The sequence below is a fragment of the Spermophilus citellus genome (assembly GCF_964194105.1).
Source record: "Spermophilus citellus genome assembly, chromosome: 7".
In the NCBI taxonomy this organism is placed as follows: domain Eukaryota; kingdom Metazoa; phylum Chordata; class Mammalia; order Rodentia; family Sciuridae; genus Spermophilus; species Spermophilus citellus.
In genome coordinates, this window is record NC_138188.1 from 96,733,837 (window position 1) to 96,863,688 (window position 129,852).

General features: G+C 38.5%; 2 protein-coding genes across 2 annotated transcripts; one reads left to right on the top strand and one right to left on the bottom strand.

Annotated features, from left to right (window-relative positions):
• Positions 1-23,163: 23,163 nt before the first annotated feature.
• Positions 23,164-116,973, top strand: CD96 (CD96 molecule). The gene is made up of 14 exons (XM_081302729.1): positions 23,164-23,302; positions 25,595-25,951; positions 43,430-43,554; positions 53,285-53,489; positions 56,991-57,046; positions 70,684-70,774; positions 71,273-71,461; positions 76,808-76,903; positions 94,658-94,726; positions 95,440-95,511; positions 104,786-104,851; positions 105,628-105,723; positions 114,733-114,856; positions 116,734-116,973. Exons 1-14 carry the CDS (start codon positions 23,242-23,244, stop codon positions 116,840-116,842), a joined length of 1,716 nt encoding a protein of 571 aa, XP_081158855.1. The 5' UTR covers positions 23,164-23,241; the 3' UTR covers positions 116,843-116,973.
• ZBED2 (zinc finger BED-type containing 2) lies at positions 62,981-64,660 on the bottom strand (the record flags this gene model as incomplete). Its single annotated transcript, XM_081302730.1, is given in 4 exon segments — positions 62,981-63,015; positions 63,018-63,058; positions 63,916-64,475; positions 64,585-64,660. Coding segments are annotated over 3 exon segments (606 nt in total). The 5' UTR covers positions 64,446-64,475; positions 64,585-64,660.
• Positions 116,974-129,852: the final 12,879 nt, after the last annotated feature.

Consider the following 129,852-nt stretch of genomic DNA (forward strand, 5'->3'; position numbering starts at 1 on the left):
ATTATTTTGAAAGGGATGGAAGAGGGCACAAGGGATAAACTCCAAGTCACCACTTAAAAACGTGGCCACAGGCACTTGTTATTGATGTGACATTGCATCACTCGACATGATATGATTTAAAATGCAGTTTTGTTTCCCTGAGTCTGATTTAAGGTTGTCTGTCCAAAACTCCTCCAGGGATACTCTGCCTGGAGTCCTCATCTTTTAAGGAGTGTGAAGTTGACATAAATGTTTTACACAATTTGTTCCTGAAATCATAGAGAAAATAAAATTGTTTTTTTGTGGATTTGGTCCTCTCCTCTCTCCTATCAGGTACTTCTCTGAAACTCTGATGTTCTTCTCAGTTGACTCCTACCCTAACCAGACTCACTGGCACCCCCGTCTCAGGCTGCATTCAAGATTTGGCGTGGAAGATTCACGGGGCCAGAAATGTTCAGGAGAGTACGGAGGAATTGTAAAATCCAACTGACACCCAAATTTCATCAACAGAATTTCTGCCTTTGTTTGGTTTATATGTTAGGGTTAGTCTATAGGTTAGGAATTAATAACACCACAGCCTGGAGAAGTTGGAAACCCATTGCTCTACCCTGTTTAGAGCAACAGCACAAAAGCAAAACACTAAAATTTAGAGCTAAAATAGATTTAAGGAACAAGGTAATCCAATTCTCTGGTTATATGGAGGAGAAAGTTGAGCTGGGGAGAAATGAAGAGACACATCTAAGGGCACATGGTGAATTGCAAATAAAGACTTAGTGATTTATGTTACAATATGCTTCCTTTTTGTTCTACGATGTCAGCAATACTCGAAGAATGAAGACTGAGAAACTATCTTTCCAAAGGCTAAGTCTAGGTTATCAGGTAATTTATAGATGTTATAGAGTATTAGAACATACAAGTATACATTCATTACTCCATATGTTCATCCATCTTTAGCCAACGAACTATAGGCTAATGCTAGATGCCTATTTGTGATTATATAGTTTTTATTTAATTAATTTAATTTAATTTTTTACACAAATGGAACACAACTTTTCATTTCTCTGATTGTACATGATATAGAATCACACTATTCATACAATCATACCCATACATAGGGGTAATAATGTCCACCTTCCTTCTCCCCCCACACTCTCTTCTTCCCTTCCTCCCCACTGCTCAATCCAAAGTTCCTCCATTCTTACCTTGTCCCCCATCCCCCAGTTATGGTTCAGCATCTACTTACCAGAGAAAACATTTGGCCATTGGTTTTTTGGATATTGGCTTACTCTGCTTTAGCATGATATTCTCCAACTCTGTCCATTTACCCTTAAATGCCATAATTTCATTCTTCTTTAAGACTAAGTAATATTCCACTGTGTGTGTGTATGTGTATCACAGTTTCCATTCTTCTATTGAAGGGCATCTAGGGTATTTCCACAACTTAGATATTGTGAATTGAACTACTATAAACATTGATGTGGCTGCATCACTTTAGTATGCTGATTTTTAAGTCCTTTGGGTATAGACTGAGGAGTGGGATAGCTGGGTCAAATGGTGGTTCCATTTCAAGTTTTCTAAGGAATCTCCATACTTCTTTCTATATTGGCTGCATCAATTTGCAGTACCACCAGCAATGTATGAGTGTACCTTTTTCCCACATCCTCACCAACAATTGGTGCTTGTATTCTTGATAATTGCCATTCTGATTGGAGATGGAATCTTTGAGTAGTTTTGATTAGCATTCCTCTAATTACTAGTGAAGTTGAACATTTTTTCATAGATTTGTTGATCAATTGTATATCTTCTTCTGAGAAGTGTCTGTTTATTTCCTTAGCCCATTTATTGACTGGGTTACACACAGTGACTTTTAATAAAATGCTATATATGGGCTCTTCCTGCGGTTCGTTTTAGAGTATCACCAGCTCCCACACTCATCACCTAGCTCTTTAGGGAATCTCAATCTCATATACTTCAAGTAATTCTTTTATTGATCATAGAGAACAAGCCATTTTCTTGTATTTCTGTTCCACATCCATTCCCGTATGTCTCTTTCCCAGGCCTCCAGCACGTGTGGACCATATGAAGGAGTCCTGCTTCAGCTGGCATAGCCCACAGAGATTCTCTCTGTCATGTTTTCATGTATATCACCATGACCTCCACAAGGCACTAATGCTGCCCCTCAGCATGACTTCTGCTTCTCCATGGCACTGCTTCCCTCAGAGACTGCTGTCAGGTGCCTCTGCAAAAATATACTACTCTCATCTCAATGTTCCCCTGCCACTTACGTTCACTATTGTCACTTGCATCGGGGCTGTTTTAGTAAGGAAACCTTTTCCAAAGTTGTATGAGGCTCTGTGAAAACTGTAAATATCCCTTTTCTCGGTCTTGTGTTCTTCTCTTTACTGAGATATCTGAAAAGGATGTTTGGGTCCCATGCTGTATAGAGTTCTTATTGAAACGGCTGTGATAAAATTATTAACATATAGTGTTCATAGCTTTGTTCCTTTGTTCCTCCCCACCAAGACCATTTAGCTTCTTTGTTACCCTCTCATCAAAAGAGCTAGTGGACAAAGTTTAAGTGGATGGATTCATTTGAGTAAAGCAATTAAGGAAAAAGACTCACTTTTCTGAATGAAGGAGAAGGAGGCATGGGGTCTTCCAGGGTAACGCAGACTATGCATGCATAATGCATGTTCTGTCTATTCTGAGTGGAGCAGAGGGGACCTGAAAGACCAGAATGGTGAAGACAAAGCTACATAGATGGTGTTATGGTTTGGATGTGATGTGTTCCCCAAAAGCTCATGTGTGAGAAAATGCAAGAAGGTTCAGAGAAGAAATGATTGGGTTGCGAGAGCCTTACCCCAATCAGTGAATTTGTCACCTGATAGGGATTAACTGAGTGGCAACTTAAGGCTTGGTGTGGCTGGAGGAAGTGGTTCATTGAAGGCATAGCTTTGGGGTATATATTTGCATCTGGCAAGTGGAGTATCTCTGTGTTGACTAATTGTCATGTAAGCCACTTCCCTCTGCCACACTCTTCTGCCATGATGTCCCGCCTTTCCTTGAGCCCTGAGGAGTGGAGCTATCCTCTTATGGATGGCTCTGAAACCTGAGCCCCTTAATAAACCTTTCCTTCTCTACATTTGTTCTGGTTGGGTCTTTCTGTCCCAGCAGTGAAAAAGCAGACTGAAACAGATGGGATAATTCTGTTATTATGAAGGAATAAAGGACTTATGAGAATATGAGAATGTTAAAAATTTGGAGAGAACAGAAGGTTTTCATTAGAGTAGCTATGAACTACAAGTCTCTCTACTTGCATAATGCTTGAGAGATAAAAGAAGTCAAATCTTATATTTTGGTCTGGACTAGGTACAACTTCATATGCACTACTTACATATTTCAGGAGTTATATTCTGAACAGCACCCTATCCCTACCATATTCATCTCCCCCACTCCCACAGGCCAAGACGGGAGTTTGTAAGGACTAGGTCAGGAGAAAAATATGATGGAGAGACAACAAGATGTAGAGAATCTCCATGGCCTCCTACAGCTGAGACTTCACTAAAAATTCAAGCCTGATTTTCTCTCTCCTTCCCCAGGATGAATTTTCCCCAAGACTACTTCTTAGCCCCATAATCTTCTTGTAGACCCACTCCTAGGTGTGCTAGAGTTGTGCAGTCTTGTTGAGCAACAATTAAGAGGGAACAGAATTTATCCTTGACTGGGATCCTCTCTTTCCTCATTTTCAACAAAAATTGGGATTGTCTCATGTATCATGATCTGCAACTCCTACTCATGCATTGAGTTCTTTGGGTTCCAGGATAAGTTGACACTTTCATTGCTCCCTCATTCCCACACCCCAGGGTTATAAGTCCCAAAATTAATTTAAAGCAGTTGAAGACGAATCTGTTTCAAAAGATTACATGGGCTTCCCAAAGTATCCCAATTGATTTAGGCGCTGATTTATTGAAGACTTATGGGCTCACAGCTTTTACCCTCATTTTTGCTTCCCAGATTAGCATCTGTGTTTGTTTAACAGCCACTGCCTGAATCACTCTGAGATTCACCAAAGCCATTTAGAAGGCCCAGGGGCCACATGAATCATCTCCTGAAGTGACACTGTGAGTGTTTATATTGCTCTTCAAGTTGGGATTTTTATCTCATGGAAACTGAGCTCAAAGATTGAGTCTAGCAGTTCTTTCAAAAAAACAAAACAAAATCTGAGTTCTCTGTGATATGAGCTTCTTTCTCCCCAGGTACGTCAACATCCTCTTAACGCCAAAGCAGAGATGCTGCCAGTTTGACAATAAGGAACCTATGTTTGTGTTTCTAGTGTTCGTTGTATTCCTACTCCAGCAGGCACAGTACTAGGTACAAGAGTCACTGAACAATATGTGCAGTCTCCTGTCCTTGACTCAAGATGCCCACTCCTAGTAAAGAGGATAGACAGGTACCCATACCAGGCAGAATAAAAAAACTAAAGAGAGATGTACTCAAGGTATATGCTTGGCTTCTGATGGAAGGACAATTCAGTTTGACTGTGGAGGGAGGAATAGATTGCGGAAGAGAAAAACAGGTGAGGACACTTAACCACTCTCTTCCACATCCCAACATCCATGCCATATGGAGGGTTGACACCATTTGTACCAGTCCCTTCTATCCTCCCCTGACCCTTCCCTCCTTGAATTAGTGTGTTGGTTGGGAATCAAAGCATTTGAGACATTTTGGAAATATAGAGATGTTTAAGCCTCACCACAGGCTGATTGAAAGAGGATCCCCAGAGCCCATCAGGGAGTCTCTAAAACACTCTCTTAAAACACAGAGAACTTCCTAGATGTACAGTAAGCCAGCATAGCAAGATCTTTCATACTGGCCTCTGGGAACCATTGCTCCACATGACCTCAAACAAAACCCCATCAATGGGTCTGGGCAAGTATTCCCTGAGTGCACCACATGACATTATCTATTTTAAAGATTTGGGCTGTGAGCCCAATCTGAAGAAGAAATGCCTGCAACAAAGGTGGCGTATGTGATACTTGGAAGTTCCCCAAGTCTATTTTGATCCCATCCATTATGTCTAGACTCTCACTTGCCACCATCCGGGAGAGCTATTTAGGACACAGTCAGACAAACCACTATGGGCCATGTGGGTAAGCATGTGAGGCCGGAACTGGGTTAGCTAAGCTTTCTGCTCCTCCACACATTCCTGGAAGCATTTATCTGTCAATCACATTGAGTGTTCTTTTCTTTGTAGTGATTTTGAGTACATGCCAGGTTCAGCCACTTTCTCAAACCAATGGGCTCACTGTAATCTCACAAAAGTCCCCAGACTTTCAGACTTTCCAGATGCCCTTAATAGGCACAGCAGCAATGGCACCTGCATGGTAAGGGAGGGGATCTATGGACTCAAGGCAAGAGAGCTAGTTTCAAGTCCTGACAGGGCCACAATGCATCTGTGTGACCTTGGGTGTTTCATTTAACCTCTGTAATTCAATTTCCTTATCTAAAAAATGAAGGAAGTGAGCAAGGAGATTTTCAAAGTCAGATCCCTTTTCACTGGAATACTGTATGACTGATCATACAATTGTTATAAAATGATTTACACAGATGTCTCTGCCTATGTCTGGAGTGTTAGAAATGTGACTTCTAGACAGCTTTTACAAGTCATTCTTCATGAATTAAAATGGGGAAGGAGAAAATAGTCAAATATTTATTTGGTGCCCACAGTACCAAGCATTGTGTTGAGCGTGTCTACTTTTGTGAGTCAATTTAATTCGTATAAAAGCCAGGCAACCTGGGCATGGTGGCACATGCCTGTAATCACAGCAGTCTAGGAGGCTGAGGCAGGAGGGTTGCAAATTCAAAGCCAGCCTCAACAACTTAGTGAGGCCCAAAACTTTATCAAGACCTTGTCTCAAAATAAAAAAATAAAATGACTGGGAATGTGTCTTAGTAGTTAAGTGCCCCTAGGTACCAAAAATAAAATTATATATTAAAAAAAACAAGAAAGTTCTTGTTCCAGTTAAAAAGACCCTGGAAATTTGATAAGACAGAAGACTTGAAGAGTAAAATAACTTGCCTGAAGTTCGCAGAACTAGTAGAGTTAGGGCTCATGTTAGGTTTTGTGACTCTCAAACCAGTGTTCTTGCCAGCTCAAATTCAGTTATAGTTCTGTGGGGTGGGGACTTCTCTGAAAATTATCAGGTTGGTCGGTCCACTTCAGTGGAGAATGACTGTGGTAAACACAGAAGAACATTTTTTGTTCTTAATTTCATACTTTCCTTCAGGGACTGCAAGTCTTACATCAACAACTCAGTCTCTTGTGAGTTACCAAATGAATGTCCCTGTCCCCTTTCTGTTCTCACGAACTCCTGTTTCTTAAATACAAAAAAGCAAAAATAAAGCACAGCTAAATAGTAAGGCAAAATGTATGCCATGTTTTTAATCATGTAAATGTCAGGAGAAATCCCAAGTTTAAAATCCCAAGGCAAACATAGCAGAACTCACTGTACCAGCAGAGAAGGAATTAATACTACACATGCTAATGAAAAAAATTAAATATTTTCTAGGACATTAGATTCTCATTGCACAGGGAGTCATGACTTTACGTTTTCTTCTTTTCAGTGTGATTAAAATACCAACTTTGACACTACACGAATTTCAACCATTTCACTCCTATTTTATAAAAAGTTCTTTAAAAAGGAAGCATGAATACAAAAACTTAAAACGTTAAAAAGAATTACTCCACGTTTTTACTGGCTCAATTAACATTCATAAAAGATGTAAAAACACCTGAAAATGACAGTGGGGTCACACAGTAGGGACTTTAGTTTGTCAAGTTTTGTTTGTTGTAACTCATACTTGGCATCTGGCCAATACTTCAACAGCACATCTGTGAACCACTTAAGCCATCCTTTTGGGTAATAGAAATGCCTCATGAAATCTGTGGCAGAGGAGGCAGTCAGGCATCGTGCAAAGGTCAAGTCCAAGGCCAAGCCTTTTCTTGTGGTGTGCAGAGGCACCAACAGTGTTTTCTAGCCTTGGGTCTGTCCTTGGCCAATTCCTTAACTTTCAGTTCCCTTTCACCGTCCACCACCATCATTGTTTTTTCATTTCTTCTAGTTTGGAATGTGTGGGTCTAATATTAATACCTATATTTGTTCTCTTAATTTCTCTGGTTTGGTTTCAGTGTGGACTCAGGGCTGGTCAATAAAGCAGGTATCATATCACTGGCTTGTGAGAGTAATTGTTTTAATGAGGGGTCTGACAGGCTCTGTGGGTCCCCAGGAAGCATGACAAGAGAGATTGTGTTTATAATCAACTCTAATCCATTCTAATCTTCTACCTTAACCTCACCAAGAATTAAGTGATTGATTTTTGGTCTCTTGAAAGAAAATAAAGACCTCCTGAGATGAAACTTGGCAGCTGTCCAAAGACAAAGAGGCAATTGAGGGCTGGCACCATTTTTACTTGGGGGAGGAGGATTGTAGTTGATTTCCCTCTCACAGGTTCTTAGTTCCTAATTGAACTCTGGCATGATCCTGGGTCAGGGGTGAGACAGAATTTCCTGATCATTTCTTTACCTGAAATGTCAGATAATTTTGTAAAACACAACATGGCAAAGAAATAGCTCAGACCAAGTTATTCTTTGGTGTTCTGCTCCCTTGTTCTCTGGACCCTGAATATAAGACCTGTGGTTCCTAGTTTACTGTTTTAGGCTTTCAGGACTGCTCTTTTTCCTCCTGTTCACTCCACTTAGGAAGACTATAGCATATATGGTTCCCCTTTTATAAGTTCATTTCTCATATATGTTGGGGTTAGTTAGGACAATGATGTCCTGTTGGGATGAGGAGTAGCTGAATTTTAAATTGAATGCTACTCACATATATTTAACCTACGAGTGAAGTTGAAGCTGAAATTTTTAATTAAGGGTATGGAGAACAATACCCAAGCATCAAGGGAGAACTGCTACCACCCCCTTGCTTATCTCTCTTGCCTGCTCTGGTCCTCCTATTCTTCCCAGTCTTTAGCCAATTTTTCAGTTTTCCTTTTCCCTGTATACTCCACAGTCAGGAAATCTGTTTCCCTCCATCCCTCAGCCTACAGGTTCGCTTGCCGCTGCCAGGAAGCATTCTCCTCTCCTGCATCCTGACACCAAAAATGGTTGATTCCTCTCTGGAGCCTTCCCACCACTGTGCCCACATTCTCACTGATGCTCAGGCACCTTGTCTGTCTTTTGTATATTTGGACCTCTTATCAGCATCCTGTCAGTTAATAACCCAAAGCTCCCTCTTAACACTTTCCTCAGGGCTCCTCCCTCACCCATGTTCCTAAATAATCCATCTTCTTTTCTACTCACAGACCAGATTGGGGGCTCATGTCAGAACTCTTCTTTTTTTTTTAATTTCTCACTCTCCACATTCCAATTTTACTATAATTTGTCTTATAACCTCCCTGTCATCGAGGAAACACTTGTCTTGTGTCTAGTCTGATCATTCCATCTGTGCTCTGGCTCTCAACACTCTCAATCTTCCAGCTACTTTCCTGTGAACTTTGCTTTCTTTCTGGAATGATGTGCCTCTTCCTCTTCACTGAATGTTTAAGTGGCGGGTTGCCCTGTTACCTTTCCCCCACCCAATCTTCTAGTCCCGGGAACTTCGGTTTTAACAAATCTTGCCTGATTTCAAGCTTTTGTTCTTTTTTTTTTTTTTTTTTTTTTGAGACTCTCTGAACTTCTCTCAGCACCTGTGTCAGATATTGCATTTTTTTTGTTTCAAGTAACAGAAAATATTCTGAGTCTTCACTCCATCAGCAAACTTCAAGACTTCTCATTAAACTTACAGTTATAAGAAGAAAAGCCAGACTAAGTCTCAAGGATAATTCAAATGAGAGAAAGTTGCTTTATTGTTTCACACTGCAGACAGTGCAAGTTTATGTCAGAAAATATTAAAAAAACCACTCTACAACATTTGGACTTGTGTGTGTGAGTGTGTGTAGTGGTGGTGGTGGTGGTGGGGGTTATATGTCAAATTTGATATGGGAAAGAGGAATATCCCACAATTGAAAATAAGGGAAATGTAAGAGGCAACTGTACTCAGTAACAATCTAAGAGGAAATGAGAGATGAAATCACTGCAAAATGAATCCTTGAGCCTTTCTCTCAGCCAAAAGGAAACAGTTCTTTACTCAGAAAGACAATACTGTCCCTGAGTAAATATCACCCATAAGAATATTCATCTTGGTGTTCCCACTTTCTTTTATGATATCATCATTCTAGGTAAGGACCATTCCTGTCTGGTCTCCCTGAAGCCCCCAAGCATCACTGCCACATAAACACTAACTTGCTTAGGGAACTTCACGGGCAGCAAAGCCCAGGGAAATTGTGTCATCCATTTACGATGTCTCATGCCACAGACACAGTTATCCCAGGCCACTGCTGGCTCCCCTTGAAAGCAATAAGCAGACAATACAGGAAGCTGGCAGGAAATCCAATCTCTAAACCCAATATGAGATTGTGGGCCCAATCTAATAAGAATAGATTCATTTTGGTTTATTCCCATTTTGTCACCTGCTTTGTGAGGAAAGTGAAACATGATCAATCAGAACATTATGGCAACCTCTGAGTACATATGGACTCATCACTCCATGAACATTTATGCCAAACATTCTAAATTAGAAAAACTCAGTTCTTAGATATACCTGCTTTCTATCACAGTGGAAGCTTCAAAGACTTTCTTGAGTTTAGCCAAAATGATTTGATTGTTGAAGAAGGATCTGGGGCTAATTTAGATTCACAAGTGAAGGAAGTGAAGTTGATGGAAACGTAGACATTATTTTGATCCACATTAGAATCCCAAACCAATCCTATTCCAGGTAGCCATTGGACAGGTATATTGGCTAACTTGCTTATAATTCCAAAGGAATCTACAGTTTTTGATAAGACACGTTTGATTGAGCAAAATGGCTAAGAGGAGAAAGAGAGAGAGAGAGAGAGAGAGAGAGAGAGAGAGAGAGAGAGAGAGAGAATCTGGCATCTCAAGTTTCTTTTATTTAAGACAGGTTCTTTTAAAGCAGATGGATTTATTCATTCAATTTTAAATGTCTTTATAGTGTCCCCGTGTCCAAACCAGTAGGCCTGTATATTGGGTGACTGTTTACTTTAGGTTTTTATGTAAGCCCTAGCAAGATCTTTTCTTTAATCCAATCACTACAGCAGGCTATGATTAATGTACTGTAGCATTGATTTTTAAGGATCAGAGAAAAGGTCTTCATTCAGGAGGAAAAAACACAGTCAGGGATTACAGGCTGCATCTTCCAGAACTAAGATACTCACCCATATAATTTATTGTAATTTCCTATGATTTACATAGCCTATCATCTTCTGTATATTTCATGGAAATCTTGTATTTTAGATCTTCATGGAAGGCCAAGTTATTTAGTGATAACCATGAAACCTGTCTTGAATCAATGAACTAGAAAGCTATTTTCATTTGTGTCATCTTTAGCAGTTTACTATTTTATTAATGAGGAAATGCAAGCCCAGAAAAGTTAAATGAGCTCTCTGTCTGACAGCACTGATCTGGGGAAGAGATATGTCGAGAAGCCCTCTTCCTTCTCTTTGCTCCTGCTCTTTGCTTCTTACTTTTATGAGCATCCTTGTGGTATCATTAGCTACACCACAGGCCAGACTCTGCACTTACTGCTCTCCACACGTGATCTCATTGAATATTGTCAGCAACCTTGAAGGATAAGCATGGTCCTGATCCTCCTACTATATGTAAGAAAATTAAAGCTCAAACAAGTTACTGGACCAAGGTCATTCAACTAATAGCTCGGTGAGGCCCAGATTTTGAACTAGCTTGTTTCACTTCAAACTCTAGGCTCTACACCATGCCTTAGGCAAAACATTGCTTAGAAAGATGCCTTTGAAATGTTGTCTCTCACTTTTCCCATTTCCTCAATGTCTTTCTTAGGGCAGATGGTGATTTCCTAAATTGTTCATGCCCCAAACTCATGCCCTTTTCTGAAAATCAGTCTCTTTGACCACCATATATCACTGTCTGTGTTTAGGGATCCAAAACAGAGCTGAGAACATTAGTTAATAAAGGATGGCACCAACCATCTCTTTCTCTCTCTCTTTTTTTTTTTATCTATACAGTTGACATAGGAGACAACAGTAGATGCTTATTTGCTTTCATTGAAGAAAGAATCAAGCAATAATTATGAACTTACATCTTCTGCAAAAATACACACACACACATTAGGAAAGCAAAAATGTCCCATGTATTTCATGTTGGTAGTAGTGGGTTTTGCAACTGACTTAGGTTAGTACCTGGTACTTTCTGTGTCTTCAATCTTTTCATGTGCCTCAATGTACAGAAGGAAGAGCACAGTGGATAAGAGAAGTTAAGCATCTGTTTAAGGCTAGATCATAAAACGGCAGAGCCAAGAACTGACTGAAGCAGCTCTGATTCAGCTAAGAGCCTATGTTCTACACCACATTGTTCCACTCTATATTAACAGCCAAATGAATACAGTACAGGTATTTTTCTTGATATCTGCACACAGGGGTAGGTGTAGTTTTCATAAATAGCTTAAGAGTTTAACATTTAAAATGATCTCTGGTTGAAAATTTTCTGATGCAATTCTGCCACATACTTCTCTTGAGAGCAGGACGTAGCTTGGCTTCCCCTCCTCAGTGGTCAGCCCTGGGAAACCAGCCATTGTGAAAGGCTGACTGTGGACGGTGTCGACAGAGAGGAACAGGACCCCACCCTGTCACAACACAGGACTGGGAAACTCGGTCCATCTCAAAGTCGTTGTGAACTCATTACTTCTTTGCTTAGCCCTTTCTCCTTTTCCTTTATCCCCATTTACTTTTGTTGCTGTTGCTGGCTTGGTTTTGTTTTTCTTATGTTCTGCCTTCAATATCCAGGGCCTTTTACTTTCATTTTCTATTTAAAAATATATTCCTGAAGTGGGTGGATAGAGGATGGTTAACAGGAACAGGGGTGAATTTGGATTAAGGAAAATAACTGCTCGTGTTCTAAAGCACATTAGGACAACTATGGATGAGAGTAACTAATTGAATATTTCAAAAGAGCTTGCAGAGGAGATTTTGAATGCTCCAAACACAAAGAAATGATATATGCCTAAGATGATAGCTATGCCAATTACCTAACCTGATCACTATACATTGTATACATATACGTAAATGTCACACTGAACACCATAAATACGTACGGGTACTATATGTCAATTAAAACTATATTTAAAAACATATTTGTTAATATTTTATTAGATAAGATTTGGGTTTAAAACTCTGATAGTATCTTCTCATCATCTACTTAACTTCTGTCCAACTTTTGAAAAATATTAACTCTATTTTGAAAAGTTTTTCATCCTTCTCATATTTCTGTTTTTCATCTCATGTTCCTAATGACAAGGACAATAATAGGGCAGAGGACCCCTACAATAAAGGTTAAGGACTTCTTTTACTTTTCTCCCAGTCCATTTAGAGAGCAGTTCTCCTAAAGTCTCCCCTTGAGTTACTCACAATATCTCCATTTGTCTCAGGCCAAGGTAGGTCTTGGGGTCCCTGGTGAGACTAGGGGGGCATACTAGAGGCTGTTCTTGGGAAGCCTTCTTTCAAGGGAGTGTGGGATGGCACAGAAGGAAAAATTTAATTGTCATGGGGTTGTAACAAAGACCTAGTCCCATCCCACAAACTTAGGAGCTAGGAAAGTCCTTCAAAATTATCCAAAATTGAGGCAAAGAGTCAGGCCCTTGTTCTCCTGTCCTCATGCACCTACTACTTGCAGGCTGCTTGCAGGGAGGAATCAAATTTTAGAAGGCAGTTCTCTTCAGATGAAGGAAATTTTTGTAGAATGACTCAGCTATGGGACATCAAAGGGCAACTCAGGGCTGCTGCAGCTGCAGAAGAGCCACAGAAATGAACACTTCCGGCCTGATGCAGGGAGCTGGGCCTGATGCAGGGAGCTGGGCAACACCCGACAGAATCCACCACAAGGCTTCAGTTTTCTCAGGATGAAAATATGCTTTGTTTATTAAAATGACCTTTCTTCATATTTTTAGTGGGTTGAATGGTGGTCCTTCAAAGATATATGCAAGTCCCAATACCTGGAAATTGAATCTAATTTGGAAAATGGATATTTGAAAGTATAAATAAGTAAAGAATATTCAGATGGGATCACCCTAGAAAAACAAGGAGGGCCCAAAATCCAATGACTAATATCCTTATTAGAGACAGGAGAGAGGACACAGGGAGAGGAGGAGGCCATTGAAGGCTGAAGTAGAGATTGGAGTCATACTGATTGTACCCAGAAACCCATAGAGCCTGGGAACAGATTGTCTTCTGGAGTTTTCAGAGAGAGAAGGGAGAGAGAGAGAGAGAGAGAGGAGTGCAAGACAGAATTGTCCTGTCAACACATTGATTTGGGACTTCTTATGTCCATAATTGTGGGAAAGTAAATCTCCATGTGTAAAGTCACCAAAATTGGTGGTAAGTTATGATGGAACCCTAGAAAGCTCATACAACCATTTAATCTTTACATAAGGAATTTTAAAACCTTAGTAAAAAGGAGAGTGACATCAAGATATTTATGACCCCGACTGCCTCTCTGAGGGGTTTTCAGGGCTTGGCAGTTACTTCTATATCTCCTGTCAGGGGGCTTTCTCCTTGCAGCTATTGTCTTTGGTGGCCCTCTCCCAGGTCTCTAAGTCCTAGGGAGGAGACAGATTCTCAGGGTGGATACCCCTTAAGAACTATGCCATCCTTGGTTGTTTCTCCTAAACCCAACATCTTTATCAATAAGCCCCACATTAAACTCAACACAATTATCACTTTTGAGTATGCCTTCTTTTTCCTTCTACGACTCTATTGGCATCTCAATCCTGGGATAATTTGGCTTCCAAGAAGTGATATCTTCAGTAAATTCTAAGCCACTAATGATCACAAAATTCATATCGTGTTTAGTCTTATGTTAATATCATGTGCCTAGATGTAAGAGATCTAGATTTTACAATGTGCATTTTCTGATAGTATATCATTAGGCCCTAAACTCTGTTTTCTGAGAAAAGTATCTTGTTTTTGGTAGAGATAGGTTTGTTGTCCTTATTTCTGTCTATTTTAATTGGTATTGAATTCCATGGCTCATGCAACAAGGGTTCTTATTTTCTGCAGTTGTTTGAGTATTTGGAAAACCAGTTATAAAATACCTTAAAATTTATATTCACTGTGTACAGGTACATATTATCTGCTCTTCCATGAGCTGCTAATTCCCTTAGTCTTACATATCTACAGGAGAACTGAAGGTCATAATTAGTGGCAGATCCAATGAGGGTCCTTAAACTGATCATACTTACCATGGGCAGTTTTCTTCTTGATAATGCTAAAATAATATCAGGAGAAGAGAGGTTCTTTATCTTTGTCTCTCCTCTATGCAATCCTAAAGACTGACATGTAGGAGGGTACCTGTATTCATTCATATGAGCAGTGGAATGAAGGACTTATTCTTAGGACTCTTTCTGTTTTATTTCAATTTTGCAAACCTTGTACAATCAGTATGATTCGATTAATAGAAAACAATGTTAGAGTTTCACCATCAATTATTCAGATAATACCTATTATGTGCCTAATACCATTCTGGGAATTGGAGATAAAGCAGTAAGAAAACAGCCTTAGCATGCATTCCCTGTGACAGCACAGCCAAGATCAGGGCTTTCATATGGTTACTTTGAGATACAGTCCCTAGAAACAGGTGTAAGGGACTGAAAAGAGCAAAACAGGGAAAGAGGGGGAGCAAAGCAGCTTATGCTTAGGGCACATCAAGCAGCTTACACTAAGGCCAACTGGGTCTTGATCCTCTGGGTACTTCCTTAAGGAGCCATGTAGAATGCACCCTAGAATCTCCATCTGGGTCACAGAAACTGAAAATCCTGCTCCCCATGGGTCAAAGATCGCACAACAGGGTGTTAGCTCTTAAGTGCATGTGTAGAACTGAAGGAGTGAAATGAAGCCAATGATTCAACCAATTGTGCGTATTTAATAAAAGTCTCCATTAAAACCCCAAATGGCCGGGTTCATGGAAATTCTGGATTGCTAACCTCCAGGTTCCTAGAGGGTGACATTCCTAGAGAGGGTATGAAAGCTCTGAGCTCCTTCCCAGTTATGTTGCCCTATGCATCTCCTCCATCTGGCTCTTCATTTGTATCCATGTTATTATCCTTTATAATAAATGAGTAAATACAAGTAAACTAATTACCTGAATTCTATGAGCCACTCTTGTATGAAGAGGGGTTCATGGGAACTCCAATTAAAGCCAGTTGCTTAGAAACACAGGTCACAACCTGAGGCTTATGAATGGCTTCTGAAGGGAAGGTGCAGTATTGTGGGATCTGATGCTGTCTCCAGGTGAACAGTGTAGAACTGCATTAAATTACAAGACACCCAGTGATTGTCCACTGAAGAACTGAAGAATTGCTTGGTGTGTGGGGAAATGTGTGAAATGTTGAATGTGCAAGAGTAAAACGTGGGGTTTTTTTTCCCTGTCTTTGTGGGTTGAGAGTAAGAATCGAAAGGCAAAAGAGGTGAATTTTACACAAATCTTCTATTCTTTACAAGCTTACATCCTAAAGGAAAGTGACACTGTAGCAATAAGAACACAAGAAACTTACCTTCTTTTAATGATAAGCACCAGGAAGAAAATGGAGTTGTTGGTGTTACCAATACTCATGACAGGGCTCCTTTAGACAGTCAGCAATCAGGAAATGATGACATTTGAAAGACCCCAGAACACGTAAGTCTGTAAATGAGCATTCCAAGTAGAGAAAGTGTAAAGGTCCTGGTATTAGATGAAAAGGGACAACTGACAGAGAGCAAAGAGGGTGCAGGTCCACGGAGAGCAAGGAGAGGTGGCCAGGGTCCATAGGGCAGACAGGTCCTCTTCAACTGGATATGCTTTAAAGATGTGACAAAGGAGGCACATTTTGAAAATTTGCAGAGTTGACATTTGAGATCTGCACATCCAAATGTAACTTTCAGGGTCTTGATACATGTTCTTTTACATTTTATTTCACCAAGTTACACATTTGAATTGTGAATACCAGTGAATGGCTCCACTGGGGAGGGAGATTGGTTAATGGCCAAACATCTCAGGTTCTTTTTCTTTTTACTTCTTTTTATTTATTTATTTATTTATTTATTTATTTGTATAAATAACTCTGCCCTCAGGATCATTTCCCTTCACTGAGCAACAGATTTCTCATTGATAAAATAAGGGAATTGATTCTCCTAAAATTCTCTGGTTCCATAATTTGGTTAAAGCATGAAACTGATACAGGTATTCCCAATGCCATGTAGATTCTACTCTCTCAGAAGCAATAGGCATGATCTTGTTTTTTTAAAAAAAGTAAAACACAAATTTGAGAATCTTCGGCTACGTGCCCCGTATTTCCATCATCGCCTAGCTCCCCTAGAATCCCAATGAGGTGCCGGGTAAATAGAGCAACTTTCCATTAAGCCAGCAGTGGTGGTAAATGGGAATAGAGAAGAGTCAAGAAGAGAAGAGAACTGTTTGGAAGAATAAGTTGGATTCCTACCTTGTCTTTTCTGAGCAAAACTGAAGGAAATAATACATAACAAATAACAGGGAAAATAAAATAAAATTGGTGCCAAGTTATATAACATGAGATAGAGCTAATTCAATACTTTTAATTAAAAAAAAATAGCATGCCTGGTTCCACTAAAAGTTGGTCATAATTCCTCCAGGCAACTAAATTTAAAAGGAAGCAAGAGATCAGACAAATAGACAAACATAAATTTCCCAAAATATATAGCATGTTTATTGTATATATGTTTATACATATAATAAATATGTATTATATATGTTAACATATATAAATGTATGTATAAGTTACTATTGTTTCCTCAGTGAAACAGAGGTTCAGACTAGTTGAGCCAAATGTCATAGAAATACAAAGCACATACGCTTTCTAGATTGTTTCTTACTTGTCAAGATACTGGAGGTGGGGGGGCAGAGGGGGGCGCTGGGGTTGTGGCTTAGTGGTGTAGTGCTTACTTAGCACATGTGAGACACTGGGTTTGATCCTCAGCACCACATAAAAATAAGTAAATAAAATAAAGGTGTAAAAAAAGATACTAGAGGCCATTTGCATTTATTTTTTTTTATTTTTTTTAAATATTTATTTCTTTTTTATTTTTTTTATTGGATGTTCACAACATTACAAAGCTCTTGACAAATCATATTTCATACATTAGAATCAAGTGGGTTATGAACTCCCATTTTTACCCCAAATACAATCCCTAAAAAACAAAGGCCATTTGCATTTAATTTGGAGAATGGTCAGTTGTGATTGTTGAATCTTATGTAGCTCAATAAATTGCCTCATCCTGTAAGAGGAGACTGAGCAGTAGTACAGAATTCTTCATAAGGAACTGTCATCATGAGCAAGACGCTCTTACCTTTCAGGGTCTTAGTTTCTTCATCTGTAAAATGACAGGCTCTGTCTATTCTCAATGATACACACAGTTTCTTCTCACTTCAGTATGCTGTAGGTCATGGCAGGAAATAGACAATCTCTTTGCAAACACATTCATGCCTCTGTTTTTGACTCTTTCACAAAAGAGGCAAATCTCAAAAAGGTTACATTTCTTATATATATAGTATAGAATCATAGTCTATGTGGATTAAAGTTGTGAATATGTAATGTAGTTAAGAATATTGTGGTAGCAGTCTACGAAAGGACCACACTGTGTGATTTTGCTTCATACTATGTAACCCATAAAATAAACTGAAACATGTCTCAGTTTTCCAAAGTGTTCTTTCTCCATTGGATATGAAGAGACATTCTAAATAAATATCAGTGCTTGGAAACCAGGTAGAATTTACAATTTTTAATGTTTCTTTTAATTATGGCTATATTATCTTAATTCTGGAAATATTAATGTTTTCTTAAGTATATTTATGAAAAATTCAACATTATTAAGTTAGTGTTAAGTAAGCATTAGATTACCAGGACTTTGACTAAATCAAAATCTCTTTCTCTCTTCCCCTTTGCTCTCTTGGGCACTCTCTAGCTCTATTTATAGCTCTTTTCCCTCAAGAAACATTCAGAGATTACTCACTATAATTGTTCGACAGGATTTTACAATTCTATTTCTCAAAGTAGAATAGGATGAAATTTTATATTTATCTTACTTATAAATAGTTTCTATACATCCATACAATAAAATATTATATGATTATTTTTAAAGGAAGAAATAAATCTTTGTTTTATAACATGTAAAGCATCTATAATATGTTATAAAGGAACAAAGTTCAGGTTAGTGTGCATTCAGTAAAAATCAGTTTTCTACATATATACATGATGACATAAAAGTCTAGAAAAATATACCTCGTATAAGTTGTGATAGTCTTTAAGTAGTTCGAATTCTGTTTTTTATTTTCTTTGTTATCCCTTTAAAATGTTTTCTTGTAATGAGCAGATATTGAAGTAACTGAAAACATGCATTAAACTAAAATTAGTCTTTTGTGGATGGAATTAAGCCTGGCAGAAATAGTAGTAATAAAACAGATTACTCTGCTAAGTCTCACAAAATTATTATTTTTTCATTACATAGCAATTCATAGAACTTATAAAAATTGAGTGAACATCAAAAGAAAAATCAAAACTCTAGGTTGATTATAATACATTATCTTTCACTTCCACCCAAAGTCAATTGACAATTGCTACCCAAGAAGGACAGTTCTTCCACCAGAAGAACCAAGAAGTCCAACTTGTTGGTTTTTCTTCGTCTAATTCTGATTTGTGAACTGGAAAGCAGATTTCCATTCCATATCAAGGTGTACACCATACCTGTTATGATTTACATATGAAGTGTCCCACAAAAGTTCATGTGGGAGACAATGCAAGAAAGTGTTCAAAAGGAATGACTGGGTTATGATAACCTTAGCCTAATTGTTGCATTGATCCCCTGATAAGAATTAATTGGGTGGTAACTGTAGGCAGGCAGAGTGTGGCTAGAGCAGGTGGGTTATTAGGGGGTGAACCTTTGGGATACATATTGTGTCTGCAATCTCCCTCTCCCTCTCCCTCTCCCTCTCCCTCTCCCTCTCCCTCTCCCTCTCCCTCTCCCTCTCCCTCTCCCTCTCCCTCTCCCTCTCCCTCTCCCTCTCCCTCTCCCTCTCCCTCTCCCTCTCCCTCTCCCTCTCCCTCTCCCTCTCCCTCTCCCTCTCCCTCTCCCTCTCCCTCTCCCTCTCCCTCTCCCTCTCTCTCTCCTGGTTCCTTGTTATGAGCTGCTTTCCTCCTCCACACCCTTCTGCCAGGAGGGTTCTGCTTCATCTTGGGCACAGAGCAAAGGAGCTACCTGTCTACAACCTGAAACTTTTAAGCACCAAATACACTTTTCCTCCTCTAAAATTGTTCTTGTCAGGTCTCTTGGTCACAGTGAAGAAGCTAACTAAAACAATGCCTTACATCCTCGTTCCCATCCTGCCATGACACTTTCCCATAATGACTGCCAATAAGGGGCTTTCTTTCTCAACTGCCTAGGGAAACATAAAACTCCTAACCAATCTTCTGCCTTCCTCTATTATTTTCTTTCATTCTTCTTACACACGTTTACCCAGTTCATACTTTTAAAATGTTTCTTTGTGCTAAAGCAATGTTACGTTAGTTACTCTGATGCTGAAAACTCTATAGTAACTCTCCAACATGAAACAAAAAAACCTCCATAATCTAAGCTTGCCTCTTGGACTTTTTATATACAGCTTCCACTCCACCAGAGCAACCTACACATTGAATCAGCCTTGAACTTTAACCTTCCCAAGTGTTGGCTCTTCCAGTTTCCTCTGCCTGTAATGACTTAGCTTGTGGTTTCTACCAGGCTGACTTATAAAATAAGGTCAAGTTCAGATTTGAAACTTCAGATGTTCTTGGCCCACTCTATCCTTATGATATCTCCTCTTCTAAAGTCCTGTGCCATCTATTCACTTGGGTGGTGCTTTTTGCTGCTTGACTTCAGCACATAGATACTCTCCCCACAGCTCAATGACAAGTGCCTTAGGAGCAAGGGCCGGCCATCTTTTATCATGTGTATGTTCGAATCACCTAGAGCTCTGCCTTTTCAATAATCCCTTAAAAGTTGACACTCAAAAATATTTTTAAAACATCTTAAACCTCAAGAATTGTGCTTTCTAAGCATTCTGGAAAACATGTATAGAAGTATAACATTCCATATTTTCATTTTTTTTTATGTAAGTAGTTAAAGAATAAAATCCAAGCCACGTCAGTAATATCTGAGTTAACCACTATGGAAACTGCAAAAATAAGTTTAACTATTATTCAACTTCTTATTTCTGAAAATGTCCTTTTCTCATTGAGTGTGTTTAGCTAGAGCATTTAAAAAGTTTGTCCAAAACACACAATCATGTCTTGCCTCTAGCAGAAATAATGTGTGTTCTTGCTTCCCTTTGTAAATAATTGAATTTGCCTCTGAAGTTCAAGAAGTTCAAGATTTCTTTTTGTGTATGAAACTGGCTGCTCTGTTTTCTTTTTATATGCAGCAGACTATAATATAAGGCAGAAGAAATGCTGCACAATTGGGATTTGGTGCGTAGGGAGGATAATAGAAAAGATTGACATGACTTCCATAGAAGAGTTATTTTTAAGTATAGAGAATGCCTGTCCCATGCTGAAAGGGCCCTTAGGAGGTTTTGCCAGGATTAAAAAGCAGTGGGGGCGCTTCCCTTCACCTGGGGTAGCAGGGCTGGTCTGCAGGGCGTTGCTGCCACCTGCTGCATGTGAACGGCTATGGAGGGGCCGCCACATGGGTCTTGCAGCTGTAAAATGCCAGTCAATTAAGATTCTGTGGACATCTGAAATAGTTCTTCTTTGAGAGGCTAGGTGGATCCCAAAGGAAAATTAGCCAAATCTGATGTATTCAGGCTAGAAAAATTTCTAGACATAACAACCAGAATCAGGAGATTGAAAACAGTTAGGGAGAGCAGATTTGCTCAGTAGCTTCTGAAAGAGTACGTCCAGTAACCCTACATTAATGAGAGGCCAGGATTCTATTAAAAGTGAGTCTGTAGCTATGGAAAATAAATGACAATTTCCTTTTCATGAGTATTTAAAAAAAATTTTTTTTGGTCTTTTTTCTTTTGAAGAGGTGCTTCACTGTAATGCAATAAGAGATAGAAAACTTTTAAATACTGCAAAGGGTGTCCTGAGAGAATTCATTAAATTTAGATTTTTATTGGGTTTCTAGTTAGGTAAATTCCTGCTTACTGTTGCAAATTGAGTGAGGTAACAGAATCCCTTCTCCAGGCCTTCACGTGTTCTAATCTAATAGAAATACCAATTTAAAGATTAGGATCTTCTAGTGCACCTCCTGGCCTGTTTTTGCTGCTATGTTCACTTTGAGTTCCTGTTTTTTTGTTTGTTTGTTTGTTTGTTTTTCCCAGAGGAAAAAAAGGAAGAGATAATGGCACCCAGAGGAGTTATGTTTTTTCCTTGCTCTTCATTCAAAGACTCTGAACTCTCTAACCCTCCTTGGAAAAAATCACTGTGACCACAGCCTAACCCAATATCCCCATTGATCAGAATCTTGTAGGAAGATGGGAGGTATTGAGAACACAGGTTAGGGTATCCCTAAAAATGATAGGAAATAAATAATTCTGTCTCCTGGTTTTTGTGGGTAACATTAGCTGAGTAGTAATGAGTAGGACATTTCTTGGGGCAAGTTTTGGCAGTGGCAGCATTGACAGCTGGGATATCCAAAAAAGATTGTCGCCATTGATTTTTTTTTGTTGTTCTCATATTTTTTTTTTATTGGTTGTTCACAACATTACAAAGCTCTTGACATATCATATTTCATACATTAGATTGAAGTGGGTTATGATTTTTGACATGCAAATTATCTTCTCCTACCTAAAGTCTAACGTCTGATGATCAGGGTGATTCTTCATGTCAGCATCATCCATATTCCCCGAAAGCCTTTGTGAGAGATTATATATACACAGTGGTGACAGCCTGGCCAAAACTATGTCCATTTGACCTCTATTTGAGGAACATAATAAGCCATCTAATCTGTTTTCAGTTTTGCTAGGTGGTGCCTATATTCCAGTAATGAGATTGGGGTCACCAAACATTGCACCAATCATATGGCTAGACAGAGATGCATAATTTGTTTATTATTTTTCTTTGTTCATTAAACTTACACTGTCCATGTAAGCCCACTCCCTGGGCTTAATGTTGGAAAGTGAAGACAGTCAATTTGATCCCAAGATATTAAACAAATTCAACCATATCTGGCAAGGACTAGCCTTCATTTTCTTTCATGAATAAGCAAAGAATTTTACCAAGGGGTCACTTCCCTGTAACCCCACTGGGATCCTTTGTGAATGGAAGTAATTGGGGGGATGGAACAGGCCTGGTAGCTGGTTGAAGCGATAGAGTCTCTGCCTGTGGATTCTGATTATAACAGTCTTGCTCTGTGTAGCTTCTAGTTTAGGCACAGATAAGCTCTTCTGCCATCAACAATAAAGGCTTCCAGCCATAGTGGTTAGCTTCCCTATAGCACCTGCAGCATATTCCAGAAAAGGGGTGGACAAGGAGGCCTCACTTCTCCCCTCCCAGGAAATGCGGATTTCCCTGCCAGAAGAGGAAAAGTAAAATTTTTACAGCTGACACAAAACCCTGTTACTTTTCAGATTTTATTAAAATTAAACATGTTAATTCTAGAAAGAAAATATACCTATTCTAGAAAGAAAATATACCTTAAGATGAATCAGAAAACCTTTCATGAAAGACACCAAGCTCACATTTTTTTTTAATGGCTTTGTGTTCTTGAAAAGAAATGTATAAAAAGAGCATTGGGAATTGCTCTGCATGGTTTCCTTTGTTTGGATTTTAGAAGCAGCTTGACTGACAGGGATCCTAAAGGAGACAATCTTTTGGATATGAAAAGTCTTCTGAAGAAGGTGATTTCAGGGAACAATTTCAGCATTGTTCTGTTGAAGGTTAAACCTGGCCCTGAACCGCACTACTTTCCTGTCTACGTTTCATTTCCTGGAGTTTTGCCAAGTGATAAACAGACTCAGGCCTGTGGTAGATTTGGGGTTTGTGAGCACGAACAGGGTGGCTGGAGTGTGCTTAGTTAAAGACATCAATTGATTCTGTGATCGTTAAGGAAATGCTGGTGTAAGCTCTTCAGGAGACAATGGAGAAGAAATGGACATACTGTGCTGTCTACTCCATCATCCAGATACAGTTTGTCAGGGGTAAGACTTTTGCTTGTCCTTTTTTGTCAGATCGGCTGCTTTAGGGGCTTCTATTCATTTAAAATGCCTTGTGACTGTTGCTGAAATTGATCATCTCAAAGGGCAAATTGTTACTGAAGTTTTCAGTTATGTATTTAAGTGACAGTTATCAGGGAGATGCAGAGTCTAGAAAGGACTCCTCATGAAAACTGAAAACATGAAGGGAACAGGTGGTTTGTGGTGCCAGGGCTGTGGTGCAATTTCTCCCATTTCCCTCTGAAGAGGATTGCTGGAGTAATTGGGAAATTGTGCTTCTTGGAAACGAAATGCTCTCTGAATGATAGAACAATGCCAGAAAGCTAAAAAAGAAAAGAAGAAAAGAGACAAGTCATGAACTGATCCATGCTCAGAGACCTTTGCTCAATTACTTTTTAATCTCTCAAGTACCTCTTTTCTTTTAGGTCTAAGACTAAGGTCTTTGGAGTTGGACATGGACACATGTTGAATTTTACTGAGTCATAGATATGGCCCTAGGAGGCAAAGCAGAGTCCTTAGGACAGTGACAGCCAGAAACTAACAAGCCAATTCAAAAGTGGAGGAAAGGAAGATTGGTTTTGCATTCCACAGTGTGAGGGTATTATAGTTACTCTGAGTGTCTTACAAATTAACTGTGCTTTTTAGGTATAGCTATGAATATTTTAAGAGTTTCTAAATCAAAGGATGCTTTGGAATATAATGCTGCAGATTGGATGGAGGCATACTCCTATTAAATGCTATTCATAAGGAGTTACATTGAACAGTACTAATCTCTGTCTGCCCAAATTTTTGTATCCACAAAAGTGTAGTAATTCCTGTTTGTCAATTATCTTTGAGAGTCTTGTTTCTTCTCATCTGCTTGTCGTCGTTTTATCATTTCCCTTTGTGAGCTTCAGTGGGACTTGCCATAATAATATATTATTTCTGTGATAATATACCAAGCTAATTTTAAAACTGAGGCGAACGTTTCTGAACGTTTTTGATTTGAAGACAAGTCAAATCAAAGACCCAATATTAATACATTTTAAGTACCCTGTACCATTTGGTCAGGTTACTGATGGGAGAGAAATTCTTCTTTCATGACTAGCATTTCAGGGAATTGATTAGACATTATGCTGTGTGGAATCTGAGGCGTCTTCTCCCCATCTCTCTTCAGGAGACCTAACTACATGAAGATGAAGGTTTTTTTCCATCCTCATATATGGAAAATCAAATTTCTTAGCCTACCCAGTCATATTGAATTTGGGAGGCAGTTTGGGGGTTATGAAGGTTATAAGAAGACTAACCGAATTCATGTTCTTTTTCTAGTGTGTGTGGCTTTGAGAAAACCACTTAATCTCTCAGTGCTTCCATTTCCTCCTCAAAAAAGGGGTTGATCATATCACCCTTATAATGTGAAAGCATTAAATGTCTGTTGTAGATGCATATTTTTAAATGCTCTACATATATTAGTTATTTTTGCAGTTTTGTAGAGCTTCGCTACTGTGTTATATGTGGCTATAACCACAAAAGGTCAATTTTACTAAATGTAAGAATATGTGTACACTAAATTTGCTGATGCACTTTAGTTTTTAGATAGGCTTAATTTTATCAACAAGTCATCAGAGAACTTAAATTTATTTTGGGACAAACAAATAAATAGTCATAAATCAATAGTTTCTTAAGTAAATGACTCTTAATTCACATTGAGTTCTGTGCTTCTCTCTCTGTGGCTGTTTTCTGTCTCTAAGACAGTATTATGGTTTAGATATGAGATGTCCCCTAAAAAGCTGGCGATGCAGAAATGTTCAGAGGTGAAATGATTAGATTATGAGAGCTGTAAGATAATCAGTGGATTCACCCATTTGATGAATTAATAATTTGAATGTTATTACTGAGTGGTGACATGGCATGGCTTGAGGGGGTGGGTCTGTGGGGGTGTGCCCTTGGGAATTATATTTTGTCCCTAGCTTCTCTCTCCCTCTCTGCTTTCTGGCTGCCATGAGCTTTCCTTCACCATGTTCTTCTGCCACAACGTTTGGCTTCACCTAGAGCCCAGAGCAATGGAGTCAGCTGACCATAGACGGATGCTCTGAAACCATGAGCCAAAATAAACTTTAACTCTTCTAGGTTATTCTTGTCCAGAATTTTGATCACATTGATGAAAAACTAACACACACAGTTAGCCAGGGAGAAAATTCCTGAATTATTGCCCAACCTTACTGAAGTTGCTGGGGTTTTAATTAAGAGTCACTCCATGTGAATCATGCAAACTGATGGCTCATGTCTTCTTTTCAGGAGTATGGGGAAAAGGACTTAATGCAGGAGAAGATGTTTATGCTGTTCCTGGCTCTGATGTCAACATGACTTGCCAAAAACAGCTGAAAAGCTTGTTGGTACAGACGCAGTGGTCAAAGGTCACCGATAAGATGAACCTCATTGCCCTTCGTCATTCCGAATATGGCATCCACTGGGCCCACGGGCATTCCTGCAGGTCAGCAGTGGATTTCAGACAAATTCCGGAGAACATAACGATATGGACTCTGCTCTTAAGAAATGTATCTTCCTCACTCAGTGGAAAGTATGAGTGTAGCTTTATTCTCTTTCCAGAAGGCATTTGGACTAAAACCTATAACCTTCTCATTCAGACACCTGGTAAGTGTAACTGGTAGAGGGAAGGAAGCTTATACTTATATTCAGCTCGTGTTCATTCAACAAAGAGGCATTGGCTTGAGGGGGTGGGTTTCTGGGGGTGTGCCCTTGGGAATTATATTTTGTCCACATGCTAGGCATAGTGCTGAGTGTGCAAAAGTTGAGCAGAAAGAGGTACTGGCTGGCAAGGAAGACAGAAATGGATCAAATAATTCCATAAATGAAGGTAAAATTGCAACAGTGATGTGTTAATAATAAGAGCTGCAACAGTTCTTTGGAAGAGTCTGTGATAGAGGCCAGGGAATTTGCCCCTGAGCTGAAGTCTGAAGAAGGAGTAGGCTCTAACAGTTTAAGAAGGGCAAGAGTTATGAGTGATCCTGAGAAAGGACACAGCTGTGTGAAGGGCTTTGTGTTGTTGGAGGACATGGAACAATGCCAGAGAGACTACAGTGCAGAGATTAATGGATGAGGCTGGAGATAATGTAAAGACCAGATCATGTTGGACTTTGTTAGCCATGTTCAAGGTTTTGTTCATGGAAGTACATTGAAGTATTAATGAAAGGGTGGTATGAATTTATGGCTTGATTGTATTTGTATTATCAAAAGATGATGCTAGCTTCGGTATGAGAATGATATAAAAGGGGACAAAAGTGAAAAAATGGGAACAAGTTAGGAGACCGTCCTAGTCTCAGATAGTGGTGGTTTGGTAGATATAAATAAAATTACACATTTTATGTATTGGGCACAGAACAGATATGACTAGGTCATAGAGTGGATAAAAGACAAAGGCAACATGAGTGGCATGCATACCCACATGGTGGGGCCAGTCACTGGGATGGAAGACAAAGGAAGTAGACTCAGTTTAGAAGAGAATTTGTAAAAATGACTTTCGATATATTTACTATCGGGCAGGCATAGGGCCTAAGGATGCTACTGGACCTAAAGCATTCCTTCACATCGTACATGCTTCAGGGGTCTGCATTTGGAAATGGAAATCCTAGGTTTAAGTTCTACCTCCTTTCTGGCTAGTAATGAATTTGACTGAGGGTCTGTCATGTAGATTCTCTGAGCCTATTTGGAAAATTATGATAACACCTGCCCTAAATTACCTAGTCCTAAAGTAAATGATTTCCATTTCTACTAATGGAAAAGAATGAAAATAAAAGCCAACAAATGGAAAATGTACTGGAAATGTAAGGCTTTAAACTCGGGAATAAAATAACCTGGTAATATAAGAAAAAAAAATCTATAAAATTAACTCATGAAGACCATGCTGAAGGAGGCATGGGGCTTTCCAGGACAAGTAACTGTTAAGGCTCTATCATCTCCTCTCCATCCCTTGTCTCTTAGCTGCTCCAAGACCATGATATTGAAAGAGATCACCTGTAGGCCAGGCTTCCACCAACTACTGCTTTACAATGCCTTGTTCTCTTGCTGTTTTCTGAGAGAAAAAAAACAAAGCAAAACCTCAGTTTAATTAGTACCCAGGTAGGTGGGTGAGTGGGGTTGAAATAGAGAAAAACAGAAGACCTGTACAGAGCAACATTTATCTACACACACATTGAAGTCAGGAGACTATATTTGAACATTGGCTGTGTCACTTACTATTCAGATCATCATTGCCAAGTTATTTCATGTCTCTCAGTTTTTTGTTTTCTTACATCACAAGTACAGGCAATCATAGTTCCTCATTCATGGGTACCATTGTTTTAAGATTAAGTAAAATAATCTATGAAAAGCTCTTATCACAGTTGCTGCCTAGAAGTGAGAGTTTGGTAAATGGTAGATTTTATTAAGAGGAATAATAATTCTGAGTGAAATTTCTTTCTTAATTCTAATTAGAATGGAGCCTTCTCCTTCTCTTTTTATACTGGTCTACTTGGATTCCAACAGGACATTAATCACACATTAGCAAGAATACACATTGACCTTGGCTTCGGACTTGGACTGTGCACATTTTGCCTATCCCAGTAGACTATACTACTTCATATCTGAGTTCCTGATCTGAACTCCTTTGAGAAGTAGCAACAAGGATAGGTATACTCTATATAAAATAGGATATGGGATGACCTAAGTGAAAATAGCATTGGGGAAAAGGCAGTATCCAGAAAGGAGGGTGGTATTACCTTTAAGGAAAGCATAGTTTTAAAAATAAAGGGCAACCCAGGGAGTTAAACTTAGAGCTACCAAAGATTGCAAGTCATTGGAGAGTCAGAGCCGTATCTACACACTCTGTGATTGGAAAATTTCCAATCTTATTACAGCTTTGCTGTTGATCCACTGGATTAAATGAAAAGCAGTGTTCTCAGTGTTACAGAAATGGTTCTGGTATGGTGTATTTGAGTACCAAAAGTTCAGAATAGAAACTATAAGGGGGGGAAAAAAGCTTTCACCATAGAGCGACAAGCTTTATATGGAACTATCCTTAAAAAGGCACCTAACACAGGAGGCAGCCGCCACATGAGAGCCCCACTGAGTCACCACCCATTAGCCATCATCCTCCCCCTTTATTCTTTTATGTTCTCTTGCTTCTCCTCCTGTCACTTGTACCATTTTCTTCCCATTCTCCTCTGAGATATGCATGTCTATAAGCTAGTTGGGAAAGCAGAGTGCTCATGAAGTGCGAACTCTTTGGAAGTGCATAAACAAATGCAAATTGAAGTGGTGTAGAAGAATCTAAATATGAAAATGTTGAGGTACCAGAGGTGATTGGATTAATTGCCTCTTCTTGTTTCCCTCCTCTCCTCATCTGAGTCATCCTTCCTTGTCTGCTCACAAAGCAGTGTGCACCTACATCCAGTTCTCATGTCCCCTGAGGGGTTAGCTGGGAAGGGATTCCCTTCTCTTTTCACAATATTTTTTCCCTATGTGTGTCTCAGTTGGCTGAGACTGCAAATGGGTATGGAAATAAACAGTGTGGCCTTTGGCTCTTTTTCATTTTCATTTGACAGGGTTTCTTCCTAGGCTAGAAGTTTTGGGTTATTCCAAGAAACACAGTACTCCGAGTTAAGTCGTGGATTGTTGTAATCCCCATTTCCTGAATTTGAATGCTATTGGATCCTAGAGTACTACAGAATGTAAGATTTTGATGCTTTTGTGTTTTGGGTGTGAAATGTCCCACAGAATTTCATGTGTGGAAATCATATTCCCAATGCAGCAAAATCCAGACATGGGGCTTTTAGGCAATGATGGATCACGAGACTCTGACCTCACCAGTGGATTAATCCAGTTGATGGATTAAGCAATTGATAGCTGGATGGACTACTAGGCAGTTGGATCTAGTTAGAGGAAATAGGTTACTGGGGGTGAACTCTTAAAGGATTTTTCTTCATCCAGCACCTTCCCCTTTCCCCTCCCTTCCTCCCTCCTCCTCTCTGCCGTCATAGTCCTCTGGTCATAGGCATCTTCTTCATCTCCTCTTTCTCCCCTTCCTCTTCCTCCCCCTCCTCTTCCTCCCCCTCTTCTTCCTCCCCCTCTTCCTCCTCCTCCTCCTCCTCCTCCTCCTCCTTCTTCTTTTCTCTCCCTCTCTTTCTCTCTCTCTCTCCCTCCTTCCCTCCCTCCCCCTTCTAGGATGCCATGAGCTGAGCCGCCTTCTTCTGCCATTATATTTCTGCTTCAGAACCAGCCGACCTTGGTTAAATCCCCTGAAACTATGAGCCCACATAAATCTTTACCCCCAAAGTTGTTCCTGTCAGTATTTTGGTCACAGTTGCAAAAATATAACACAGAAATATTTGAAAATGTGTAGTAATCAGGTGAATTATAAGAATAAAAAGTGACTTTAATTTACATAATTATGATGAAATATTTTAGGGATTGTTAATCTTGTTATTGGAAGCAGTAGCATTAGCAAAAGAACTAGGATGACCCTGTCTTTAATAATCACAAAGTCCAATAGGAAAAGGAAGACATCAATCAATTAAGTGAACAAATATCAAATTGCAACAGTGAGGAGTATTCTCATAGTGAGGATGTAGGCAGTGTATAGTGTATGAGAGGGTATATCAGGAGATTAGGAAGATTTCCTGGAGAAAAGAGCTAACCAGGTGAGAGTAGAGAACACAGACCTTTATGGTAGTAAACAGAATAGTCTGTGCAAAGACTGTGGTAGTAAGGAGTTATGTCAGCTGTGGGGGATTTTTAAAAATATTATAGCTGGAGCAAAGAGAATGATGGGGGAGGCAACTGAACATGAAGCTGGAGAGCCTGATTGGTCCAGGTGAGGATATTTGTCTTTATCCCAAGAAAAGTGGGAATTAATTGAAAGGCTGTTGTTTTATTTAATTTCTTTTTTTATCTTGCAATTTGACAATGTGTATTTGTAGTCAAATACACAAAAGAGTGTATTTATGACCAAATGAAAAGACAATAGCAGAAATCTCCAGGAGGAATGCTGTTAACATTTAGTACAGTGGCAATAGATAGATGGAGAGGAATGTCCTTATGTTTAGAAGATTCACCCTACAGGATTTGGTGGTGACTTGCATATATGGAATGAGAAATAAAAAGAAGAGGCAAGGATTCACAATGAGCGAATTGGTCATTGCATTAGGGAATGCTGAGATATATATATATATATATATATATATATATATATATATATATATATATACATATACATATATACATACATACACACACACACACACACACACACACACACACACTCAGATTGTGCCAAGATTAATTTTGAGTTTAAATTTGTACATGTTGAACTAGGTGTGAAGTTGAGGCATACAGGTGATGGCAGGTAAGCAGCTGGATGTACATCTTGTGATCTGGCAGAGAGGCTTAGGTTGAAGGCACAAGTGGTGAGTCATCTGAGTATGAGTGTTAACTAATGTTCTGACAGAGAAAGAAATCATCTGGGAAGAGAAAAATCAAGTGAAAAAAGCAATGTGGGATTTCAACAGTCCATGGTAATAAGTGGGAAAAGGTGTCTTCAAATGCTGGAGAAGAATAACTAAGAAGAAGGAATAAAATCAGAGAATCGGGTCTCAGAAACCTAGGAAGGTGATTGCACAAAAGCTATAGCTATCGTCTCTGGTGTTTCTGAGAAGATAAATGGACATTAGGCTGTATTTAGGATCATGAAAGGTATTAATCACCTAATAGGAACAGTGATGGGTGGCTTTATGGAACAGAAAGAATTCAGACTGGAGGAAGAAGAGAAGTGAGTAAGAGACAAGAAAATATGGAAAGCAATTATTGACATGACTTTTAAGAAACTGGTCAGCAGTGATAGAAGGAGTATGCATGTTCAAATGAGGGACCTTGTTGGTGCTGTGATGGTGATGGTTTGAATTAATGCAAGACACTTGATTTTATGTCAAAGCCAGTGGGCAGGATCCAATTGAAAAGAAGTTTACATCATACAGAAGATAAAGTAAAAAACCTGAGGTGTCTGAGAAGAGGGAGGCAATGAGACCTACAGCATAGATAGTAGGACTATTCTGAAACAGAAAAAAAAAACTAGTCTTTAAAAATTATAACAGGAGGAAAGGAAAATAAGAATTGTGCATATGACGAGGGAGGTGTTGTCTTATTTTCTCTAATATAGGAAACAAAAGAATCTTTAGTTAGAGAGAGGAAGGGGATTTCACAAAAAGAAATTGGAGAGAGTTTTAGATAGTTAATATGAATAGAGGGAAAATGAGTTTACTTGGTAACTATATTTGCATTTTTCAGTCAATATTGTGGATGTGAAGTGTCTCCCAAAAGCTCATGTGTGAGACAGTGCATGAAGGTTTGGAGGAGAAATGATTGGGTTATAGCCTTAGCCTAATCAGTGAATTAATCCCTGGTGGGATTAACTGAGGGGTGACTGGACACACGTGGGGTATGGATGGAGGAAGTGGTTCATTGGGGGTGTGGCTATTGGGTATATATTTTGTATCTGGCCAGGGGAGTCCCCCCCCCCCCGCTGCTTTCTGATTATTGTGTGAGCTGCTTCCCTCTGCCACATTCCTCTGCCATGATGTTCTGCCTCACCTCAAGCCCCAAGGAATGGACCCAGCCTTCTAGGGACCTCTGAAACTGTGAGCCTTCAAATAATCTTTTCCTCCTCTGTAATTGTACTGGTCAGATCTTTTAGTCACAGTAGTGAAAAAACAATTGGAGTATGGTATTGAAACTGTAGTGAAACAATTTGTACTGTGGCTTTCTCCAGCAGTACCTGGCTTCTTGGAACTGGGTATTAAAAAGTACATAGTTGGCCAGGCATAGGGGCTCTAGTCTATAATCTCAGCAACTTGGAAGGCTGAGGATCAAGAGTTCAAAGCCAGCCTCAGCAATTTAGTGAGACCCTGTCTTAAAATGAAATACAAAAAGGGCCAGGGATGTGGTTCAGTGGTTCATCATCCTGGGGCTTAATCCCCAGTAACAACAACAACAACAACAACAACAAAAGTGCATAGGTGGGGGCTGGGGTGTAGCTAACTGGTACATTGACATAGCACTTACCCAGTGTGTGTGAGGTCCTGAGTTCAATCCCCAGCACACACAAACACACACACAAAAATGCATATATTGGTCAGCCTTTTTAGATTACTGACAAAAAGACATGAGATCTGGGATATTAACAAGAATATTGCTGAAATGATGAACTATGAATCTTAGCTGGATAGTGAGGAGAGCAAAGAAAAAATATAGTTGATGATTGGGAGACAGTAGAGAGATCAACTTATTAAAAGATCCCAAGAGCTCAGAGAACAGTGGAGATAACTCTAGTTGCACAAACTGGAGGTGGTGAGGCGGGGGAATGTTTGTAGGTTCAAATGCATGATTTTGTAGGAAGAGAGAGCAGTTATGTGTGGTGACATAATCCAAGATGTGATTATAAGAATAGATGGCTGAAATGGGATGGAGACCATTAATGGAGATTATGATGGAACAACTGAGAAGTCAGGTATGGGTAAGTCATCAAGATACAACTGAAATCATCCAGGATTGTATCAGGGTTTGAGCTTAAAAAAAATATTGCAGTTGTGATGACAACATTTTCAAAGAATAATGAAGGATGATTGGGAGATTAGAGCTAGAGTCAATAATCTTTTTCTCTGAAAAACCCCATATTAAGTGTTTTAGGCTTTGGGTCCATACAGTCTCTTCCACAACTACTCAGGTCGACCATTGTTTTATGAAAGCATCTCTAGACCATATGGAAATGAGTGGGCTTGATGGTTACAATAAACCTTTATTTAAAAAATCAGGCAAAAAGTCAGATTTAGCCCACAGGCCATAGTTTTAGAACTTTTGGATTAGAGGATAAATTGGGAGAGAGAGAGGAATTACTTAATTTTTTCAAAGCATATTACATATAACATGTAACAGTAAACTGCACTTACATATTATAATATGTATAATAATCCAAATAGTAGAGTGCGACAAATAGAATTTCATGAACTTTAAGCAAATTAAGAAAAAAGAAATGGGGCTGGGGATGTGGCTCAAGCGGTAGCGCGCTCGCCTGGCATGCGTGCAGCCTGGGTTCGATCCTCAGCACCACATACCAACAAAGATGTTGTGTCCGCAGAGAACTAAAAATAAATATTAAAATTTCTCTCTCTCTCTCTCTCTCTCCCCTCTCTCACTCTCTCTTTAAAAAAAAAAAAAAGAAATGTATTTGTGAATAGTCTTTTATATTTACTCACATATTTCCTACTTCCTATTCTCTCCATTTCACCTCATAAACTGGAGTCACTATTCGGTATCATTTCCTTTCAGCCTGAAGAACTTAGTTGAGTGTTTGTTGTCTTAGTCTATGTTCTGTTGCTATAACTGGATACCTCAGACTGGATAATTTATTTTTAAAAAGGGGGGGGGGTTATTTGGCTCATGGTTCTAGAGACTGAGAAGTTCAAGATCATTGCACCAGTCTCTGACTGGGATCTGGTGAAGGTCTTCTTGTTGCATCATAACATGGCAGAGGGTAACACGTGGTGAGACAGAGCAAACATGTCAGCTCAGGTTTCTCTTCCTCTTTTTACAAAGCCACCAACACCTATCATTAGGATCACACTCTGATGATCTCATCTAATTTCAGTTGCCTCTAAAAGGCCACACATCCATGTACCATCAACATATGAACTGGGGAATTAAGTTTCAACATGAGTTTCAGAAGGGATATTCAAACCATGGTATTCATGTAGAGCAAATCTGCTTAAAATGGATTCTCTCAGTTTTTTTTTAATTTGATGAATAATTTCACTGTGTGTAGAATTCTTGGTGGGCTGTGTTTTCTTTTAGTATTGGGGAGTGGGGTGTTTGTGGTGTTGGGGCTTTGTGCATGAGAGGCAAGCACTCTACCAATTGAACTATATCCCTAGCCCTTCTTTTAGTATTTTGAATGTCTTCTGATCTCTATTGTTTCTGATTAGGTGTAGGACGTTAATTATATTATTGGTCTCCTACATGGGATGAGTTGCTATTTTCTGTTTATTTTTATTTCACTTTGTTTTACTTGCTTAATTGCAGCTTTCATAATTTTTTTTTTGTCTTTGGCTTTCCACAGTATGATTGTGATGTGTCTAGGTGGGTGTCTCTTTATGTATATCCTATTCAGGTTTGATGAGATTTTGATTGTGAAGATTAACGGTGGGGAAGCTTTTTTAAAGTAATAAAATGTGTGAAACTTTCGGTTTTTGCTTCCTCAAGAATTTGTTCTTTTCCCTCACTCTTTCACCTCTTTTTTCTATTATTCCTGTTATATATATATATATATATATATATATATATATGTGTGTGTGTGTGTGTGTGTGTGTGTGTGTGTGTGTTAGTCTAACTGGTAATGTCCTATATTACTTTGAAACTATTCATTTTCCTTCAGTCATTTTTTCCTCCCTATTCTTCATATTAGATCATTTACATCAGTCAGTTTTCACATACACTGATTCTTCTTCAGATTTGCTGTTGAGCACTTCTAGGGAATTTTTCATTTTTGTTATTGACTTTTCCAACTCTAGAATATTTGGTTCATTTTATAGCTTTCTATTTCTTCCCTAAGATGACCTATTTACTGAGTCATAGTCATTATGTTTTTCTTTAGTCCTTCTTTAATTCTTTGAACATACTTAGAATAAGTGTTTTGAAGTCTGTTAAATCCAATGTCTGGGAACACTGATTCAGTTGCAATTAGCTGCTTTTTTCCTGAGTATGGGTCACAATTTCCTATTTATTTCATGTCTAATAAATTTTTGGTTGAAAACTGGAAATTGTGGGTATATATATAGATATACATACATATACATACAGAGCTATATAATAACACACATATATAAATAAAATTATATGTAATATATAATACATATAATATATAATTATATATAATAACATATTTATATATACTGTAATACACAATACATACAATATATGAATCATATAATACATATGTTGAGTATGCATACAATATATTTACAATATTAGAGAGATACTAGTTTTTGTTTTTTCAATTTTAGTAACTTACGTGAATTGAACTGTGTATCTGTCTCCTTTTCAGTGTGTGGCCACTGACATCTCTGCTTAGCTTTTCATACTAACTCTAATTTTTTACTTTGGGCTCTGAGGAGTTCTCCCTTCATTGCCAAAGCACCTTTGTTATCCACTAATGATTTTGGCAAAATTTGTTCTCCAAAATTTTAAGCCCATTAGGCTTCTATCCTCTGCACATAGATTAGGACGGTAGGTGTGTGTTGGGGGGGGGGTTGCAGGGTACTTTAAATTTGCACTCATTTATCCCTACTCCTCTGGCTTCTCCATTTTGCTAGGCTCTCGCAGGTCTTCCCTACTCAGGTTGTGTTTTTCCAGTCTTTCAGAATGTGTGAAGAACTTATTTCAGCCATCCTATCACTATCTAATTTACAGGATCTCCCTGCTAAATAGCTACCTGGTTTTCTACTGCATAGTTCATTTTGTGCAGGGACTGAGTGGTTTATAAAGAACAGAAATTGATCATCTCACAGTTCTGGAGGCTGTGAAGTCCAGAAAAAGTCACTGGCATCTGGCCAGGGCTCTTTGGTTGTACCTCTAGAGAGGAGTCTGCCCCTTTTGGAAGAAGACCTGGATTTCCACACAGTCCCACGCTGGTCAAACTGTATTTCTCAATGACCAATCTGTGGAAGTAAATAAAGGAGCCATTGACTAGAAGACTGAAGGGTCCTACTGTTTTTATCAAATCCCTATAATTTTTTCAAGAAGAAATTCATCTGAATTTGATGTTGTCTTTGGTCAATTTCAGAACTGTGAAATGGTTGCTTCAACACCTTTGCCCAGTTTTGTACTTATTCTCACTAACCTCTTTATTCCCCCATTACCAAAAATTCCCTCTTCATTTTGATACTTACATCATATCTTTATTTTAAAAAATGTTAATTACTATTCCCCTCCATATAATATTTTTATTCTTTTTAGATGTTCTTGACAGTAGAATGTATTTTGGCATTTATACATACATAAAGTATAATTTATTCTAATTAAGATCCTGTTCTTGTGGTTGTACATGAAACAGAGTTACCCCAGTCATGTACCCAAATATAAGGATATGAAAGTTATGTCTGATTAATTCTTCTGTCCTTCCTATTGCCCTCCCCCTCCCTTCCCTTCATTCTCCTTTGTCCAATCCAGTGGATTTCTATTCTTCCCTTCCCTGCCCTTCCTTGTTATGGGTTAGTATCCACATATCAGAGAGAACATTGGCCTTTGGTTTTTGGGGATTGGCTTTTTTCACTTATCATGATGTTCTCTACTTCCATTCATTTACCAGCAAATGCCATAATTTCATTCTTCTTTATGGTCAAGTAATATTACATTGTGTATATATGCCACATTTTCTTTATCCATTCATCTGTTGAAGAAAAACTAAGTTGGTTCCATAGCTTGGCTATTGTGAATTGAACTGCTGTAAACATTGATGTGGCCATGTCACTGGAGTATGCTGATTTTTAGTCCTTTGGTTATAGACCTAGGAGTGGGATAGCTGTGTCAAGTGATGGTTCCATTCCAAGTTTCTGAAGAATCTCCATATTACTTTCAACCGTGGTTGCACCAATTTGCAGTCCCACAAGTAATGTCTGAGTGTACCTTTTTCCCCACATCCTCACCAACATTTATTGTTGCTTATATTCTTGATAATTGCCATTCTGACTGAAGTGAGATGGAATCGCAGTACAGTTTTAATTTGTGTTTGTCTAATTGCTAGAGACGTTGAACATTTTTTCACATATTTGTTAGCCATTCATATGTCTTCTGTGAAGTGCCAGGTAAGTTCCTTTGCCCATTTATTGATTGGGTTATTTTCTTTTTTGGTGTTAAGTTTTTTCAGTTCTTTGTATATTCTGGAGATTAATGCTTTATCTGAGGTGCAGGTAGTAAAGATTTTCTCTCATTCTGTATGTTCTGTTCATGTTCTTAATTGTTTCCTTTGCTGTGAAGAAGCATTTTAGTTTTATACCATCCCATTTACTGATTCTTGATTTTACTTCTTGCACTTTAGGAGTCTTATTGAGGAAGTCAGTTCTTACGCCAACATAATAGAGAGTTGGGCCTACATTTTCTTCTAGTAAACACAGGGTCTCTGTTCTAATACCTAGGTCCTTGATCCACTTTGAATTGAGTTTTGTGCAGGGTGAGAGATAGGGGTTCAATTGATTCTGCTGCATATAGATTTCCAGTTTTCCTGGCACCACTATATAAATGACATATCATCTGAAAGAGAAATAAGGAAAACTACCCCATTTACAATAGCCTCAAAAAAATAAATAAAATAAAATACTTGGAAATCAACCTAACAAAATAGGTGAAAGACCTCTATAATGAGAACCACAGAACACTAAAGAAAGAAATTGAAGAAGAAAATGGAAATATCACCCATGTTCTTGGATAGGCAGAATTAATATTGTCAAAATGGCCTTACTATAAAGGTGCTATACAGATTTAATGCAGTTCCTATTTAAAATTCCAATGATGTTCTTCATAGAAATAGAAAAAGCAGTCATTAAATTCATTTGGAAAAATAAGAGGCCTAGAATAGACAAAGCAACCCTTCTTATAACATTTTTTCTTAGTGTTAAACATAAATGCATGATCAACACTTATCACCAGCCTTTATGTAAAGCCTCTTCAATAGAAAGTGTATTCTATTAAAGAATCCTTAGGAAGTACCCACCGAAGCAATACTTCCCTGAGTCTTGTATAATCCTCACATTTTTCTGTAGTCAATACATTAAGAGGTTAATTTTGCTAAATTTAAAATCTTTCACTCACATTTTCTTTCCTTGAGTGTATTAAATGTTACTCTGTTATTTTCTGACATAGAATTGTTAGTCAAAAACTAACAACTATCCAGTTTTTTCCCCATGGTTGACTTCATTCAATTCTTTCAAAAGAATATGGTTAATGTTTTTTATTCTGTTTCTTTCTTTTGAGATAAAAATCTTTTAATATGTATTTTTTAGTCATTTCTTATTTAAAATTCTTTGAAATCATTTGTTGTTCTGTGCTTTAATGTTTTCCTTCAGTGCCTTCTATATACATATGATTTATCTTTGCATAAAATTTTCTTCAAATCTCTTTTTCATTTCTTTAAAAATTAGTCATCATTAATTAATTTAGACATTTCCCTTATTCTGTCTTTTCATTTATACTAATGCATTAACTTTTGTGTTTATGGTTTTTATTTTGCTCTACTTTTATCTTCCTTTCTGGAGTGATTTTTAAAAATTACTATTTCCATGTGCCCTCAGATGAACAGGGGCCAAGAGTAAAAGAAATAAGACCCTTAGTATATGAAATACAGTCATCTTCCATAGTCTCTTATCTTTTGTATTAATCCCATTTAGCATTGAACATTCAGCAATTTGGATTGTTTTAAATAAAGGAATTTCTTTAAAAAAAATTACTATTTCCAATTATTTTCTGAGTTGGATAGGCAGTTGTGGTTTAGGTCTGGAATGTCCCACAAAGACACTTGTTTTGAAGGATTGGTTCCCCAGTGCAATGCTCCGAAATGGGACTTTAGGAAAGTGATGGGTAATGAGAGCTCAGATCTCATCAAAGGGTTAATCCGTTGATAGTTTCATAACTCAATTGACTATTAGGAGGTGGTGGAATCTAGAGGAGGTGGGCCTAGCTGGAAGAAGTGGATCACTGGAGGTGTACCATGGAAGATATATCTAGTCCCTGGACTCTTCCTTGCTTGTTTTCTCTGGTCCTGGCTTCTATGAGATGAGCGACTTTTCTCCACCACACCTTCCCTGCCATGAAGTTCTGCCTCACCACAAGCCGACAAAGATGGGGTCAAGGGACTATGAACTGAAACAGGGATCCAAAATAACTCTTCCCTCCTCTATGTTTTTCTCAGTTATTTTGTCACAGCAATGGAAAGCTGACTAACATGGCTATCTGTTGCAAATATTCTTTTTGCAGTGGACTCACTAATTGACCTTTCCAAAGATTTTGCATAGTACATATCAGTTTTTAAATTTTAGTTCATTTTGAATGGCAAGGCTATAACTTTATTTTGTGATCTTGTCTGCTAATATTATTATTTTGCTCTACTTTTATCTTGTTTTCCGAATGTTATTTTGTTCTCTACCTTTTTTTTTTTTCTTATAGGAGATCCATTGATGGATTGATTGTGGTACTCTATCACTGAGCTACTTTACCTGCCCTTTTTATTTTCGGATAAGGTCTACCTAAATTACCAGGCCAGCTACAAATTTGCAATCCTCCTGGCTCAGCCTCCCAAGTAACTAGGATTACAATTAGGATTATCACTGCTTCTGGCATCTTACAGTAGTTTTATAGATGATTCTACTTCATTCCTTTCTATTGTTCATGTTTAATTTAAGTGCATTTTCACTATTATCATGGAAATGTAGGCCAAGCTAGCTTTTCTAGGATCTTCTGTGTGTCTAGAGCCTCCTTTTCTGATATTTTCAAGACAAATACTATGCCACTGGACTTTCTGACTGTACTTCCTTTGCTTATACCCCTCACACTTTAATCTAAATGGCCCCTTTGAACTCTTCTATTGGATCTGATCCTTTTAATTTTTGTTAAACTTTATTTTTCAGTTGTAGGTGAACACAATTCCTTTATTTTTCTTTTATGTGGTGCTGAGGATTGAACTCAGTGCCTCACACATACTAGGCAAGCGCTGTTCCTCTAAGCCACAACCCCAGCCCTGATGGATTTAAGTTTGAGTCAATTCCTAAGGATGTCTTGTCAGCACAAGTTGCATCCTGAGAAGCCTCATTTGCTCCAGCACTGGGAACCCTTTTCCTGTTTCCCTGGAAGACACTGATGATGGGGAGCCTCCAAATTCCCTTCTCCTTTTCTACTATGATTTTCATATTAGTCTGACTCTCTTTCCAGGGATTATCTGCTACTTGGCGATTGGGGGCATGGTTATCTAGTTCCAGAGACCTTCAGAGGCATAGTTGATTTTCCTGTTTCTTTCTGCAAAGTTGCTAGTGCCATATTGGTCTAGTGCTTTGTCCTCAACCATTAAAGGGGGATATGTTGTTATTTAGTTTCTTGTAGATATTTTCTGTGTGACTTAAGTTTACTTTTTCTGTTTTTAGGGGGGTTTTCAATTATATTTAAAAGGTTATGCTGTGTGTATTGTCCAATTTTCAGAATCCAAAGTTCAAAAATTTAATACTTGGTTATTTGAAAAATTTAAATTAAAAATAATTAACATATTGAGTATGTCTCATGGACTTCACAGATATTAGTGTCTAGATTGGTACCTGTTTAAAATAAGTTTAGGCAAAACGATTACAATAACTTCAAGGATAAAATTTAACAGTAATAATGGTGGTACGAAATATGTCAAAAATAGTGATGTCATATACAAATAATTTCATCTGGAAATACTAATATAGATAAATTCTTTGAACAATAAGGGAGAGGCATCTTTTTTAAAAAATATAAAATTAGAGTCCATGGATTTTGCATCTTTACATTCAACCAACCACTGGTCAAAAAGTATTCAGAAAAAAAAATTGCATCCATATTATGTATAGATATCTTTCCTCTTGTCATTATTCTCTAAAAATATCCTATACTAACTATTTACACATTATTTATGTTGTATTAGGTACTGCAAGTAATCTAGAGATGATTTAAAGTGTATGGTAGGATGCACATAGGTTATTTACGAAAAAAAAAAAAACCCACACATTTTATATAAGGGACTTGAGCATCCATGAGTTTTGGTGTCCCCTGGGAACTCCAAAACTGAATCCAATCCCAATTAGATGTCAAGGAATTATTACATTTAGAATTAGCTATGGAGAATAGAGCACTGATCCTATCTCTTGAACTTCAGGAATTAAAAAAAAAAACTATTTTAGAATACTGTACGGAAGATGTGCATAATTATTACAAAGACCTAGTTTCAATTAACAAACAGAGGAAAGAAATATTGGTAAAAAGAATAGCTAGCTTGGTGAAAGATTGAAATATAGCAAAGATCTAAAAGCTAGATATAATATTCTTTTTTTAGGACATAGATTTTTTTAATTTGTTCTAATTAGTTATACTAATTAGAATTCCTTTTTGACATATCATACATAAACGGAGTAACTTCTCATTCTTCTGGTTGTACATGATGTAGAATCACACTGGTCATATAATCATGTATGCATATAGGATATCAATGTCTGATTCATTCTACTATCTTTCCTACCCCCACATCCCCTCCCTTCTCTTCACTCCCCTCTGCCTAATTCAAAATACCTCTATTTTCCCTAGCCCCCCACCTTATTCTCAATTTGTATCAGACAGAACAATCAGCCTTTGGGTTTGGGGGATTGGCTTATTTTGCTTAGCATGATATTCTCCAGCACCATCCATTTACAAGCAGATGTCATGATTTCATTCTTCTTTAAGGATGAGTAATATTTCATTGTGTACATATACCACATTTTCTTTATCCGTTTCATCTGTTGAGGGACACCTAGGTTGGTTCCATAGCTTGGCTATTACGAATTGAGCTGCTATAAACATTGATGTGGCTGCTTCACTATACTATGCTGATTTTAAGTCCTTAGGGTATAAACCAAGGAGTGGGATATCTGAGTCAAATGCAGATTCCATTTCAAGTTTTCTGAGGACTCTCCATACTGCTTTTCATAATGGTTGCACCAATTTGCAGTTCTACCAGCAATGCATGAATGTACATTTTTCCTCACATCCTTACCAACATTTGTTGTTATTTGTATTCTTGATAATTGCCATTCTGAATAGAATGAGATGAACTTCAAGAATTATGGAATAATTCTTGGAAGTTCTATGTGGAATAATATGTTACAATATAATGTTCTTAAACTGAGAAATATTCACTTTTTAAATATACACTTGGTGACCTTGAGTATGCTCATACTCATTTACCTATCAATTATACTTCTAAAAATTTATATTAGGCAGCTAAATCATCAAATAAGGCTCATATAGATATAAAAGTATAAGACTTTTAGGTTATTAGGATAATAAGTTATTTTCATTTGTAAATTATTCTTTGATGTTATTCTATCTTAATCATAAGGGTACATGCTTTTGTATAAAACTTTCCTGAAAGGAGAGACTATAGAATATATGTGTCTCATAATACCTTCTAAAATGAAAATAATTCATGACAAACCCTCTCAGAGTTTTCTTATATACTTTTCTGTATCATCCGATTGTTGAAGGAATATTTATAGACTCTAAAAAGATAGTTGGATATAAAGATAGTAAAAACATCAGTGGTTTCCAGGGATTAGGGAACAGAGAAGGATGAATAGGCAGAGCACAAAGGATTCTTAAGATAGTGAAACCACCCTGTATGATACTAAAATGGAAGATACATGTCATTATATATTTGTTAAAATCCATAGAATATACAACACCAAGAGTGAACCTTAATGTAAACTCTGGACTTTGAGTGATAACGATGTATCCTTGTATGTTCATTAATAACACGTATACCACTGTGGCACCCTGCTGATGGGGGGGGGGAGGCTGCAGATGTGTGGCAGCAAGGTAAAGGTACATGGGAACTCTCTGTGCTTTCTGCTCAAGTTTGCTCTGAACCTGAAACTGCTCTAAAAATAATGTCTATTAACATTTTCAAAAAGAAATTACAATATGAATTTGAAGCTAGGTTATAAAGTTTTTATATTCTATCTAATTAAGGAAATGTAACCTGAAGACTAATGCACCAATTTGGGGCTAAGGCAGAAGAGCATATCAAATTAGGAGTTTCTCAGTGAAACTATCCTAACAGAATCCATAGTAAGTTGAGGCAGATAAGCAACTCTGTGCTTCTCATTCCTCAGTCTTGCCACTTTATGCAGTGAAGACCATGGTGGCTGCCTCTTCACTGCACAGGTGTACCCAGAGGTAGATGAATCTCAATGCTAAGACTGTTTTTGTCTCATCAGTAAAAAGCACGTTATATGCCAAAGATCCACGTGTTTTCCACCTTGTGTTTTGTTGCAGTTACACAGGATGAATGGAGCAGCAATCACACAATAGAAATAGAGATAAATCAGACTCTGGAAATACCATGCTTTCAAAATAACTCCTCGGAAATTTCGCCTGAGTTCACCTTTACCTGGTTGGTGGTAAGTTGCCCTTTTCAGTGAATAACTACAGTGATGTTTAAATATTAATGAAGTAAAATGAATAGCAAGTAATAATAGAGAAATACTGTATGAAAGACATTCATTATGCCAGCAGTTGGGGAGGGCTGGCAAAGGGAGGGAAGGATGCTAAGACTTCCTCTAACTAGGTGAGCGTCCGGTCTATGAATGCAGCGGATTTAGAAATTTACTTCTAAATGTTAATTTCTATTTCAAACCATATACCAGACCATGGTTACAGAGAGAACAGAGTGTTACGGTGCCCTGAAGAGGAGCCACAACCAGCAGGAGCTGCTACTCACAAATATTTATTTTACAAATAACATATGTAGAGATATAGACTCCCTTTCCCCAGAACCTGTAGTACCATGTCCTGGAAAATGTACAGCATTGCTTCAGATCAGGGAACACAAAATCTAATGCTTATAAAATGTAAGTAGAATGTGTACCTGAGAGAAACAGGCCACATGTACAAAATTGTTAGTGGTCAGCTCTATAAATGTCACAGGGTCCTACAAGTCTTTTAATTACCAAGTCTTCTAATTTAAAACAAAAAATCTTTATTTTTATAATTAAAAAAAATAGTGTGTAGACTGGCAAAACTGGAAGATGAGTTAACAGTTAACTCATTTTTACTCTTTCACCTCATTTTTTTCTATGTATTTTTTTGGGGAAGAGATACTCAATGATCTAGTAACCTTGTACTATGTCATTCCACTCCCTGAATAATTTAATAATATTTTATGTATCAAATAAAAATTATTTAATAAATTGCTTCACACTAAAAAAAAGTGTGTGGAGTGAAAATAAGTACCAGAATGTGACTTTGATGAAGCAATTTATTAGAATATCCTAAAACGTAAATTGATATTTTAAAAAATTATTTTGAAATCATCAATTAAAAAATTTTACTGAGTTATCATATTAGTAGTCATGGGTAGTTATTTGTTAAGGTTCTTATTATATCCTGTGTGATGTCTAAATTCTCCCACTATTTTTCTCTACTTGAAATATTATAAAATTCCTGTGTACAGATATCTATCCTTAAAGATCCATAATTCAATTGGTCCTGACCCTTCCCATGAATGTGCTGTTTATACATTTTGTCTGCTTTTGTTATTTTATCACTAGATTGCAACATTATTCTGCAACACCATGATATTTTGTTTTAAAAATTACAATGCAATTTTGAAACTAAAATTCTAGTTTCAAATGGAAATTACCATAGTTTTATCTCAAAATAAGTAAACAAAATCAGCATGACGATAGTAATAAATATGAAAGAATCAGTCATTCTAACTTTAAGCTAACCAAATTAGTACAACCAATACTTGGTTAGTAGCCAGTTATTAATCAATATGCAACTGTTAATCAAATAACAAGGGAATAACACACTTATAAAGATGACATAACCATGATATCAAGACTCACATAATGCTGGATGAGGTGGCACACACCTATCTATGATCCCTGAAGCTCAGAAGGCTGAGGCAACAGGAAGGTGAGTTAAAAGCCAGCCTCAGCAACTTAGTGAGGCTGTAAGCAATCTAGTGAGATCCTGTCTCAAAAAATAAAAAAGGGGTGGCGATGTGGCTTAGTGGTTAAGCACCCTTGGATTCAATCTCTGATACCAAAAAAAGAAAAAAGAAAAGAATCATATAATGAGATATTCATTTAGATGATACAGAATGTTAAGCTTTATTAAAGTTTACTGACTTAACATTAATTTTTTAGATCATCATCAAAATGAAAACAAAATTTAAAAATTCTATAAAACACATAGGTTTCCATGACGGTAGAAGCTGGCACAGTTTTTGAAAAATACTATGATTCACATGATTGATTATTCACAGTACAAGTTACCTACATTTTTGTGAACTTCCTTGGAAACAAGGCCCTCTGTATAAAAAGATTTCTCTAAAGACCTACTAAATCCAAATTAATGAACTTGTTCAGCACAAAGATCTCAAAGTACTAACTACCAATAGTTTGCCCTATCCAAATAGTTTGGATAGTCAGTAATCTGACAATAAAAATATATTCTAAAATAATTTTCCCATAAAATCCTAAAATTTATAATACCTTTGTCATCTGTCAAAAACCAAGTTTTCTACTTTACAGGATTTGATTTCCTAAAGGTGAGGCTACTCAGACTTTATGCCTTATCATCAGTAGCAGTGAATTGTTCTTTATAAACATGTCACCATGCAGTTGTTAGGAAAAGATTAAAGGTGGAGATGATCTCATGAGGATAGACACCTGCTACACTGAACATGATAGTAATGGAAATGCATTGTTTGTACCTTGATTACATTATTAATATTTTCCACCAGTACAGCAAAACATTCCTCACCTAATTATCACAAATTTGCTCTCAATGGGGTCTGTTTAAATTGTATCATAAAGATTTTTGCTGGCCGGTAAGTTGAACCGTAGGGTTCTGGACATATCTCATGGACGTGTAGCCTGTTTTCCTAAAGCAAACGCAATGGCTTCTACCAGCCTGTCACTTTCCTGTGACTCAGTTTCTCCAGGGTGAAAGCTGCATGGCTCACTTCAAAAATCCTTGACATCTAGTGCCCAGAGCAAAGGTGCCTAACAGATATACAAGACATAACTATCAGTCCTCTTTCCCTACAGCTGTATTCATTGTCCTCATATTAAATGGATGGAATTCACACTATTTGGTTCGTTAATCAGTGGCAAGTCATTCAGTATCAAAAACTAGATCATTGATAAGGCATTCTTTATCTGGTAATTTCCTTCAAAGAAACTAAGAAGACTATATAGACTTTATCTTTGAATCCTGTCAGGACATTCAGAATAAATGAGGGCCAGAGAAAGTGCCCAGAAGTTCACATAGTGAGAAGGTGAATCCTAAACACGCTGTCACTTTAAAGACTGCATAGACAACTAGAAGAGGGTTTTTGAAAGAAACTTTTTTTTTTCAAAGAAAACATTGGGCCGGCTAATGTGCTGATTAAATTCCTACTGTGCATTCCCTTTTTAAATGTCAGAATCTATTTGCTCCTCTGATTGACATCAGTGCCCCAACTGTGGATGACTGTGGGATTTAGCAAGTCTGATATGAAAACACCTAGTGTCCTTATATTAGGGAAAACCTGCAGCTCTTGTGTCATAACTGTTGTATGTCTTCCGAGAGCACAAATAGTCCCTCTACTCCATACTTTAGATCTTTGATCTTTTCCTAAACTAGAAATAATGATCATATTGATAAGCCAATGGTTCTTATAAACAAAAGAATATGGCTTTGAATTAAGGGTCAAAAGTAGAAATGATGAAGATGAGGTCAGGAGGGCAGAAATCTGCTGCTCTGAATGCGGTATTGCTCTGGGAAGCTGTCCGCACATGCTTGGTTAAATTCTGGAACAATTCTACAAATTCAAATTATGTAGGTCACTAGAAGAAAAGTGTTGTGTCTTCTTGCACATTGAATTTTATAAAATCTAATTAACTCAATTATGACCCTCATGGGACAAGTTATTATTCGAATTCTCAACATCATTAAGAAAACCTATTTGCTATATGTACCTGATCCCCTGCTAGGTCTGTGCTAAATGGAGCAACTTCTTTGCATTTTGGAAAGCTAAAATTTCAGGATGGTGACTACACTGAAATAAACAGGCATCATAGTGTATCTAACACTAAACTATCATGGGATGCTTTAGTTACTTGATTAAACCCCAAAGGGTGAGGCTTCAGTAGAAACTGGGGACCTATGTGAATGGTGGGGTGATCTATAAGAAAATATAGAATATGCATGTTTAGATGGGTTGCAGCTGGTAGATATCTTTTCCACTTTTTGTACTGGGCACAAGGGAAATTCTTCAGGCTGAATCTCAGAGTTTCTTAATACACTATAATATTCCAATTTCCTTCCAAACTGTCATCCTGATTTCCCACAGTATAAATTTTAATTTAATCCAGTAAACATATGTGAACCTATTTTGAATGTTAGATCCTGCAGGGATAACAAAATTATATTGGACATATTCTCTACCATGACACACACCTTTAATAAAATGTAAAACATATCTGTATCGGGAGAAGAGAGTTTGATTCTGCCTAGAAGAACCTGTGAAAGCTTGTTAGAAAAGGTCATGTTTGAGCTGGATAATTAAAGAACAGTTGAGTGGCAAAAGATAGGCATATACTGACCCAAAATCCTGGGACCTGTTGGTACAAGTTGGTGGTACACCTGGGGAAGATGTTGAGGGCAGATGTGTACCCAAAGTCAGTGTATTTCTTTGAAATCTTGAAATTTCTTTGAAATCATGAAAAGAAAGACAGGTTGTTTGAAATTCAGTGAGTTCAATATTAGCAATAAAGGCACCTAACTAAATCCTAGATGCTTACATATATTTATAATTTTATCTGCAAATGCATCTTTTCATCATGCTCCTCTTTAATATTTGTATTATTTTTAATTAAACAAAAAGCAAAATGAAATTATAGACAATGGTTTCTCATGCTATGGGAAGCCTCGTTATTCAGAAACAAAACAGAACTCATTAGCTGATGGCAGCTGACCCTGTTTGTCTTTGCCACAATCAAAATACAGTGTGGCAGCCAAACTACAAAGTGTTAACAACCAATAAGATGATTAAAAAATATCTTTCTGGTGCTCTGGAAAATGGACGTGGAGAATTTTGCAGGCAGCCTTTTGTCAGCACTGACCCGATGGGCAATAAATGGAGGAAATGTGAAGATAGGAAAGAGATTGGAGATAAAGAAGCAGCAATCAATGGAGTCTTAACAGCAGTTATGGAGTGAGCTCTGAGCACCCAGCGCCTGCCATATGCTGTGGTCAACACAGCTGGCTCCAACAGGGAGCTGGCTCCAGGCAGCTCAGGCCAGCCCCGAGACCAGATAGCATCACCAAATCAAATAGTACCAACATCCACTTCTGGACTAAAAATTCTGATCCTAGAACAAAATTTGAAAAGCTTCAGTGAACGATTTTAGGATTTGTCAGATCTTTAAGAAACAGGTAACAGCAGCTTTCCATGACTCAATATGACTCTAACCTGTCCTCGTTGTGCTAATTATTTTTTCAAATTCCTGTACATAATTTAGTTATGTGTTGCTTTAGTCAGCTTTTTTGGTGCTGTGACTAAAATACTCTGACAAGAACAATTAGAGGAAATAAAGTTTATTTGGGGTCGCACAGTTTCAGAGGTCTCAATCCATAGATAGCCAGCTCCATTCTTTGGGGCTTTAGGTGAGGTTGATGTGGAGGAGAAAAGTAGCTGGGGATATGGTGCCAGGAAGCCAAGAGAGAGACTAAGCTCAGCTCATAAATATATACTCCCAAGTAATGCCCCTCAATGATCCATCTCCTCCAACCACACCCTACCTGCCTACAGTCACCACCTGGTTAATCCCCATTAGGAGATTAATGAACAGATTGGGTTAAGGCTGTCATAACTTAATAATTTCACCTCTAAACCTATCTGTTGTCTCACACATGAGCTTTTGGGGGACCCTTAATGTCTAAACCATAACATGTATTCATTCCTCTTCTTTGGGTCATGATTTTTGTTGTCTGTTTCTTGTGAATTTATTCATCTTCTCACTACAAGCAGAAAAGGCAAAGACTTCGCTCTACACTTTTGTGAGGCTCTATATATCAAAGTCATTAAAAGCATGACTTTTGGAGGAGAATAGTCGTCTTTAAGCCCTGGCTCACCACTTACTCGCTGTATAACCTAAGGACTAGATTTAGGGTAAGATGAGTAAGGCGCTCAATTTTGATGCCAAAATTTAAGGGATCACTAAAAATATATTTTAAAAATAAATAATTAAAATTTTAACCTAGTTAATCAAGATAAATATTTTAATATAATGTTTTTAAATGAAAATCAGGGAAAATTCATGCTGAATAAAATATCAAAAAAATTTTAAAGTCACACTTATTTATTTTGAGATCTTGCTATATGTACACTGATCAAGGAATAGTATTTTCCTATCTACCTGTGGTATCTGGGTCTTCATGGCCATCATGTCCCCCAGTGACAGGTGTATAAGAGTTGACAGTGGTAGGATAACAGATTGAGCAATGCAGGACTTTATGATTGTCTTATTTTTTTTCTTCAACTATAACAGAAAACCCGATATAGGTTAATTTATAAAGAACCAGAATTTATCCTCTCAGAGTTCTGAAGACTAGGATGTCTAAAAGTGCCATTGGTTAGGAACTGGTCTCTGTTTCCAAGATGGCACCTTGAATGGCTGCATTCTCCTGGAAAGAGGAACATTGCATCCTCACATGGCAGAAGAGTAGAAGACAGAGAACCTGCTCTCTCAAGCCCTTTTCTTTTTTCTCCTCCCCATCCTGCAGTGTTGGTGGTCAAACCGAAACGCTTTTGCCTGATAGGTAAGCTTTCTACTACTGAACTACATCCGCAGCCCACTGCAAGCCCTTGATGTAGCAACAATAACTCATTTGTGAGAACAGAGACCTCCTTACCTTTCATTAGGAGTCACCTCTTAACACTAGTGCATTGGGGATTAACTTTTGGCATGAGCATTCAAACCATAGCACTGACTCTCCAAAATTCCTCCATATAGCCAGACCTGGGCTGCATGTTCATGAAATCATAATTGATCACAGGTGAAACTAGAGAGCAGTGAGCTTGTATTATTTATGATCTATTAAGTGGCAGGACTAGAATAGGTGTATTCTGTGCATTAACAAGTGAAATCTGTATTGCCACCTAAACTGTAAAGATCTGCCAAGGGATAAACCCATAAATTTTTAGAAATATTTATTAATATTTTTTAAAGTGGGCAAAATTTTCCTTGAAGAATGGAAAAAGAAAAGAAAAAACAGGTAGATGTAAAGACTCCCTACTAGGAGCCCTACCAGCCTGTTTTCTGCAGACCAGGTTACCTGAGAACGGTTGAGGGATGCTGTGTGATGCCTAACACCAAAGGTGATTAAAGAAGGCCTCTTTCAATCAGCAAACCACCCCACTCCTATAATCTATAACTTATATAAAGGAGTCTGGTTTTCTGGAATTTTTTTTTAATTTCTCCTTCTAGATAGAAAAGGTTGTTTTTTTAAATTATTTTCATGATTTAGATTTTACTAATACATGTTTCTTTGAAGCTTATTTGTCCCTGATTCTAAGCATCCCTGCTTTGAAATGCTATGACTTAAGTAACCTATGTGTTATTTAATTAAGTTATATAACCTCAATTTATTCCAGGTTATTTAAAAAGTACAGATAAAATTAGGGAAAAGCTTTGCATGGTGCCTAGACACAGTAAGTACTAAATAAATTCAAGCTCAAACTAATGAGAATATAAAATTTTGGCAGTGGTCATAGCATAGTAGTATTATTTCTTTATTTCCCAGCTTTATGCATTTCACTATTTGCCTCAGTATTTTTTTCCACTCCTCCTCCTATTTGCTATGTGAAGGTGGCCACTCAAATGCAGGTTCTTGCCATGGTCCCTTTATATCTAAAAATTTTAGAATCTCTCAGGATTTCCTTATGTTGTAGGTTACAGAATGCTCTTTGCAACTGAACTCCATCTTTTCCAGTGAAGGAACAAATTCTTTCTCTGCAACAGTCAGCTTCCCAGGGGGAAAAAAAAAACAATAGGAAACAAAACCTTTGGATATGTTGGGTTTTATTTACTTTTCATATCTTCTCTATAAATTAAATCACTGGAACATAAGAAAAACACCCTGCTACATAATAAAGGCAAAAGTAGTTTCTCTCACCGGTCTCCAACCTCAGCCTGTCACAACCCTTCTTCCTCCAACAGAGTGACAGACAGAAATGTTTCAAATGACAAGCCATATATTAAATAACCAAGAACATTTTAAACTAAAATCCTTACAAAACTGGTCCTATGCATAGATAGGTTGTAAAAACGTGTCTCAAGCTGAAGGCCTGCAGAGGGAGCCGGCTTCCTTAACTATTGGCTCCAGATCAGTCATGCTGAAGGAAATACCTTTGTTCTCCTTTGTTGGCAGGGCTACACTCTTGCTCCTTTTGATCTTCTGGTGGCTTTCTTCATTAGAAAGACAGCGGCACTGTCTTGTAGGATCTTCTTTATGTAGATCCAAAGGTATGCGCATTTGCTTTAGCGGTGAGCTTTAGCAGGGTGTGAGTCTTTGCAGGCAATGCAAGGTTGATAAAAACCCTAGCCAAATTCAGCTAAAGAACTGTCTTATATAAGAGGTTCTACTAGATATATTCTGGACCCACATAAAAACTAAGATGTCTGCCCATTCTTTAATTTACTCATTCATTTGGCTTATATTATTTCTACTCTAAATCTCTCTCTCTCTCTCTCTCTCTCTCTCTCTCCCTCTCCTCTCCTCTCCTCTCCTCTCCTCTCCTCTCCTCTCCTCTCCTCTCCTCTCCTCTCCTCTCCTCTCCTCTCCTCTCCTCTCCTTTTTTAAAAATCTGAAACAGGGCCTCTTTTGCTCAGGTGACCCTCCTGCCTCAGACTTACAAGTAGCTGGAACTACAGGCACAGACCATCACACCCAGTTTCTATATCATTTTTAAACTAGAGGTTCCAAATCAGAGATCTTTGCAGCATTTCCCCATCAAATGCATTCCTGTTGACCTTTCTCCATTTTTCCTCCTTCCATTTCCCCTGTTAACTAGGATTCATGTGTTGTTTAGAGTTAGGCCAGTGGTTCTCAGCCCGAACTCCCCTGAGCATCCTAAAAATATGCCCCAGCCTGAGACTGTGCAGATTGAATTAGAATCTCTAGAGGAGGAGCTTGTGCTTCAGAGATTTCAAAGCTGCTTGAGGAGGCTGAATTACACTAATAAGGTCTGAGCACTTAACCCTTCCTCTCTCCTTGTTCCCCTCAAGAGACAGGACAGTTAGTAGGCCCATTTACTGACATTGGCCAAACCTGTGATTCCCCTGGAAGTTTGTTCAAAGACATTCTGTGTAGGGAAACCGTAATGGGAGTTTTTCTGCACAGATCCAAGACAGGATATGGAATAGAGGAATCAAGTACTCCAAAAAGACTCTGACCTCTCCTATCTATATAGCCGCTCGTCCTGTATCCTCTTCAAAGCTAGCACAAGTAGAGAAATAAGGGCAACTGGACTAGGACCATGACTGGAATGAGGAAAATAAGTGAAGAATGGCTAGAGAATGAATTTAAGGAGATACCCCTCACTGGTCCTGGTCTCAGGGTCTTGCAAGTGAATGCCTCCTTAATTCTGTGCCTTGTTTTTTCTCTTTTCCTGGTGCTAGTCCTGGATCTAAGTTAAATGATGCCTTTCCTAAAGGAACTTTGGAAAGAGAGGGTGATTGTAATCACCCAATTCATGTTTGACTTAATAAACAAAACTGATAGAATTATCACAACACATTTTTGCATTAATATTTCCAAGCTTCATAAATGAGAATTAGAATCTGAGTTCCCACTTTTCACCTCCTCAAATCTTACTCCAGATGTGCAGTTTATGGAAGGTTGTGAAGGGGAAGTTCTCACTAGAAAAGCAGTCTCAATTCATGTTAGGAGAGGGCGACAGTAGTTTCAATTGAAAGTTAAGTGTAATAGTATTTTCTCTTACAACCTACTAAATACCTGACATTTTTAATTCTTCATTTTTCCTATCTATTTTACAGCAAATAAATTAATTAATGCTTGTGAAACCCCTAATTTGGAGCCAACACAATAACTGGTAACCATTTTTCTCACCAGGAAGATAATGGAGCTCAGGAAACTCTCATCCAAGATCACCACATCAGCAGTTCCACATCTTTTAAAGACAGAGTGAAGCTCTGTGCTGACCACAGACTCTGCCTCTCCCCGGTCCAAATCCATGACGAAGGTCGGAAGTTCTCTTGCCAAGTTCGACTCAGGCCTGGCAAAATCTTGAGGAGTTCCACCACAGTCAAGGTTTTTGGTAAGGGTTTGTGCTGTCTGGACTACTCCCTGCCACCCTGCATCACTCTTCCCCTAAATAGGAAGTTCTCTCTTATGTTGGATTGCAGCCATTCCAGGGGTGACCTCTGAAGCTCTGTTTGCCTTGATCTTTACCATTCTTGCTGGGGGTGGGAACAAGGGTAGAAGGCTAAAAAATAAGTATTCAGTTAATAGAATAAAATACAGAAAACCATATATGGGTCAGTTTTCTGCTGATTTAACATCTTAATGTTTCCTAAGGATACTGGACATCTCTAATTGCTTAGTTATCTAATTATCTCAGTTGCTTGCTGCAGATAAGGCCACCATGAGAAAAAAGAAGGTACTAAACAAAGCTCTGGACAAAATCAGCAGGAGCATTCCCCACCCCATCCTGCCAGGGTCAGTGCTTCCAGTAAATGATCCTTCAGGCTTAGCCCTCTGACCCTGAGTTCTCAGAAGAAGACATTTGAGCTATGAAATCTACTATGGCCTCACTCAAAATGCAGAGACTCTGCAGGGTGCAGTTTTAACAGAAAAATGTGAACATTCTAATTTGTCCTGTGGTGAAAGGAAATATTAAAAAACAGAGGCACTTGGCTCTATATATTTTTTCAGTTTTGTAATCAAGACCTGTGATTTTTTTAAAAAAAAAAATTTAGTTATCAATGAACCTTTATTTATCTATCTATCTATCTATCTATCTATCTATTTATTTATTTATTTATTGATGGTGGTGATGTGAATCAAACCCAGTGCCTCACATAGGCTAGGCAAGCCCTCTACCACTGAGCCACAACCCCAGCCCAAAACCTGTGTTTGTTTAAAAAGTCATTCTTAAAGAAAGACAGCAAGAAAATCAGTCATGTGGATGGACAATTAGTTGTTTTCAAACATGAAGTAAACAAAGAGAAAATGAGTTTATAAAACCGAAGGACATTGACTGTTAGACTATTGCTCAGCTCTCTGCATACACTTGTTTTTATTTAGAATCTTACCATATTATTATGGGATATCAAAAAGAAAAGAGCATTTTTGAAGAAAGCACAAAACAGTCTGCAAAGACGGGAGTAGCAGCAGCCAAGACTTATTTAGTTTGATTAAATTCCTGGCTTAAAGAATTTCCCTCTCTTTCCTCCTGCCACTCCCTTCCCTCTCTCTCCAGGTTTCCACCTGGGTGGGCTAGGCAGCTACCACCTCATGATCAGCCTCCTTAAGAAGTCTAAGCAGTGCCCAGGGAAGAGTTGGAAACAAACTGCTCATCTCTCTTATCTATCCTTCTCACTATTTGTTCACATACCAGGGTGTGACTGCTTTAGCACAAACAAGAAACAGCCTCATCTGGCCTGACTGTTGGCAAGACAATGAAGGCAGCCATCCAGGATGTGACAAGAACACCAATTTTTAAGTTAGGCAAGCTGTGTCCCCATTTAACAATTTTTTTTTTGTACCGTAACATATTCTAATTACCTTGTCAACATTTAAACCGTGTACTGTATCTCTTTGTTGCGTTAAAATACTTTCATGTTGGTCTTGAATAGTTTCATTCCTTAACATCTTACTCTATCACCCTATCTGGTTCCACTTTTTCTGTCTCTACTTTTCTCTTGCTTCTTCTTTAAACTGCTGTCAGGAGATGCTTAGAAATATGAGCATCTTTCCTGCTTAATGGATTTCCATTTAGTAAGTGGGCTGGCTAGACTGTGTAAGGACAGTCTTATCCAGCCTTTGATCTATTTGTGGGTATCCCTTGCATATGTATTATAGTATCCAAGCCCAGAGTTATATCATAAATCTTACTGAAAACCTACTCTCCATCCTTTGGTGATTCCCCATATTGAATAAGCTAAACACAAAACATGAAAACCTTGAAATAAATACTTAATGTATCGCCACCCGTTCATCATGCCCTAAATTACTCATTTCTTCTTCCCAAATGGTGCCTCATCTTCCAACTTTGCATTCTCAATAGACCAAAGGCCAGAAGCTGGCCAACTCCTTTCCTTCCCCCTTTGCTTGATGTCCCTTGGCCGGGAGTTACTTTTCATCATCACAAGTTGGCTCTTCCCCACTTCTTAGCTGAAAACTTCATTTCCTGCACCTCAGAGAGAATCCCCTGTATCTTTTAGTAATTGTTCTTTTTCAGGCCATTCATTCTACATGTTTTTTCTCTGCTGGCAAGAGGTCAGAAATATCTTCCCTTCCAAGAGAGTTTAAGGGTGTGTCTTGGTGTGGGTTCCCATGAAAGAAAACATGGAGACAGGATTTGAAATAATTTATTTGAGAGGTCATGTTGGGAAATAGGAGGCATAGGGAAGTGAGTCTAGGAAGGAAAGTAAAATAATAAAATGTGCATGATGCATGATTCAGCCAGTTACCATTGTGGATTTAGAGGCCAGTCTCACTGGGAACTCTGGGCAATAGCATGAACACAATGATTATCTCAAATGAGAGCAAGAAAGTTGAGGTATTTATCCACAAACTTCCCATCTGCTATCACCACTAACTCCTTCCTTCCAATTTTCCCTTTTGTTGTACTGAGTGTGCTCTCACAATCCCAATGAATCCTTGGGCAGAGAGTCATAGGTGTGACCAGCAAGAGCCAAGTGTGTGCAGGTAAAAGCCAAGCCCACAGCATCTGGGGTAGCAGGTCTTAGGATCTTAGGTTCACAGAAAGCTCTGTCTGTTAGACTGAAGAACTTACTTGAAGTCACTTCAGTTAAACCTGATGTTAAAAAAGTGTCTACTCTGTGCTGGGTGCAAAGTACTGGAGATGAAGAGACAGATAAAATGCTCTGGCTTTGAGGCACTTACAACCCAGCAGGACAGAAGAATCACTAACTATTGTCAGATATGTCCTAGTGCCAAGCAACAAAACAAGTATCAAGTGCTTTTCTGGCTCCCTTCTTGGTCCTGAAAATGATACTCTACCCTTTACCCCTTGGCCTTTGGACTTGTAGAATTCCTCTCTCTCCCCCACTGGCTATGCTTCCACTCCTGCACATTCCCAGTCTCATGTAATCCAACACTGATCATCACTCAAGTATCAGTTACATGGTGCATCTTCCAAAAAACTCTTAACCACCAAAGGCTGGGTGAGAAGCTTTTCTTAGGAGCTGGGGATATAACTCAGTTGGTAGAATGCTTGCCTCACATTCACAAAGCCCTGGGTTCAATCCCCAGCACCAAAAAAAAAAAAAAAAAAAAAAGAAGAAGAAGTTTTTCTTAAAAGTTTTCTTCAAGTTCTACATGTTCTCAATCATTGCACTTATCTCAGTGTATTCTAATTTCTATATTTTTCATAAAAATGTAAATAATGTGTCTATTTCCTAGAAACTAGTATCTTGCCAGGCACACAGTAGGTGTTTAATAATTGTTTCATGGATGACAAATCTTTCTCACAACACACACACACACACACACACACACACACACACACACACATTGGTGGCCAGGTAGGATTTCATTCAATGCCGCTAACTATGTTTTATTTGCTTTTAAGCTAAGCCAGAAATCCCCATGATTGTGGAAAACAGCACCATGAATGTCCTGGGAGAGGTGAGTCACATTAAAGCCTTTGAAAATCTATAGTATTACATGCCAAGGTGTTTGGGTTGCACAGCTGCCAGGAACGTTCCCTCAGAGGACCTTACTCCTGGGTCCTTAGCCAAGTAACTGCTGCTGGGCACAAAGGGAAGCTGAGCTGATTCTGCAAACTGAATGGGGATCCTTACTTTGAGTTGGGGCTCTCAGAAGGTGTGACCTCTTTTCCTTAGTCCTTAAATTTCCTGGAAAATTGTCCCAATTGTTTAAACTTCTCCTTAATAAAAATTGAGGGAGGGATGGAGATATCGCTCAGTTGGTAGAGTACTTACCTTGCATGCACAAGCCCTGGTTCAATCCCCAGCACCAAAGAGAGGGGGTGGGGAGCATTGTGAACCCTGGTTTAAGAGTGAGAATTTCACTCAGCTGACATTTAATTTGTTGCAATCCATTTTTCTGTACCAGCTTTCCCACTGCTTTCATTTCAGTCATAAGAAGAAATGTGCCTCCTGTACCTCCTCCAAATCATAGCTACTTCTTTAGAAATAAGAAGGGCAGGAGAAAAAGGAAAGACTGGGTAGCTCCCAGTCTCCAGTCACTGGGATCTGGACCCACTTCCCAGCTATTGGTTGTATCCTTGAGCAAATTAATTCACATCTTTTAGTCAGTTTCATCATTCATATGAAGTAACTCATAATGGTATCTGCTCACTATTATTTTTTAAGAACATCATAAAATTAAAATATAAAATTAATGTGAAAAATTCGTAGTATAATTTGTGTCATATAATAAACATTCAGTAAAAAAACTGTCGTTTTTATTGTTATTAGTAATATCTGCTTTAAGTAGCTGTCTTGTGACCTTATGATTTCAACCATGCTTTTCAAATCCTCAGGTAAAATAAGTGCTCTTATTAATTCTCAAACACCTGCTGTTACATGGTGTGAGAGAAAATTCTACTGATATTCTAATTTCTTCTCACCCTGAGAACATTAAATAACATGATTTGTGGTCCTGCTGAATATCAGTCATTTAATTTGACAGCTACATACAAGTCATAACTGACTTTGTAGGATGTTTTTGGATGACCATACATAATGTATTACCTAAGTATCTAAGTCTCTCGCCAATTTCATGTATTAACCTCTGAAATAACTTCTTCTGTAATCCTGAGTATATTGAAAAGGGTTTAATCATTTTCTGCTTTAATTAATTCCCAAATTTATTAGTGGACTTCATTTCAGTAGTTTAAATACAGCAAATAATCTAATGATTACAGATTTTGGTAGGTATCTTTCTTACAAGGATCTGATATAGATTCTTGGTGTCAATGTTTACAAGTAATATAAGCTCAAGATATAAAACCATAAATTGAATCCAAGAATCCATTATAAAAAAATGACTATGGCTTACAGGCCACATGTTATAAAATTTCCTCTTCTATACCTTTGCTTCACTTAAATCTAGGAAAACTAGAGAAATTTCTTTCCTGGGGAATTAGTGAATAATCTCTCTCCAATTCCGTATAACCAGCTGCAGGACATGGCTTGTCTGTGGCTCTTTTAAGGTCTTGCCAAACATTAGTAATTCCTCACGCTAATATTCTTATAATCACTGCTGTGTCCTTAATAACTTATTAACTCTTTAAAGCCCTTTCACATACTTTTATCTCGTGATGCTTTCCATGTGCTCTGATGTAGGTTGAGCATCTATCATTTCACAGATGAGAAATTAGGGCCCGGAAAGCCTAACATCTAGCTAAGTCATTCATAAGGAGCAGAGCTATCCACATCTAGGGAGGCTGATAAGAGGAGATCATGTGGTCAAATAGCACTAAGGTCAAGTCCTAATTCAATCACCTACTAGATAACCTCCATGAGCCTCAGTTTACTAATCTCTAAATTGAAATAATAATAAATACTTCATAGGGTTCTTAGTATAATTAAACTCATGCACAGTTCTGGAGTACATGGCACATAGATGTCTCAGGAATATGTTTTTGCCTATTATCATTCACCCACACTTTCATCAATTCCTTCCTCTGCATTTGTAAATATTGATTCATAAATCCATTATGTGACTGAATGTAGGATATGGTGTGGGATGATAATAATAATAATGAAACAGAACATAGATTGTGGGATCTGGTAGAACTAAGCCTGAATTCTCTTTTATCACTTATTAACTTGGGTCCCTGGGACCTGGGTTCCTTAGCTTCCTCATCAGTGAATGGGGCAATGAGTCCAACCTCACAAGGGTGATAGAAGGATCAAACGAAAGAACGTAGGCAAAGCATCTACATCTGGAGAGCACAAGTATTCAGTATTGGTAATCTCCTAACCCTTACATTCTCTGGAAATTAATCACATCCACACGCATGAAGATGTGTAGTCTGTCTTACATCTTCATTGCTCAAGCAACATTTGTGCACAATGGAGACTTAAAAGTATGCTGTCATCCTGCTATCAGTCAAAAGGACACGGGGTGAATCTAGGAAACTTCAAGGTCATTTTGGACCATGCTGACCAGTTTCAGACTAGGCTGGGGACTTGATCAGTTGTGAGCTGAGTTCCAATGGTTTTAGTTAAACTTATAAAGTTTATGAATAATTTAATTTTTCTTTTAAAATAGATAAAACACAAAATTAGCCTAACAAAGACACTTTCTCAGACAGGGACATGCCAGCAACATCCCAGGAAAGTGTCACACCTGAGGACAGGTTGTCCTGGTGCATTCCTGAGGCCACTCTCTCACCAGGACTCCCACACAACACACAGCTATGCTCCTGCAGCTGCAATGAGAAGGGAATCTCTTATCCAAACCTCAGCCTCTGCAAACCCCATGTAGCAGATTTTTGCATTAGAGCAAAAGATGCTGGGCCAAAGAGCCCCACAGCACACAGCTGCTGATGGAGCATAAGAAGACACAAGAAACACATAAAACCCCACTTTATTTAACAGTTCAGGCTTTCCAAAACCACAATGCATCTCTTGCTTTATGCTCTAATCCAATCATCTCCCTAGGTCCTGTCCTTGTCACTCCCTACATTTATTTTGCTTGACAAAATTTAGGGAAAAACATCTAAAAGAAAGCTATCTAGCATGAAACATAGGAGACAAAAACAGTCTGAAGTTATGTTGCCTAAAGAGGAAAAAAATCTACAATAATAAGAACCATGAAAAACAGACGCTGTTGCAGGGCTGGGCCTGTCAAAGCTGAGGCAGCCACAGGGATCCTTTCTCACTAGTTCTTGTGATCATGCCAGGAAGATTTCAGACATGTCATTCAGAGTAACAGACATGAGTTTATCAGAAGGGATAAGAAAAGGGAAAAGAGGACTCTCTCAAAGAAGAGAGTGGCTCTTCTCAGAGAGAAGAAAGACACACTCCTCTTGCCTTCCAGTCTTTTTGGGTCCTCGGGAAGTTTCCTAGATTCACCCCTTGCCCTTTTGACTGATAGCAGGATGACAGCACACTTTTAAGTCTACTCTGTGCACAGTTAAGGTCCAAGGCAACTCAAGGTCACTTTGGACCATGCTGGCCAGTACTAATTATCATATCTCCCTGAGTTCTGGGATCTGTTCTGTGTAAGGGTCATAAAAGCGCCACCCGCCCCCCATACACACACATCCAGGGTAACTTAGGTTCTTCTTATCAGCATTTTAAGGGTTGCATTCCTCCTGCAGATGACAGGTTATTTACTGAGGAATATAACAGAGCCCATTGACCTAAGCTGGGTAGGGCTTCAGGTAAATTGCTTTTGTAGGGGTCAACACAATGCACTCAGTATATAGTATCCCCTTAACCTCATGCCACTTGCCTATCAACACCACAAATTTAAAAACTGTGCTGTGGTTAGAAGAAGACATTAACATGACTAGCTAGCATTTTGTGTGTGTTTGGTTTTGCAAAGCTTGAACCCCTGTAGATGCCTTGATTTTCTTAAATCTCATTCCAAATGTATGATTTTGGATTTTGTTTTTAAGAGGTTAAGTATGACAGCCTCTTTTTGTTGGGCATATTTTGTGGCACTAAAAATGCTCTGACTTCAAATGTCAGGGTCATGACTCCCAGAAGCCATCACCATTTGCCTTGGTGAGCACGGAAACTTTGAGCACAGAAGAGGAGGGCCTTAAAGGGGGCACTGTGCCCTCGTGGGGAAAGCACAGGGGAAGTGAAATCCTTAATCACAGCAGTTTTCTAGAAAGATAATCATAGGACTGCAGTATAGCCTTGGTTTTTCTCAAGTCTGGTGTTTGGACTTCTGTTTGTTCCACAAAGAGCTCACAGGGGAGACAGGTCTCACTGCTAGACTTCCAACAAGTCTAGAAAGCAGGAAGAGTGAGCCTCGTAGGTGAGGACTGCGGGAGGAACAGCCCATTTTTATACCAGCATCTCATTAACTTTCAAGGAGTTTGGTGCCCATTAGATACTTGGTGTATCAGTGAGATAGTGGGACCCTGTCTTCATCTCGTCTTGTCTGGTTCTCTCAGTCTCCACTCCCACACATTTAAAAGAAAAAGTGCTAGAGGAATTTTCCAAAACAAAAGTCAACTCCAGCGCAAAGCCCAGAGTGGTCTCCAGTTTGATTTTATTCAGTTAACATTTAATATCCTTAAGAATGCAGGAGATTTTTCTCTCCCTATGGACTGTCAGGCTCCCTTTTAAAAAAGTATCTCTGAACATTCAAAGATGGATAGTCATTTTAAAAATCAGAGAACAATAGATTGCCCTGTAGTTGGTATTTCAGAGACACAAATAAAATCTAAAACCTACTTACTGAATGAATGACTGATCTGTGGGCACAGAACAAAAGCAACTTACTAAAGTTGACCTTGGGATTTAAGAAAATATTCTCTGTCCTTCACTGGACGAGACAATTGTGATTTCTTTTCTCTTTATATGGTAAGGTCTGTCTTTCCCATCTTCACATTTCTTCTGGGTCCCTTTTCTTTTCTTATGACTGTTCTTTATGTCTCCTTTCTTACTCCATCTTCTTTCTGAGGTTCTTTTGTCTCTTCTTCAGTAACCCCTCCTCCATTAATAGGTCTTAATATGACTTTAGATTATTTTTAAAAAATATTTGGGAGTAAACTTTTATATTCTTTATTATGCTTCAACCAATTGAATTGAAAAGCGTTTGCTTTTCTCTGTGCTAATTACAGATTAATTAGTTGAAGTGTCAAATTGTTGGGAAAAAACTCACAGGAAGCTGACAGGTAATACTAATGAAGCAGCTTTAATCTAAGCAGATGGCAAAACACATAACTACTGGAGAAAGAGATGCACTGCAAGTGTCGAGAGGGCTTGGGCTGGAGCCTTCCACTGGGGATCACACAGAATCAGCTTTGAAGTCACCAATAGGATGTGTGCAAACAGCCCCCTTCCAGGGAGTCTGGCTTTGCTCTCCTACAGTCTCTGAGGTGAGCTGCTCAGGTGGACTTTCCAGCTCCCTGCCCAGCCTCAACTGCCCCAACTTTGCTCCACTGAAAACAAGTGCAGGGCATAAGTCCAGTTATTTTTACTAAACAATACTGACAGGGCTGGGGATGTGGCTCAAGCCGTAGCGCGCTCGTCTGGCATGCGTGCGGCCCAGGTTCGAGCCTCAGCACCACACACCAACAAAGATGTTGTGTCCGCCGAGAACTAAAAAATAAAAAAAAAAAAAAATACTGACAGTCTACTACATCCTGCCCTGAAACAACTCACAAGTACATGGTCCCAAAACTACTTTTGTCTTTAGTTAATACATTTTGAGGTTTTTGCCAAGGGTCAGCAAACACTAGGAACCCCGTAGATAGGCATTTGGTCCACTCAGACCTGTTGAGATGAATAACACTATGTACTGTTTTTCTTAAAAACAGAAATGCCACTAAACCATGCTTCATGTTTGAGCTGGAACTAAAATGGAGAAGTCAGTATTTTCAGAAGAGATTCCCCTAAGCACGATTTAAACAAAATGGAAAGGATGTGCAGCCATCGCAGGTCCTTCTCTCCACGCTGGCATGCCTCCTTCTCAGCCTTCACCTTGCACTTTGTTATAGGGAGACGCTCAGAAACCACTCAAAGGGCTGGGGATGTGGCTCAAGCGGTAGCGCGCTCACCTGGCATGCGTTCGGCCCGGGTTCGATCCCCAGCACCACATACAAAACAAAGATGTTGTTGTGTCCGCCGATAACTAAAAAATAAATATTAAAATTCTCTCTCTCTCTCCCTCTCTCACTCTCTCTTTAAAAAAAAAAAAAAAAGAAACCACTCAAAGTCTGAATTCAAGCAAAAGGGAGCTTTATTACCTAGCCAGGGACTGATTCCCCTAAGAGACTCAACCTCTGTGGGAGAAAAGCACCCGACTGGCCTGTGGCTTGAATATTTAAGGGGGAAGATTATATCTCATGGAATTTTCCTGGTAGCAAGCAATCAGACTACAGAGCTGGATAAAAAGCAGTTAGCAGAGCAGAGTAGGACAACCACATCTTGGGTTTGAGCAGGGGGCGAGAATCTACTTCAAAGCCACAAAGGTCACTAAGACCACCATACCTTTCAGGGAGCACATTTTGTGGGGTACAAAGTACAGAAAAATAACTTTTTCAAGAAGACAGCTTTTGTTTCGACTTCTCAGAAACAGTCCTTGTAATGGTTTTTGACTTTTTTTTTTAACAGAAGCAGTAAAATAGAGTCACTTTGGTTATGCTTTACTTACGCAATCCTATAACAATTCTTAACCTTATAATTGTCTTATGCAGCTATCTTTGTCCTGTAACTTAACCTATATTAATGCTTCTTTATGACTATAGTTAACCTATAGGTTTTTACACATACTTATTATCATGCTACAAACATCTTTAAATTGTTTGTCTATGTTTTATATTGATTAGGTCACACCACAACAACTTCATCTCCAGGATGGCCCTTTCCACCTCCTCCAAGGCATGCTCTCGTCTATCCACAGCCCTCTCCCGCCACTCCACTGCCCTCTCCCTCCTAAGCACCTCCTTTTCCCTCTGGCTGGCCCACAAAGCCAGGGTGCTGGCCTGCTCCAGGAACCTGCCCCAGTCTCCCTCGATGCGCACCTGGCAGTGGCCACCCTTCTCCAGCTCCTCCCTGTGCATGCTTTTCAGATGCTTCCAAAGAGCGGTGGTGCCCACATTAACCCCAGGACCACGGCTCACCTGCCTGCCACACAGGCGGCAGGTGGCGTGCTTGTTGGGATGGTGACTAGCACGAGCAGGGGCCAGGTGGAAATACTCCCATGCCTCAGAAATCTGGATCCCCTTGTTGTGGGGTATCGGGGTGGGCACAGTACTCACAAACGGACCAAGCTCTCCGGCCTCACAGATCTCCTCCTCCTCCTTCATCTCCAAGTCTTCTTTTGCCTGAATCCTGGTTGCCTCCTCTTCCACCTCTTCTCGACTCATCCTGTCTCCTTCCACTGTCTTGGGATGTCCCTAGACGTGTACAAAAGGTCTTTAGTCAAGCTAAAAGCTGAATGTGTATTGGGGAAGGGACTAGGGTAACTCTTGGGGACTCACAATAATGGTCAAAGGCTAGGCACACCTGGGGATGTGATGTTTCCTCCTTTCTGCTTCACTGGAAAAATTGAGTCAGATTCAGGCAAAAGGGTCTATGAGTACATTTCTTCCACGCCCCAAATACTTGCTGATCCCTCCTTGAATAGGCCAGGAAGACAAAACATATTATTTCCTGTAGCAAAGACATTCACTGCCCAACCATTATAAGGCTTTTAAGTGAACTCAGTGTTCACCACATCACCCATCAAAACAGGCATTTTTGCATATTGAAAATTTTAGGTTTTTCTCTTTATTCTTCTCCGTGCTGTTTCTGTGCTCCTTGTTAGTTACAGAATGTGTTTTGGAGGGAGGAGGAATAGCCTCAGGATTCAGTCTGTTCAGGACTTCCAGGGCTGGGGCCTCACTGGCTCTTCCTTGGTAGTGAAAAGCAAACACAGATGATCATGAAAGAGAGAGACTCCCTTTCTAAGCTGTTTCAGTAAGTAGTCCAGATGCTGCAAGGCCTGCCAGGATCTGTATAATCAAGTTCCCAGAGTGAGGTCAGTTGTCCCTAGAGAGGTTCCTCTGAGGCTGAGATTCTAAGAAATCTTACCAGTAGGCCTCCCTGCTTTTAGCAAGAGGGGCTGGCACTCACAGAGAAAGGGTGGAGCACATCCTCACAAACCTGGTGTTGCCTGGTTTTCCTCAGCAGGCAGCTCACCATACTCCCCTTTCCCTACCATGATCACCTTCCAAGTCAACAGCTAATAAAACCTTCCTGAAGCACCTTCCTCCAGATGCTTGGTTTATCTACCACATTTTAGAGATAAATAAATACATGGAAATTACCTTGCATTTTAAAAACAGTTATATTGCATTTTTTAAAAAAGTTTGATTTCTCTCTTCTTTCATGTGTTATTTCTTAAATTAATGAGAGCGTTTGTTTTGTTTTGTTTTTTGTTTTGTTTTTTTTTTTTCATCAAGCTTTACAACCCTGAAGAGTTAGGAAATCCCCCCCACACACACACCCCAAGACACAGTGGGTACTTACAAGCCAGGAAGCTCTGAACTTGCCCCTGATCTCTTTGGTGCCCAGTGAATGTGCTCCTGCACACCTGGGTGGTTGTTAGCTGGCTCTTAACCCCAGGAGGAAGACACCTCCAATTCTGGTTTCCTCCCACTTCCAGGAGAGTTTTGTTTTCAAGTGGGTGTGTCTCTGTTCATAAGGTTTCTCTGCAGCAATTAGACACAAAGGCAAACCTTTCTCCTCCCCTCCACCACCACAAAAGCTGTATCCAGCAAATGCCATGCAGCAAAACAGATTGTCAGGCACCTACAACTTTTAGTTCAATTTCCCCATGAGGAGATTATGTGACCTCTCAAGCAAAGAAAGAGATTTAAGGCAAAAGAGTGGGGGTGAAATTTGGGCCAAAACCCACATACCTCAAGAATCTGTGATTCCAAATATTTTGTCCAATTTTCAGATCATGAGTTTTGACTTTGGGTTTGACATCTATGGCTGTTATAAATGCAGTCAGTAGAAAAGTTAAAGAACTTGCTGAACAGGGAAGATTAAGTGAAAAAAAAAACCTAAAATTCAAAGAAGTATGGCAAGTTGGGAAATAGAGTTTGGAATGTTTTTTATTGTATTATGTAACTAGACTTGGAAAAACTAAAATGCTTCTGGCTTCTACTCTCAGAAATAAAGGGATAGTTACCACTTAAGCAAAAATACACATTTATTTTAAATTTGGGAAGGAAGATCTACCAAGAGGAGATAGGAATATGTTTAGGATGTCCATAAAAAATAAAATAAAATTTGCATTGTAGAAGAAAAGATAGAAAAAGTATAGCCCAAAACATGTAAGGACTACAAATTAAATTTCCAGTGGGGAAAAAGGGGTGGAGGAAAGATTCCAAATTGAAGTGAAGAATTGGTAAACAAATAGGAAAACTTGAAGAGACAAAAATAATCTCTTTTTATATTAAAAAGCTAAATGTTTTCAAAGTGATCTGATGAAAAGATCTTTGGGAAAGGTGCTGTCCAAATATTGGTAAGGTAAATGGGGTTAATTTAAATAGTCACAGTATTTAATCTGTGGAAATGAGGAAATGTTACAAATCCAAGTCCTTTTACTCACTGCTTGAAAGGTGCTTAGAGAATCAAGAACCAGTTGTCATGTTGCACGGAGACACTCAGAAAACACTCCAAGTCCAAATTTAAAACAAATTAGAGAGCTCTATTATTTGACCAGGGATGCTTCTGCCATGCCCAAATGGACTTCTAACAGAAGCGTGCCAAGCTATCTGTGGTTCCAATATTTAAGGAAGAAAACCACATCTTATAGAATTTTCCAGGTAGCAAGCAAGCAGACTCCAGAAGCTGAAAAATCAGTTAGCAAAACAACTCAGACAACCACATCCTGGGTTCAAGCAGGTGTTTAGCAGGGGTGAGAGTCTACTTCAAAGCCATGCAGACCACCAAGACTACCGTATCCTGGATTGAGCACATTTTGTGGAGTACACAGTTCAGAAAAATAACTTGCAGCAGAAGACAGCTTTCATTTTCATTTCTCAGAAACAGTTCATATGATAGTTTCATATGGGAACCATAAAGATGGAGTCAATATGGCTATATTTACTATTTTATTGATCTATGTTTTTAATCTATAATATATAACATTAATTATTGATTAACTGATATCAGCATTTTTAAATCAGACCATAACAGTTGGAGCAAGGAAGAAGTTTGATTCCATAAACCAGCCAATCCATGAAGATGGTGAACTGGTGTCCTAACTCAGCTTGCATTTCAGGATCCTTTCATCTTCAGAAGGGTAATTTAAAGTAGGAAGTGATTGATGGTTGCAGATGCCTAGGCCTTTTATGGTAGCCTTGAAGGGGAAGTTGTAAAATCTGGTGGTTGGCAATCTGTTGATTTTACAAGTAGTCACAAGTTCATGATGACCCTACAAATCATGAAAATATCTTTGTTATTCCTTTCTTGGCCTGGTCAGTCTTGAGGAAGGATGGTAGAACATTTAGGGAAGTTTCAGTTAAATAAACTTTATATTATTAGTTTTAAACAAGCATTCCTTACATAATTAATGAGGGCTGCACACTCAAGGAAGTGGAGGTGTTTTCTAATGAAAAACCACAAAGCTGGGGTAAATACAACATGGAGGAGGTGGAGCTAATTTTCCTTTGAACTTAGTCAGATGTGGACTCGCTTTTTTTTTTGGCATCTCAATCTCATGGTCCTCTAATCATATACCAGCTCCTTCCAGCTTCTGGGGCAACACCCCTGACTCACATATGGTCCTCAAGATGTTCTACTAGGGAGCCCACTCTACCTGTCTATGTGGGGGAATTCCCCACTACTTTCCAACAAAGACCACCAACAGAATCCACGCCCATACTTTCCCTGTCCACATAATGTGACTTTGTTTTCTAAGTAATTCTCAGATTTTACTCTTCTGTATTCCTGTATAACTGTCCAAATACTTGCTGGGAATTTGCTACATAATTCTTTGTACTAGTGCTTACTTATTCCATATATAGTTAGAATAATGCATTGAAAAAAATTATATGACTCATCTCTCAATGCAATAGGTACACAATAAGTTAGTGAAGGGATTTTTACTTCTCAGCCACAGAATACATGTTTGTATGAGTATTTGTGTGCATGTACATTCTTATGCGTATTTCCTTCATATATTTTCAGATTTAGCATGTTCTTACTCGTTGAAGCCAAATGGAAGTTCCCTATTAAAGACAGTTCTGCTTGCTCTACAAACACATATATTTGAAATTTCCTAGGGCATTTGGCCTCTGGTTGAACCATTTTGGTCTCTGAATTTTCAGTTTTAGAGATCAGGAAGAGTTTTAGGACAAGAACCTAAACTAAATCTTGGAACACAGAGTCTGGAGGTCATATAGAATATCTGAAATCTCAGTAGTTTCAGAAACATGAATCAAAACAAAAAAAAATTTTAGTTGTAGATGGACACAATATCTTTATTTCATTTATTTATTTTTATGTGGTGCTGAGGATCAAATCCAGTGCCTCACATGTGAAAGGCAAGTGCTCTACAACTGAGCCACAACCCAAGCCCCTGTAAGAGTCAGATCTTTTCAACTGTTTTTGGAAGTTGATAAGAGATCTGTTCAGTGAGCCCACTGCCTTTGTAAAATAATGAAACCCCCACTTGTTTCTGATATTACTGTATCATCATCTTTTTGTGGGTTAACTGAAGGTGGAAGAAATGAATCATGAGAATGGTTAACACATTGAACCTGATATAAACCTTTACAACATTTTTTTTTAGAATTTCATTTCCTATGTCTCTCTACTCCTTTATGGACTAACTGGAAATAAAAATCCATTTTTGGCATTTTATTGGATGAAATGAACTGAATTTTCTTTACTTGATAATGAGTGTATTTTCAGAGATCCGGTTTTACTTTTTATTTTTTAGAAGATAAAATTTTATATTTTCTACATAATTGCCACATACATGACTGTCCCCATTGCCTTGAAAAAACACGTGTTGAATGAGTGAAAATATTGGAAGTCACAGCAGTTGCCAACCACTGTCGTCTAGGTGATATGTAACCCTCTTTGAAAGTTTGCTTGTTTCCTGGGGATTCGATGGTGATAAACTGAGGGATGGTAAGCTGCACCTCAATGGAACCCCACCAGGAAAATGTTCCCTAGCACCCTTCAGTACAGTTTCTCAGCTCTGTAGTTTCCAATTCTTTGGGAGTCACCAGTTTATAGAATGGCACAGCAAACATCACCCACAGTTAATTGTTCTTTACTGGTTAACTATTATATTTTTCAATTGTGAATATTTGGGCACTAAGAACCTGGGCCAGGCATATACAAAATATACACATCTCTTGTTTAGAAAACAGGTTTGAAAGCAAAAATAACTGAAATGGGGACAGACCTTTATGGATCAGCAAATCTTTCTTTATTAAGCAGCAGAATGGCACATTTTCAGGGGAGAAAATGGCAACTGGTTATGGTAGAGGTCTGATTTTTATAGAGTTTAGTGAGAGTTAATCATAGCAGAATGTTCAGTGTGACTTAATGATTAGAGACTTAATCATAGTAGAATGTGTCAGTTGGGCAGTCAGGCAAATAGTTGTAGAGCAGGAAATTGTAAAAGTTCAGAGTCCACTATTTTTCTTCTCTCCCTGGGACCCACTGTCCTCCTTTTCTCCCTGGGGGTTGTTGTTTTCCATATCCTTCAAGGTTAATTATAAATGGAATTATAATTTTTTAGGGAATCAGATAAAACAACAGGGATTCAATAAACATCACTGAATATTTTCACCAGGATATAGAAAAAGTATTATCCACAAAGAATAGTGTTAAAAATAAAATCAACTAACCTAGCATCTAAGTTCCATGCTTTTGTAACATAACTATCTGTTCTTCCCCTTTTTTTTCTTATTTGGATATGACATGTTTTACCAGGAAACACCTTGGACTGATATCGAGGTGACATAGTTCCTCAATAGTGCCCATTAACTGTTTTCCACTTCCTTTAGCCTCTTGATGACTTGATTTTTCCCATCTGTCAAATGGCAATAATAAGGCAAAGAATCAAGACAAAAAGTAAAAAATAACAATAATTAGAAAAATTCTTTACAAGTCAAAAGAGGTATAATTATATTAATGGTTGCTATAGTTGTTGCTGCAAATAATCTTTTACATTGCTTGGAAACCAGAACATGTGCATCTCTCCCCACTTGTAATCTAACAATATTCTTTTCTGGCCTTTGCCTGATATACCTTTATTCCTTCTATTCTGTAGTTTTTATTTAGTACTGGATCACTCTGCCCATACAAAGTTATGATTTCCCTTTTCTAAATCCCTTAAACCAGACAGGTAACATTAGTATAGTCCTAGATACTTAAATTGAACCTAGGGTCCTAGCCCTAAATGTATAACATCTCTGTAGGCAATGAAGTACAGCAATATGTATAGTAAACATTTTAATACAATCTATCTCAGAAGTAGGTTGCCCACCTACTTTGTGTTTTGCCAATTTGTCTTGTGTGAACATTGGTGAATGTGTAAGGAATACCAATTTCTTCTGAATTTGCAAATAATCTTCTTTATGTCTGTCCTAGAGAACATTTACCTGCTCACTAAAGAATGTGTTTCCCAAAGCAAGCCTGACATGGTTTATAGATGGAAGGTTTCTTCAAGGTGAAGAAGAAGGTAAAGAAGGAAATCAATGGAGGGCTGGGGATGTGGCTCAAGCGGTAGCGCACTCGCCTGGCATGCGTGCGGCCCGGGTTCGATCCTCAGCACCACATACCAACAAAGATGTTGTGTCCGCCGAGAACTAAAAAATAAATATTAAAAATTCTCTCTCTCCTCTCTCTCTCTTTAAAAAAAAAGGAAATCAATGGAAATGGGTTTTAAAAAGAAAAAAATAAAACATTAGAAATTTTCATTGCCCAAGTTATCTTGGCATTTAAAATTAATTTTCACTAAAGGAAAAACATTGTCTTACCCATCAGATGCCATTTTCTCATGCTTCATCTGACTCTCCCATGGGGTGGAAGGTAACATTTCCCAGAATGAAGGAAACACAGTTGGCTCCATCAAACCACATAAAAGCAACTTCAAATTATAAGGCCATGTCTTGGTATCATTATATGGCTGATGCAAAAAAAAATGTTAGTGATAACCATGTTTGAATCTATTTTGTAGGAATAAACATTACCAATGAAGAGAGAAAAGGCAAAAATGGATTTCTGGAGCTCAAGTCTATTTTAACAAGGATGCATGGTAATGAACCAACCCAATCAAATAACCTGACCATTTGGTGTATGGCTCTGTCTCCAGTCCCTGGAAATAAAATGTGGAATACTTCATCTGAAAAGATCACTTTTTCCATAGGTGAGTAGTTTATTTAATAAAGTCAGTAAGGGCTTGACAATACTGCCAAAAATTCAGAACATATCTAATCAGAACCAAAAAAGTACTCACCATTTCCATAATACTTTGATCTCAGAAAACCCTCTCCCTAATGCTTTACTTTCAAATTATCAAGCATTTTCACAAGTAAAATTTGAAAATAAAATTACAAGAATTTCTTCAAATGAAAAGGAAAGTAGATGATTCCTGTTTCCATAAAGAATTTCTGTTGAATACAGTAATTTTTGTTCAAATTCTATCAATCATAACTCTTAATTAGCATTTTTTGTTAATTTGCCACATAACAAAGATTAATATAAATACTGAGGATTAATAGAGATTAAAATGATCCTAAAATTTCTTCTAACTCATAAAAAATATCCAATTGTTTACAGCATATATAATTTGAATACTTAGAAATGGGTAAACCATATTTGCAATATAAATACCATCAGGAAAAGGACTATAGCCTAATGATTTTAGTGCTCTAGTTTGAAGCACAGTATCTGGGATGTAGAAGACTTTTATGACCTGAATATTGATATATACCATCATTCTAGTTATTACAAAATTTAACTAACCAGAATATTTACTACTCTGAGCCAGATCAAATAATGAATATTTTACTACATAAAAGATGAGAACAAATGTCTCGACAAATGCAGTGACAATAGATATGCCTATAAAACATCTCTAATGGCATCTGAAAGATGTATATTTAATAATAATCTTATAAAACTAAACAGATTTGCAAATCATTATTACCACTCTGTAGGACAAAGAACATTTTTAATCATTATCCTATTTTCAGAAATAATGTAGTCTCTGACATAGTCATAAAAACACAGTATAACTTATGAGGGAAAGGGGTTTTCTTTGTCCCAAGGACACGTTTTGTATCTCGGGTCCTGCTAAGTTCCTTTGCGAATATAATGGTTGGTTATTACTGGGATCTAGGGATGAAGAATAATGTACATCTCCACCAAATCCATCCTCACTACCCAGAAGCAGGCATCCTCTGATGCTGGGAAGGTGACATCGTCCCCAGAGCCCTCCCAGTGTGTATAGGTATAAGTATGAACAAAGTGGTCAATGATCTTTTCGTCAATCATTCAGAAGTTTTGATGGATTTACATGAACATAGCCTTTCTTGGCTCTTCCTAACTCCCTTGGGAATATGGATGCCACTTTTCCAGAAGGCTGGACATGGCTTCAGCTTTGGAACAGTATGAAGTTAGTTGTTTGTCACTTACATTTGCCGGTAGCTTTGGCTACTGTAAAACCTCAAATTCCTAAAGAGAAACCTATTCCTGTGCTTGAAAAACAAAATCAATATTTTGTAATGTGAAAACTGTGCTTGATTTCAAGATCAAAAATTATGATCACTTTTAAGGTAATCAGGAGGAACACTAATTCTGATAACCCAAAACACACCATAATTCTAATTTTATAAGGGAACCATCAATCTAGTATAATTCTAGACTCTAAACAGGGGGTTAATTTTAAATTGTCAAATGGATCTTCAGCCTCCATGATCAAATATTAAAGACAATAAATCTTGGAGAATTCAGTTTCCAAAAATTCTAGCTCCCATTCTGGTCCCATGGTAACACAATTATTTTGAAAGTGTTAGAAGGTACACTTGAGGCTCTGTTACTTCCAAACATACTCTCTGGAAGCTTTATGAACTCTGCAATCGACTTCTGCAAGAGTCATTGCTTTACCAAGCTATTTTTGTTGACAAGATACGGAGATGAAAACACAGAAGAAAAATCTATCATCTCAGTGCTGGAAAGAAATTCTGAGACTATTAGAGGAATAAAGGGATTTAGGGAGAGAAGGGAAGGAATTTTTCTCCCTTTTGATTTCAGAGAGGGTCATAATGTTGGAAGCGGAGGTGCTCCCTTCCCCACACACACCCAGGATCCCAGGAAGTTCAAGTGCTCAATGGTGCTTACTCTAGAGAAGTCATAAAGGAGAAGGGGTCCAGGTGAAGCAATCAGTGGCTCTTCAGGTAACTATTTGTGCACAAGACCTGCAGAATTCCCATGATTTAACAGTAACTTTTCCAAAGATATCCTGCCGTGACACCTATCAGAATATCTAAAATTGTAGCACTGTAGTCTATTTTTTTTTCATATTAATACAATTGGTCCAGGTATAGTGGCATACGCCTATAATTCCAGGTACTTAGGAGGCTGAAACAAGAGAATCACAAGTTTGAGGCCAGCTTCAGCAATTAGTGAGACCCTGTCTCAAAATAAAATTATAAAAGGCTGGGATTATGGCTTAATGGTAGAGCATTTGCCTAGCATGCAGAAGATACTGGTTTTAATACCTAATACCACACACACACACACACACACACACAAAAAAAAAAAATAGTTTTTTTGGGGGGGTAGCAAAGTGAAGGGCAGAGATTTTGTTTTGTTTTAATGTTTTAATTCAAAAGTGAAGCACAAATTCCCCCTGGGGTTGTTAATATCCTGGCTGTCATCAACTTTGATAGAGATTTGTCTATTAAATGATTTCCAGTTGAAATCAAGACCTTTGAAATAGAGAGTTGAGGGTGGACAACTGTGTGTGTGTGTGTATGTGTGTGTGTATAACTGTGTGTGTGTATTTTGGAGTATGGAATATTGATGTATTTGGAGTGAAAAGGAATAGCTCCATAGTAGGATGAGAGGAACACTGAATATCAAGATGGAAGTTGCCAGATATTCTTGTTTTCTGACTCCCCAGTTTGCAGCCATTCTTCTACCCAACACTGAACCTGGGGTCCTGAGAGTATCAATAGAGAATTTCAGTATGTGTATAAATCACCAGGGATCTTGTTAAAATTCGGGTTCTGAATCAGTAGGTCTGGGTAGCAGATGAAATTCTACTTTTCCAACAAGAGCCTAAGAGAAGCCCATTCAACATTTTGAGCAAAAGGATCTAGCAAGCCCTGGAGTTTGATTTATTTCTAGTTGGACCAGATAAGCCACCTAGTATTGCCCCAGAATCAGCCCATCTGCCCTTGTGGGACATCCACAAAATGATTCTGAGAGCCATGCCTGACCTTTTCCAGGGTAGACCACTCAGAAAAAAAGATCAGGTTGCTTTAGGCCAACAGCTCAGTACCAGTACTGTGATAAATGGGATGATCTGAAAGCTGGGTGAGGTGTTTCTGCTAAATTCTGCACTTGAGTTTTGGAAAGTCACTTCCCCTGGTAGGTTGTAATTATTCCTTTTCCACACTCTGAATTATTGTTTTGACAATAGCAGATATTCTACTTCAAAGTCCAATCTGAAACCAGAGAGAAGTTTTTTGGCCTCGGGTTTCATCTTGAAAGCTATGCACCATCTTTGTCCCAGGGCAAAGAGTTCTTCTCAAAATGCAAATTTTGTACTAATGTCTTCCTAATGTAGAGAGAGCCTGAATCCCTCAGCTTTCAAAGACTTAGTAATCAAATACAGCAGAATAGTGTCCTAAAACAGAAATCTTCCAGCAATGAAACATAAATGCTTCCCATTGTGGAAGTCTGGGATTGGGCATAACATATCAACACTTTCCATTCAGGGAGCCAACATTCTGTCAGATAGTAAATACATTAGGTTTGTGGTCTCCATCATGACTACTGAACTCTGTCACCATAGCACAGAAGCAGATGTAGACAACATGTAAACCAAAGGACACCACTGTGTTCCCATAAAACTTTGTTTACAAACAAAGCCAGTGGCGGAATTGACTGTAGGCATCGTTTACCAACCTCTGCTCCAACCAATCTACAGTGAAAAACATTGAGGTATTTATTTTCCAGACCCATGCTCCATCTTATTAAGATATTATTTTTGGAAGATGGTGTTTATGGTCTATCAGCAGTCAGATACAACTTCAAACTGGTCTTTTGTCTTCCAGTGTTAAGAATGTATTTATATGTATTATCACTTGCATTTGCCAGGATCCATAAACACAGTGAGAAACAAAACAATTATTTCTCTTGAGGGGCATACCAATGAAACAGAGTGATGAGGCTTCCTGGAATTTGAGGAGGTACATTTAGGGAAGTTTGGAAGTAAAAGAAAAATATCAGGAAACAGCATGAACAAAAACAAGAAAGAGGGTCTTGTGTTGGAGAAACTAGGTTGAAATATTTGCCTGTTGGAAACCACGTGTGATTTAAGAGAGAATAGGTAAAAGTTGATGTCAGGAAATAATGTTGGTAGTGTAAAGAGGAAACAAATTATGATAAAGGTTTGAAACCAGCCTCAGCAATTTACCCAAGATGGAATGCTCAAAGTTCCAACTTATTTTGGATAGCATAGAGAAAAAGTATGCCCATTTTGTTAACTTAATACACTCTACATGTAATCCTGCCTCCTCAGAATAATAGCATAAACTTACTAGTAACTGTCAGAGCCAACTGTGAGCCCTGCCCATAGCCTACAGTAATAAAAACATTAAGAATCATAAGAACAAAACATAGATGCATGTAAATATATACACTGACCCTTAGAGCAAATTGCAGGATAGAACCAATTGTATACTATGTAACTAAATATCCATAAAATTGGCATAACTCATCAGGTGTGACCATATATCCAATGATATTGTTCCTAGAAAAATAACGAAAATCCTCAAGCCTCAAAACTTATCTAGCTGCTTTTAATCTATATGTTCCTGAAGTCAACAGATCCTCCCAGCATTTGCAAATTATTTCATACCTCAAGTAAGGACAATGGAAGATGAAAGAATTTAAATGAAGGTAAAATATAAGTGAAACAACATATACTAGCCTGTATTTATACATACACACAGAGAGAGAGAAAAAAGTTGTAGTCAAAAATGTTATGACACAAGCTATAATTTTAGAAAGAGCAAAATAATACCATACATCTTAAATTCACTGATGCTACATCCAATTAAGTATCATTATTTGTACTACTGGTTAAAAAAAATTGTGAGTCTATGGATTTTATAAACTCTGGGTTTACAAAATATTAAAATATTTCAAAATATTAATTGTTTTCTCATGTCTTGGTTGAACGTCCCTTTCTCTAGGAAGCTTTCCCAGACCTCTCTTTCTTGATCAGTGTATAACACTGCATTCCCTTGGCACGTTGTCCCTGCACTGTCACGGCACTCGACACAGAGTTGGCCACCTCTTCTCTAGGCTGTACTCTCTTTAAGGACAGTCCTGTGCCTTTCTTATTCCCTGTCACATCTATCTGCCTTGCCCATAACCTGCTCTTCAGATTGACTTGTTAGGTGATGAACAAGTAAAGGTAAATATCCTTAGCAACTGTTATAATATTTTGTTCATTTTGAATGTCTGATCCTTACAGGTTCTGTGAATGCCCCAACCACGGAGCCTCTACCCAGTGTCACAGACTCTCCCCTGAGCACCCTGCCATCTCCAGCCAACAGTGTATCTCCTACCAGTAAGAATGTGTTCATGCTGCTTTACTTTCCATGAGCTATTAAACAGTTAATCAAGAAGATGGTTAAAGAAAAAAGAATTCAGTAAAAATGCATGCCCTTTTCTGCTATGACGTTTTAGATAAACATATTAAGTACCATTCTCAAGGCTTTGAAGAGTTAACAGTTTGCAAAGTCCTTCACTTGGAGTCTTTGAAAAACCAGGACCAATAAATATTCAGTGAAGAATTTAAATTCAGTGTTTATTGCTAAACAGGTTAATAAATTGACAGTCCTTCTCCACAACTGTGTTCTCACTCGGGAGTTAAAAAAAAATGGTCATAAATGGTGGCCCCATTTTAAATTTAAATTTGTTTGGGTTCAAATTAATTTCCCAAGCTGACTGGTGAAGACCATGGATTCAGCTGTCCCATCTGTGGTATCATTAATGATATAGGCCACTGGGTCTGTGTTGCTATGGTAAAGGAATGACAGTGACTCCCAAAGGTTGGCATTGATGCAAACAAATCATAAATTCCCATGTCCAAGGCCCTTGTGCTTAACAAAGAACCATGGTGACTTTCTCCAACACAAAAAAAAGAAGTTGTATTCTATAGAGAGAGGATATATGGCTTTCATTTCTTATTTAATTAAAACTATCAATTTTAGCTGAAAATGAGAACTGAAAATGGGACAAAATAAAAGCAGACTGTAGGAATGAACAATTCCTTTAGCCAGTAGCCTTTTGCATCTAGCCTGCAGTCACTGTGAGAGGAAGAAACTGCTCAGAAAATGATGTAGATAGCAGGTGAGGGATGCTGCTTTAGGTCTAGAGGATTATTTCTTGTTCTTACTGTTTTATAATTTTAATTTTTTTCTTCCCCCTTCTCCTCCTTGCTTTTAATTTTTGAATCTTCTCTTTTCCAGCTCATCATTTAGTGATAAATTGTAATAGATTATGGCATTCTTCATTCGGCACATATTAGCATATTTAATGATACCTTAAATCTCTACAGTATCCTGAATAGCTATCCATTGCTACGTGAAACTTAATAAATTATAAAACATGTCTCACATGGTTTCTGGAGTTCAAGAACCCAGAAGTAGCTGGGTGCTGTGACACTCGCCTGTAATCCCCGCAGCTTGGGAGGCTGAGGCAGGAGGATTGTGTGTTTGAAACCAGCCTCAGCAACTTACCCAAGCAAGTCCTCAGCAAGTCCCTGTCTCTAAATAAAATATTAAAAAATGGGCTGAGGGTGTGGCTCAGTGGTTAAGTACCTCTGCATTCAATCCCCAGTACCAAAAGAACCCAGGAGTAGCTTAGCTGGATAAAACTAAATCAGGATCCTTTCTGAGGTATCATCAAGCTGTTTGCTGGGACATCAGTCATCTTAGGAAATTGATGGAGCCAAAGCTTTGCTTTAGCATGTTGTCTTCACCACAGGGGCCTCTCCCTAGAACTATATCCTGTAAGGCAGCTGATTTCCCCAAGATCAAGTAATTCAAGAAACCAAGTGACTAAGACAAAGACTAAGTTATGGTGCCTTTCTTTGACTTAGTCTCCCATCACTTTTGTCTTATTTTGTTCATTATAAGAAAGTCACCAAGTCCAGCCTCTAATCAGGAAAGGAGATTTGGGTTTCCTGTCTTGAAGGAGTATTAAAGGGTTTGAGGACAAATTAAATGGTGATTTGGTGTCACTTGAAATGTTTGCACATTAAATGCAATGTTGTTTGATTTTTCACTCTTATGAACAATGAAAAGAGCAATCATTCTTTCCCAATTTTCAGATATGAACATTAAGACTTTGGGAACATATATGTTCAATACCTATTCAACAGAGTCAAGATTCACCAAAGTCTTCTGATAAGGTAGTCCTTATCACATTATATACCACTTTTTTTCCTCTGCCATCATAAAGACAGGGACTCTGTTTATTTTGCATATTTGTTTGTAGTACAGTGAAAGGTGGCATACCTTATAAAATTAAAACATCCATGGAGAGGTGCAGATCAGAAAGTGTCAGATTTTACATTAGGAAAGGTCCTTGTGGGTTTGTGTCAGAAAATGTTCCCTAAAAGAAATGAAGTAAATTGACCTTTGCAGTGTGTATTGTATTTACTTGACTTGATGAAGAGCTTGAAAGAACATTTAAACAGTGAAAATGAAGTTAGCTCTTGTGCATTGACAAAAACATTCATGGTCATTTGAGTAAATAGCAGTAGATGAGCTTGGGTCAAAGAGGTGGGACTGTGTATCAAGGAAGCAAGGATGAAGATTGGAAAATGCAGAATAAAGAGAACTTTGAACCCCAGCCAAGAATTCTAAATATTATCCTTTAGGAAATGGGATGGAAACTCATTAAACATTATTTTTAGAAAGCAATATGTTTTTTTCATTACTGTGACCAAGAATACTTGACATAAACAACTTAAAGAAGGAAAAGTTTATCTTGGCTCCAGTTTCAGAGGTTCCAGTCCATGATTATCTACCTTCATTGCTTTGGGTGTGAGGTGAAGCAAAGCATCATGGCTGAAGGGCATAGCAAAGGAAGCAGCTCAGATCATGATAGCCAGCCTGAGAAACACACTCACCTGCCCAAAGCCAAAGAATGGGCTCAGAAACACAAGTTATAATAAAAAGACTTTTGAATGACAATCTTGCAAGATTGAGTGTCTGGGTGAGCAGGCACAATCCAGAGCATTTATAATCAGCATTTCATTCCCTAGAACACAAGGTCCTTTCCCTGGTTCTTCATTGGCTGAGTATGGGATGCACAATCTTCCCAAATGTCATCTAGGTTTTTCTATCTCTTATTGGATTACTTAAAGAAATAGACTTTAGTTGTCCATGCCAAACCTTCAACACAAGAGCCTTTGGGGGACACTCCAGATCCATAACATGATCTAATTCATTTACCAAATACTCATTGAGCACCTCCTATATTCAGGTAGTTTTCTAGGTGCTGGGGATACAGCAGTGAATAAAGTATGCAGACACACAAAAAATATGCCCTAATGGTATTTACATTCTGCTAGTTGAATGCAGGCATGAATTTCTTCCAGTTGAATTTTCTATGGGATTTGTCAGTACATGTTAAGTACTTACAGCAGACAAAACACCATGCTTACTTCTGTGAAGACATTCAAAGCAAGATAAAGCACAGCTGTGCTTAAGGAGCTCACAAGTTAATACAGGTCCAGTATTAGAAAGGGAATAAAGCACAAAATATAAATACAGTGGTTAAAAGAAAAAAACAGGGGAAAATGCTACCCAATCTACTGTAACCCTAATATGATGCAACTGGAAAGTTTCTGGAGAGTTAAACCTTTTGAAAGCAAGGTACTACCCCCATGGACCTGACAATGTTTAGGATCAGGAGTTTTCAACCAGGGCAATTTTGCCCCTCCTCAGAAGAATTTTTGGCAGTGTCAAGAGACATTTTTGGTTCCCAGGATGAGCATGGAAGGTATTACTAGCATCTAGTGGGTAGAGGCCAAGGATTTGTTAAACATCGTACAGGATAGGACAGCCCTCATAACAAAGTTATCGGGGCCAAAATGTCAGTGATGCCAAGGTTGAGAAACCCTTACATCCAGGCTCAAGTGTAATTAGGTCAGCTATCTTTCAGTTTACAAATCAAATCTAAACCTCTGTCAAGGCGGTGGCAACAAATTATGTTTGGAATGATTCTGCCTGATTTTTATATGTCAAAGAAAAAAAAAACAAGTTACATTAGTAGTTGATTATATCTAGATAAAACTTATCTTCTGGAATAATCACTGAATTACTTTTGAAAAAATCTGTATTTAATCTTGGCAACCTGGAGGAAAACGTGAAATCACACGACAGCTTGATGACTTGCTGCCTGCGAAGCTGTTAGGAGTTATCTTTGCATGTTCTTTTAGGAAAGGAAGCAAGATGGAGCATGTCATGGAAAATCAACTTCAAGAGGCGACAGATTCACTCTAAATTCTAAGATGCGATGGACTATAATATAATTCAGTCATAATTACCAAGCTTATGAATCTGGCTGCAAGCATAGAACTCTTATTCTTTTTTACTCAGTGAATGGATGTTTTTTTGAACAAATATAGAAGGTCATGGAAGCAATATTTTTTAACTACAGGAGGAGAACTTTCTAACTCATTACAAACTGTAAGAATCACCCAGGGAAACTTAGCTCAATTCAACCAGAGCTAATTAGTGTTTGTTGAGTCCCAGACGAACTCTCAGTTCTGTTCTAGGAAAAGATGAGAGGCTGACAAGCTCAGTGGTGAGTGAGACAAGCCCCACATGGAGCAATCTGAGATACCAGGTAAATTCAGGGTGGGACAAAATCGCTTTCCTTGGCCTGAGGAGATATCCTTCTCCCTTCCAATATACTGGCTATGAATTGTCTACTAGTCATCTTACCTAAGACCATAGGACACACGAATGCCAACCCTGATGTGGTAATCATTCAAGATCTTTATTCATCCAATGAATAAATATGGAGTGCCTACAACCAGGGATTCTTAAGGTGCTGGGTTACAGCGGTAAACAAGACAGGCAGATCCCTTACTGCACAGAATTTACAATCCCAGAGGACTCTCACCTTGCTTTCCATTTCTCTGCCCACCAAGTCACAGATCCTTTCGCTCTGTATTTTATTTTTATATCTTTACATGACCCTCGGACCTGATGAGACAGATTTGGACACTAAAGCTTTTATTCATTAACTTATCTGGTCCTCACAGTCCCCTGTATCCCCAGCAGGAGTGTTGGGGTTGTGGGGGCAGCAGAGTGCTGGGCAGGGAAGTGCAATCAGGGAAGTCTGCATTGGGGGGTCTGGAAGGAGACATGGACTCCGATGGAATACAGATAGCAAGTGTCTCTTCAAATTATCATTTTAAGCAAAGACATAAAATTAAATGAATGTAGGACATGAGAAGACAAGCAGGAGGAGTGCTGATGGTGCTTGGGGAGAAGGCTGTAAGGTGGAATAGGTGAGATGGAGCCAGGTGTAGGTGAGCTTAATGGACTGTGGATTTGGGCTGTGATCAGAACATCACATGACTTTTTTTAGTATGAGGGGAAAAAGGAAAACAGAAGGTGTGTATATGAGAAGTAAGAGTGTAAGAGCAAGGAGCAAGAAGGCCAAATGATCTTGATCAAAATCAACTTAAATTAATGATAGCTTCAGATAGAATGGGCATGTATAGAAACGGAGAATACTTCCACAGAAGACTCACCAGGATTGTCTGCCTAAATATGGCAACAAATAAAAAGGGTTTTAGAATACTATCACAAAAGTGCCTTCCATTTATTTCCTAGAAATTATCTTAAAAATTTTACCCACGGCCATGACTATATTAGAGTGCTAAGCAATAATATGAATATTTGCTGAAGTCCTCCAATGTGCCTGGAATTATTCTAAACTAATAAATATATTGTCTCTTTTAACCCTCTCAACAATACAACTAATATCCCTACCTTACAAGTGAGGTCAAATAAATTACCCAAAGTCATATAAATAGTGGACAAGTCAGCATGGAACCTAGACACTCAGCTTCAGGTGTCTGCCTCTGGGAGTACACAGAGGGAACTCAATAAATGTCTTTAGACAATGAGGGTAGCCCCTCTTGTTTGAAGCTGTCCTAGCTCCTGTAAATTGGTCAAACTTGACAGCTATGCCTATATTGATCTTGGCCTTCTCTAGAACAATGTTTCCCAAGAAATGCAGCCTCTGAGGGTGGAGCTAACATTTCTTCAGCTGGAAATAAATCAGAGGAAAGAAATTCTCCTCCCCTCACTCACCCTTCCCCTATCAATGCTCGTGTGATTTTTAATGTAAATGCAGATCTACAGAATTTGTACACAACTCCAGCTCTCTCTTCAATCCTAGGAGATTTTGCTCTTTATGCCTCTCACCACGCTTAACCTGAGTGCACATCACTATTTGTTACAAAGCTTCTCATTTTTTTTTATACCAGTCACTCTTAAATCAAGGAGAAACTTCTTGATGACTGGTTTACTTAGACTGTTTTCCCCATTGGGAGTTAGGTACCTCTGGGAGAAACTATCAGGTGATCACTTTTTCAGTTTATTCAATAATTACTGAGTATCTGCAAATGCACCACTTCCTGCTTACTGTCTTGAAACCCCTCATAGACCAGTAATCTGCCAATATGTGTTCCTCTTACCTATTTGGTCAGTATGTGTCCACTATGTGTCCACCTAATCAGCTTCCTACATATAAATGGTCTTGTGCTGAGATTAGAACTTCATATCACGGGTCTCCTTCACCCTGGGCTGTGCTCAGCACCCACCTCATCCTGACCACCACGATTGATGGGGCTGATTTGCATTTGCTTCAATGTAGTTACTGGCCTGCATCTCTAAGTGCAATTCCTTAGTTAATGCCACCACCGCATGTAAAGGCCCTTTGTGCAACAGGGGAACCACTGGAGAGTAATTCACGTGTATCATGGAGACTAGGTAGGAGGTCTCAGGCTATGTGCTGCTGATCAGTGCTGCAGTGATAAAGTCGAAGGCCAAGAAAAGAAGCTATTTGAAAATAATTAGATTTCCAGTTTCAGTTTTACATAGGAATCTGACAGAGCCATCGATAATTGAGACTAATTCATCAGGTCACTCAAACTGAACTTATAAATCACTTTTATCTTTGTACTTGGTTGATTACATAAGCTGGACTAGAGAGCAAAACTAATTTTATTTTTCTTCATCACTCCCTGTCCAAATGAGCTCTCTTGAATAATTTCTTTTTGGCCTCTGAAGGAAATTTCAGACACATTACTTGGCTTTTTTGGGTGATTTTTATATAATAAATGTCGTCTGGCCCATTTCAGCTACAAGAACAGACTTATGTCAATAATTAAAAAGTCTCGTCAAATGCAGTGTCAAAACTTGCAAAAGTTAATTCAGACCAGAACTTCCCTCCTCTCCCCATTCCCAAGTGTGGGTGTGCCTCAGCTTCAGAAGGCTGGCATGTGCCAGGTTGTGTGTTTTCTGTCTAGGCAAGGTGGGGACATCTTAATGATGCCCTGGCCTGCCTCCAACCTCCCCTCCACTCTTGGTTATTGGCTTGGGCCACTTTGGGGGGGTGAGGACCAGATAGGACAGGGAGAAGAGCAGTGAGGTAAGTGAGAAAAGACCTCCCTTGACAGGCTGGCTATAATCGGATGTAGGTGACTCTGAAGGAAAGCGATAATCTTCACAGTAACAAACACTCTGGCAGATTTCTCAGAAATTCTTGACTGTCACTGTGGTGATGGCTGTTGTCTTTTTGGTACAGGCCACACATCTCTTCTAGTCTTCTGCTTCTTTCCTGCAGCCTCGGAACTCTCTACTGCCCCCTGCAGTTCCTCTTGGGAACTTCTTTGTTCCTATAGATGTTCTTCCTGCAGGAGAGTCTTTTCTTGGCCTTCTGTATTGTCTGCAAAAATATGTGTCTTTTCCTCCTGTTTGGGAGAAGTGCTCTTCCCTAGGATGGCCCTGTCTCTTCTCTTTGTCCATCAGAGCTGCTAGCCATGTACTCCTAACATAACCTCTGCCATCTGAGTCAAAGACCAATGTCCTCTGTCCAAAAAAACCCAGGACACACAAGCCAAGAGTTCTGAGTGAAATTACATTCTACTTGGTCTCAACTAAGGGAACAGATTCCTCTTCCCTCTCTGATGGTGGAAGCCAGATGCACAGGATTCTGATAACATCCTCACCCAATCTGCTTCCACCCCTTATACAGCTTTGAGGTTGATGGTGGACCAGAGAGAATGCACTGCAACCTGTCTCACAATGGCCTTGGTGGTGGCTAGAGCTCTGCTTTCAACGTGGAGCTGAACTTGCCCTGTTCTGTGGTTCTTAACCTTTGAGACCACATCTGAAATGAAGATGCAGGGAATTCCATTTGAAAATTCTGTTCAGTATTATGCATTAAAATGCAGAATAAAAAGAAATTTAAGTGAAAATGAAGCAAACATGATATAATGGAAGTTTCCCCTGGACTCACTTCGCTGCAGCCAAATCAGTCTCCTTGCTACTATTCTTCCAACATGCCAAGTTGCTCCCACCTTAGGGTCTTTTCATTTGCTCCCTAAACCTAGAAAATTCTTCCCCCAAATTTTTGTTCAAATGTCACCTTCTGAGTGAGGCCTTCCATGGCCACTCTATTTAAAATTGCATCCATTCCCTACTCTCACTTTCCCTATCCCTGTCTGTGTTTTTCTTCAAAGCACCTTTTAACATTCTTTATAATTTACTTGTTGAATAACTTTATAATTACTTGTTTTGTCCCTCACATGAGAAGGTAAATCCAGTGAGAGCAAGATTTTTTTTTTTCTGATTTGTCTATGAATGTACCTCAGTGACCTGGAACAGTACTGTCTGGGACTTGCCCCTTCTAGGACTGGACCTCTACAAGCTCCCAGGAGTGGTGTTTTCTTTGTATTGAGCTGAACTGGGTGTAACTATAGGGTGATACCTGTCATTCTGCCCGTCTGCAACATCTGCAGCAACAGGAGAGCAGGGGTCACTCTCTACTGATAACACTTGGTTATCCATAAGTATTGATAACTCAATAAATGTGTTTTGAATGAAGGATCTCATTAAGTAAGAAGGAGGAAGATATTCACAAAGGAAGGATATGGCAAGAGTGGAGGAAGGCCCCCTAAGAAAACTGCATGTGGTCCAGGCTTGAAGGCTGGTGTTCTTATGACAGAAGCCAGAAATGATGAGGAGGAAAAGGCAGGAACCAAGGCATCAGAAACCCTCTGTTCTGGGTGTCATACCCAGGAACCATGAGTGAGCCTTCTCTGGCTAAGCTGGGGTTCTGACAATACCTGCTGAGGCGAGGCCGACTCTGCTTTCCAAGGCTACCACAGTGGAATGAATGTAGTATTTAGCATCAGTACTGTCTCTGCCTCCTACAACCTCTGTTACCTAGGGCCATTACCCCCTCTAATATGGCTTCTTAATTTTATAGAATGGAAGCAATATTATCTAGTCCACATAGTTGTTGTGTTAAATGTGAAAATGCAGAGTGAGCAACCACGAGGCTCAGACCCACTGGGTCTAGTCTGAGAAGGAATGTTTGTATGTCTTAATAACTTGGAGGGGACAATAACCAAAGCAAATGTTTTTTTTTTTCAAAAATTTATCCCTATCCTCCACTTATCCCTTTTAATAACTGCTCACCTATCACTTATTCGGCACAAAATAGTGTCTTATTAAATTATCCTTAAAATCCAAGTTGCTTGGAGAACACTTTAGAATTTCTAAAGAGTTAGTCAACCATGAGATTTTCAGCATTTCCTTACTTCTCCCTAGTCCAGTATTAGGTGGCTGGTTACTGGGAAGATGTGCATGTGGGGAGGATATGGATCAGGAAGCTTGACTCTGCTTGAGATATAGCAGGGCACCACCCAGAATTAGCTCTTGAAGAACGTGCTCCTGTCTTCTCCATTTAACTCAGACTGAGTGGAGCTGTCTTCTGACTTAATTGAATTTCTGATGACATATGGAGAAATGGTTGTTAATTTTAGTGAGAAATGTTTTAAAGGGTTAAGATAGAGACAGACTAGGAAGGTCTCAAACCTCACATAACCTCATGGCAGTTTCTGAACTCATATAAACAAGACATTTTATGTGAAGTAGTGTTTATTTCTAAACCCCTTCTTTCGTGGAAACAAGGGTCATTATGGTGTATGTCTGGTTACTTACAAGATTTAATGGCAATAAACATTCACATTGAAGAAGACATAAACAACCAGAAAACAAAGCAAGCAACTTTTGATCACTGGGTTTGGTGTATTTTTTGCCCACATAGTACATCATAATGTAGAATCTACTGAATATTGAAGAGGCTTCCCTTTATTGTGAAGTATAAACTTAGCCTTGAATTGGACAAACACAAAGTAAGCTGTCTCATTTGCATGCTGAGAAATACGACCAATATGAAACTTGCAAAAATTTAGCTCAGAGGAATACAAATAAAATTATTTTAAAATGTTCCACTTAATAGCAAGACATGGTTAGATAATCTCTTAGAGGTTCAGTTTTATGATGTGTTTTTTTTTCTTTTTTACAAAATAAACCAAACAGAAAACCCTAAGAAATAAGTAGTGTTGTTGTCACCAGTGTGCCAGAGTGACCCCTGCTCTCCTGTTTCTGCAGATGTTGTAGATGGGCAGAATGACAGGTATCACCATATAGTCACACCCAGTTCAGCTCAATACACAGAAAAACCCACTCCTGGGAGCTTGTAGATGTGCAGTCCTAGAAGGGGCACATCCCAGCCAGTACTGATAGTAATCCACAGTGTGTGAGAATTGCAGGGCCTCGAACTTGCTGTACCCTCTGCGCAGGTGCTTCCACTGCCCGTCCCTGGCCCCATTCTGCCACCACATTCCTTAGGGATTCACATGTTCTCATATTTGAATGTGTTTATTTGCTTCTCTAATTGATGTCTATCTCCTCCATGAACTTAAAGTGCAGGGGACCATTATTCACAGGGCCAAGCCCAATGCCTGGAAAATACTGGCTCCAAGTGTTGGTTGAACAAATGGATGAATGACCATGTGTGGATTGATAGAGGTCTGGTCACAGATTGTACAGGGACCTTAACCTTGAAAAATGGCAGGAAGGGGAATGGACTTAATCTATCTGGAAACCAGATAGTTTTTCCTAAATGGTTTCAGCTCTGATTTTTACATGATGAATGGGGACTAGTAGGGAAAAGATCATTCTTCCAATAACCTATGCAAGTTAATACAGATCCTCAGGCCAAGGCTAGAAAACATTCACCAGAAGACCAATAAGACTGAAATAACCATGTGCTCCCTGGGAATAGAGATTAGGTATTATTGATTCTTTTCTTCTCAGCAGCTGACATGTTCTCAGCCCTCAACCAACTCCATAGCCGTACCTGTTAGAGGAAAGGTCAGGGCACAGATGTAGGAGTCTGGTCAGACACAGGCAGTGTACATGCCTAAGCTGTGGTGGTCCCCATGCTCCTTCCCAGTGTGGTGCCTAAATAACCCATTACATGAAATAATCAATGAGCCCACCCCACGCTGCACTATAAACCTCTCAGAGGATTTAGGTCACATTGTTTTCTAACCTCCAGAATAGAACATTGAATAATTTTAACACAAGTGAAATTCCCAGTTGAAATTCCTCAGGATTCCAGTGATTCTTGCCAGAGGCAAATCACATGGCACTAGTCTATTCCAGCACTCAGTGTGGCCAATGAGACTGGTGCCAGAAACTGTCACTGCTGGCGGGTAAGACATATAGTCTCATATTATAGTTACATATTAGACCGAGATTTCTAGGAATGGAAGTGTAGTTCACAAACAAATGCAAAGCTCTCTAATGATTGTTTCCTCATTCTTTTTCTTCATCCTCCTATGACCATTGTGATCACATCACCACTGATAAAAACATTCCTTTTTCATTGACTAAGTCTCTCAATAAATACTTTTGGAGATCCATGCTGGGTGGGGCACAGCAAGGGAGAGAGAAAAGGAGGGAGGAAGAAAGAACTACATTTGCCCACTAGTTAGAAAGAGCACATCATGGGCTGGGCATGGTGGTGCATTCCTGTAATCTCAGCGGCTTGGGAGGCTGAGATAGAAGGATTGCAAGTTCAAAGCCAGCCTCAGCAATGGCAAGGTGCTTAGCAACTCAGGAAGACTCTGTCTCTAAATAAAATATAAAATAGGGCTGGGAATGTGGCTCGGTGTTAAATGCCTCTGAGTTCAATCCCCAGTACCAAAAGAAAAAGAAAAAAGAAAGCGCACATCACAGTATCCAAAGATTATTTATGGCTAGTCCTTCTTTGTCTTCCGTGTATTTTTAAACCTTGTCTTATCCCAAAAGGGATAGGGGGTGTCTTTAAAAATACAATATCAATACAAAATTTTAAAAAGAGGTAACTAAAGAAATTGCTGCAGAGAGGAACAAAATTGAAACCATCTCGATGAGAGAAATGAAATTCAAAATCACTCCATATTTCTTAAATTTATAGCAAATCAGCCTTCTTCCATAAGCATAGCTGCTTTTAAGTCTGAGACTACCTAGATCTTCCTCTAGAGGGCGGGGCTGAGCACAGCCCCAGCAACATTCTCACAGCAGGTGAGCAATGCCCACCCCTTGCAGCATCTGGCCCATTGACTGTTATTCTGTGTGGGCGATGAAAAAATACTATTGCCTATGCTGTAAAAGCAATTCTGTAGTGAACAGGAAGGTGTGTCCAATGCTCATTTTAAGGCAGAGTGGATTTAATCTGCAAATACATCACATAGCCTTTCGGCAGGTAGTCTCGTTCACATATTCTATCAATCGAGCCTTTGGTGAGTAGTGGGAGGATGTGACCTAAAGTTGCAATTACTGAAAAATAATCTGGTACTGGTGGCTCAGTGAGGTGAAAGAGAAGAACTGTAGGTGACTCTGTCAGTGAGAGGCTACTACCCCATCATAAAGCTAATGTCTCAGCAAAGTGTTACTCTTTTCACTCCTGACTATTAGCCCTTTTCTGGCACAGAATTTTGAAATGAGGCTGTTGACTTGGCACAGCCTAAGCAAGGAGGCATTCAGTATCTTAAACTAACCCCCTTGCAGAAACACCGGGGAAATGGAACAACTGAGGGACAGGTTCAAGAGATTTCAACTGTTAAGATACACTGCTATCCTAATGCTGGTTCCACACTTGAACTAAACTGAAGATGATCTGCTTCCAACATGCACCTTTTCTCATTTGTCTCATTCCAGGCGCTCTTCTAAGTACTTTTAAAGCATGTCTCTTTTAATCATCACCATCACCCTACTAGAAAAGTGCTACTATTTCACAAGGGAGGATCTTGAGGAAGAGAAAAAGGTTAATAACTTTACCAGAATCATATTTCTAAGTAAAATTCAACCCACCAGGCCAGGATTCAATCCAGGGAGCCTGGTTAGAATTCATGCTTTGAATGGCAAAGCTACATTGTTTACGTAAACCTTCAAGTGGTTTGCATATCTGTCTCTTAGGCTCTGTGCAGATTGATGGGTCTAATGCAATGATTCCTAGCAGCCAAGAACTGTCTGAAAAATCTCTTCGTGGCAGGAGAAAATCTCTCTTTGACTCCACAGACCCAATTTCCAGCATCAGAGTTCATTGACAAATATTTGTTAAATTAGACTGACTTATCCTGCATCTGGAAACCCCCAGTCACTTTGGCTTCTATAACATTACGTATTTCTAGCTTTCTTCCTACATCTCTGGCTTCTCTTGAACACTCCTTTCCTCTGCCAATCACTTACATGGAATGTCTTTCTAGAACCCCCTCCATAGTGTTCAGCTACGTCAGTGATCACCTACATGCTGATGTTTCACAAATGTGGATTTGCATATTTTACTCCTAAGATTCCAACTCACGAGGTCAAACTTCTGCTAGAATCGAATGTTTCAAATGCACTCAAAATCAATCAATCCAAAATTGAATTTATCTTTGTGCCCTCTGGCCACTTCCAAAACTGTCTCTCTGTTACAGGGGACAGATGAGGCAAGATACCAAATAGGAACTGGAAGCAGATTTTTATTTGGCTATTGCCAGCTCAGAGGACAAAGCTTTCGCTGTAATCCATCAATTCCCCTGAACCCCGAGTTCAGGTAGTTTCAGCACTTTATACTCAGTGTGTAATGGGAGGTGCTGAGAAGTACACAGTGTGCAGAAGTTCACCCAAAAGCAGCTTTTTCTTTCACTGTTCAGGGTAAGTTCACCCTTCAAGGACAGCACCTGAGAAGGGGAAAGCTTCTTCTTCCCTTTCTTTCCTCCCCCTGCCAGCTGTTAGCATGGAGCCCAGTTGGTAACTTCTCTTATCTTACACTTATGTAGACATCTCTGTGAAGCCTCAGCTCAAGGCTAGAGGCCTGGTTAAAGGATTTGTCTTTTTTTTTTTAAATCACATTTTACATTTGCAAACATGTTCTACAAGCTACTGTACTGGATAAATGTTTGTGAAAAACTAGTAAAGGGGCATTTAGCATCTAGAGTGCTGATTTCTTCCAGGCTAGTGTCCAAGTAAAATAAAGCAACAGGAAAATAGGGAGTTTACTTACATTGAACTCTTTTGTAGAGACTGTTTTGCTGATAATCTTAAAATCAATTATGGTGAAGATTTCTGGAGAAGCTTAGTGAAGATTCTCTGAGGAGGAAGGGGTACTACTTCATCACCTCTGCTTATTTTCCCAGCTAGTGATACCATGATCTGAAATGCTATCCAAGCTAGGGAACTGAGATTCATTTTGATGTATCTCACCCTTATTTCCTTTACCCAATCATTCACAAAGTCCCATTGAGTCTACATTTGTATTTATTTATTTATATTTTTGGTATCAGGGATTGAACCTAGGGGTGCTTAACCACTGAACCACATCTGAGACCTTTTTTTAATTTTTTATCTTGCTAGGTTGTTTAGGCCTCGCTAAGTTGCTGACAATAACTTTGAACTTGTGATCTTTCTGCCTCAGTCTCCAGAGCCACTGGGATTACAGGCATGTGCCACCACACTAGAGAGTCTACATTTTAAATGCCCCTTAAACCTACCCACTTTCTTTATCCCTCTGGCCTTCAATGAGGCCACCTTTGACTCACCCTCGAATTAGAGCAAATGGTGAGGACCAGCTGAATATAATTTCCTCTATCAGAGTGGGGAATAGAGCTGCTTCTTCCCTCTCATCCTCACTTATCCTTTTATTTCATATGGAGTACCTCCAACATTTTTTACAACCTCAGTATTCTGTTACCTCTTTTGTTCCCACTGTTTCTTGCTTCTTGCATTCTGTCCTTCTCCCTTCCCCATCCCAGCTTATCTAATTCCTATCATCCATCAGGCCTAGGTGTTACATCACCATAAAGCTCCACATTATGGTTGTTCTGCTTCTCTGTATTCCCACAATGCACTGAATTTCTCTATCATAGAACTTATCACCTTGTACTGCAATTGTTTTTACTATTAGTAAGAAAAGGGAAACAGACTGAAGTGCCATTTCACTTTGTTCATTTATTCCTAATATGAGTTCATTTATCCTTGAGGCAATAGCCAATGAGGGGTCAAGCCAGCAGCTTGGTCATGCTCAGTTCCACAGTCATTCAGAAACCCAGGCTGCTGATGGCTCTGTCACCCTTAACTTGTAACTTCTCAGCCACCCTTATAATATCTGCATAATACACAAGGAAAGATCGAGAAGGATCGTTTGCAGATTTCATAGGCCAGGTCTTGAAATGACAGCCATCACTCCATCCCATTCCATTGATTAGGACTTGGCACATGGCAACCTGTAACTGCATGGTAGGGTAGGAGATAGTTTGTGTCAACAGGAGGAGAAATAGGCTTGATGTTCAACAGTGGTCTACTGCATTCACCTTTATTCTCACTAAAATATAAACTCCATGAAGTCAGGTGAAGTTTCTCTTGCTCTTCACTTTTTCCCCAGTGCTGCTGGTACAAAATAGGCATTCAGTAAGTATTTGATGGATAAATGAAGTTATGCATATCACTATGCATATCTTGCCTAATTTTTTTTTGTGTCCCATCCTTATGTTGACTGGCCCATTTCAATTGCCCATGTGGCATCTTCTGAGGCAATTTCTAACACATCTCCCCATGTTTGACTGTCTTCCTGAAGCCATGGTGCAGGACATCTCTCTTTGAAGTCTATTGGCAGGCTGCATTGCAGAAGTGATTATTGTGATCATCTCTGGCTATGAATTACTTTTAGATGCAAAGACTGCAATGTAAGTTTATTTATCACATATTGTTTCCAGAGGTTTCATTGCCTATGTTCTTATAAAACATATACTTACCCAAAATTGAGGAACTTGAGAAGCTAGAATGCTAATGGCACTGTAAAGGTATTATTACAGATATTATACATGTTATGCAGCGTTTTTATAAGTACACAGGGGAAATTATTAATTATAATAGAAAAATAATTATTTTTCCTGAACAATTTACTTTCTCTATGATGTCCATCAATTATATAACATACACTTTTATTTCTTAGCATTTTCTACTAGAAAATTCAGACCAAATATGAGAGTATATCAACCAAAAGTAAAGACATCAAGAATTGCAATGTGGACATTATTACTCTAGGTACATGTATGACTGCATATATGGTATGATGCTACATTGTGTACAATCAGAGAAACAAAAAGTTGTGCTGAAATTGTATGAATCAAAATGCATTCTGCTATCATATATACCTAATTAAAATAAATAAATGTATTTTTAAAAAAAAGATTTGCTAAAGGAAGTTAGCCAATCCCCAAAAAAACAAATGCCGAATGTTTTCTCTGATATAAGGTGACTGACAAATAATGGGGTAGGAAAGGGGAGCATGGGAGGAATAGATGAACTCTAGATAGGGCAGAGAGGTGTGAGGGGAAGGGAGGGGACAGGGTATTAGCAATGATGGTGGAATGTGATAGACATCATTATCCAAAGTAAATGTATGAAGACATGAATTGGTGTGAACATACTTTATATACAAACAGAGATATGAAAAATTGTTCTATATATGTAATAAGAATTGTAATGCATTTTGCTGTCATGTATTCAAAAAATAAAATCAATTAAATATTTTTTTAAAAGAATTGCAATTTGGCTGGGTATGGTGGTGCACACCTTTATTCCCAGCAACTTGGGAGGCTGAAGTGAGAGGATTGAAAGTTTGAGGCCCATCTCTGAAACTTAGACCCTCAGGAAATTAGCAAAATCCTGTCTCAAAATTTAAAAAAAAATGAACAAGGCTGGAATGTAGCTCAGTGGTGGGGTGCCCTTGGATTCAATCCCCAGTAATCCCCACCTGCTCGCTCCAAATAAAGGAATCACATTTTATGTACTTTCCACAGTCAGGTTTCAACAGGGATCAACATATTTTTCTAGCCATATTTCTGTTGTCTTTCCTTTTTATTTACTGTTTTATCTATTTATAATGCATATTTATGTAAACCATCTTAATGTTTTGGAACAAAAGAGAAATACATATAAAACATATTTAAAAACTTGTCTTCTAAGCAGACATAAACATGAGTTCAACAGCATGTGGTGTGGTGGGGTACTTTTCTTTCTCTTTAATCTACCTTGCTTCTTCACTTCCAGAGATTTTTTAAAGTAAATATGAACCATTCTCATTTCTCAGGGGAAATAAGAAGGAATAGAATGAAAATGATAGATTTTAAAGATGGGAGGTGAATTTTCAAACCAAAAATTGAAATAAATATGTTCACATACTAAATATGGTTTCATATTTATTATGAAAATTCACTATAAGGAAGTTTCATGAGGACAGGAACCTTAGCTTTATTTTTTTAATATTTATTTTTTAGTTATAGGTGGACACAATGTCTTTATTTTACTTTATGTGGTGCTGAGGATTGAACTAGGCAACTTGCATGCTAGGCAAGCACTCTCCTCTGATCCACACCCCCAGCCCCTTAGCTTCATTTTTATTGCCAGATCCCCAGGCTGAAGCAATATATTTTTGAAGTCTGAACATAATACATTTGTGCTTAGGATAACTGGGTCAATAGCAAAGAAATGATATATATAACCACAAGCACCCACTCTTTGGGATTCTGTTTCATCATTTATAAAATGAGGCAATTAGACTGTATCTAATAAGATTCTTTCCGATTTCAATACTTCATACTCCTGTTAAATCTACTGGCATAATTAAACATGTGGATGCAAATACCTGTAACAATTTGGGGATTTTGTTTTCAAAATAGGATATCCAGCTACATTTTCAGTGATCCTCGTGGATGGGAGTACATTGACATCACGTGCCACCCCTCAAAGTGAGTACAGCAAGGCTGTCTTCTACGCCTCCCAGACAATACACAGGATTCATTAAAGCTTCTATAGTGCTGAGTTTGTATACTTTATATATACATATATTTGGTACCAGGGATTGAACTCAGGGATTTTCAACCACTGAGCCACATCCCCAGTCCTATTTTGTATTTTATTTAGAGACAGGGTCCCACTGAATTGCTTAGCACCTTGCCATTGCTGAAGCTGGCTTTGTATTCACAATCTTCCTGCCTCAGCCTCCCAAACTGCTGGGATTACAGGTGTGTACCACTGCACCTGGCAAAAGGCTTTTTCATTTGATGTTGATATTTTGGCTGATTTTGAGTTACTCAGCAGTGACTGTCAATTGATACGACAATTCTGTAATGTTAAAAAAATAAGAGTTAACAATTTGTTATTGTGTTGTGCTTTTATTCCATGAGGATTTTAAGGCAATATTAAAGTAATCTTCACAATACTCCCAGTGATCGGAGTTGGTGACAGGAACAGAAAAAGAAAGCAAATCAGTAACAAGTTGGCATTAAACATAAAGTACAGTGCTTCTACTTAATAACAGCTAGTATTTCTACATAGAGAGGCACATTCTCAATTTTATATTTCCCCAAAGTCCCATAGATTAAAAATTCAGCACATCAAAGAAAAATTAGATTACAGCTTTATTAAAAAGTTGATTTCTGAAAATAACTTTGTCTTTCAGCCAGAAATTCCAGTATGACTACCCAAGGCTTCAAGTCCTCCTCAACCTCCAGCGGGATAGACGCCGAAAAATGTTGAGTATAACCATAAGTCCCTTGGAATCCTCTAGACCTCTTCCATTCACCCGACACATATATTAAACAACTACTGTAGGCTTTGTTCGTAATCATATTCGTAAATATTTACAAAGCATCTACCATATTTAAAGCATTGTTGTAGCTGCTGGGAATATACCAGTGAACAAAACAGAGCTAAGTGCCACGTTCTGTTGGGGAGAGGCAAAGAGTAGTAAATGATACGGAGAAGACCAAGCTGTGCAGTGATACTAGGTGAGGGGAGGCGTCCCTTATGAAAGGGGAGATCTTACAGAGGAAGTTGATATCTGAGCAAAGACATGACCAGTGAGGCCAACAGAGCAAGCTCTGTGTGTTTGTGAAGAAAGAGCAAACTGTTCAAAATGTGCACATCATCAATTAAAATGAAAGGAGGGAGCCCAGTCCTTGGTACCATTAACCAAGCCAACGAGCAGGAGGTCTGCAGGAGCTACTTGAGCGGGTATTGATGCAAAGGAAATAGACTGCCTCTTGGTGGTGTAACACAAAGTTCATATAGTGGGGAAGTGGAAAGAATGGTGACTGGAGCAGAGGAGATAGGACACCAGATGCCTCAGGTGCAGAATTTACTTACATGGAGCGTAGGTGTGTGTGTCCTCTTGGAGAGCACTTAAGCTGTACATCTGAAACCTTCAGAAGTCTTTCAGACTCACTGGCTCAGTCATTTCACTGTTGGGAATTTGCTCTTAGGAAATAAGAAGAGCAAAGGAACATGTATAATACTGCTCTTTGTAGCTTTGTTTATCTCTTTGATGGACCCTGGGCTCATCATAGATTTGGGTTAATCACAATCTTTAATTCATGAAACACTTAGTCAGTGCAGGACCCTTTATAATTTAATATATTTCTTTTTTAAAATATATTAATAAGATAATAGATATCTATGAACTAAGTGCCCAACTACAAGAAACGAGAAGGCAGCATTCAGAAGGGAGAGCACAGAAAGAGATTCATAAATAAACAGAATTTAGATGTTGTGTCAAAGATGGCACAACAAATTAACTGTGCAAAAGAAGGCATTGTCCAGCCAAAGGACGCTAAAAGGCATTAAAATGCACACTATACAAAAATGAACTGCGTGGAGTTAAAGATATTTATGTCTAAAGAAAAACATTAAAATATGTAATAAAATAAAGATCAACTTCTTCTGTACAGAAGGGCTTAATGAAGAGACACAAAGGACTAACCACATAAAAGCCTGAAAAGTTAGAATAGCATTAAGAAACCCAGGTTTATCAAAATGTATCTTTTTTTTTTAGCACTAAGGATTGAAACCAGCGCCTTGCTGGTGTAGCAAGTGCTTTGTCACTGAGCTCCATACACAGACCATTTTTTAAAAATTTTGTTTTGAGACAGAATCTCATTAGTTGCCCAGGCTGGCCTCAAACTGGCCTCTAATTTGGCAATCTTCATGCCCCTGTCTCCCAACTAGCTAGGATTGTAAATGTGCACCACTATGCCCAGCTTTATCAAAAGTTATCTTAAACTTTAAAAAGCAAAATTAAGCTCTAGCTGGGTAGTGCATGCCTATAATCCCAGCAGCTCAAAAGGCTGAGGCAGGACGTCCTGATCATGAGTTCAAAGCCAACCTCACCAACTTAGCAAGGCCCTAAGCAACTCAGCAAGACCCTCTCTAAATAAAATATTAAAAAGGGCTGGGAATGTGGCTCAGTGGTTCAATCTCCAGTACAAAAAGAAAAAAAGCAAGCTCTAATCTGAGAGAAAATATTCGCCACAAATCTTTATGTCAATATTTAGAAATCAATAACTCAAAAAGACAAAAGTTAATATAAAATGAACAAAAAGTTTTATCCCAAACATGAAACACAAGTGGCTAGAAACATTTACCTAAATGCTCAACCTCTCTAGAAATTAAGAAACAAATAAAAACTGGAACAACAACAACCAAAAACATTTTACACATAATCCAATGACAAAAAATGGAGTCTGGATTGCCAACTGCTGTTTTATAAATATGACTTTTTCATCCATTGCTGGTGGGAATAAAAATCTGTGCCATCACTTTCCACCACTTTGGCATTATGTTTTCAAACTAAGTATGTGCACACCCTACAATCCAACAATTCTATTTCTAAATATACACCTCACTCCCTGATTAGTATATGCAAATGGGCAATATGAACACAAATGTTGGGGAAAAACACTGTTAATATAGCAAAAGCTGTAAATAATCTAAATACCATACTAGAACAAATGAATCAATTATAACACACTCACATAATAAAATATTATAGAGCAATAAAAAATGAGTGAATGACAGCCATATATAACAACATGAGTGAATCTTTCTTTTTTCTTTATTTCCCCTTTCCACATTTTTATACTGATGTGTTATAGTTGTTCGGAATGTGGGATTCATTGTTACATATTCATACATGCACACAATATAACAATATAATTTGGCTAATATCACTCCCCAGCACTTCCCACCACTTCCCTCCTCTTACCCCTTGGGCCCCTACTGAGCTCTTTTTGATTTTCATGAGATCCCTGGCCCTCCCCATTTCTTTTTCTTTTTCTAGCATGAATGAGTCTTAATAATAGTGTGTTGAGGCAAAAAAAGTAAAAACCAGGTAACAATATATGGTTTGGTTTTTAAAAAATAAAATGTAAAATGTAAGTATAACCAGGGACCATATGTCTTAGGCATAATATATGATAAAAAATTTTAAACTGTATAAATGAATAATAAGCACAACATTCAGGCAGCATTTTGTTTTGATATAAGGAATGGGACAGGGAGAAGACATTGATGGTGTTATTTATAATAGATCCAAATCTGTGTGTGTGAATAGCAGTGAGGGAATGGTAAGGGAAAATATGACCAATAATAGGAAAATATCAATAGAATGAAATCTTAGCTTGATGAAATATTATAAAGCCAGACAAAACAATAGCCATAATGTGTTTAGCTAGATAATGTATCTTGTCATATAGACAAAGGTATGAACTAAAAAGTCTTTACCAATCAGATATAAATTGACAATGAAGACATCAGGGACACTTGACAGATTTGCATTTGTGCTACATGGTGCTAATATTAACTTGAGTTGTGTGTAATGAACTATACTGAAAATCCTAACTTTACCGACACTAGTTGTTTGTCATTCTTTATTTTTGAGGTTATAGTATAAGAAATACCCATATCTTTTTTTGTTTACCTTCAAACTCGGTTTCTAAAGTAAAGCCTGGCACACTAACTATAGATGATCAATAAATAAATGAATGAAAATGTGTTGAGTAGATGGTAAAAATTATGGAGAGAGGGGGAAAAATTTTTATCAGACAATGTTATAGGCAAAAGATGAAGTCCAGGTTTAATTCATGCTATGATCATACATAAATTATCCCATATTTCAATTATCAATATGTTATTTATCAATGTCTAATGTTTTCCTTTATTTTATTCATTTGATTTTTATTGCAATTATGCTAGAATGTAGTGTACACAAAAACAGAGACCTAAACCTTTTTTATCTCCTATTCACTGCAATATCCTAATATTTGTCACAATGACAAGCATTCCATCAGTGCTCAGTAGACATTTGTTGAATGATTGAAAGGATGAATATAGATGGGCAAAGAGAAAGAAAGCATAGGCATATTCACAGTGAAAATAAATGATCTGTTTAATTGGAAGTTTTGAACATTTTGTTTTCTTTCAATTGTTATTATAATATGTGTGCTAGAAAAAAGAATGAGAGAACTTTGCTATTCTCTACATCAGTATGAAGCATAAGGTCATCCAAGGTACTTTCTGTCCCAGAAACTAGGAAACTGAAAAAAAATGTTGCTTCAAAGTCTTATTTTATAATTTTTACAGTATATTCTTAGTCTTTTTAATAGGTTTCATAATGAAATGAATTACCATGCTCCTTCACATTTTCTGTCCTTTCCCATTTGGAAACTTCATTTATCCTTAGACATCTCTTTATCATTCTTATCATTAAAATGACCCTGGCAATGGTGAAATTCAGGAAGGAACTCTAAAGTCCATTAAAGGATTTGTCTCCAGAGGTGTGGACTCGCATTGTCACTTTGGCAAGAAGATGAGCTTCTTAACTAGTAACCATTTTTTTATCCATAAACTTAGAGAAAAAATAATCCCCTATAGTAACTTGCTCTATTTATAATAATTCAAAAAACACATTAGGATCCAAAGAGAAAAAATAATCCCCTATAGTAACTTGCTCTATTTATAATAATTCAAAAACCACATTAGGATCCAACAAGTTAAAATTGATTGCTCACTCCCAAACTTGTTTTTGAATCATGTTTCTACTCGTTAGATTGGACTGTAATGTGACATCCAATATTGGATGATGCATTTGGCAAGATTCATGACAGGCATTAGTAATGGGATTTTTCCCCTCCTGGTATGTTTATTTCAATAGATTTGTAAAATGTTTAGAGGCAAAAAGGAATGATAATGGATAGATTTATGGCAAAATAAACCCACTATTAGTGCTTCTAGGCACTTTGCTGTTTGTGAACATGCTTTCTGAGATATTTGGATCCTGCATGGATTTTGTGGTGTTCATACATTTTGAATGTCACTACACTGTTCTGAGCACATTGCATTTATCTACATTTATAAGAATATATTCTAATCTATTTTTTTTGCTGCCATTCTGTTTCTCAACCTGAAGAGGGCTACATTGGGATTCAAGAATCCTGGAATCTAATCCTAGTTCAACTTCCATGTTTTCTACAAGCTGAAACAAACAAACAAAAAAATGCATGTTTTACTTTAACCACCAATAAAATGGGAATACTCAATCTGACCATCTTAATACCTGAAATGTACAAGGTTAAAGATACCTTAGAACACATACTCATCTTAAGACACATTCAGGTGATCAAGTAATGGAATAGAAATTTGAATCCTAATTACTTTTTCTTTTGGATTTCCCTTGCCACTCACCTGGTCCAATGGAGCTCAAAGTTACTTTGAAATCAGTCTGAATATCTAAGTTAGACAAACAAAGAAATGATGTGAGCCTCCATGGCCCCTTAAGCCTCCAAACCTCCAACTCATCTCATTACCAAAATCAACAAGCTCAAGCTCACCATCAAAACACACACACACACACACACACACACACACACACACACACACACACCTGGACCCTTGAGATCGCCTCTTACTGGTCTCAAAATGGGATTTTATTCTGTTCTTCCACTATGAATTCCTTATGCCTCAAAATTTATATTCCCTTCATTTTAAATCTTACAAATGTATTTCTTAATCTGTCTCTGGTCCATCTGGTTCTTTTCCAGCTCTTGGTAGTTGAGCCTCATGATTTCATAGTACATCTTGTATTTTTCTTAGGCAAAAGGATGTTGAAAGGCCAAAATTGAGAGACTGATATCAGTGGCAGGAGCAGACCAGTAAGAGGAGCATATAGCAAAGTTTGGCCTGGCTTCTGTTTTTAGGCTGCATGATAATTCTTACAGTTCTTATGTTCCCTGTGATATTAATTCTTTACACTCATCACTTTTGTTCTCAAATTCTAAAATTTCATGTGCCTTGACTCACATTCTATTTTGCTCACTTCCAAGACACTATTCTCCAATTCTTTCATCTAATTCCTCTTATGTCAGTCTCAAAGATTTATTTTTCTGATTTAAAATTCTATCCTCTGCTAAAATCCCATGGGGGTTCATAGATTTCTCCATTTCTGAGGCATAGCTCCACACTTTGAAGCCTGTGAGTGTCATCTTCTGATTGTGGTTGGGAAGAGTGTGAGGGCCTTGTCTGTGGACTGGGTGGTCATGACAAGAGTGGACACAGTGGCTAGCATCAGCATATGTATCCTGGTGGCAGGGGTACTGCTGTCTGTGTGCATATGCCCCTTGAAGAGGAAGGTGGAACAAAATTCCAGCATCCACCAAATCCCTGTACCCAGGTCCTCCATCTCTGGATGTTGTTTGCTCCCTCTTCCATTGTTCTAGAACAAAGTTAATGACTTAAAATAAAGAATGCCTTAAGGAAGATTGGACAGCCAAGAAATGTCTCATCAGTAGTCCACTGCATGTGTAAAAAGGATGCCAGAATTCCACAAATGTTCAGTTCACATCAAGAACCCTATGAAGATAGCAGAAATTATCTGTTAAAGAACTGCCAAGCTTCAGCCAGGATTGGACTTTGATAGGACTCCAAGTAGATTCTCCTACAAAGGGGAAGGATTACTAATGAGTCATAATGTTATTAACAACTGTGAACTGGTCATAAGTGGAAGTCAAGAGTTATGCAATTAAAGGAAAAATACTATACTATTGAAGTTTATATGATTCTTACCATAGATAAGAAGCACCATCCTTGTTGAACAAACTTTACTGAGTGCTGAATATAAAGAAATTGAAGATTCTAACATTACATTCTAGGAAGGCTATATTAATTACTTGAGAAACTCTAACAACATAGTAATCCTGTGTTCACATTTTGGGGTCATATTGATGATATACAAAACAAGGTTATTGATCAAGCTGGTGTTTACTATACAAATGTCAAAGTGACATTCAGTCATTGACTTGGAGGAAAATGAATGCTCAAAAGACTTAAAGGGTAATTAACTCATGTAGTTAACAAATATGATGGTGCCTTCGGGAACATGGAATATTTCAATCAACTAAAAGACAATCACTAACTAAAAGATGTATGAATGACAGATAGAGTAACCAATGTTTAATACATTGTGAGAGGTATCTAAATGATGGTTGTGAATGAATTTTCAGAAAAGTATTGTTTTAGTGAGAGATGAATCATTGAAGGTAGCCAACTCTATCTTACAGAGGATTCTATAAACAACATTCTTTAGAAAGACCTATCTCCTGTGGGAACAATCGATACAAGAACTACTCACTTCATCTTGCTGGAAGACTGTTATTTATAATATATTTTTAGTCTTGAAGTTTCTCTTTTACATTACTTAAATACTTTCAGACACGTTGAATCCATCAAATGGAATCTCTTTTTTCTTCACTTCCCTCACCCCATCCCCAGTCTCCACTAAATATTTTTTAATCAGATATAAAATAACAGCTCTTAAAACCAAAATTTTAAAAATAACTCTTTACTTTTCCAAAGGGATTTTGTAGTTCAATGTTATTGTATATCATATTGAGAAGTCTTTTATGCTGGGAAAGTTTGCAGAAGTCTAAAAAGAAGTTTTATGAAATGGTCAAATACTTTGCACAGTTTTAAGTATGGCTATTTTTATAATTGGGTTGCTTCATGCTGATGATATCAGCATCTCCTGAAATTTCACTACATTAGATTATTTTGTTCAGGGAAAACAAAGGTTGACTGGGAAAGACTGATCAGAAAAAAAATGGACTTTGTATTTGTTGAAAAACCTATGTGGTGTCTACATGTTAGTAATTGTTTCAAAATGTTTTATATTGATCCACAGATAATAAACATGAAGGGGAAGATCTTTTTTATTTTAAATGGCTATGTCCCTCAAAGAGATAGCACTTATTTTGCTCTTTTTACTTTAGCATAAATTAATCACATCCTTTCTTTCAAACATACTTTGAAGAGGTACTAAATAAAGACCTCAAGCTTTGAAGGTTAGTTAAAGAAACACCAAGTTGAGTCAAAGGTTATCTATAAGGGTATCCAGAATGAACTGCCTTCTTCATTATTTTGCCTAAATCCAGGCCTGGGCACAATTGTATTTGAATTAGCTCTTGTTCTTTGTCAGTCAATTTCCTGGCTAATTGCTTCATTGTTTAAAATGAACATTATAAAATTCTCATTTCACTATCATCTATAGATCTTGGAGCTCTAGCTAGAACCACAAAATAGTCAAGGGCACTTGGAGCAAGTTCAGAGAATTACATTGAAGAAAGGAGCATGTCCTTGACCTACTCAGACTCAATATAATCATGTATGACAAATGTCCTGTGAGCAATCCCTGAAAACATTGACATACTTTGGTCATTAGCTGCAGCTATTGTTTGACATAAAGAGAGAAACCAAGAAGTGGTAGGACAAGGTTTTTCAAATGTTTTATTTTTGTTTTGTTTATTTGTTTTGGTCTTGACATAGAAGAACACACTTAACTGGGAACAGAATATATGTTAGTGTTTTAAATAAATGAGTATGTTACTACTGATTGCAACTGTATACTACTGTAGTAATTTTATTTTACATTATATTGGAGGCCTGTTATCAAATCCAGGTGTGTACCAAGAAGTAGATCTTTCTTTCCCAGGATAGAGTAATAAACAAAATGAGTTGATAGATCCATTTCAAAAGCCCTGTGTGCTGAGTTTGCTGCTATCCACTCCAGGGAAAGGTTTGCCTCTGAGGGCCTCAAAGGTACTAACCCACAGCTAAGAATCAAGGCCTGTAACCACAGGGGTCATTCACAATTCAGTTTGCAGAGTTGATCAAACATGTTAGCCAGCCCATAAGTCCAAGCTACTTCCTTCCCTCATGCATGTTCTACCAAGGCCTGAAAAGTCCTATTGGCATCTTATTTTATTTATTTATTTATTTATTTTTTTAGTAAAGGCCACCATAACATTCCTGGGCTTTTATTATCTCCTATTCTTTTGTCTCATCTATGGGGTAAGCATGAGAATGTGAGAATATATCCTCTGCAGCTGGAGAAACTTCTGCTAGTATTGCTTGCATTCTTACTGTTTTAAGTGACTACTTTGGTCTATTTGTGTGGCTATAACAGAGTACCACAGGCTAATTTGTAAAGAAGAGCAATGTATTTTCTCATAGTTCTGGAGACCAGGAAGTACAAGATCAAGGCATCAGCATCTGGTGAGGATGTTCTTGTTGTGTCCTCATATGGCAGAAGGTGGAATGGCAAGGCTGAATGCTGCGTGAAACTTCTTTTATAAGGGCCTTAATCCCATGTGTGAAGGGAGGAACCCTCCTGGCTTAATCACCTCTTAAAGCCCCCTCCTCTTAATGCTGTCACATTGGCAACATCTGGATTTTAGAGACTTCAAAGCATAGCAGTGGCCATGATCAAAACCTTCCCAGTTAGAGACATCTGAATCACAATCAATCCCTCAACTCACTTTATTTTGGCTGAATCTAACATATGCTGCAGAACTATCCAATGATATTGCTTTAAGTAGTTTCAGTATACTTTTTCATAATTATTTTTTTCAATTAATGGTTAAGAAAAGAGAATGGATTGATTACTCATATAGATTGACTCTTCCAAAATCTTCTTCCTTTAGCGGTTTCATGGATACCCAGTGAAACATACAGTTCATCCCCCTCAGGGGCAGGCTCAACTCTTCATGGTGAGTACATGGGAAAGATTTAGTAGCATGGAAGGTAGCTGGATTTATCTGAGCACAGGAGGAGAAATAAAAACTGGTAAGAAGCCAATTTCAGGTATTTAAAAGTGCATGTTGGTAATGACAATGACAATGAATAAAACCAAAATTTTTCCCACTCAAAGAAGACAAAAGAGACCTAGTCTTAGATTTTTATCTGTTTTGTTTCCAAATGAAATCTATGCAATACAATTTTTGGCCACTTACATTCATAAAAAAATGCTTTTAATTTTTTAATATTTCTTGGACAATGGAATGATTAGATAACATAGATTTGTCTAATATAATGTTGCAAAGGAATCTTTATTGACCTTATTAAACACATTGGGGTGGGAAGAATCAGTATTTTGATCGGCTTAATCTGTAACACTGGGAAATTGGGATAGGACTTCATCTTTCCATGATGCCACTTAATGCTCTTTTGCCATACCTCTTAAATTTTTTTTTTTTTTGAGAATCTTTAGCAGATAGTGTTTTGTTATTTGAAGTGTGAAATTTTTTTCTTTTTTTTTAAACCAGTAGGAATTTTACTCATTTGATATCTGTTAGATAAACCCTAGGATCCCAGCCTTGCTGTAAATTGTTTCTTTAAAAACTTTATTATAATATTTTAGGGACATTCAGGCCACCCAAATTGAGATATTTCCCAATAATACATGAACACAATCATGATTTTATACCACTTGATCAAGTTGAGGTGACTCTGAGGATCAATTCAGATATTCTCTTTACATCCCTAGATGATGTCTTCACCAACACCAGCACAACCGGAGAATTTTCAGAAGCCCCCACATCAGCCAATGGATCTACTAACAATAGTCACATCCATATCACCAGTGAGTTATTTGCCATTTATATTTTTAACTTTATATTTTGTTCACTAAGCAAATATGTATTTAGTAACTTGCCAGGCACTATGCCAGGTGTTGGGTATACAGTGATGATATTGTCCTCCTAAAGCTTATAATCTATTAGAGATGATACATAGTAAATAGACACATAAGTAAACTTATTTGTGATAAGTCATGCTCCTGGAGCAGTTTGCACCCTGATGTCTCTAGCCACCTGTGCAGTGTGCCATGTCATTAAGCATTATAGGATTACAAGAGCTTCCAGGGAACTCTCAGTGCCTCCTTTGACAAGGCTGCAGTAGATAGAGTAAGCATCAGGAGGACCTTGAATCCCTGCATGTATGTTATATGGAGGGGAAAAAACTTTCAACACTGATAACATGTGCTAAGAAATTTACCATCTAGTTTAAACAGTGAGAAAAACTAATTCAGATAACTTTTTGGCCAAATGATCTATGTAATTCAAGTATAAAGATCTATCTATAACGTATAAAAAATTTCATTCCTTGTACGTTACTGTTGTTAGAAATATAAAAGCATGAAAATAATTTGACCATCTAACATTAAGAGACTTAAATAAAATAATTAATAAATTAATAATGTATAGAGTGCTGGGGATCCCAAAAGCCAACGGTGTGACCCCGGAGATCCAGGCTGTCTGATTCGCGCGGCCTGCCCCGAGGCTACAGAAGGCGTGGTGCCCCAGAGAACGGGTTAACTAGTCAGCAGGGAATTAAGTGGCTGCGACACGGTGGTATCCCACCAGCTAAACCCAAGCCCGCACTGACCCCCGGGCTGAGTTCGGGATTGTTGGCGGGGACGGAAGCGGTACAGCCCCACCCCCCACAAGGGACACTCCACTAAGGTAACCAGCGGCCACCATCTTGGACAGCGGAAGTAAACACCGCCACTCGCCGACAGATTGCAACAACAAACAGGTGTGTGTCACCCAGCTCAGCCCCCATACATAGGGGGATTTCGCTTAAAATCTCTCCTAGACTTTCAGGGGGAGGGACTATCAGAGTGAGCCTGCATAAAGACTAAAGGAGAGCTAGAGGCACCTGACCCTCAACCCCCCCCCTCCCATCAGCGGCCAAAACAAAACCTGTCTAGCCAGCGCTGGGGAGGGGCAAGCAGAAAAAATCAAAACCATAGAGTGCTGGGGATCCCAAAAGCCAACGGTGTGACCCCGGAGATCCAGGCTGTCTGATTCGCGCGGCCTGCCCCGAGGCTACAGAAGGCGTGGTGCCCCAGAGAACGGGTTAAATAGTCAGCAGGGAATTAAGTGGCTGCGACACGGTGGTATCCCACCAGCTAAACCCAAGCCCGCACTGACCCCCGGGCTGAGTTCGAGATTGTTGGCGGGGACGGAAGCGGTACAGCCCCACCCCCCACAAGGGACACTCCACTAAGGTAACCAGCGGCCACCATCTTGGACAGCGGAAGTAAACACCGCCACTCGCCGACAGATTGCAACAACAAACAGGTGTGTGTCACCCAGCTCAGCCCCCATACATAGGGGGATTTCGCTTAAAATCTCTCCTAGACTTTCAGGGGGAGGGACTATCAGAGTGAGCCTGCATAAAGACTAAAGGAGAGCTAGAGGCACCTGACCCTCAACCCCCCCCCCTCCCATCAGCGGCCAAAACAAAACCTGTCTAGCCAGCGCTGGGGAGGGGCAAGCAGAAAAAATCAAAACCATAGAGTGCTGGGGATCCCAAAAGCCAACGGTGTGACCCCGGAGATCCAGGCTGTCTGATTCGCGCGGCCTGCCCCGAGGCTACAGAAGGCGTGGCGCCCCAGAGAAGGGGTTAAATAGTCAGCAGGGAATTAAGTGGCTGCGACACGGTGGTATCCCACCAGCTAAACCCAAGCCCGCACTGACCCCCGGGCTGAGTTCGGGATTGTTGGCGGGGACGGAAGCGGTACAGCCCCACCCCCCACAAGGGACACTCCACTAAGGTAACCAGCGGCCACCATCTTGGACAGCGGAAGTAAACACCGCCACTCGCCGACAGATTGCAACAACAAACAGGTGTGTGTCACCCAGCTCAGCCCCCATACATAGGGGGATTTCGCTTAAAATCTCTCCTAGACTTTCAGGGGGAGGGACTATCAGAGTGAGCCTGCATAAAGACTAAAGGAGAGCTAGAGGCACCTGACCCTCAACCCGCCCCCCCTCCCATCAGCGGCCAAAACAAAACCTGTCTAGCCAGCGCTGGGGAGGGGCAAGCAGAAAAAATCAAAACCATAGAGTGCTGGGGATCCCAAAAGCCAACGGTGTGACCCCGGAGATCCAGGCTGTCTGATTCGCGCGGCCTGCCCCGAGGCTACAGAAGGCGTGGTGCCCCAGAGAACGGGTTAAATAGTCAGCAGGGAATTAAGTGGCTGCGACACGGTGGTATCCCACCAGCTAAACCCAAGCCCGCACTGACCCCCGGGCTGAGTTCGGGATTGTTGGCGGGGACGGAAGCGGTACAGCCCCACCCCCCACAAGGGACACTCCACTAAGGTAACCAGCGGCCACCATCTTGGACAGCTGAAGTATCCACCGCCACTGTCCGACAGATTGCAACAACAAAACAGGCACAGAGTACAGTTTGAACTGCCGAGAATCATCACTGAGGGGAAATCTGGTCTAGCAGGAGAAACCAAGGCTAGCAGGAGAAACCAGGAGCCTAGAGGCAAGGCCCTCGCGACTGGGCAGCTGTAAACTGCAGGCCCACCGGCGACAGTTCACCCACTGCCCGCGTAACTTGGCGGTAGGAGAACGCCCTCCCGTTGGTGACGGATCACCTGCCCGCGGCCTGTGATACTGGGCGGCTGGAGTCTACCCGCCTGCCACGACCGGGAGCTGAAACCACACAGAGACAGTCCAGTCACACCCCCCCCATTAGGGCACCCCAGCAAGGAGACTGGGGCCCGTCATAGCAGAGTAGTGTCGTCACTGGAGCTCGAACGTCGGAATTCCTTCCCAGCGGAATCCACGTTAGCAGTCATACTTCAACAACACAAAGGAGAGACATCAGAGTAATACAGAAACAAAACAAATCTATAGAGGAGAGCAGAAACACGACAATCAAAAAGAGCTGGAAAGTAACGTGGACAACATGAGAAAACAAGGGAAAAAAGGATTACAAACAATGCAAGACTACTCAATTCTACAGGAGGACATAGAAACTTCAGAAACAGGTATAGGGAAAGAACTCAAGGCATACCTAACTCGAATGGAAAGGAATATTAGAGAAGACATGAGACAGCAAGTCCAAGAAGTAAAAATATATTTTGAAAATGAATTAAACAAACAAATTCAAATGGCAAAGAACGAGCTCTACCAGGAGATAGAGATATTAAAAAAAAATCAAACAATAATCCTAGAATTCCAGGAAACTATAAACCAAATTAAAAACTCAAACGAGAATATTACAAATAGACTTGATCAAGTAGAAGTCAGAACATCAGATAATGAAGACAAAGTTTATCAACTTGAAAAGAATATAGTCAACACAGAAAAGATGCTTAATTCCCACGAGCAATCTATTCAAGAGATATGGGATGTCATAAAAAAACCAAATCTGAGAGTCATAGGGATAGAAGAAGGCACAGAGATTCAAACCAAAGGAATGGACAGCATATTAAATGAAATAATTCTAGAAAACTTCCCAGAGATGAAAGATGGAATGGATTGCCAAATCCTGGAAGCCTACAGGACCCCAAACATTCAAAACCATAATAGACCAACCCCAAGACATATAATTATGAAGATAGCCAACGTACAGAACAAGGAGAGAATATTAAAAGCTACGAGAGAAAAGAGGCAGATTACTTTCAGGGGTAAACCAATTAGGTTAACGACAGATTTCTCATCACAAACTTTGAAAGCGAGAAGATCCTGGAATAACGTATTTCAAACGCTGAAAAATAATGGATTCCAACCAAGAATACTATATCCAGCAAAATTGAGCTTCAAATTTGACAATGAAATTAAAATCTTTCACGATAAACAAAAGCTAAAAGAATTTGCAGCAAGAAAACCAGCTCTGCAAAGCATTTTGAACAAAACACTACAAGAAGAGGATGTGAAAAATAGTGCCCAAAACTAACAGCAGGAAGTATCTCAGTAAAGGGGGAGGAAAATAACCAAAAAGCAAAACTAACCAAACTAAAATAAATAAATAAAGAAGCATGACTGGAAATACAAATCATATCTCAATTGTAACCTTAAATGTTAATGGCCTAAACTCACCAATCAAGAGACATAGGCTAGTAAACTGGATCAAAAAAACAAATCCAACAATATGCTGCCTTCAAGAGACTCATATGATAGGAAAAGACATACACAGGCTGAAGGTAAAAGGTTGGGAAAAATCATACCACTCACATGGCCCTCGGAAGCAAGCAGGAGTGGCCATACTCATATCGAATAAAATCAACTTCAAACCTAAGTTAATCAAGAAGGACAAAGAAGGTCACTATATACTGTTAAAAGGAACCATCCACCAACAAGACATAACAATCATCAATTTGTATGCACCCAACAATGGAGCTGCAACGTTCATAAAACAAACTCTCCTCAAGTTCAAGAGTCAAATAGACCACAACACAATAATTATGGGTGACTTCAACACACCGCTCTCGCCATTAGACAGATCCTCTAGACAAAAACTGAATAAAGAAACTATAAAACTCAACAGCGCAATCAATAATCTAGACTTAACCGACATATATAGAATATATCAACCATCATCAAGTGGATACACGTTCTTCTCAGCAGCACATGGATCCTACTCAAAGATAGACCATATATTATGCCATAAGACAACTCTTAGTAAATATAAAGGCGTGGAGATAATACCATGCACCATATCTGACCATAATGGAATGAAATTGGAAATCAATGATAAGAGAAGAAAGGAAAAATCCTACATCACATGGAAAATGAACAATATGTTATTGAATGATCAATGGGTTATAGAAGACATAAAGGAGGAGATGAAAAAATTCTTAGAGTCAAATGATAACACAGACACAACATACCGGAATTTATGGGACACAATGAAAGCAGTTTTAAGAGGGAAATTCATTTCTTGGAGTTCTTACCTCAAAAAAAGAAAAAACCAACAAATAAATGAACTCACACAACACCTCAAAAATCTAGAAAAGGAAGAGCAAAACAACAGTAAATGTAGTAGAAGACAAGAAATAATTAAAATTAGAGCAGAAATCAATGAAATTGAAACAAAAGAAACCATTGAAAAAATAGATAAAACTAAAAGTTGGTTCTTTGAAAAAATAAATAAGATAGACAAGCCCTTAGCCACGCTAACGAAAAGAAGAAGAGAGAGAACTCAAATTACTAACATACGGGATGAAAAAGGCAATATCACAACAGACACTACAGAAATACAGAAGATAATTAGAAAGTATTTTGAAACCCTATATTCTAATAAAATAGAAGATAACGAAGATATCGATAAATTTCTTAAGGCATATGAATTGCCCAGATTGAGACAGGAAGACACACACAATTTAAACAGACCAATAACAAAAGAAGAAATAGAAGAAGCCATCAAAAGACTACCAACTAAGAAAAGCCCTGGACCAGATGGGTATACAGCGGAGTTCTACAAAACCTTCAAAGAAGAATTAATACCAATACTTTTCAAGCTATTTCAAGAAATAGAAAAAGAAGGAGCTCTTCCAAATTCATTCTATGAGGCCAACATCACTTTGATCCCAAAACCAGACAAAGATACTTCAAAGAAAGAAAACTACAGACCAATATCTCTAATGAACTTGGATGCAAAAATTCTCAATAAAATTCTGGCGAATCGAATACAAAAACATATCAGAAAACTTGTGCACCATGATCAAGTAGGATTCATTCCTGGGATGCAAGGATGGTTCAATATACGGAAATCAATAAATGCTATCCACCACATCAATAGACTTAAAGACAAGAACCACATGATCATCTCGATGGATGCAGAAAAAGCATTTGACAAAGTACAGCATCCCTTTATGTTCAAAACACTAGAAAAACTAGGGATAACAGGAACTTACCTCAACATTGTAAAAGCTATCTATGCTAAGCCTCAGGCTAGCATCATTCTGAATGGAGAAAAATTGAAGGCATTCCCTCTAAAATCTGGAACAAGACAGGGATGCCCTCTATCACCACTTCTATTCAATTTAGTTCTCGAAGTACTAGCCAGAGCAATTAGACAGACAAAAGAAATTAAAGGCATAAAAATAGGAAAAGAAGAAATTAAACTATCGCTATTTGCGGATGACATGATAATATACTTAACAGACCCAAAAGAGTCTACAAAGAAGCTGCTAGAGTTAATAAATGAATTCAGCAAAGTGGCAGGTTATAAAATCAACACGCATAAATCAAAGGCATTCCTATATATCAGCAACAAAACTTCTGAAATGGAAATAAGGAAAACCACTCCATTCACAATATCCTCAAAGAAAATAAGATACTTGGGTATCAACCTAACAAAAGAGGTGAAAGATTTATACAATGAAAACTACAGAACCCTAAAGAGAGAGATAGAAGAAGATCTCAGAAGATGGAAAAATGTACCCTGTTCATGGATAGGCAGAACTAACATCATCAAAATGGCGATATTACCCAAAGTTCTCTATAGGTTTAATGCGATGCCAATCAAAATACCAACGGCATTTCTTGTAGAAATAGACAAAGCAATCATGAAATTCATATGGAAAAACAAAAGACCCAGAATAGCAAAAGCAATTCTAAGCAGGAAGTGTGAATCTGGAGGTATAGCGATACCAGAGGTCAAACTGTACTACAAAGCAATAGTAACAAAAACAGCATGGTACTGGTACCAAAACAGGCGGGTGGACCAATGGTACAGAATAGAAGACACAGAGACTAATCCACAAAGTTACAACTATCTTATATTTGATAAAGGGGCTAAAAGCATGCAATGGAGGAAGGATAGCATCTTCAACAAATGGTGCTGGGAAAATTGGAAATCCATATGCAACAAAATGAAATTGAATCCCTTTCTCTCACCATCCACAAAAATTAACTCAAAATGGATCAGGGAGCTAGATATCAAATCAGAGACACTGCGTCTGATAGAAGAAAAAGTTGGCTACGATCTACAAATTGTGGGGTCGGGCTCCAAATTCCTTAATAGGACACCCATAGCCCAAGAGTTAACAACCAGAATAAACAAATGGGACTTACTTAAACTAAAAAGTTTTTTCTCAGCAAGAGAAACAATAAAAGAGGTAAATAGAGAGCCTACATCCTGGGAACAAATCTTTACCCCCCACACCTCTGATAGAGCCCTAATATCCAGAATGTACAAAGAACTCAAAAAATTAAATAATAAGATAACAAATAACCCAATTAACAAATGGGCCAAGGACCTCAACAGACACTTCTCAGAGGAGGACATACAATCAATCAACAAGTTCATGAAAAAATGCTCACCATCTCTAGCAATCAGAGAAATGCAAATCAAAACCACCCTAAGATACCATCTCACTCCAGTAAGATTGGCAGCCATTAAGAAGTCAAACAACAACAAGTGTTGGCGGGGATGTGGGGAAAAAGGTACACTTGTACACTGCTGGTGGGGCTGCAAAATGGTGAGGCCAATTTGGAAAGCAGTATGGAGATTCCTGGGAAAGCTGGGAATGGAACCACCATTTGACCCAGCTATTGCACTTCTCGGACTATTCCCTGAGGACCTTAAAAGAGCGCACTATAGGGATACGGCTGCATCAATGATTATAGCGGCACAATTCACAATAGCTAGACTGTGGAACCAACCTAGATGCCCTTCAATAGATGAATGGATAAAGAAAATGTGGCATCTATACACAATGGAATATTATGCAGCACTAAGAAATGACAAAATCATAGAATTTGCAGGGAAATGGATGGCATTAGAGCAGATTATGCTAAGTGAAGCTAGCCAAGCCCTAAAAAACAAATGCCAAATGTCTGCTTTGATATAAAGAGAACAACTAAGAACAGAACAGGAAGGAAGAGCATGTGGAAAAGACTACAGATAACAAAGACGAATGGGGGGAGAGAAACGGAGAGAGAAGGGAAAGCATATGGAAATGGTAGGAGACCTTCAAGGATACATAAAATTACAAGAGGCTATGAGGGGCAAGGGGGAGGGAAAAAAAAGGGAGAGAATTGAACAACAGCAGGGGAGATAGAGAGGGAAGATGGGAGGGGAGGGGAGGGGAGGGGTGATAGTAGGGGTTAGGAAAGGTAGCAGAATACAACAGACACTAATATGGCATTATGTAAAAATGTGAATATGTAACAGATGTGATTCTGCAATCTATATTTGGGGTGAAAATGGGAGTTCAAAACACAATTTGAGTCTAATGTATGAAAGATGATATATCATGAGCTATGTAATGCTTTAAATAATCAATAAAAAATTTAAAAAAAAAATAAATAAATAAATTAATAATGTATACATTTATGAGTAAATTCATATTATATTTATTAATTTTATTAAATTTCACTATATTTATGAATAATAAATTGATTAAATGTATAAATAGTAGTAAATAATAAAATTAAATTGAATAAAGCTATTGGGGAATTAACCTATCATATAATAGAATCAGGTAAATCTCTCTGCACTGCTCTACAAAGGATTCCAAGAATTTTTTTTAAGAAACAGATCAGGGAGAGAATAGTGTGTAAGTATGCCCCCATCTGTAATAAGAATTATATGTGTTCATGATACATATATATGCTTAGATAGTCATAGAAAATTGCTGGCAGGATTCATAGTTAACTATTCACTCATCATCTTTGTGTGACATGGCACAGGCATGCTGCCAGAGCATAATCACAGTCAGTGAATACCCCCGTGGCCCTTAGAGGAAAACGTTTTCCAGATAGAAGAACTAGTGTAGTCCTTTTTTCCCTGAATGCTGAAGTTTGGCATTACAGTTGATCTCTCTTGACACTTTTTTCAGGCATTGTAGTTACTAAGCCCACTGGCGGAATGTCCTGGCCCGTGATTATAGCAGCTCTGCTCTTTTTCTGCATGGCATTGTTTGGTCTTGGAGTGAGAAAATGGTGTCAATACCAAAAAGAAATGTGAGTATAATGCTAAAATATATAGGAATCGGAAATTTTTTATTACAAAATATTTACACATACAAGATGTTTGTGCTATGTGGCATTCCGCTCATATCATAATGAGCTAATGGGCTCACAGAAGCTCAGAGAGGCCAGGTAGCTTTGCCAGCACTGCACAATAGGGACTAAGCACACACTCCTGACTGGGTTCCCTTCTCTGTGTTGGCCTGGTCAGACTGTCACACTCATCAGATGAAGCAAGTTAGTGGGCATGAAATGAAAACTGAGCCTCACCTCACCTCAAAACTAAAACTGATTTTTCTATTAATCTTCATTATTTTTTCATTTTCATGCATCTTTGAATCGCCTGGGCCCAGCTGGGCCCAGATGCTCAAGTGTGAAATTGAGTGAGAAAGGTAATTTTAAGAGATTTCCAGCTGCTTTTCATCAGAGTGGGCTTTTACTGCTCTTTTTCTTTTTCCCTAAGGAGAAAAGAAAGATGTTTGGGTTTCCCCCTCTTCATCTTATTGAAACATTTTCCAAAATTCTTCTCCACATCACACTCATAAGTGGCATGAAAGGTTAAGTCCACTTTTCTGACTTTGCTATTTTGGATAAGTCTGGGTTAGTCCACTTCACAGGAGAGCCCCTGACATACAGCTGCTCTTCCACATGCTTGTATGTGTATCTGATAGAACATTCACAGTTGTGCAATACACTTTTCTGCTTTTCTCAGAGCAACCTTGAAGTCTATAACCAATGTAGGGAGTGTTTCACAGCAAATAAAACATGATACTAGTGGTTAGAATTTCTGGGTTCTTATCCAAGGACTACATCTTGGCCACTCCATGACCTTCAGGAATCCATCATTCCTCTGAACAAAAGCAAAAGGACAAGTTTCTTAGAATTGCATCCACTTTTTAATATATTTTAAGTCTCTGTTAAAGCATCCAAAAGGATTAGAAGATCTTTATATTAAAATGATCAAATGGAAATTTGAAAATCTAAATGATAAGCATCTCATTCTCTTTCTGTCTCTCTCTCTCTCTGTGTGTGTGTGTGTGTGTGTGTGTCTTTCCCCAAATTTAGATACTATAGATTTCCAGGGTTGGGAAGTTGTTTGAGTCATGAACATAAAATTCTCACATGTGTATTTCCTTTTCCTGTCATCCTGTCATTGGGACATTTGTACATTAACCTGGATGCTTGATGCATTTCAGACAGAGATGAATTGAAGGACAAAATAGTGATTTGTACAAAGACAATGTTAAGAATGTTCACTGATTCAAGCAAAAGGGACTTGAGCATTATCCAGCCAGCACAACAACTCAAGAATTCAGAAGAGTTTTACTTTCCACCTCTAAAGGATCTGCACAGTTCATACCAGTGTGTATACAGGATGGGGGTGGGGGTCAGCAAAAGGGCTATTTGACAACTTCAGTCTCAAGTCCCTGAATTTTAAAATTTTGTTTCTGGAGGAATGTTTAACCCATGTAAGAGAAAATTTTCCCCTATTAAGAGGTAGTTTTGTGAGGAAAATGGGTTTTAGTTCTAAGACCTCAGTTGAGCAAATTTCTAAAACCTGTTAAGCCTCAGTTTTATCAGTAGAGTGATGAAAAAAAAAAAGCTTAATTCCTAATGCAAAATAAATGATGTTAAGATAAAAAAAATGCCTTGCAAACTATAAAATGCCATATAAATATTAATTAATAGTATGAACATGGTTTTCAAGTGCCTGATAGAATTCACAAGCATAGGGTTAAACCAACAAAAATTCTGAGAAAACTAAGATGATATTTCTTTTTAAATCAGTTGGTCTTCTGATTAAAAAACAAAAACAAAAACAAAAAACACCTCACATTCTTAGCACTGAAAGAACAATGTTTTGTTTCTAGCATGGAAAGACCCCCACCTTTCAAGCCACCACCACCTCCCATCAAGTACACATGCATTCAAGAGCCCATTGGAAGTGACCTGCCTTGTCATGAGATGGAGACACTCTAATCCTTTGAGACTTTGCCATACAGCAGAACTCTGCTGGGATCCTATTGAAAAGGTAGATACTGTTCTCCATTAATATAATCGCCCTCCAGCCAAAACTCTGCTGCAGCTGAAATGGATGTTAGAAGCAAATATTCTGTTTTCCCAGCAACTTGCCCTGTGTGTATGCCTGAAATTTAGACAAGAGTGAAAGGATAAGGCCACATTCATACCCAGTGCAAGTTGTAGGGATTTTCTTGCTTATGTAAGAGATATGCATCAGGCTACTGTCATTAAAAAGTAAGTACAGTATTTTCATTTTTTATTTTAACTCTGAGAGGCCAACAGTGATCTCAAGCATATACTCATAGCAGATTCCCTTTTTCTGGAAATCTTCCAACATCCCAAACTCTCTGCCAAAAGCATGTTGATCTCTGACTTTTGTTGCATTCCCTAAGAAAATTTCAAGAATAAAATATGAAAGTTCCTGCACTCCAAAGGATGAAGAGGGGCAGTTAGTCTTCAGGCTGAAATTCCATTGTTAATTTTCACTGAAGGAAAACAAAATAGCCTGCTCAAGAATCTGTCTCACCCTTCTTCTCATCCTGTTTTGCCCAGGCTCCTGCCACATGGATCAGGATAGGGCAGAGGGGTTGGAGAGAAAGGGAAGGGACATGGGATTATAATGATGGTGATGGTTATTATTATCCAAAGTACATATATGAAGACACAAGTTGGTGTGAATATACTTTACATACAAACAGAGATTTGAAAAATTGTGCTCTATATGTGTAATAATAATTGTAATGCATTCCACTGTCATATATAAATTAAAAAATTAAAAAACAAAAGTGAAAACAGCTAGGGATGTAGTTCAGTGGTAAAGTGTTCCTGGGTTCAATCCCCATACCAAAAAAGGAAAAAGAAAAAAAATTCATTAATAAATTGAGAGAAAGCCTAAAAAAAAAATGGTTTCCATTGTCAGTTTGCCTGTGTGTGTGTGTGTGTGTGTGTGTGTGTGTGTATGTGTATCAAACTGCCACCAAATTGTTGCACAAGTAAACAGGCAATCAAGCCCTAATCTAACTCATCTAATTCCCATTATTCTCTTTTTCATCTGGGGACTTTCCTGTTCATCCAACCTGCCTATTTTGATCTGTCTTGAAATAAATAACAGCCGCAAGTCAGACCAGCACTTATCAATTAAGCCCACTTCTACCAATCTTTTACAAAATAATTCAAGCAGAAGGTAGAGGTAGTGGAAAAGAAATATAATTAGCCAGATGTGCTCTGTGTTCAGCAACAGTTTGCAAGTGAATAAATTACTGATCCCTCTTGTCCCTCTAAAACCTCCCCCACTTCTTGCCCCAGGAGGGAAGAACAGATGTTGTTGACAGTTACCATGATAGGCAAATTCTAGGTGGACTTTCGTCCCAAAAGGAACCTTTCTTGTTCATTTGCAGTATTCTTATCCCTGACTGCACAGGAAGATAATTTAAGATTTGGCTTTTTTCTTTTCTTTTTTTTTTGAATTTGTATTTTTTTTTACTACCATGGGTATCCCACTCCTAATCAATTAATTAGTGTCTCTGAAGAGCAGGGTACAGGCATCAAGCACTCTTAGATGATAAACATGTTCAGCCAAAATTGAGGACTGCTGAGCCCAGGGACATCCCTGCTCATTGATTAGAATCTTAGATACTTGGCCGACCTCCAGAGATTATTGCTCTTTGCTATCCATACCCTGTACAATCCCCTGATCACTGAATACAACTGACTTGTGTAAAACAGGACCAGTATTCATATAAAGCAAGTGGGGCATCAAGGGTACACAATTGAAAGAGATATTCACACTGAAGGTCATGCACTTGTACAATCACTTGTATAGCGATTGCCCAGCCTGGCTCTGGTATAACAAATAAAGTACTGCAGGAAAGGCCAGAGCGTGACTTCCAAGGTTAGGTCATAAAGTGTACAGAAGTTCCCACCTCGATCTCACTTTTGGCCACTGGATCTGGAGGAAGCCCTTTCCATGCTATAATGTCATGCAAGCAGCCCTATTGAGGTCCATCTGTGGAGGAAGTAGGACCTCTTACCAACAACAAGCGTGGACATGCCAGCCATGGAAATGAGCCACCTTGGAAGCTGATCCTCCTCTCACATTTTCAGTTAACTGCAATTTCACATGATCTCTCGTCTGTGAACTCATGAGAGGAAGAACCATTCATCCAAGTTTTCTTTTTTCCCCTTAAATTTCTGACTCATACAAACTATGAGAGAATAAATGCTTGTTCAATATGACCAAGTCTGGATGTCATTTGTTACTTAGCAATGGATAACTAACACCTCTCAATTAATGGAAAAATAAACTGATGTTTGCTTGCATTAGCTATCCTCAATTCCCCATTTGTTCTCAACTAACAAACATTTGCTTCATAAGTATAGCCATTGCTTCATGTGTATAGTTATTTTTATTTAGTACAACTTAGTCATTAATAATTTGAGTAAATGTTCATGTGATTTTACTTTATTGTTCCATTAGGGAACAAGTAGAATGAATGTAAGTAAGAAGGATAAAAAGTGGCAGAGTTGGGGATATATGAATTGTTTCACTAAAGAGAGAGAGAGTTTTATGTTACAACATAGGTCCCTGTAATTTTTTCAATCATATGACAAGTGTCTCAGAGTGGTTTTTTGTTTGTGTGCTTGTTTTGAGGGGGTACCAGGGATTGAACTCAGATGCACTCAACCACTGAGCCACATCCACAGCCCTATTTTGTATTTTGTTTAGAGACAGGATCTCAATAAGTTGCTTAATGCCTCTCTTTTGTTGAGGCTGGATTTGAACTCATGACCCTCCTGTCTCAGCCTCCCAAGCTGTTGGGATTAGTCTTCAGACTGAAATTCCATTGTTTATTTTCAATGATGGAAAATGCCACCGCACCTGGCTTCACAGTGTTTTTACATTAGATTTTTTTTTTTTTTTTTTTTTTTTGCACTGGGGATTGAATCCAGGGGCATTCTACCATGGAGCTACATCTCCAGTCCTTTCTTTTGATATATTTTTTTTTAAATTTTGCGATAGGGTCTCACTAAGTTCCGTAACCAGAAACTTGTGTGATCCTTCTGCCTCAGCCTCCTGAGTCACTACAGAAATGTGTCCCTACTCCTGGCCTAGATCTTCTTCAAAGTACCATATTTGGTCTCATTTGCTCTCATAAATAAGTTCTGATCAGCACTTATAAATTCATCTGCCATTCATATAAAGTAAGAAATTGCTTTTCCATGGAGGGATGCTCAGTCCACAGTTCAGAGGAACTTCCATAAACCTGCAAAACAGAGGGGCTTCTGATGCTATTTAGGTAGTACTGCGAACTTGACATCCTTCATTTGACCAAAATGACCAAATCAAGTTCTCCTTAAATCATGTGCAAATAAATGTATATAGCCTGCCATAAACCTGCAGCTCCTGTCTTTAGAAGTAGACATAGTAATATGCCACAGGAGAAGCAACCACACTAGACTCCAATCCCTCAAATGCCTGCATGTCTTTATTGCCACCTTTGTTTTCCCTGAGAAGCCATATGTAAGTTTTCCATCACTCATTTCCAAAACACTGTGCTACACCACATTGTTATTCAGAAATAACAATTTTCTTTTCCCTCTTGCTCCAAGAGCCTACCTTGACTTTGGGTTTGGCTATGAAACTTGTTTTGAGCAATGGAATACCATGGGCATGACTAAACCAAGTCTGAAAAAAGTGCTTTATGAGTGGACTTACTCTCTAGTTCTCTGCCATTGCCATGAGAAGATTTTCAGGTGAACACACTAGTACCCCTGAAAAAGGAGAGAGACTCATGAAATAGGGCAGACCACTCAAAAGCCAAAATCAGTCTAGATCAGCCAGCCCCAGTCTATCTACCTCAATAGGTGCATATGTTAAATATACTATATTATGGACATTCTGTACAGCTCTATTGAGACAATGGTTAGTTGGTACACATAGATCCAGAGGAAGGCATATTTTACTCATGTGTAAACACCTATGTTAAAGGATAAAGGTGAGCTTTAGTTTAAAAAAAAAGAAAGAAAAAAATGGCTTTTCTTTAATACAGCAAGAGTTTTAACTGAAGAAAATATAGTTGGATTCACTAAATTAATTTTGTATTATAGATCTTTAAAATTATAGAACATTTGGTCAAGCTAGATCTTACAAATAAGCAGTGAAAGCCTCTATGTAATTGACTTACCCAAGGTCATGATTGGAAGTCATAAAACTACAATAATGACCCAGGTTCTGCCTCCCATCTAGGGTGCGATCAATTTGGAATTGCTTTGGTTATCTCCTTGTACCTACAGACGAGAACTGTTTTGTGTGCATTAAAGTAAATATTGATTCTTTTAAAAAAAAAATCCAGGCAATAAATTCCAAAAATTGTGAAAGGAAACAAAACAAAAAAAAGTAGAAATAATTGATCCCTGGGGGTGGATGGCCTAGAAAATATGAAAAAAATAACTAGGAAATGAAAAGAGAAAAGAAAGTAATCAAAATCAGAAGTTGAAAAGAAAGTTTAGAGAAATTTTCCAACACCAGATGTTTCCCAGAAGTCCCCAGTAAAGAAAGAGGCTCAGTAGAGAAACTGTGTTCTGAGATGAGAGCTGAAACATGTAGTGTAACTGAGTTCTTAACAGTAGCAATCTTGGCTATGCCAACCAGCTAAGGTTGAAAGTCCAGCACAGACAGCGAAAGCAAACACCATGGGAGAAAAATACATTAACTGGCAGAAAAGGGCCATTATTCTAGCCAAAAGTACATGGTGAAATGGTGGAAGCCGTGAGGTTTATTGCCCGGCTCCTTCAAAGAGGCTTTCTTCTTAGATTCTATTATCATTAACAAGAGTCCCAGCTGCATCCAGAAGAAAAGACCAGAATCCAGAAGAATGTGACCTTGGGCAAGAATAGGGTCAGGGGACAGTTTTGGAATTAATCTTTAACCCCATCTGGTGCAACTTTGATAGGTCTTGACATTAGTTGGTTACAAATTAACCTAAGAAAAAGAACAACAGAATCTAATTTTTCCCCCAAGAGGGCATCTCTGAACCCTTCAATCTCTATTACATTCTTTACCTGTACTTACTCAGATACTTCATGTTTGTTCAAAAGCTCTGAGAGGTCATGATTATGGGGAAGAACACTGAGGATAATAAACCCAATATCAAACCATAAAGAACAGGACAGGGATGGAGCCATAACCAGCCAGCCTTGCTAAATGCCGGGAGCCTGTGCATATTTGTACTGAGTTATGTCAGACTACTCCTCATTTATTGTCCAAAGAAGGCATACCACCAAATAAAACTGAATACGGCATAATACCACACAGATTTTACCAGAAAAATACGTAAAAGTGCCGGCAAGGCAGGGTAAAGAGGATGAAACAATAGGTATGTGGATTCTGAAGAGCAATTTGATAGTGGACCTGATAGCCTGAGAACAGTGTATGAGAGTTCACCTCTCTACTCTGTTCTCTTCCTCTCTCTCTCTCTCTCTCTCTCTCTCTCTCTCTCTCTCTCTCTCTGATTGGTTCTTCTTAGTTATAAATGACAGTAGAATCAATTTTGCTGAAATTATGTAAGTGTGGAATATATCTTATTCTCTCTCTCTATATATATATATATCTAATTAGAACCTCATTCTTGTGGTGGGCACAATTGTGGAATTCACTTAGTATTTTTATATGTGTTCATAGGGAAATTATGTTGGATTTATTCTATTGTCTTTCCTATTCCTATCCCCTCTCCCTTCCTCTCATTTCCCTTTGTCTACCCCCATGAACTTCTCTTCTTCTTTTATCCCCCTTTATTGTGGTTTAGCTTTGACATATCAGGGGAAACATTCAACCTTTGGGTTTTTGGGGGGATTGGCTTATTTCACTTAGTATGGTAGTCTTCAAACCCATCAATTTACCTGAAAAGGTCATAAAGTCATTCTTATTTATGGATGAATAATATTCCATTGTATATATAGACCACAATTTCTTTATCCATTCATCTATTGAAGGGCACCTTTGTTGGTTCCATAGCTTAGCTATTGTGAATTGTGCTGCTATAACCATTGATTGGCTGTACCACTGTAGTATGCTGACTTTAAATCCTTTGGATATATGTGGAGGAGTGGGATAATTGAATCAAATACTGGTTCCATTCCTAGTTTTTTGAGGAATCGCCAGACTGCTTTCCAGAGATGTTTCACCAATTTACAAGACTCTTAAACCACAAGAAATAAAATTAAAAAAACAATAAATGGGATGGCATCAAACTAAAAGCCTTCTTCACAGCAAAGAAAACCATCTAGAGCATGAAAATAAGGGTATTTAAACAATATGTATATTACAGTATGATATGTATAAATAAAATTAAAACGGTATTATTTCAGGGACAGGGTATGACAAATATGTTTTAGAAGACTTCAGAGAGGAAACTACCCATGTGGCAAGGACACTATAGTAGAAACCCTATTTGAAATAGTGATATGAATTCAAAACCTTACCTAAGGATTATACCAGTCATGCAAGAAGAATTTGATGATAGAAAATCACTTATATAATCATTTATATAGGGCAGAGAGAGGAAGGGGCTGGGACAAGACATAGAGTCCCCAAGGGCACACCCCCAAGGACAAGCTCCCTCTAACTAGAATCCACCTCCTGCATTTTCCACCACCTCCCAGTAATCCATTCAGCTATAAAATTCTCAATGGTTAAATCCACTCATGAGATTAGGGCACATGATCTAATGATTCTGAACACCCTACTTCTGAACACTACTGCATCAGGGACCAAGTCTTTAACACATGAGTCTTGGAGGATGCTTCATGTCCAAACCATAACAATGCAAAACAATGTGACTACTAGAGAGAGATTTTTGACAATATCTAGAAAAAATAAATATATTAACTTATCCTTTGACCTAATAACTCCTCTCTAAGAATTTATCCTATAGCTCTACTTCCAAAACTATTATATTATATATGCACAAGCTTGCACTTGGCATTGTGATTTGTGAAAGAAATTATTGTAAAGTATCTAAATGTCCAAGCAGAGTGGGTTGGCTGAATAAACCATGGTAAATACATAAAATTTGAATAATGTTGTGTTACTCAGTTTCTTGTTACTACAGCAAATAACTAAGATAATCAACATACAAAGGGAAAAATTTTCTTTTGACTCACAGTTTTGGAGGTTTCAGTCCATGATTCTTAGCTCTGTCACTTTTGGATCTCTGGGGGCACAGGACATCATGGTAGGAGCTGGTGGTGAGAAAAACTGCTCCCCTCATGGCCAGGGAACAAAAGACAGGAAGATGAAAGGGGCCCGGGTGGCACAATCCATGTCAAGCACACCTCTCCAGTGACCTAAAGACCCCCTCTATACCTACTTCTTAAAGCTTCTACCACTTCCCAATAGCAGCATCCTGAGAGGCAAGCCTTTAATACATGGGCTTCTGGGGGCCATTCAAGGTCCAAACCAGATCAGATGGGTAACTATAAAAACAGCCAAGGATAAAATTCCTATCAACTGATGAGTGGTTTCCAGAAGATATTCATAGAAAAAAAAGGCAAAGTGCAAAGAACATTTTGTATATTTTTTTGTGTAAGAAAGAAGAAAAATAAGAAAAAAATACATACAAATGGCTTTCTACTTATGGTGGTTTAACTTAGATTTTTCAACTTTATGATGACATAAAGCAATATGTATTCGGTAGAAACCATACATACCTTATATTTTGAGTTTTGATCTTTTCCTGAGCTAGTAGAATAAAGCATGATACTCTCTCCCAATGCTGGTTCTAATGCTGAGGTAAAGCACTCAGTCAGCTCTGTGATCTCTGCAGGGTAAATGACAGATACTACTGGGTCCTGTGTTTCAAGCTGAATATTGAGTAGGTTAGATGCTGTGAATGCATTTTTGTTTGCAATATTTTCTACTTATGATGGGTTTATCAGGAGGTAGCCCCATCATAAGTTGAGAAGCATCTGTACACATGTGCCTGTTTTTACAAGAAGAAATAGGAATGACAAACCAAGAATCAGTGGAATTGGTTATCTGTAACAGGTTGGGATGGGGTCGAAGGGATGGGGGAAGGAGTGACTTTCGCTGTATATACCCCTCTGCATAGTTCCGTCTGACACAAGGGTATAATGTTCTATCTATTCAAATAATAAAATCAAATAAAGAACAGGGAAAAACTCAAAAACTGAAACATATGAGCCCACTTGCATTTCAAATAAATACCATAATCACAGTGAAAGAGAAAAAGAGAAAAATCTAATCCAGGTAGCTGTGAACACAAAATTTGTATATCCTCAGTCTGATGTAAGGTGGAGGTGGGGAGCAAGTGGGAGAATTATAACAGACATGGAAAGCTTTGTAATCTGTATTTTGTTTTGTTTTGTTTTTTAGTGATATGAGCAAAGCAATCTTGAAAACATTTTGCATACATTACAGTGTTGACTAAGTGTGTTGTGGTTCAGAGCCCATGTTTTCATTGTAGGAGAAAGAGCCTACAATTCTGGAAGATGAGAAAGAATACAGGGTTCAGGGTTAGATTCCAATTAGAGGTGTCCATGTGAACTCATTACTTCCTCAGTGTGTATGTGTGTGTGTGTGTGTGTGTGTGTGTGTGTGTGTATATACTCATGTATACACGGATGAAAGTGTTCTTCCCAGGTATCACATCTGGAGCCCACAATGTCCACCTGTCCCTCATTGGTGATGTTTTGATCACAATTCTGTGTGTGTGCCTGCATGTGCATGTGTGTTGTATTGTAAGTGTGCACATATGCCTATTATTCAAGGATATGTTGTTTTAAAGAACTAAGAAGCAAGAATGTTTCAGAACCAATGAACACATCCTGAATCTTAGTCTCTACTATAATTTCCTGCTGAAATGACCTAGAATTTCTCAGGAAAAAATATGTGATTAAGGACAAAGTAGATATAAATGAGCTTGGACTATTTTATCATATCAGAAAATAAGAACATAGTCCCAAAATGTGAGGGTTATGTCAGAAAGATGCTGGAAAAACTTGAAGGAACTCCCACTGGATAGCTCTAGGATAATTTGAGCACCAATATAACTAAATATGAGAGTGAATGTGAAACCACTATGAAAGACTAGGAATAATTGAGTCCTCGCCAGTATGTATGTATGTGTGTATATACACATACATGCATGCCCACATGTATGTATGTAGGTATATAGAGAGGAAAAAAAGAACCTCATCCACCCCAGCATACTGAGAGAAGATTGGAAACAAAGAAGGGAGATAACTTTCTAAATCTTTATAATCTTCATAATAAATATTATATCACTCTAGGATCATTAAGGAAAAAATTTCAATGAAGAACAGGATATTTGCATGGTTTCTAATCATCTCTCTACAAAATGCTTACTAGTTATGGCAGGGGAGAAATACTATTATATAGTAAAGAAATTAGATATCACCTTGACCAATTGGTTAATACTAACATCACCAATGAGGGGCAGAGGGACATCATGTTTCTCCCTATTCAATATTCTGGAGAGAACACATCAGTTATGCAGTATTAGGACAGAGAATTAAAAAACGAAACCCAATGATGAGTTAACATAATAAACATGAAATAAAAATACCCTGCTAAAGATGGGGAGGGGACTTTATTTTTTTAAAATGTCAGTGTCTAAAAGACAAAGAATAAAAATCTTTCAGATTGAAAGATGCTAAAGGTTCATGACAATTAACTGCAATCCCTGATTTTAAACTGGGTCTTGTACTAGAAGGAAGGAAAATAATGTAAGACATTGGTAGAACTGCTGACAAAATTGGAATACAGGCTGAAGTCTAGACAAAAGTATTGCTAACTCTGATACAATTGGTAAGAAAATATTCTTTGGAAAATACACAGTGATATATTTAGTGTGAAAGGCCAATTACCCAATGTGATCAGCCAGTGAGTGTATGTATGTGCACTTGTGTAATATGTCTTTACATGAACATATACATGCATGCATGCATGCATACATGGAGAGAGAAGGAACCAAATGATAAAATAAGGAGGGTAAATTATTAAGAGAGATAAATCTCAGTAAAGAAAATGTATGGGATTTTTGTTTGTGTATATGTGTGTTTACTATTTTTACTTTTGCAATCTTTTTTTAAGTCTGAAATTATTTCCAAGTAGAAAGTTTAAATAAAATGTACCCAAGCAAGAAACTAACAAAACATGCTGAATTTGATTCAAAACCAGCCTATTTTTTCAACCCTTAAATAACTATGACAAAATGCAAAGATCTGTTTCTTTGGGGAAAGTTTTCCTTCCCTTTTTTTTCTGAGCATTGCTTAATCTGAAAGTTCAGAAGAAAATAAATGAGGTTTCATCATACAAGTTCACTGTTTTTATTTCATTTTTGGATCTTGTTCTGCCCTAGGTACTGGCTGAGATCCACCAAAACTTCAATCGATTTTTCTTTCTTAAGGAAATGAATAGAGTCCTTTGATTTTCGAAGAACTCCAGGGCAAACATATCCTCTCACCATTAAACCATTTTGTATCAAAGGAGTCTAAGCAGTGTCTGCCCAGACTTTACCAGAGACTTTAGTCCTCCCCCAAACACCCTGGGCAGTGTTTTCTGTTGCCCCCTTAGCAACTATGGAAACAGTTCACAGTTCACATCAGCCCTGCAGCAAGATTCCCACTAACATCAGCAGTGGGTATAGGCTCCAGGTCAGCATTCCTGCTGGGAGTCCCCAGACAGGGAAGCAGACTCAGGGAAAACTTTCCATTTTACTTCTAGAAACTGTATCCATCACTCCAAATTTTCAGCACACAGTTCCTTTTTTTTTTTTTTTTTTTTTTTGGTCAATAAATAATTTGCAGATACTCAATATTTTACTGAGATGACAGTTTTTAGTTTGCTGCTATTGCTTTTTAAATCAAGAGTTGCAAAGTCACTGCCAGTTGAAGAAATGCAGTCCTAAACTCCTCTCTTGGACTCAAAAGTTCTCTAAAGCAGGAAGCTGTTTTGTATACCTCTGCATCCCCAGAACGAGGGTAAGCCTTGGACAAGTTAATGCTCAACCAAGTATTGTGTGAATGAATGACAGGTGATAGAGAATGATCAAACAGGAGAAACCAAATGCCTTGTGAAACATAATTAGCTAAAGGTGGGTGATATCTCTCACTCAGATATGGTGGGCTGAGATTTTTCGTTCGTTCGTTTTGTTTTTTGACTCATTCATGTCACTGATATAACCCACTATAAATCTATATTTTTCTTCTAGTTGTTGTTATTATGGCAGGACAGTCAGGCAAGGAAGGATCAGGGCCTAAATCTGGGTGGCTTGGTAGATGTGTTACATTGAAAAGGTCACTAGATGAGGTTTCAGTTAGCTCCGATTGGTAGAATCAGGCAGATATCACAGGCGCAGAGAAAAAAATTAAACCCAAGGAGTCAGCCAAGACTGCAATAAGTAGACAAAAACCAGTCCAGTCAAATGAGAAACCCTGACCTAAACCTCTAGGAGCAAAAACAGATCACATTAGGCCACAGAGGAACCATGAAATCATAAACCTAGGTCAGACACCTTTTTTCTTCTACCTGGGTTGAGTGAATTGATTTGGCTCTGCTACTCTACATCTGGTGCTAAAGGACAGGCTGAGCCCTACAGCTGACACTTCCTCCTGATCAAGCCAAGGGCAGAGAATTAAGTCCTGGGCAGATAATCTCTAGTCATCTACTCTCTTCTAAGACATGGTCATGCCTAGGATGGCAAGAGAAATTTGGCCCATATTTCTGATTCTCTACCTTCTGTTGACCCACGTTGTCTAAGGTTTGTACAAATGGACATTAGTTCAAGCTTTGGTTTCAAATCTACCTTCTACCTTGAACCAAGAATACTTTCTTATGCCTAACAGACTTCTTGGTGCCTTTCTCCCAGCACTGGCATTTTCATATTTAAGGGCATAATAAATACAGGTCTGTTGTGTTTCACAAAGGACTAAAAAGCTACAGGACAAACATAGTACCTGTGAAGCATCAATTGTATTCAAGTGATATACATATGTGTATGCAACAGAATTTGAGTGGATTTGCAAAAACAAAACAAAAAAAATATGCAACTAGAAATAAATGCCATGATCAGTGCTCACGTTCCAGTCACTCTGCATTTACTCTTCTCCAGGGCTAGGGCAGCTGTGGTGGAGGAGATGAGCAGCTCTGCCTAGAGCTGCACACACCAGTCCTCCCACTGTGAAGAAGCTAGAAGCACCTAGTCAGGCTCCTGGATTTTCACAAAGTGTCTTCTGACATCGTCTTCCTAAGGTCTGAGCATCTCATCCTGGGTGCCAAATACAGGAGAAGATCGAAAAAATTGTAAACTGTCACCAGAGGTTAGAATCTGTGACCAACATGAGGACTTTATTGGAAAGATACTCCTAAAACCACAATCTCTAGCTTTGGCTGCTAGCAGCATGGTTTTAGAATCTCAGGTCTATATTTATGTCTAAGAAGCTTTTAAATAGCACCAGTTCTAATAAAAGAGGTAAAGATTTGTGTGAGGAAAGGTAATAAACAGGAGTGGAAGAAAAGGCTTAATTCACCTTATAAAGGCAAAAGGTATCTATAGCTAGCAGAAGGAAAAAATAGAATATGATTGGAGAGCCCAGAAAGCTCAAACCACTCCGGCTTTCATTTATCTCATTACTGGCTTCTTCTTGCCAAACTTGCCCATATCCTTTCAAACTTAGGGACTCACCCCCTCCTCTGCCTAACTGGTATTAATTAGTACCACAAAGACTCCTAATAATTGATATAATTATCATATTCCAGGAACCTTGTGGTAGGGTGTGCTGGGGGCAAGAAAACATTAGAAAGGTAAGGGAGGCAGAGCAGTTGGCCTTCCTGCCCATGAAGTTGAGATCAACTATATCTGCCAAATATATTCTTCTCAAATGGCATACATCCATATATAACACGGATAAGAATCGCTTACTCTGTC

Bases quoted from the DNA above. Each gene is read 5' to 3' on its own strand.
- CD96 (XM_081302729.1), top strand. From the start codon at position 23,242: ATGGAGAAGAAATGGACATACTGTGCTGTCTACTCCATCATCCAGATA. The intron at 43,555-53,284 runs GTAAGTTGCCCT...TTTTCTCACCAG, and splicing joins TCACCTTTACCTGGTTGGTG to GAAGATAATGGAGCTCAGGA. The intron at 76,904-94,657 runs GTAAGAATGTGT...TTTTCAAAATAG, and splicing joins CAACAGTGTATCTCCTACCA to GATATCCAGCTACATTTTCA.